Genomic DNA, 134,224 nt, shown 5'->3' with positions numbered 1-134,224 from the left:
GTGCAAAGCTGTAAATGACTTGTAAAAGGAAAAGTACTTTGTCTTGTTAAATTCCTAACCAGTTAGCAATGCTTTCATGTTTTAGTGTTTCAGGTCTTTTAAATCTATAGCTTTTTTTTTTTTTTTTTTTTTTTGCTGCTGTGTTCAAGATGGATTAACTAAGGTTGATGTCCACTGACATTTCTGGGTGTCATTGTCGTTTGCCAGGAAGAATAGGTTTGTTAAAAATAATGACAAGTGCTACATTTTGGGAGGTCACTAATTTGTGGCTGTGTGTTTGACTAATCTAACTCAGTAAATGCTTGCGGCACTGAATTACAAGGAGTAGACCTGACCGCAATGGTAGGTGGTAGCTGAAATATAAAATCTTTGCAATTCATGAGGGAGACTGTTAACATTCATTCCTGAGCCTTGCTGTCTGGTTTGACACTTTTAATCGCTCTGTTTAAAAACCACACAAATAAACCTCCAGCATCTGCATGCATGGAAGTGATTGAATCAATTACATTATCTCATAGAAAATAATAAGTAAATATAATACAATCAGGTGGATACACTGACTGGCCAAAAGCCACATTTGCTTCCTCTCATACAATGAGACAGGAATACTGTGGGCTTCTGTAACTCTATTGTTGACCTAATCAGTGTAAAATCATACCTGAGAAATTAGGTAAAATAAAAATTAAAAAATACATTTGTATCTGTTTCCTGTTTCAATTAATGCTTATATAGATGTCTGAAAGCCAAAACGTTTGTCTACTTCACTTACAAAGTTTTACTTTTTAACAACATTGTTACAGGTCCCGTATTTGTTTGATTCATTTCTGAATGATTCACAAGACTCCTCTTGATATTGTTTTCTTTTCATGACTTTCTATCCCCATTCACAAAGATTCCAGCTGACCCCAAATAGTTTCCCTGGGGCAGCATAGGATACAAATGTATATAGTACGGCTCATAGTGTTGAAGCACTGTCTCCAGCCTTCGTAAAAGTGAATACCTAGAAATCTAGAAAATAGCCGTCCGTGCTCCATCTTCTTATTCTCAGTTACTCTTAGGGACAGCAAATCTAGTGCAGCTGTCTCAGCTGTGCAGATATGAGTTCAATTTATCCTGAGACACTGCATTGAACAGATCTTCTCACACCTGGCCTTTCAGCCATGAGCAGCTTGTTGAAATCACTGTAGATATAAGCTATGTAATATAAGTAAAACATTTTTTTCCAATATACTGCACTTAGAAAATGATTTGTGGCATTGTTGGCTTGTATGCACCAGAGACTGGTAGTAATGTAATGTGTGTTTACTATTTGTGGTCCAATGTCAGTGCAGTATTTGCTTGCTGTAGTCCAGTGGATAACCTTTGATTTCTGAAGTACTACATTTGAATCCTGCACACAAGTTTCTTTTTTTTTTATTTTAATAAGCATCTTAATTAAAAAATGATTACTTATGCTATTTAGCCTTTCTTTACTAATGACACAGCTCTGGAGTTGAGTATCGAAAGTTATTTAGAGACAAGCATTGCTTCAAGAAATCTGTGTTTATATAATGTGTATTTCACACCAGTGGGCCTGTGTGTGCATATCGCCTGTCTTGAGACTGTTTGATGAACAATAATTAGTTTCTCTTTAAAAGAAAGAAAGAAACAAATATCAACTGTTCATGCCACCATGCCAAGGAACCCAAAGTATATCCAGATTTTTTTAAATTATATTCATCATACAAAAACCACACTCCTCTTCCTGAAAAACAAACAAGGACATGATGAATGTTTCCATCACAAGTCAATGAATTAATGTGAATAGGAGGGGGCTCCACTCTACAAAGTTTGTATTTAAAACGCACACAACAACTTGGTCTGGTTTAAATCACACGCCACAAGTGAAAATCAAATCTGAAAATAATGTAACCTTTCACTGAGCAAGTCAAATTTTCAAACATCCCAAATAATTTACGAACCACTCCATCGTAATAATGTCCCTTTCTACTAATTATTTTGGCCTGCGCTGAACATTCTGAAATACATTACTAACGTCACTGAAAATGATCAGTCTGTTCTGAATGGCTGGCTTGTCTGTAGTAGATTATTCTCTCACAGAACTGTACTGAAGTATCTGTATTTTTTGTTCTGCATTGCTGTTTAATTCACAGCCTACAATGTTGTTTGTTCATCCTATCATTTTAATGAAGCAAAATATACTAAAAAATAAAATGGCAAGTTTTAACCCGCAACTTATACATAAACATAACACCCAAACTCTTCCATTGTCAAAACACGAGCGCCACAAAATCCCATTATTTAAAATATGTAACATTATGCTTCCTCATAAAACAATAATGAATCCCAGGCAAAATGCTTTTATATAATGTTAGATGTCATTTCATTTTATTTGAGAATCGGGAAAAAGTACAAATATTAATTGTTTCTTCTCATATGATAAAATGTCTTTGCTTGTCTTTATTTTACTTTAAAACATGATATCTGGTACTAAACTTGGTTAAAGAGAGCTGTTTGCAAACCTGCTTTTAGACTGTCTTTTACTTCTTGGGTCACCTGGAGAATGAAATTGTCCCCACCTTTTTTCTGACTTCTGACTTCTTTGCTGTCCATAACCAATAACCAGCTGCATCCTGTATTTTCAATCAGTAACATGCTTTGATACAGGAGACACTGCTGAGGTGAAATGGCCCAGGATGTGCAAGTGCAAATAGATAACAGGAGAATAGTACCAGATATGATTTTTAATTTAAAATACATGCATGCTGCAGGACACTTCTTTTAAAACTGCACTTTGGAGACCATCAAAGCTAATAAAAGTGCAAAATGGCTGAGATTTATGGAATTATTTTATTAGCAATAATTACTTTAAGGACTTTTTTAAAGCCCATTTTGATTAATTAAATTGAGGGCTGCACCTATTTAAAATGGTCCATATAGGATATTACATTTAAAAAGAAAGTGTTGTTGCAAAAGGACATATAGATTAAATAACTTGCCAGATTTATGCTGCTGCTTTTTTGTCATTATTATACTGTACTATGCAAAAACAAGTTAAGAGAACATGGGTGCTATTAGTGTACTCGAATACTGTGACAGGCTGGGAATGGAATATTGTGATATATGGTATTTTAGCTGCTGGTTCCTTTTAATTCTATCTATATACAGAGGACCCACTGCAGTATCATCTTTTCACTTTTAAGACTGTGAAACATATTACTGCTAGATAGTTGTAGGTTTATAACATTTTCAAAAATGTAAGCTTATCCTCAGACCAAACCTATTTTGCGCATGTCCCAAAATATTATGCCTTCTTATCCCACATCACACACTAGCCTCACCACGAATTTGCGAAACAAAGTAAGCCCATCTTCACAAAGAAAAATAGACCCTAAGTCATAAAATATCGGAACCGGTACGAGACTTTAAATGGCCAACCGTTGACCTATTTTTACAAAAAATGTTACTGATCCTCACTGAGTTCTACTGGCTGCTAGGGCGACCACCTCTTCGCAGCTTTGCTATCATTCTATTGGTTGGCCTTTTGTTCTGCGTAACTGTACCTTCACTTCTCTCCGAAAGAAGATTTTCCTGAAACGTGACATGCTGCATTTGTTTTGTGGTCCAATTACTGCTGATGCTGTAGCAGCAGATATTATTTAATGTATGAATACAGGTTACTAAAATGCAGCTTTTGCCAAGTTGTACCATGTATCTGCAAGGCTTTATAAAATATAGTGACAATTCAATGTCATGTTTTAGTGGCCGTTTTCAAAATTACAGTTTCGAAATACTGAAAAATACTGATCAGAGTGGCATTTTAAGTACGTTATGCAGATAAAGATGTACATATGCTTGAGATTTCACGGGACTGGAGCAGAAGATGTATAGATAATAGATAATAAATAATATCGGTTCATGTGCTTCTTGTAGTTTCCAGATTGGTTTTAAAATACAGTAAATATTATTTAAGACCCTGTGTGTGATTTTTTTTTTATACTGTGAATTGAGTCTAGTTTGGGTTATTTTGGTATGCACTTTAAATATATAGTTGACTCTCTTCAGCATACCGATGAAAACAAATACAATAATAACATCTGTGTGCAACACAATAATTAGAGTGCACTAAAACGAATGTTACAGTGTGAGACCGGGCTAGCCAAAAATAAAATTCAGTGATTTGCCGCTTGCCCCAATTTAAAATAATTAAAATAATTCATAATACATTCATATGTGTTGCACTGTTTATTTCTGTTGCATTGTCACATAAGTCCAAAAAATCAGTTGAAAATCATTAGCTAAATTGAAGCTGTATTTTTTCAATTAGTCACATTAGCCAGTTACAATTTACTGTACAGGTGAAATGACCATGAATGTGCATATATGCATGTAATGATTTCTTCAACTAAGATATGTAAACTGAGAGCTTCCTTTAACAAATGTATGAGTTATTTTGAAATTAAATCTGCCAAAACATGCTTTCTTTGGCACTCCATTAGGAATGGTTTCAATTCCAAACCCAACATGATTATCAAGAAGTGAATTCTTTATACTGTACATTTGATTTAATATGTCCAGAGATTCTACAGTAAAGATAACTTTCCTTGAACAAGACAGAGCCCAAAAGAGTCCACCTTGTCAAGTGATGCGTAGTCTACAAAAACAGATGTACAATATATTTTTAGAATTGTTATCATTAGTTATCGTTGCATTATTTACACACACGAATTTCACAAATTGTAAGCAATAATTTCAGGGGTTTATCCAAATCTTTTGCTTCGTCCATTCACAGCAGCAACTTCGCCCATTCACAGCAGCGACCTTGTTTCGACAGTGAGATAAGTGAAAACAGACTATTATTTATTAAAAACATCCAGCTGGGAGGGCTTTCATAGAAGCTGAGTAGCATGCTTGCACGTGAAAAGACCAGGCTCTTTTTACATTAATTGAGGCTGACTGTTCCTCTCCTAGGTTCTGTGGGAGTATAGCAATAAAGTACATTTTTCATTTAACCACCTGACAGTCAGACATGTCTTTGAGCACACTTCAATGATTTAACAATGCAAAAACCCTTTTGATCTATGTCACGCAACTCGTGCATTGTATTAAGGTTTGCTTCTCTGCAGTTGCTAAATATAAATATCCTAAGACTGAAACAAACACAGTGACTACAGACATATGTTTGTTATCAGAATGGTTATCTCCTCCTGCAAAAACCCTGCAACACAGGTTGTAGCTATTAGTTACAGACAGGGATTCAAATTATTGGGGAATAAGGTTATTTTCACTCTCTGGCAAGTAGGACTAGAGCATCCTTTTTCTGAACAAATTGCATCTGGAAGTATCCATACAGGCTAGTAACTCAGCATCATCTCAGTAAAGCAAAATACTGTCGGTTTCAAGGAGAAGAATCAACCAAATATAGTATAATATTCCCATGTTCTAGTTAGGGGTTCATTGCGATTGCAGTTCCCCCTTACAAGAATGGTGCCCTTTCATTGACTAAGCATTAGCCTACATGACCAGTCAATCACCACCAAACCCTCTATTGTACGGAGGATGGTATATTGAAAAGTCGCTGCTCCCCTGCAGGTAGCAGCACTCAGTACACACCTCAAGACACCAGGAATACAATTTATTTTTATTATTATTATTTAGTCATTTTAGAAGATAATTTTATCCAAAGTGAACTATGCATCAGAACTACTGCTACAGAGTCACTTACAATAGGACGTCGGTTTTATGTCTCATCTGAAGGACAAATGGCCTCTCTCCTGAATTAATTAAAGAATGCACAGCCTGGCTGGGAAAGTGATCATCTTTCCATTTACATACAACATTAATTTAAAAATCACAAACTTAGGACTGGTCAAATCAAATTCAAAAAGGACTACCAATAAAACATAAAGCACTCTAAATCTAGAATATTTAGTTATGTTTCATTCTTATTGTAGTCAATTGTACAATTAATTCAAGTACCTCCAGTTTTGTTTTCTTTACATTATTCCTGTACATTAGTCATTAGATAACATGCACACCCCAGTTTCACAATAAGCAGAATCATACTCACTTTAAAACATATTGTTCATGCAGCATTAGAACTTCAACCCATTTTCTTTAACCCAAGACCTTTATAGCTCAGAACTTCTATTCTAAGAGTTAAGACCGCCATGCACCAGATGTGATGCAATTTTTAATTGGGCAACAAAATACATTTTAGCAGTGACATGACCATACACACTAAAAGCAACACATAGGTGGTGCGACAGATTACAAAACTGCCAGAGCTATACAACTATTAAAAAATGGCTATTGGCAAAACTATGATAAAGACTGGTACATATTACAATAGTAATTACGAGTGCCTTCTCTGATGGTATTTTAACATAAATGGCAATAAATGATACATACCAGGCTTATCCATTGCCTTCGAAATGGACTCTATATATTACCTTTCAAATCTGTATCTCTATCATTGCTATGATTTTTGTCACAGCAAGTATTTTTTCCACTGTCATTTTGCTGCTCTCTGATTGGTCAATTCCCAACTTGTTGAATGACAATTCATTTAAAATAGGATTCAATGCTATTTATTGTGTTACCTGTGGTGTGAAAGAGACTTATCAAAAGCACAAGTTCTATTCATTTTGTCGCATCTTTGCACATGTAACCATCAAACAAATGAAAGATTCCTGTGAGGTCATTGTTTTATAAACTCTTGAAGCCCAAACGTTTTGTTTGCTTTGTTTTCTTTATGGCCATTTGACAGTCATCCAAGGGTTGAGTTATCTTATTGACCACTAGAAGGAACCAAATGGAAGCAGGACGTTAGTAGCAAGGGTAGTTGATGCACATTTCCTGACAGAAGTAAATGTGGGAAGAATGAGAGCCACAGCTACCGTTATACTGTGCTTTGTTATCCTATTTTTCAGACACTGTAGTCTGTTTCACGCTATATCTGTTTGAGACCTGTAACACACAGTTTTGCTTGTCACATCGTGTCTGGTTTGTAGCACCCTTTACAGACAATGTGTCTTTGCTCTGCAAACAAGGTCCAGTAGTATAATAATGAATGTGTGGTATTGGCGACACATGAAGGCTGCAACCTGTTAGATTTACAAAAACAAAACCAGAATTAAAAAGACAAAAGACCAAAGATCTCGATATCTCACATAAAACAGCAGACGGACAGACAGACAGACACTAAGCACAGGAGTGCTTTATTTTCTGCCCTACGTTTCTTGCTGTTTTCAACCTGGTTTATTGTTTTAAATAACCCGCAAGCTGAAATTGATTAAATCAACACATCCGATGCCATCTTGCTCCTGCTCTGGGGACAGCTGTCAATCACTAGAAATCAACGCTCTGAAATTCTGCAGGATCACTCAAGGCACAGATGCAGGGGGTGGGAGCACAAAATAAATGAAATATCCACACATGCTTTTTGCTGTGATCAAACAATAATAAAATAGTGAATAAATAAAATAAACAATCATAATACATAATAAATCATAATAAGTTCTACAAATTGTACAATCAATAGAAAATGCTTGAGCAGAAAGGTTTGAAAGTGTAAGCAAAATAAATTAATCAAAACATTATTGTGCCTACTCTGCTGATATCTTGGTTATTTTAGACACCTGCAGCTTTTAGTTAGAAGAGTTTCACAAATACAGTACACAACACTATCAGCAAGTATCAAGACTGTAGATAATTATATTGTTCAAGGTCTGCCACCGACAAGACCTGTCCAGCCAAGCTTCCCTAACGCTTCCACAGCTGCATTGCAATCATGTGTTCAGTGGGTGAGAGTGTTTTGAAGTGGAACTTAAAAAATAAAACAATTGCAAAAAACACATTCAGAGGCCAATAGTAACACAGCCTGGCTACTTACCATTTTACTTGCTGTACGGTTGACATCCAGGGTTACCAGTTGACTCACTGTTTGGACTAGGGATAAAAAAAAGGGACAAGGCTTGCCATGAAGCTATGCAAAGAAGTGGGCTATAAGAATGAAAGTGGCCTACAAGATTGCTTCTGAAGACAGCAAACCCAAATGCAAAGGGCAAGAGGTACTATGACAGACAGATAAGAGGAATAGTTCTTCAACCTGAGGACATAATTCTTGTACAAAATATGAGTGAGAGAGGTGGGAGAAGACCATCTATAAAGTAACAGGTCAAAGATAGCCATTTATAAAATGTAGCCAGAATCAGGTGAACCACTTATCCGGATCTTGCACAGGAACCTATTATTGTTAGTTAACATCAGAGTGGAGGAGAAGTAATAGAAGGAATAAAGAAGAGAGAAAAGACTAAGCACCGACTCTGATGATGAGGAAGGCACAAACATCTGATACAGGCTAAAGTTCCGGAACCATAGGGAACTTTAATAAGACCCAAAAAGTAAATGAAACAGGAAGCACCATGTTCAGAGAAACTCCTGTGAGAAGAGATCTGTCCCGAGAGATGAATACTATTCTGGTGTCGGGTGGAGACCAAGAATTGTCAAGACGATCTGATGGAGGGAATTTCTCTACTAAATCAGAACTTTCAAGTGTTGTGAACACAGAATAAGGCCTGAATCACCAGAAGACGGGTGTGGCAGACAAGTGTCTTCATCTCCTCAGAGAATGTGACAGTTGACCAAATAAGAAGATCCACCAGGGAAAGGCCTAGACAGATCTTCACCTATAACAATTTGTAGGGTAATAGAGTGCTCGGTATGATGTAGATTGTAATGAACCAGTCCTATAGTGTTAGCTGAGGCCTGTAGCTGATAGGTTAGCTACAGGCCTCAGCTAACACTATAGGATTGGTTCATTACAATCTACATCATACCGAGCACACTATTACCCTACAGTGACACCAGTACACCCCTGTTAATGGGTATATTAAACTTGGCATGGTTGAGATATAATAATCACGGCCATAATTCTATCTCATGACAAAATCACAACAAAACATTACATTTTCATTTTTAGGGAGGGTATTGCGAAAAACCTTACATAATGTAATAATTAAACATTTAGTCCTATAAAGAATGCTCGCTTGTTATGAAATATTATTTCTGGGTGAATTTCGTTTTTAATACATGTTTCCTGCCGCTATGCTCTGGTTAAAGAGAAGTTAAATGTTGAAAAAAACAAACAAAAACCTTTTTAAACTGCAACTATGGCTGCTAGATGTGCATCAACATCCCATATTACAGCAAAGCAATGCAAAAAATATTTTCCTTCTGGTGAGTTTCACTCATCAGATGATATATTATTTTGTTCAGTGTGTAACGAAGCAATAGACCACAACAGAAAGGACACTGGTGTCAAGAACCTTAAAAGCGAGAAACACCTGAAAAGAAAATGGCTGCAGTTAATGCAGAGCCATTCTGGTGAGACTGGGAAAAAGCAAGTTACTGTTTCAAGTTTGTTCACTGCTCAGACCAAAGCTGCCAAAGTTAGAGACTTGGCTAGATTTCAGCTGACAGAACCACTGATAAAAACAGATATCCCACTGGAAAAGGTAGTTAACCCTAGCTTTAAAATGTTTTTGGAACAAAACTTGAAAACTATGGGCGTCGTACCATCAGCCAAATTTAAGCTGAATTTTTAAACAAACTTTTCCAGTTTGTTAAAGATAGATGGCTGCCTATATTGGCAGATGAAATAACAGAAAACGATGATCGCTTTGTACTGAATATCGTAGTTTACGAAATCGATCACAAGAATAACGGTCCAGCAGTTCTAGAAAAAACAAATGGAGCAACAATAGAACAGTCAATTATCAAAACTCTCTGCGAGTACAATATTGAATGGGAATGAATTGCTGCATCTGTTTCTGATAATGTTGCAAATATGAAGAAATGTTACAAGTCTGTTATCAAAGGCATGGCTGTGAACTCTATTCATGTCACATGTACAGAGCATTTTTATGCACTTATCGGAAACATAGTTTACCTTTGCCAACAAAACAGTTGCATCAGAGAAAAACTACACAAAATTTGCGTTTCCGAAAAAACAGGAAAGCCAGAGCCAATTGTTACCGGCTGGAAAACACGGCTTGATGCTGTCCAATACATCAACGAAAACACAGAGCTTTTAACTGCTTTTCTAGAAATAGAAATGGAAAGTTCTGCTTCCACGACGTGTCACAAGATACAGTGGAATTACTAAAATCCAAATCTGTTCAGGGTGTAGTCCACTACATTTCCGAAAACTGTCACCCAGTCTGTAGCAGAATTGAGGTTTCTCCTCTAATCAGTACTTTCTGTTTTCTGTTAACCACTCCCTAACCATTTGCATGCATTTCCTTGAGAATTAATCTTTTATGCAGGACTTTGTCAAAAGCTTTCTGGAAATCTAAATAAACCATGGCATGTGCTTTGCAGTTATCCATTGTCGATGTTGCATCCTTAAACAAATCAAGCAGGTTAGTTAGACATGATCTCCCTTTCCTAAAACCATGCTGACTGTCCTGTCCTGTCTCCCAGGATATTGTTACCATATAGGTCATTTTCCATTTTGGGTATTAGTATAGTTTCCATAAGTATACATATAATAGAAGTCAGGCTTATTGGTCTATAGTTTTCTGTTTTGGTTTTGTCTCCCTTTTTGTCGATCGGTATTATATTTGCATTTCTCCAGTCTGTCGGTACAGCCCCAGTGTCAAGAGATTGTTGCATGATCTTGGTTAGCGGTTTGTAAATAACTTCTTTCATTTCTTTGAGTACTAGTGGGAGGATCTCATCTGGCCCAGGGGATCTGTTTATCTTAAGAGCTTCTAGTCCCTTTAACACTTATGCCTCTGTTATGCTATAGTTATTTAAATTGCATTTTATGTTGCCTATATCCACCTTTGTGAAAACTTGTGAAAAGTAATAATTTCATATATTTTCTATTTTCTTTCTCTTCGTCTATGATTTTGCCATTTGTATCTCTTGGACATTTTACCACCTCTTTGAATGTTCTCTTGCTGTTATAATATTAGATAAACTTTTTGGAATTGGTTTTAGCCCCCTTAGCAATGTTCATCTCTATCTCTCTCTTGGCCTTTCTAACTTTCTTTTTTACTTGTGTTTGCAGTTCCAAGTGTTCTTTCTGTGTACTTTGTTCTTGGTCCCTTTTAAACGCTCTTTAAATTGTCTTTTTTCTCTCTCTATTTTTCTATTAAACCATTTGCAAAATTTTGTTTTAGATTTAGATTTGTCTACTTTTGGGATGTAATTGTTTTGCGCCTCTAGTACTATATTTTTAGAATACAACCATCCTTTTTCTGTGGATGTTTTTCTCTATTTTACTCCAATCTACTTCTGTTGGTCTCTGTTTCAAACTTTCATAGTTTGCCTTTCTAAAACTGTAAACCTTAGCCGTAGTCATTACTTATTGGGTTTTAAAAAGCACTTCAAATGAGACCATGTTGTGGTCTGAGTTTGACAATGGTTCTCTGACCTCTGTTTTAGTTATTCTGTCTTCATTATTTGAAAATACTAAATCAAGGCATGCCTCCCGTCTAGTCGGTGCCTTGACAAATTGCGTTAGGAAGCAGTCATTTGTCATTTCCAACATTTTAAGTTCATTTGTCGTGCTCTCCACTGGGTTTTCCCGTTTTATATGGAGGAAGTTGAAATCCCCCATTAATGCGGCTACTCCTTTTCTGCACGCATTTCTAATGTCATTGTATAACCGATTATTTTGCTCGGTGCCGGAATAGTATTCCCGTATTATTATGCCCTTTGAATTTTTGTCAATTTTTCTGACCCATATTGATTCTGCACTGTTTTGTTTTTTCTTCCAGATTGAACACCTGGGCTTCAAGACAATTTTTGATGTATAGCGCTACCCCTCCACCTCTTTTGTCCTTCCTGTCTTTCTTATACAATGTATACCCACTAATATTATATTTGTCTCCATCATTCTTGGATAACCAAGTTTAAATACATTTAATGGCTGTCTTACCTGAGTTGTTGCCCTTGTTTTGATGATTTTTATTTATTTCCAGCTGTCCGTATGCTCCTTTTCTCCAACAGTATCCCAGAAAATACCACAGTTTTTGTCTTGTCTTTTAATCTCTGAATTTCTTTTACAGGGATTTTGGTCTCTTTGTGGCAAAGTGGTTGATTGTATACAGGTGCAGGAGTGATGCAGTGCGTAATGAAGCAGAAAGAGATATTTATAATCCAGTTAGGAAAGGTTTTATTGTTTTATCCAGGTCTGGTGACCAAATAATAAGCAATACACAACAATGTGTATTGCACGGAGTAAATAACCACAGGGTTGCAGTCCCAAATGAAAAACACAAATACATCCGTCCCACAATATACCAACACGGTCACCAGTCCTGGGAGCGTGCAGTAGTTCTCGTGATGGGTGATACAAGGTTATCAGTGACAGTAGTGCAATGCTGTTCTGGCTTTGTGCTGGCCCTTGGCGACAGCGCCGGAACCTGTTAGTCATCTAGTAATTGTCATGTGACACTCTCTGAACTGAAGTATAATCGGTAGCCAACTACACCACATAGTGATCAATTATATGGGGCACTAGGACCCTAGCAACACTAAAAGCAACCCTAAAGCAACAGTTCGTAAATATAACCAGTTGGAACTCACAATACGTATATTTTCACGGCAGTGATGACAGCGTTGATTTCCGCAATTGTCATCTATACAGCTACACATGAAGCAAAGCCATTTGCACGCTGATACAGGATAGCATGGATGAAGAAAATAATTCCAACACAATACAATGGTACCTGTAGGAGCCGTTAGTGTTTGACCACAGTAGTCTAACCCCTTCAGGCAGGGAGAGTAATGATTCAGAGGAGGATAGCCTCCAGTTCGTTTTAGCAACAGTCAGTGGATAAACCCATCTGCAGTTCTATTTAGTTTACAACTGTAGTTCAGGAGGATGGACAAACCCCCACACAATTATCACTTCATCTAATTGAAACCACCTGGAAATTGGTTACTTATTCACAGTATAGCTTATAGCGGTATAGCTGACAAAGCAGCGTGTCCTTTGTTCTGTGTGTTTTAACTCATTTATCTTTCTCAATTAATATATTGCTACTATTTAAAAAAAAATCGCTCCTTCTTTAAACTAAAATATGAATAATAAATCTGTATCAGCAGCATAGCGGTACCTTATATTACCCGCTTGTTTTGCCCCATTTACCCCATTAGACGCCTTCCTCACTAAATATCGAGGTATCCCTAGATAGGTTATCACCCCCTCTTTGCAAAACCAGTAAAGATTTTAGTGAGCAAGACGTACCCCACAAGCAGCAGCACCTCAAAATGTAGCCCTTTATAACCAATACAGAAGGCATTGGGGGCACTGTTACTGAGTTAGTCTTGCAAATGATGACATCCCGGATTATTGTATGATTTTTTTCCTGTTTTTGTATCAAGATCCATTTTGGCCTGGGATAAATGCATATGGGTGATGTAGAGTGGTTCCCAGTGTGTGAGAATCAGCTTTGAAATAAGTGGCCCAAAACAAGGTAACCCCTGAATACCCCAGTTACTTATTGAATTTGCATTAATTGGATAACATGCCAACTTGCTATCTGTGCCATGTTTGCCCGCTGTTTCCGTATCAAAATCCTTTTTGTGCCAGGATAAATACATATGGGTGACTGTGACAGAAAGACAATGATTCTTGGTGGTAAATCTCCCTCCCGACTTGTGAGGGAACTAAGTAACGGGAACAGAGTACTCTGGACTGCTTGACCTGACACTTGGTTCCGAGGGTTAAAAGAAAGTCGGTCATGTAGAAAAGAGACAGAGCTTCTGTATACTAACTCATTGACCTGGAAGGTAAATAATGTGGCAGCCGCAGATTACAGTAATTACTGCAATCGTTTACCAAGGGGTCATGAGGGATGGTATAAATAGGGGTTGAAGCGATGTATCTGTTCATTCATTTGTTTTAAAAGCACTTTGAACTGTAAGGACTGTGAAAGTCCCAGTGAGGAATAAAAACATTTGTGAGTGTTTTGTTTTGTTTGTCTGTAATTGTCTGGTGTTATATATTACTAGACTGCAAAACAGGATTCTGGAGCTGTCACCAGAGGCCAGCACAAACCTACAACAGCACTGCACTGTATCACAATAAACTGTACTTACACCACTAGCACTAATTCACGCACTAACAGACTTGGTAATGCGTTTTGTGTTTTGTGTGGGTGTATAATAAAAATGGGACTATTATTTTCAGGGCAAACCCGGGGATTATAATTTTAGAAATACACTCTGCTGTATTACTTAAAATCATTATTATTTACTGTTTGTTTCGCCATCAGGCACTGGACAAAACAAATAAAACAAACCTTTGCACCTGGATTACAATTGTCTGTATGTTCTTTAATCACCTGCACACTATTAACCACTTTGCCCCAGTAACATAGATGGTTTCCCCATGTGTGAGAATCAGCTTTGCAATAAGTGGCCCAAAACCATTTAACCCCTGAAATACCCCAGTTACTTATTCAATTTGCATTAATTGGATAACATGCCAACTTGGATTCCTATGCATTTTTATTGGTTACAATTTGGAGTGCTGCTGCTTGTGAGGTATTTCTTGCTCATTAAAATCTTTACTGTTTTTGCAAAGAGGAGTTGGTGCCCTATCTAGGGATACCTAGATATTTAGTGAGCAAGGCGTCTAAGGGGGGTAAATGAAGATGTGCCCCATGTGTTCTGTATTGGTTATAATGGGCTATACTTTGGGGTGCTGCTGCTCGTGGGGTACGGCTTGCTCACTAAAATCTGTGTTTTTTCTGCAAAGTAGAGGCGATAACCTATCTAGGAATACCTTGATATTTACTGAGCAATCAATCAATCTTTATTTTATATAGCGCCTTTCATAGTGGACCACCATCACAAAGCACGTTACAAGATGCAGTAACAACAAGAAAATCCATAATACTTTAAATACAGAGAAATGCATAATATATGCAATACAGTAAAAAAAAAAAAAAAAATGCATAATTATTTAATTACAGTGCAAAGTGCATAACACATGATTGTAGAATAATACATGAAATAGTAGCAGCAACACAGCAGCTAATAGCAGATATCAGGCTTAAAGAGCATGGAATTAAAGGAGGGTCTTGAGAGCTAATATAAAGTGAGTGACGGTGGGAGCATCACGCACCAAAGCTGACAGAGAGTTCCAAAGAGTCAGATCCATGAAGCAAGGCGTGTAAGGGGGGTAAATGGGGCATCCAAAGATGTGCCCATGGGTTCTGTATTGGTTATAATGGGCTGCTCATGGGGTATGGCTTGCTCACTAAAATATTTTGGTTTTCTGCAAAGTAGAGATGATAATCTATCTTGGATACCCCGATATTTAGTGAGCAAGGCTTCTAAGGGGTGCATGGGGAAAAACAAGCTGGTAATATTTGGAGGTACCGCTATGCTGCGGATACAAATGTTCTTATTAATATTTTTGTTTATTGTTTTATTTAAGCCACAAGCGGAAAACTGATTCAATCAACACTTCCCATGCTATCTTGCTCCCGCTCTGAGGATAGCTGTCAATCACTAGAAATCGAAGCTCTGAAATTCTGCAGGATCACTCAAGGCATGGATGCAGGGGTAGGAGAACAAAATAAATGAAATATCTACACACGCTTTATACCCTGATCAAACAATAATTAAATAGTGAATAAACAAAATAAACAATCACAATACATAATCACAATAATAATGGATACTAAATGACATACAACATTGTGAACATGCAAATAAAAATACACTAAACTAACACTGTTACAATAATAACTTTTATTTTATAAAAAACCTATGCAATCTCCTTAGAAACCATACAGTTCTACAAATTGTAAAGTCAGTAGAAAATGCTTGAGCAGAAAGGTTTGAAAGTGTAAGCAAAATAAATTAATCAAAGCATTACTGTTCCTACTCTTTGCTGATAAATTGGTTATTTTAGACACCTGCAGCTTTTAGTTAGAAGAGTTTCACAAATACAGTACACAACACTATCAGCAAGTATCAGAACTGTAGATAATTATATTGTTCAAGGTCTGCCACCGACAAGACCTGTCCAGCCAAGCTTCCCTAACGCTTCCACAGCTGCATTGCAATCATGTGTTCAGTGGGTGAGAGTGTTTTGAAGTGGAACTTAAAAAATAAAACAATTGCAAAAAACACATCAGAGGCCAACAATAGCAACACAGCCTGGTACTGTGATACAAAATGTTTTATTATTCGGATCTTGTATTAGAATATGAAACAATATTGTATGTCAATAAACAATGTTAATTGCACAACAGAACAATTATTACAGTACTTAATATAGCAAAAACTCATGCTGGACCCTTTCAATTAGGTATGCTTGCTTTCATTTTCTTGTATAAGAGCTATTATCCCCATTCTGTAACTACTATTTTCATGAATCTTTAATTTTATCGTTACTTTTCCTCCAGAAAAACATGAACCTGGAAAAAAATTAGTTGCATATTTTCCGGGATGTCAGTCTAAAGACTCCCAGAACCACAAGGACCCTCTAAAACAAACCTGTACAAAATAACACCCTTAAGCCACCTTGTTCCTAAACATAAACCCCACAGTATCCTTTGCCATTGCTAATTTGCATAAAGCTTACTGGAACAACAAGTTCCCTTTATGCTCCCCTTCCCCGATGCTCTAACAGGTGACACAGGTCCAACCCTCAGTCCGTTCAGTGTCAATAATGCAGGTGCATTTCAATTCCGATTCTGGTTCCAAAACTATTTAGAAAAACATGTCTGTGTGTCAATGTGTGAAATCGTCCTGTATAATTAATGTTAACAAAATAATCCTTAATCTCCAATTTGCACAATAACAGTTTTATTACAACAGTGAAAGTGTTTTTATGCTAATCCCTTGCTAATCAGAGATGGAAATAAGACTCCCATTGTATAGCAGTTTGATCCATTCCTGGTTTCACTATGAGTTTGATAAGAAACTGTGGCAAAGTGATTTGCAGTGTGCAGGTTTACAAGTGATGTGATACGTAACAGTAGACAGACAACAAAGTTCATGATCCAAACAGATGTTTATTTTGTAATCCCGGTCTATAGACTGAAAATAATAGTCCCAGGCAATACACAGCAATGTGTATCGCACTGTTCTAAACAACGGGTTACAGTCCTGAAATAATAAACACAGTATAACACACATAAAGACACATACACAGTCAAAAGTCCAGAGTGAGTGCCACGTGCAAGTGGTGAAACCCAATTTAGTGTGCAGTTGTGATGTGTTGACTGGGTTGGTGCCGGCTAAGCGATAGCTCCCGGTACGTGTTTGCTGTCTAATAACAACAAATGAGTAGAATTAGACATGATAAAACAAACAAACACTAAACCCTCACGATACGTTTCTGGTTTTTCCTTTGGCTATTCGCTCGCAACCATAACAAAGGAACAGATCGCTTAGCCATGTCCTCTTTTGTATCATCAGCCACACCCCTTAGGTAGCAAGTGCAACTGTTTCTTCTGCAATCCACGGTTGCCACATCGCTTCCATTCTGGGGTGATGACTTGGTGTACCGTTGCTCCGCCCCCTTTCTAGATGGCCGTCTTTCACCTTTCCCTGGAATGAATTGCCAGACCATTCAGTCCGGGGTACACTGTTCCCTTTGTACAGCGGCCTGAAGGGTCAGGAGGGAGAGTAATAACCAACATTCATTTTTTCTCTGTCATAGACACATTTGAGCTTGTTACCTATACACTGCAGCTATTCCAGCTGGTAGTAACCTGGAATGGGTGAAACTGTTATGTAATAGGAGTGTTATTTCCATCCCTGTTGCTAATTGCAAATTTCACAAAACTTCCAATTAAAACAATCTTTAACCACATGGTATGTTCAAACATGTCAGTGTATTATGTTAGGATCCCAAGCCAAAATAAGACATCATTGGCTTGGGGTTAAATAGCACTTTTAGATAGCTGAAATCTTGCTGTGTTCCCATCAAGGTGCAGAAAACTCATTTTACCCGAAGCCAATCTAAAGAAAATCCAATCACCTATTCATGTCAAAGTGAGACTAGTTTGAATTACCCATCTGAGTTTTCATCCCTTCATATAAAAGTGAGACTGAATTATTCTCAAGCGAAATAAATATAATACAAAATAAAAAAAAAAAAAAAAAAAAAAAACCTTAATGTTGTAATAAATACATTGCAAACCCTTTTTTTCCTAAGCAAACATGTCAATTATAGTTATCAAATGAATTTTTGACAGAAATTCATGTTTTTTATAATCAGTTTTATTAAAAACATAGTAGAACTAACTAGAACCAGATCCCGAATATTTCAAAGCAGGACCGGGTACCCAGTTTCAAAGGAACCTGTTTACACATCTCTACACATGACACAAGGCATAAAATGAATGTGTTAAATGCCAGTTTACATTTCCCCTATGAAGCATCGTTTTGTTACCAAAGATCATCTGTTAAGGGTTCCTACCAGATTTTCAAAACATTTGTGAAATAGAATTCCCAGAAACAGATTATTACTCATATAATTAAAAGTACACTGAGCAAAAAGAAAATGTCAACACCATATAGACACGGGAATGGAGATTGTAGTTGATCCTGGACACACCATAATTGCATGAATGGTCTTTGCAGAAGACAGAAACAATTAAAGGAGATAAACCTAATGATTATTATAGAAAATTATATGGGAGGCAAAGGAGAAATGAACTAGCATTGTTAACAGTAAATACAGCTCAACTAGGATACCAAACACTCCTTTTGTATACAGCCTTGTTTTTCTCATCAGGCACTGGCAAAGTTGTTTAAAAAGTAGATGAATCAGATGTTTTCTTGCACATTCAGCTTTAAAAAAACATCCTGAATCTTTGGTTGCTGAGGAAGGAACTTTACCCTTAATTGTCTCTTTCCTTTTTCAGGTGCCAGCTGGCTAGGTAGACTAACTAAAGGTATCCCTGGGAACCCAGAACATCTTGCATATACTCATGTTGGGACTGGGATGTATTTTGGTGACCCATATAGAAAAGCTACTAATCCTATAATAATAATAATATGAATCCTACTGCATACTACTACTTTAAAGATGTGTGGGTTATTAATGTAATTTCCAATTATGTTTGCTTCAGGATTTATAGTTTCACTATAGGAGTCATGCTTAAGTGGACAATACAATGCTATTGAAAGAGTTTACTATATTTTGTCTTAATTTTTTTATGATTAAGATCAATTTAATGGGCTGCCTTCAAATTAGTAGTTTTAAAATTAATTTTCACATACAGTATTTATTGTTTTTTACAGCGTAGCAAGATACTGCAAATTATTCAACTTAAAACAGATCAATACAGGAACCTCATAACAGAGGATTTTTTAAGTCAAACATTTATTAAAATACTATGCCGTTTTTTACATTTGTATAGTGTTTAAACAGTCCTAGAGCATCTATAGTTACAAAACTACAACATAGGGTCAGATATTCAAAGGTTTGGTGATTTTATGCAACTCTGCTTGCATTGCCAATAACTTGCATATATTCGAAAGTCTGTGAAATGCAAAAGATTTGCAGGTAAATTGCTAATATCACAAGGCTGTGGAAATGAACACATTTGAAAGAATCTAAACAGGAAATTAATCGGAACTCATGCTATACCCAAATGATGCAGGTGTATTTGTGTACAAGGTGAGACGATGTCTGAAAGTGCTCAAAAGCATAGAAAGGGCAACTTTACTGAAGAGGAGACTATAATATTAGCTGACAAAAAGGGAAAAAAATTAAATAAAATTCAGCACTAAACAATGTAAAAAGTATTAAAAACAAAATCACACGATTACTCCATCACTATAGTCTAGATATTAAAAATATTTATAATTTTATAAGTTTTCATATACAGTTATGGCCAAAAGTTTTTCATCACCCGATAGAATTGACAAATGTTGCTATATAGATGAAACCTACTGAATAATGTTACACTAATATGTTGAATTGCACGCCACTTTGTAGTTTTCCATATACTTAACAAAAAACGGACAAAAATGGAAACATTTGACATTTCAAAATCTAACATAAAACACTGTACTACTGTTATGGCTTCCAGTAGACTTTTGCTATCCTTTTATAGTGTGTTTAATTACATGATGTTAAACAAAAGATCTAAATTATGTTCATATAGTTTTTGTTTGTTTTTTTTTAATTATTATTATGTCTCAATCCTAAAATTGTAGGCGATGCCATACTTTTGGCCATAGCTGTATACATATGAAAATAAATTGAAAATACATCTTAAAAAAGAGCATATAATGAATACATTATTAAGAGAGAATTAAAAAGTCATACTTAATAGAAATTAACTAATAAGTTAATAATAAAAGAGAAAATAAGGTTGAAAGAATACCATACCATTAATAATTATATATTCTAACTTAATACCCAACATTTCAAGAATAGTTTGGAAGCATTTGCATACTGTATATTCAGAATTATATATATATAATATATATATATATATATATATATATATATATATATATATATATATATATATATATATATTTCCAAAAGCACCGGTAGTGGCTTTTAGAAGGGATGTACATTTTTTGGCATTTTGGTCCATAGATAACATAAACAGAAACATATTAAAACATGCTAGAATCTGTGAAAAAAAAAAAAGTAAATTATGCAAATATATGTGTGACGATAAAAGTAAAATCACAAATAGAGAAAATAGATATTCAGTCACGAGAAACCTGTCATGTAAAACTAGCAACCTTGTTTATGGTTTATATTGCCAAAATAAAAGAATGTAGACGAGACAGGTACAGCGTTATATAAAAGAATACAGGATCACCTATCAAACATAAGAACTAAACATGTAAATGAACCAATTAATATAAGTTACCATGACATCAAAAACCCATAAGTGCCTCCACTGTTTGTTTTCAAACACACTTTCCCTTGACAAAGGTACTGTATGTTAAACATACCGAAATGTTGGGAAGTTATCGCTTTTAAGCAAAAACTAGGCACTAAATCAGTGAGAAACGTCTAATTATGCTATCCACACGGGTAAAGAAGTATGAACTCACTCACATTATGATAATGCTTTTGAATATATTAGAGGCTGAGTAATCATGTGGTACAGATTTTAAGATATCTCACCTTGTTTTAGTGCACTGTTCGGGCAGGTTTATCTTTGCCCAGCTTTCACCCACTCCCCAAATAATGTAAATTCTGTTTCAACTATTCCAGAGGATATAGGTGATATTAAAAACATATATATTATGATTTGAATTAAAGAGCCAATCACTTTAACAGTGAAAGGGTATCCCATACAATTCCCATATAGGGTGGGCTCTCCAGGCACAGATATCACAAACATCTGTTTTTACTGACCCACTATCTGAAACTGAAAACTTGCTTCGTTATCAGCATCCTATATTGACATCTTAAGAGGGAATCTGTCGAGACAAGCTTATTTTTTTTTTAAATATACTTATTAATGAAACATTGTTTTGTCTTTGCATATTTAGCAAAAGTGTCAATTCTTTTTTTTTTTCAGTTCTCGCATCACTCTGAACAACTAGAACTGCAAGTTAATTGATATAGATTATAGATATACATTTGTGAGCTCTAAGCTCCCTCTTGATAGGAGTAAACAGTATTTAAATTTTATTTCAGCTTGTTTGAGAATTAGTGAGGTCAAAAACAAAACACATTTTCCCCCAACATTGTGAATTGATGAAAACTATTTTTTATTTTTTTTTTTAATTTCACATTTTTAAATGGACTTACATAATTATTCACAACTCCTCCTCCAGAGAAAAAAAAAATTAGATAAAAGAATGAGCAATGTTTTTTTCTCTCATTTTAAATTTCACACGCAACTTTTTTCTCAGGGTAGAATTGAGGTGGAAAATCTCCACAACTACCCTTGGAAAAATTGTATCTCTTTTAAATATCCTGAATATTGTTCTTATTTCCCATCTTGAAATCTAAATGTAAGATTCTAAATGGTGCATTTAGCAGCTTGTTGTGTAGTCCCTCTGTTTGAAGCAGCCTGTTCAAAACAAATCCAGAATGTTCCTTAAAGACAATGTGACAGTGCTTGGCACACTTGGCAATGGTTAGCAATTTAACTGAACTTTAAAGACAGCACAGCATTAAAAGCAACTCCAGTTTAATACAAGTCAAATTGTGGGAAAAATGTTGTTGCAGATGTGAATGCTGCCATAACATGTCTGCATGAAAGGCACTCAATTATCAAGTTAAATTACCTTTTGCACAAAGGGCTGAAGAGGGAGTTTTGTTAGTAAACAAAAAATGACCTGCATGACTGCCAGAAATGCCATGGAACTTCTGTTTTGAGCAGTCAAGGCCTGGATATGCTCCAAAATCATGACCGATGACTTAACTGCACTGGACCGGTTGCTGGTCATTAGGTATGCAGTGGAGCCAGTGTACAGACCCACAGCTGTGCATGTCCTAGGATCTGTAGCAGAGAAGTCTCTTAGTACAGCACAATATTGGTTTCTGAATAAATAAATGTTGGTTGACTGCCAGTGTTTTCCACTCACTTATTGCAACTGATTTTTTAAGTTTTCCCTTAGATAGCACAAGAGGTTGTTTTATTTCTTAGTTGGACACATGGGGACAAGGCTGAACAACTTGGCAATGTTCCAGATTTCAAAGAAAAGGAAAGCAAAATAACAAGTCAATAGATCTTTGCTAGCAGTTATATTTTGGAACTCACACACACACACACACACACACAAGAAACACCTTTCATGTCTGTTTTTAACACTTGCTTATCATGGTACGCTACAGGAGTGTAAAAAGGCATACATAGAACAGTGCGTCTGACAAGAAGCGAGCAACTCCATTAGAGTGTCTGTTTCAGTGAGATTCCAAATGGTAGAATTTTCCTCCAATTTCTGGTTTGGAACTAGGGTTGCCAACTGGCCCCATAATTCCGGCACAACCTGAGAGGTTTTTCACTTCACCTTTCAAACCGTAAATTAATTGATTTTATTGAACATGTAAATTGAGTGTTATTTCCTGAATTATTTCCTGCTGATTTGTCTGATTGGGGCAGGAATGTGTGAAGCAGGAAGTAGTATTAAATAAATAGAAAATTAACCACAAAGTTAAATGAGAAAGAATACTGGGTACTGCAAAATTCTCTATAAGGACGGAATAGCATTTTTTGTTTACCATAAACAATTTCAAACAATACAGATTTTAAATATGAAGCTCTCCCAATAGAATCCAGAATTATGCCAAGAAGAAAATAGACAGATAAAATGTGAAGATAAAATGGTAATTACATTTCTTCTTTGACGTTGACCTGAATCAGGTAAGAAAATCAGGTTGATCATGTGATGTGACATGTGATCCCAATAGCATTATAACACTCTACTAGAAATGGGGAAAGGCAAAGATCTAACAGCATTCAAACGAGACATGAAAGTTGATATAGGTGCCACAGTAGCAAGGACTGCCTTGTCGGAGCCTGCTTCAAAATACTGGTCATCAGTGTATGTGACAAATAAAAGTGAAAGTGATCACAAAGAGAGGCTTTTCAGGTCAGAAATATAGATGGCTAAATGCTTTATTATCGCTTGACATACCTTCCAGCATCTTGTGGAGTCTATGTCACATTGTGTCAAGGCTGTGACCAGGGCAAACGGTGTGCCAAACTGATATAGGTACACATTGCAATAAACCTCACAGAGTACTTGAACGGTAAAGTCAACAGGCATATTTATGTCCTTAAGCCAACAGTTCCCTTAACTTTCATCATTGCAAAATAAAACACAGATATACTTTGTTGATGCCAAGTGTACCCCATAGCAATGGTGGCAACAAGATGCATTATGCTGGTACTTTATATTTAAAGGGCTGTAAAATGCTGAATATGCATAGAAGCACAACAGGAGTCCTAAGCCTGGCTCCATCAAATTCTTGCTTCTGAATTCACTCTTTGTACTGTGCCTCTCAGTGGAGAAGAGATGAATATTAGTGCCCAATTAAAACAATAAGAAACACCTGGGAAGGTATAGAATTGGCAACTGGCATCCCTTACTCTTTTCATTTTCTTACCAGTGAAAAGCATTGCTGCCCAGCCTTTCTAAATCTCGAAATGTTTAAAAACGATTATAACAACATGCTTCATAACTGCTTATTCTCAAGCATGGGTATAATTTTAGGTTGTATAATAAAAATACAGTGCCATGTAAAAAAGACACACTTGCCTAGAAAGAATGACCTGATAGGAGTCCCAGTGCTTTCTATAAATTGAAATAAAGTAGCTCTATGCAAGGTTTAAAAGGGGGCTAAAAAAAGGTGAGGGTTTTTGGTTCAGTCAGGAGTTGTCATGGTACCTCACTATTATTTTAGAGTTAATGTAAATATTGCCAACAATTTGATTTGCAGATATAAAGACCTGGGTTATCTTTATAAAAATTAACACCAACTCACAAGACAAAATACAGACAGTTTAAAAAAATAAGCCCAACAAACTCTCCAGGAACTTACTGAAGTCCCACCCGTCACCCAGTGATTATTTGATTAACTAACACTTAATATTGTTTGTCTCATATCCTTTTATCTCTCTGAAACATATGGCCTGTTGTTACTTTCTTAACCAGATTTTGTGATAGCTGTCTATATTATACCGCCCATACAGCATCCTCTTCTTCAGTGATATAAAAAATGAGTTTGATAACATCATGTATTGAACACAAATGAATATTCCTAGCAGGATTTAACTCTGTAGAAGGTGATACAATAAATTCAGTATCATTTAAACCGTGACCCATTTGATTAATTAAAAAAGAACTCACAAACACATGCTGATTTGTGTTTTAGAACAAGAATGTAGATGTGAATTTGATAGGAAATACAAACTAGGAAACATACCAGCTGGCAATAAACATGAACATTTAATGAGTATATGGTAGTAATTGTTCACACTTTAAAATCTTTGGTACTATTCCTTGGAATGAAATGCAATATCATAATTTAACTCTGATTATTAAGCAGGCCACACATCACATACAGCACTAGTGTACCGAGATGGAATGGCAGACTCTGTTTGCATCTTTGTCAGGTGAATTTAAACCAGAGTTGTTTTTTAAGCCTGCAAAGTTTGATGGTAAACACTACACGGCAAGCCCATGTTTTAGAAATAAATACATCTATTCATTCAGCAAGAGTTTTTCTCTTGGCCACCAACGATCTACAGTCATACAGTGTAAACTACCATTTATCCACACAAGACAAATAGAGCTTCAGGTTTATAAATACACGTGGTCTAGATTTCGATGTGGCAGGAATTCCTGTCACTGCTCTGTGAGAATGCTTCACTTAAATGTTAGTAGGCTGATTCAGTCAGGAAAATTAAGGGTATACCAGTTTAAATCCGAAAATCAATGAGCGCACAGAATATTATTCCTGACCTTGGTATCAACTGAGACAACAAAATGATGAAAACTAAGCTGTGGTACTGGCTGCTTGATTTTAATGACAGACTCACCAAACATGAAGACATTTTTTTTTTTTTTAACTCTTACCTACACATCCATTCGAACTAAAAAAATACAAGATTCTAATTCAAAGTGAATAAAGCGCATAACCAGCACGCAGCAACGAGAAGATAAACCAAAGAGAAATACATTCGAATATGTATTTTTAAATTAACATTTGCCGAGGGACAGGGAAAATCTCATTTACTCGTGAGCATGATAAAAATGTATCAGGTTGTAGTGCCAGCTGCTTTGGTAAATTAAAGACACAAAGGCAGTTCCTTAGCTTCTTTGTCAGCCATATAACTCAAAAGAGCCGTCTGATAATTTGAATGGAAACAGATGCCCACCTGAATTTTCTGTGTGTGTTTATTTTTTAAAGCAAAAAAAGTGGAAATGAAACAGTTTTGTTGTTGTTGTTGTTTTAACCTTGAAAAAACTAAATACAAATAGCTTTGATTTTTCTTTTTGTTTGCAACTGTTTTGATTAATGGAAAGGCTGAAGAATGTTGTTTGCCCAACAATGTGCGAGAATTACCATCTGTAAGTAATTTTTGTCCCTTCGTGAAAAATATGACTATTTTGGCACACGTTATTGAATTGTTTGACAGATGCTCACTAAACTGTATATATTCACGTAAAGCATGCTGGCATATGTTTTACTAGCCGTAATAAGTCACATTATAAAATTTCAAGATTTAGTAGAACCTACTAAAATATATAAATTCAGCGTCTGGAAATCCAGCTTTATGATCTTCCAGTTACTGCTCTTTTATAGCACTGTACTATACTGCAGAATTAATACAAACATTTACTTTCACAACCTGGTTGTTCTCCTTTAAAGACATACTAAACACACTACGTTAAATCTGGTCTGTTACTATCGTTCCAAGGTAATGACTGTTTTCCAAAGGGGGGTGTCTCTCTCATGTTACTGTTCAACTTTAAAAACGCAACTAAAAGTTACTTAAAAATGCAAGTAAATAAAAACGGGTAATTACTGTATTCCAATATCACAATGTTAGCAATCACATCTGAAGTATAACAAAAATACATCAAAAAAGGTAGAAGCTCCTATCATGGGGTAGTTTGTATTCTTACATGTATGTAAAAATGTAAGAATAACAGTCACACAGCCATTATATACCCCCTGATTATGATGCATTCAGTAATGTGCTAAAAAATGTGTTCAATATAGACATATATCCAAACTCCTAAGGTGTGCCTAAGTATGTGCCCTGCCACCACTAGCGTGGTTGAATAAATATAAAAAGTTGAATCACATTTCTTGCACAAATGTTTAATTAATAAACATACATTAATATGTCAAAACAGAACAGTAGTTTACTTTAAAATATGCAAGATAAGCAGATTTACATTTACCATGATCAAAATCCACTTACCAAGTTTTGAAAATAACATCAGTAGCATATAATTTCAAATACTCAAACAGATATTTTAAGAAAACTTTTAAGGTAATATCATTTAAAAAAAATGCATTAGGTGTATCATAATATGAAGTATATGAGGCTGGCTATATGTCTTCAAAGTTTGAATTTCTTAATATTAATATTGCAGCAAGAAAAACATGTTTATACCTCTAACAGCATAACCCCCCCCCCCCACCCGCACAAAACCCAACATCCCACCCCCCGAACACAAACACATAAACAATTTATTTCTCACGCTTATTTCTTCATAATTTAACATTATACTGACCTTTCTATTTCCATATACTTAATATTTTCCTGTAATATTTCCTATTACTTTATACAAAATTTAATTTCCTTTGGGGTTTTAAATCATTTTTCTAAAATATCTTGAAACTTTATAGAACCATTGTGTTTTGATTTCATTGCAAAAGAACTCTGTGTTGACAAGACTGATCAAGCATCAGTCCAAAATATAAAAAAGAACATCAGTCCAGTCCATTTCCAATATTATAACATATAAAGGCTTTGAAAAATGACTTTGAAAAGTTTACCTGCATGTATTACTAAGTTTTTAAAGTACTACTATATCGTATACTTCGTAAAAGTCATAAAACATATGATAATAAAATATCCTGAAAAGAAAAATTGCTACATAAAAATGTCCATATAAAATATAAAGGTAAAAAGCAGATTATCAATATTCGTTGTGTTCTCTTTAAATGTTTACTGACTAAATTTGATCTCTACTGTCTTTATAATCATTCCAGCTCATAATCAGAGACTTGGTTAATTACTGCCATATAAAAGTCCATTTTGATGTCTTTTGATGTAATATTATGTTGTTTTCCAACTGACTGTACTCTTGTCAAGTTGATTTATCAACTATGGGTCTGTTAAAAATGTATTAAAGCCATGCACTGTTGGTATTCTAGAGAACTGATTAAAATAAATTAACTTGTCCAGTGTTGTGTAATATTTCAGTGGACAAGAGCAAAGGTTGTGTGGAGGAAGAACTTCGGAAATTGAAATAAGAGAAAAGTGCTTTGTGACTTAGAAAAGATGACAAGGGTTTTCCCTTGGCTTGCTGAGGTGAGACCGAACCAATCAACCTCCAAGCCTTGGAATCAAGCATTCATTCTCCCGGGGGGAACATTAAGTGGACGGAGGACGAGAAAATGAGAGTTAGGATAGATTTGGCTGGGGGACCCCTTTGACTCAAGGAGAACCTTCCTGGCAGAGGACGAGGTCATCACGACTGGGCCTCTAAGGTTAGGAAGTGAGCTTCACTTGCCCCCAGAGGGAGACCATTGCAGAGGAGAAAGGGAGGATAGAGGAAATGACAACACAAGACAGAGAATAAGGGCCAAGGGATTTAAATACAGAGATTGACAGATATTTTGGAGGGACAGAACAGGGGAGGATCTCTAGCTCCTGCCCCCAGAACTACACTAGGGTTACAATTAAACCTTGACGGTACAAAAATGAAAATTGTAATTTGTTATAGAAAGATGCAAATATTTACACACATATAGCTTTGGCCAGATAAATACTTATACGACGTATGTATTCAAACGTAGACAAACTCAAAGAAAAAATTAATTATTTCCCTTACAGTACTACACAGAAAAGGAGATCTCAATGAAATCGAATTAGAAAAGTAGTGTCTTCTATCATGTCTCTGGGTTGTGGGCTACTTCAGATGTGTTTGTAGGTGTCATTCCAAATAGATGAAGTCTTAAAGGGCACACTAGGACCTTTTTATTTTATTGTGGTAGATGTTCCCATGTGTTGCTGCAACTGTTTACGTAAGGTATGTGTATTGTTTTAATTTTACCTACCTCAAGATGGCTTCACATGTACCCCCGCAAGGACCTCTCAGAACTACATTTCCTCCTGCTCACATATGTAACTGCGCTGGATTTACCAGTGAGCAGGAAGATGATGGGAAATGTAGTTCTAAGAGGTCCTTGCAGGTACATGGGAAGCCATCTTGAGGCAGGGAATGCAATTTAAAAAAGTGGTCAAAATGTAAAAATAAATAAATAAAAAAATATATGAACACACCTTACGTAAACAGTTGTAGCAACACATGGGAACACAATAAAGTCCTTACGTGCTCTTTAAGGACCTCATCTATTTGGATTGACATCTACAAACACATCTGAATAGCCCATAACCCAGAGATGTGATATAAGAATGAAATTGGGGGAAAAAAAGAGCAAACAGAGTGAGCAACAATAAAGGAAGACATAGGCAATATTAGAGAAATACTTGATAAACTTTCAAATACCACTTGATATGTGTTCTTAAACAAACTGTATTACTCGGTCTGCAGTTGTGGGCATTTAGTATTGTGGCAGGATAGTGTCACTGTCAAGACTGTTGAAGGGCAGGAGGCAGACTCAGAGGTAGAAAGCTGCAGTTTAAAGTGCTGTGACGCACTTTTGTTTACAGATGAACAAAATAAACACAGGAACAAATGAAAGGTTTGAACAAAACAAATCAATTAAACAAACACTCCAAATAAACACTGTATTTGTTCAGGCTTCACTGAACTATCTCCAAATTCCTCTCCCCAAACAAAGTTTCTAGCTGTCTTTTTATACCACGTGGCTGGGGCTGGATTGACCATCAATTAGTCAATCAATACCCAGCCACATTACACACGTGGATCTGGCAGTGACGGAATTAACCCTATCCCTGACTAACTTAAATTCAAAGTAATTAAACTTTATTTATACAATACGTCAAACTCCACTCTTTATACATGCAGGGCTTCTGCCCTGCCACAAGCATCCTTCAGCAAGTCATTTTAGCCTGAGCAAGGTGTGTTTCCGTAATGAGGCCAATATAGACCTCTAGGGTAGTGAACCTGTATGTTTTTAGTTCTGTAACAAGAATGTGTTAAAGACTCCTGTATGTACCATTCACTATCCACATGCGCTTAATAATCAAATTGTGATGTAACAAGGGGGCTCTGTTTGACTATAAACAGTATTTCTCATTTTGCTTTTTGTTTTGGGTATCAAAGGGTGACATGTATGCAAAAAATCTGAATGTAGCAAATTCAAAGTAATGTTTAAGCAGGGCTGATGATCACAAGGTAAGCAACAAATTGTGGCAGCTCACCAGTGGAAAGGAAAGGTTTCACTTAACCTTAAAACTCAGTTTTGCTATTATGCTTTTATTTATTTAAACAGAAAGAGCTTATTGAAGCCTTATGCTGTTTGAGTGTTTAACTATTACTGCACATTAATGCTGGCTCTGCAACTTCTTTTAAAAACACGCTGAGGGCATATAATGTTTTCTACTGTTGAACCAATAACGGAATGCAAGGAAGCTGAGGTGGATCATTTTCATATTTGTTTAAAAGCAAATCAGGTCAGAACAGTGTTTGAAATGTGGTGGTACTCATCGGTACATAGTATCGGCACTTCTCAGTTTCAAACATTTGAGTGCCGGCACTTCTCAATTTCAAACATTTGAGTGCCGGCACTTCTTAATTCAAAAGACTTATCTACCATCACTTTTTTTTTTTTAAATCCAAATGTAGTGCTATGATATGTGAGCCAGTTTTAACTGTCACCACTGAAAATTATCACAAGCAAAGGCTTGAGTACCACCCCCTATTCTCTCCAAACTAACGAGCGGTTGACTTTAGACAGAGTAGACTACAGCTCCCAGAGTGCATTGCAAACAGAGCAGGGAACTTTCTCAATAGCACAGCTTGTAGACTTGTTTCAGTTAAAACGCAGAATGATCGTGTTGAGTAGTGCATTAGACATGAGTCTGTTAACATGGATAAAGGGTGGTGTATGGAAAGAAAGATTCCGGAAGAGGGTTCAGAAGAGCCGATTCTCACCCTGAACATAAAAGGATTTAGTGAATACAAGGAATGCAAAGCTGCCTGTATCCACAGTGCCTTAGAACCATTATTAAAGTGATCAGAACCATCGCTATGTCAAGAAGTGAATGTGAAGCGCTTTCAGCTGCACGAATGATCTAGCTGTCAGCCGTCTATCCAGCCTTGTATTTTTAAAGTGCGTGCCAGTCCCTGTCCCTATGGAAATTATTTTGATGGCATTATTACCTGAGTACTTATTTTTGTGATTCAGTTTTAAATTTGTTATTACATGTAATATACCCTATGCAAACCACTACATCCCATCAAAGGGCTTCAGTATCAGCACTTTTATTTTTCCATTTCAAGCACTGGGTCAGAACCACTGATATTAATAAGCATTCAGAACATTACATATAAACAACAAGAACATGTAGTCTTATTATTTAAAATGTATGATCAAAATCCAGTAATTCAGCTTCTTATAATCAAGCTGTGTCACGAGGTGGTCATGCAGCTCCCCTAGGGGCTCACCCTGTTCTAGGGGCTTGTTTTTGCATGCTTTCAAATCTATTTTGAGGGTTCAGCACCCTGGTAGGCTTGATACACTTTTGGTTAAAAACCTGTAGCAGTATTTTATTAATCAGAAACTGACTAGGAACAAACAATAGTTATGCTATAGCAAGCTGGATCAAATACAAGGTAGAACTGATCTGTTCTGGCATGTCCAACTGAACTCAAATTTTTTCGGCTGATTTAGATGAGTAAAGAGTGTTCATGTGTGGCCTAGCTTTATCAAAGTGAGTTACATGCCAGTTTTCAGGAATTAGACTGATACAGGTCTGTTTCCAGGTTTAACAAACTGTTCCAGGTTCATTCCAAAATACAACTGTGTGTCAGTTTCAATGAATACAGGAATGTAATAATAATAAGCTGTTTGATGTATTTCTTTTACATATGACTTCATTCAAATTGCTGAGGTCATAGCTTGCAGGTGCTGTGTTTGTTTTCTGAAAAGATAACAGCCCCAAGTGGGTTCTAGTTTCTAAATAAACTATCTACATCAGGCAGACACTTAGAGTAAGTAGCGAGGCTCCGAAAAATATAGCATTACACATCCCCACATGTTGCTACAACTGTTTAAATGACGTACCTGTAACATCCCAACAACTTTTACATTTATAACTTTAAAGTCTGTTTTAAAGCTCTTTTCACAATGCTCTAGTGCACTGGGGTTTGAGATCTGTCTTCTAAATCACTGCAGGAAGAGCACTAGAAAAGCATAAAAAGTGCTCTGGCTTTTCTGTTCCATACCACATCATGGACAGTTATTGCTGTGTAACCTGTTTGACAATGTGGGCAATAATTCTTACACTATCAGTGCACTAGAGCAGACATTTTGAAAAGAGCTTTGAAACAGACTTTAAAGTTATAAGTTAAAAAAAGTTATCAGGCTATTAACATTGAAAAGAAAAATTATGTGTAAGTCACTTAAACAGTTGTAGCAACATGTGGGGACGTGTACCGTTAGATTTTGCATATTACAGGGCTTTAAAAATAGAGGTTTACTGAATATATCATTAATTAATTAATGAGCCCATAAAATGTAGTGTTTTTGTTCTTACACATTCTTAGGTGTTAACTCATGGTATAGAAGCAGATGAAGTAAACAGTACAGTACATGTCACTTACAGTACATTTAGGTCCTTTATCCTTGAAATGTTGTCCATGGTACTACTGATCTTGAAGGTGAGATGTTGCACAAATGCTATTTATTAATGTTTAAAATGTTTAGTTTTTTTTTTCATAAAGACTAGGGAGTTTTACCTGAAAACACCAACATACCCTATTTTACACTTATTGAAATTATATGTGAAGAAATAACAACATTCTAATAACTAACTGCAAGAGCTGCAATCCCACAATTCTGCCAGCCTTAAATTATTTATAGTTCAGTTTCAGATGTCTTCTTAGGGAATGTTGGAAACTTGCACATGTGTGTTGATGGGGGATAGTCCTGCAGTAACACATATATGTGAGCAATCCATTCTACATTACTGTAGTACAAGTCACAGAATGCTGGCTTTGTAATCCATTTATCACAAATATGAATCAAAGAGAAAACAGCACCCATATGATTTATGAAAGCCAATCAAAGTTTAGGTAGTGGCCCAGAACCATGAAATTTTTATAGCGAAGCATTGTTATGTGACCTATGCTGTAAATGCCCTGGAGCAGATGATACTAGTACAGTATATTCTTCGGAAATGTAATAGTATTTTTCAGTTGTTTGTTATTTAACATTGGGTAGAGAATCCTTAGCTATATAACCTAAAGTGATGAGTGGTGGGCATATTTACTTATCCTGAAAGAGACCGTCTCAGACTGGGATTGGGAGAACTCTCTATTTGATGTGGCTTGAACAGGGACCATTTAAAAAAAGCTAAAGTACAAACTTCTTGCAAAAGAAAACAAATGTTTCCAAATACAGAATTTTGACAGACATTTGAAACTCATATAATAATAACATCTCTAAGGTAAGGCTTATGGTAACACCTATGGTATGTGGAAATATAGGAGTAAATCAGGATTCTTAGGTTGTCAAATAACACTGCAAACAGCTACAGCTTTACAAACTTGCAGGATAAAGTAAAGATATGTTAGCACTTCTATGATACATTCTGCTGTTCCTCTAAATCAGTGGTTCCCACTGGTCCTGGGACCCCCTGTGTCTGCTGGTTTTCATTCCAACTGAGCTCTCAGTTACTTAACTAGACCCTTAATTGAACTGATCATTTGCTTATTTTTTAAATTAAAAAGGTCTAACTAAGCAAATGATCAGTTCAATTAAAAGTCTAGTTAAGTAACTGAGAGCTCAGTTGGAATGAAAACCAGCAGACACAGGGGTTCCCCAGGACCAATGGGAACCACTGCTCTAGAGCGTCTGACTTACTGAGCTGTGATGCATGTGTGACACCTAGTGGCAGAGAAACAAATTGCTTGTATTTTTTGGCTCAAGGGAATTTTTAAAAAACAAACACTAGAATGTTTTGTATCTGTAGCAAGTAACACGTGTTGCATTATGTATCTAATCAAATAAGTCATTATCTGTATGAGATAAAGCACAGCAATCCTTAATCTGAATCCAGATCTCCAGAACAACTGGAATATTTTCCTTATTGTTTCCAAGTGAATAATACAGGGGGTGAGGTAAAATGTTGTTGTACCTAACTGTGTATGTGTAAAAAATATTTCCACATCGATTCTACAGGATCCGTCAATTTCTCATGACTGTCGTGACCTATTTCTGTTTCACAAATGTACTTAAAATGCAATTCAAAAACAAAGTTTGCACCTAACACTGTAACTACAAAAGTTGAACCATGGTTTCCACTATTGTGAGAATTGCAAAAACAGGTCATTTATTGGCTTGGAATTCCATGGTCATGACTTGAAAGTCAAATGTTTCCAACAATTATTTGGCCTGTGTCACAATGACCTGATCTGGAACACAAAGGTCTGATAAACAAAAGTTTGCTTTTGTGGGGAAATAAATTAAACAATGTAACTTTGTTGGGTAACAACATATTTTGTTTTAAAACAAACTGTGTATGAATAAGCCGTCAGATTGAACTTAGAAGTTTTGCAGTCTAGGCCGGAAGGGCAGAGGGTGTTTATGGATTGAGGTGCGTTCGTTGAGTTATGAGCGTTAGCTCTAATGCCACCAGCTGGCACAATAGCTGACTGCAGAATGAGCATTAAAGAAGAAGAAGAAGAAGAAGAAGAATTTTTTATTAGAGTTTAACAAATCTGACACACAGGCTCCTCAAATACCTGTTGGGAGAATACAGAAATACAGTAGCTACAAGGGACTTTCTGTTCTGACTTTATTTACTGTAATTTTAATATACAAAATTTGCAAGGTAGTTCAACATATCAGAAAGCATGGAGTGGAGCAAGCGTGTGTCTGAATACACCATTTGAATTTGAAGTATATCTGGTATAACATGCGTTTCTACAGAGATATACTCTTTCTGATTACACTATGTAACACAATTTTTGTTCCTAGGTAGTAAGTGTTATTTCCTAATTGCTTATGCCTCAAAAGTATAGAAAATGGCTATTATTACCCACAAACTTTGCTTTTGTGACCAGGACAGTGATATTTCAACATATCACTATTTTCAATGGGAAAATGGGCAAATGTGTGTCTTTTCGTTCACATAAAGTCAGAAAAAAACAACGTATGAATCCAAATTAACATGTATTTATACTAAAGTAATACACAAATGACTACAAAAGATTTAGATGTAAGTAGTTTTTCGAGATTTACAATTATACTGTAAATACTCGTAAATCTCGAAAAACTACTCACTTCTAAATCTTTTGTAGTCATTTTTGTATTACTAGATTATTAGAGAACAGCCATGGCTGAAAAATAAGAAGTAGCTTAACCCTTTGACTCCTCAGCAGAATGACCATATATGGGCATGAATATGACCCCTTTGTGTTTTAGTGCTTGTAGTTTGGCAACCTTAAATCAGAAATTAAAACCCAATATAGCCTTACCTAGCTGTTTAGTAGCTGTTTCCAATTATATAATGTATTTTGAATATATATATATATATATATATATATATATATATATATATATATATATATATATATATATATATACATACACACACACACACACAGTTGCTATAGAAAGTCTACACCCCTTGAACTTTTTTTACATTTTATTGTGTCAGTGCCTCAGAGTTTCATGCATTTAAATGAGGATTTATTTTCCACTTATCTACATGCCATACTCCACACTGTTAAGGGGAGAAAGGTTTTTATGGTAAAATACAAAATTGAAAGATCATAACTGGATAAGTCTCCACCACCTGAGTTAATACTTGATGGAAGCACCTTTGGCAGCAATTACAGCTGTGAGTCTGTTGGGATAGGTCTCTACCAACTTTACACACCTAGATTTGGCAATATTTGACAATTCTTCTTCACAAAACTGTTCAAGCTCTGTCATGTTCCTTGGGGAGCATTGATGGACAGCGATCTTCAAGTCATGCCACAAATTTTTCATTGGATTTAGGCCGGGGCTCTGACTGGACCACTCAAAGATATTTACCTTTTTGTTCCTTAGCCACTCCAGTGTAGCTTTGGCTGCGTGCTTTGGGTCGTTGTCATGCTGAAAGGTGATCTTCCATCCCAGTTTCAGCTTTTTTGCAGAGGGCAGCAGGTTTTACTCAAGGACTTCTCTGTACTTTGTTACATTAATTTTCCCTTCTATCCTGACAAGTGCCCCAGTCCCTGCCAATGAGAAACATCCCCATAGCATGATGCTGCTACCACCTTGCTTTGGTGTTCTTTGGGTGATGCGCTGTGTTGGGTTTGCGTCAAACATAAAGCTTTGCATTTAGGCCAAAAAGTTCCATTTTAGTTTCGTCAGACCACAAAACTTTTTGTCGCATGGCTACAGAATTTCCTGAGTGTTTTTTTGCATACTTCAAACGGGATTTAAGGTGGGCTTTCTTGGGTAATGGCTTCCATCGTGCCAACCTACCATATAGGCCAGATTTGTGTAATGCTTGGGATATTGTTGTCACATGCACACTTTGACAGGTCTTGGCCATACAAGCCTGTAGCTCTTACAAAGTTGTCATTGGCCTCTTGGTAACCTCTCTGATCAGTCTCCTTCTTGCTTGGTCATCCAGTTTGGAGGGACGGTCATATCTAGGCAGGGTCTTGGTGGTGCTATACACCTTCCACATCTTAATAATCGTCTTGACCATGCTCCAAGGAATATTCAAGGTCTTAGACATTTTTTTATACCCATCCCTTGATCTATGCCTTTCAACAACTTCGTCCCGGAGTTCTTTTGAAATCGCCTTGGTGCTCATGGTTGAGTCTTTGCTTTGAAATGCACTACCCAGCAGAGGGAACCTACAGTAACTGCTGAATTTATCCTGCAATCATGTGAATCACTACAATTTAACACAGGTGGAAGCCACTTAACTTGGTTTGTGATTTTGAAGGCGATTGGTTACACCTGAGCTAATTTATTATTGCTATTACAAGGGTGTGGACACTTATCCAACCAAGTTGTAAGGTAGGATGTGCAGATAAATGAAAAAATATATATTTTAATGCATTTTAATTCCAGGCTATAAGGCAACAAAAGGTGAATATTTTGAAAGGGGGTTGTACTTTCTGTATCCACTGACACACACATATATATATATCTATATATATATATATATATATATATATATATAGATATATAGATAATATATAACAAACACCCACTGGTCACTGAGGTTTTGTTAAAAATACAAAGAATGTACATTTTAATCTTCCAGAAGGTCCGATTAAACACAACTTTGTGTTAATGTGCTTGTGAGGCGAGAGTGTATTAAATGGAATGTCCAGACAGTAATTTATGTGTATAGAAATAAAATAATTTATTTTTAATATCTATACACAACAAAATAATTAAATAACAAAAGAAAACAAAATGGTGTGAGGGAAGGAGTGCAGGGGTGAAATTCAAAACAGACCGTGATAACTCGTCTTTAATCGTCTTCATGGCAAACCATACATAAACAAAAAAAGACAAAAGAAATGTTAGTGTTTTTTTTTTTAAAAAATCCCGCTGCACCAAACTAGTCTCTCCCTCCACCCGTTACTCCTCCTATTTTACTTTCGGACCAACCCCGAACACAGTAGTACGTTCCCTTTAGTATGTAATGTCCCGCCTCTGTAGTCAGTGGAACACCAATCCCCAACTGACAAGTGTCCTTATCCTTCACTTGACTCCAGTGGCTGGAATTTACATACTCGTACTTCCGCCCCTCACCAAGGTGCCGCCCCTCAAAAGATGACTTTTGCCATGGTCACGAGATCTTGGTAAGGGAAGTCCCAAGTTGGTTTGATGCCATCTACTGTCAGGAGGCTGAATCACAGACCTAAATCCCTTTGACTCATCACATATCCAACCCCTCAGAGTGGAGCCGAAGGAACACTCAGAAACCTCTAACCCTTCCCTTTTCCCTCCCTCCCGGGAAAAAAAAAAAATCAGCATTTTGATGTAACTTACCCGCACGATACCTTATTTGAAAGGCGAAGGGTTGGAGCGCCAGGTACCACCGCGTAATCCTAGCGTTTGAATCCTTCATCGTGTCTAACCACTTTAAAGAAGCGTGATCTGTGATGAGTACAAAGGGTCGTCCCAGAAGATAGTATTTTAAAGATTCCACTGCCCATTTCACTGCCAGGCATTCTTTCTCCACTACCGAATACCTCTGTTCTCTGGGCAGTAACTTCCAACTGATGTATAGTATCGGGTGTTCTATACCATCTCTCTCCTGGGACAGAACCGCCCCCAGACCAGTCTGCGATGCATCTGTCTGCAGGACGAACTCTCGGCTGAAATCCGGGCTTATTAATGCTGGGGCCTGACTCAAATTAGTTTTAATAGATTCAAAGGCTGTCTGACACTCTGCACTCCACTTAATTTTATTTGGAGCGTTCTTTTTAGTGAGATCAGTGAGAGGGGCGGCTATAGTGGAAAAGTGTGGAATAAAGCGGCGGTAATAACCAGCCAACCCTAACAGTGATCTCACCTGGGCTTTCGTGGTAGGTACCGGTGAATCCAACAAAGCCTGGACTTTTGAAACCAACGGTTTCACTCTACCCTTACCCATTATGAAACCTAAATATTTAGTTTCTTCTTTTCCAATAGCGCACTTTGCCATGTTCGCTGTGAGCCCCGCCCTCCTCAGAGACTGTAAGACGGCTTCTAATCTAGTCAAATGTTCTCTCCAGGAAGAACTATAAATGACTACATCATCGATATACGCAGCTGCATACTCTCGATGAGGTTGTAAAACCCTGTCCATTAGTCTCTGAAAAGTAGCAGGCGCTCCATGAAGTCCGAACGGCATAGTACAAAATTGAAAAAGACCCTCTGGGGTTGAAAATGCCGTTTTCTCACGAGAGGCTTTCGTTAATGGAATTTGCCAATATCCTTTCGTCAGATCCAGAGTTGAAATAAACCGAGCTTGCCCCAGCTTGTCTAAGAGTTCATCTACTCGAGGCATGGGATATGCATCAAACTTGGAGATAGCATTCACCCTCCTAAAATCGATACATAATCGTAGTGACCCATCTGGCTTGTCTATTGGTACTATTGGGCTACACCACTCACTTCGGGAAGGTTCAATTACCCCAAGTTTCAACATACACTCCACCTCCCTTCGAACAGAATCTCTCCGACTCTCTGGAATGCGATACGGTCTCTGTCTAACTCTTAGACCTGGCGGAGTGATAATAGCATGTTCGATCAAATGCGTTCTTCCAGGCACGTTAGAAAACACATCACTGAACATATTAATTAGATTGCTTACCTCTTCACGCTGATCAGGAGTTAATTGTTCCCCCATCGGGACCTCAATTGCTGACTCTGACTCAATTGAGGGTCCAAAATCCTCTCCCTCCTGTACAGGAGATATAAAATGGACTTCCCGTTCTTTCCACGGTTTCAGGAGATTAACATGATAAATTTGACTTTCTTTCCGACGCCCAGGCTGTCGGATCTCATAATTGACTTTACCAATTGCTCGAATAACCTGAAAGGGACCCTGCCATTTAGCAAACAACTTAGATTCCGATGAGGGCAACAATAACAACACTTTATCTCCAGGTCGAAAGTTCCTAATTCTTGCATTTTTATTGTAGCTTTGTTGCTGCTTCTGCTGTGCCGCTTTGAGATTGTCATGTGCCAATCGACCGACTAATTCTAAGCGATCGCGTAACTGCAACACATATTTTACTACATTTTTAGACTCCTTTGACTGTTCTTCCCAGCCTTCTCTTATGAGATCCAAGATACCCCGCGGCTGCCGACCGTACAAGAGCTCAAACGGGGAAAACCCCGTTGAGGATTGTGGTACCTCGCGAACTGCAAAGAGCAAGTAGGGAAGCAGTTTAGCCCAATTGCGTTTTTCTTGATCTACAAAGCGGCGCAACATATTTTTCAAAGTCTGATTAAATCGTTCAACAAGCCCATCCGTTTGAGGATGAAAAACTGAGGTTCTAATTGAACGGATTTTCAATAATTTATATAGTTGCTGAATACAGTCTGACATAAAATTAGTGCCCTGATCAGTGAGAATTTCTTTCGGGATTCCCACCCTAGAGAATATTTTTACCAATTCATTCGCTACAGCTACTGCATTCATAGAGCGTAAGGGAACAGCTTCTGGATATCTCGTTGCGTAGTCCACTACTACTAAAATATACCGATATCCTGACTCTGTTCCCTCCAGAGGGCCTACTAAATCTACACCAATCCTTTCAAACGGTACCCCAATAATTGGAAGTGGAACCAGAGGTGCGGGGCGAACTGACTTAGGGGCAGCTAATTGACATTCAGGACACTCCGATACATACTTCCGCACAAGACCATAAACCCCAGGCCAAAAAAACCGGGCCAGAATTCGTTCCTGAGTCTTTTCAGTTCCCAAATGACCTGAAAATGGAATGTCATGCGCCAATCTCATGACTTCTGACTGAAAAGGCCTAGGAACCAATAACTGTTTTACGAGCTGTCCCGTCCCGGGAGCCCGGGTTATTCTATATAATAAGTGCCCAGATACAGAAAAATGCGGAAATACCACCGGTTGTCCTTCCTGCATATCCTTCCCCTCGATATATCTAACCTGTTTCCAAGCATACTGTAACGTGGGATCATTTTGTTGTTCATATCCCAAGTCAATATCTCGGTCCCAATGGTTAGGTACACAGAGAGGAGTGTCTTTTATTACATGACCTTCCACCTCAGTAACCTCGCAGCCCCGGTTACACTGAATACCTACTCCCTTTCCTTGCCGTTTAAGCGATTGGTTTACTTTTGTGTCAGACCCCTCCCCTTGTCGTCTCAGAGTTCCCTCATATTTTTCCACCCGACGCTCTCTTTTTGTTTTTCTTGGGCGGATTTTAGGGTTAAACAGATCGGATTGCAACGGAAAAATCTCGCCAATTGTTTTCTCCTGTTGCTTTAATTGTCCCCTGGTAGAAACTAAGACCATTTCCCGACCTAAAATACGATCAAAAAACGGCCAGTCTCTTCCCAGGAGAACAGGGTATGGTAAACATTGCGCTACAGCCACTTTAACGTAAGCTGAATAATCACCTACAATAAGTCTAACTTTAGTGGTGGGATAAACCCGAGTTTCTCCATGAATACAGGAGATAGCCACTTTACCCTGTGGCTCCCAGGCTACCCCATCCAAGAGAGCTTGCCGAATCAATGTTTGTGCACACCCAGAGTCCGCAAATGCGTAAGTACTCTTTCCCCCGACCTGTACTCTTAACTGATAAGGGCCCTCCCGACATTCCCCAGTGTTCCTACCTGTTACTGCTGACCAGGATCTTGTCGCCAGGTCCACCTTCATTACTGGACAATTCCTGGCAATGTGTCCAGGCTCATTACATTGGTAGCACACTTGGTTAGGAGGCATCAACGGAGTTAATCTGTCCTGCGAGTCCGCGACCGGCAGGTTAGGGGGATTCTCTCTCGCCCAGGATGGGGCTAACCTCGACCTCCATGGTCTGAAGGTCTGGTTACCCCCTCTGGGCTTCATTGGTTGGTTGGTCCGAGTTAGTTTAGGGGCAGGAGTGGGGTCTGACCCGGCGCCTTCGTTCGCGTCTTCGTAGGCCTCCGCCAGGAGGATGGCATCCTCGAGAGTGGTAGGTCGATTCCTCTTAATCCACTCTCGATTCCCTGGCGGTAGTATAGACGCAAACTGTTCTATAACTATTTTCTGCACCAGTTCTTGGGGTGTATGTTCTTCTGGCCGCAGCCACCGGGTGCACTGATCTAAAAGATATTGTCCCGCAACCCGGGGCCGCATCCCCTTGGACAGCTGGTATTCCCGGAAACGGCGCCGGTATGTTTCCTCTGTGATCACGAGGCGTGAGAGAATGGCTTCTTTTACTTTAACATAGTCCCCTGCATTCGTGGCCGTCAGGGCTCGATATGCTGCCTGAGCTTCCCCTGTCAGGCAGGGTGCCAATTTCATGGCCCAGTGTTCCCTAGGCCACTCTGCAGCCTCTGCCACTCTCTCAAAAGTAATCAAGAAAGCCTCGGGATCATCTTCCGAGGTCATCTTCTGAAGTTTTGGCTGAGCTGCAAACATCCGGGCAACCGCTCTCTCTGATGTTGATATTGATAGTTTTTCCACCAGCTGTCCAAAGAACTGGGCGAGCTGTTCCTGGTGCCATGTCTCTCTCTCCTCTCGCTTCTCCTCCTGCTCCCTAAACATTGCCAAAACTGTAGCTGGATCCATTTTCACTCTGACACCACGTGTGAGGCGAGAGTGTATTAAATGGAATGTCCAGACAGTAATTTATGTGTACAGAAATAAAATAATTTATTTTTATTATCTATACACAACAAAATAATTAAATAACAAAAGAAAACAAAATGGTGTGAGGGAAGGAGTGCAGGGGTGAAATTCAAAACAGACCGTGATAACTCGTCTTTAATCGTCTTCGTGGCAAACCATACATAAACAAAAAAAGACAAAAGAAATGTTAGTGTTTTTTTTTAAAAAAATCCCGCTGCACCAAACTAGTCTCTCCCTCCACCCGTTAATCCTCCTATTTTACTTTCGGACCAACCCCGAACACAGTAGTACGTTCCCTTTAGTATGTAATGTCCCACCTCTGTAGTCAGAAGGAACATTTATTTTGTGTTTGTGACCATTGATTTATATACACAATATTTAGAAATTACAAAAGCAAATGTAAAAATAAATAAATATATAAATAAATAAAAAGTAACAGTCACCACGTCAACGCAGGTAAATGATTTTGTCTTAAGGAGGAGACACTCTACTGCCACTCTACTGTCTACTACACACACACGCACACACCACAGCAAACTGTATGGGTAAAAAGTAACAGTCACCACGTCAACGCCGGTAAATGATTTTGTCTTGTTTTCCCAGCCCATCAAGTATGCAGGCTGAAACAAGCCGGCGTATGCAACTCAACATCGGGGTTCAGCAGAGCTGGGTTACGATGGAAATCATACTACATTTTCTTTTTATGCTGCAAGACAGTAAAGAAAACACATATACACGCACACACACACAACAGCAAGGTTGTGAGGGTGAAATAGCAGTTTTTTAAAAACAGCGCACCGATTACGTGGAGTCACACGACAAAGGCAGTGCGTAGCCTACAGCAGAATGGAGCACTATCTACAGGCAGAGGGCAACAAGGCACCTCATGCACCGAGCACCCGAGGGCGCTATGCGCTGACGTACTAGACACCTGCCTACCGAGCACCGTGCGCACAGAGTACTGTAAGCACTACTTGAATGCTGGACAGGGATGGGACCCCGACATGGGCCTGGCTTTGTGCATTAGCACTGAAGCACTGCTTACACTACATTAAACACTGGTAAGTGTTAACGTAGTGTATACATCCACTAGCGTTGCAGCAAGGGTATTAACACTGTGCAACGTGCGCCGAGTGCCGTGGGCACCTTGTGCACAGCGTACCATACAGCACCTTACGAGCAGTAGTACCAGTTTACGTGACCACCGTGCACTATGTACACCGCGTACGCCGTGTATGCTGAGCCCCGTGCACAACGAGTATCCTGTTTACACTGGGTACTGTGCAGCACTGTAAGCTATACGCTACTTTGAGCAGTGCCTACGCAACTACTGCAACATTCACCACGTGCATTGCTTGCACTGTGCGTCCCAAGCGCCATGCGTACCAGGTACCGTACACTATGTAAACTGCATACCGTGCGTAATCGCACTAGAGTGGTAGAGGTACTAGCACATGTGCACTAGGTACATGCAGGGGAAATACAACCAACTCAAATCGACTCGAGAAGCTCTTTTCTATCAACACACTCATCTCAACTGTCTTACCATACCGTCTTGAAAGGGAAAAAGAGGAGAATCTTCCTGTGAGTGACTGTTTTATTCCCTCGGTAGGCAGGACAGAGTGTGTCATCACAGGAAGGGGCCTTTCGGCAGCTCTAGTATAGAGAGCCGAAGGGCAGGAATATCCCATACCTATCTGGTGGTGGTTGTCTTCGAGTTGAAAGGGAACGGGTTTTCAGTACTGTTCAGTATATAGTTTTTCCCATTTTTTATGTTTTAAAAAAATTGTGAAAGCAATGAACTGATATGTATGTGCGTACAAATTGATATGTATGTGCATACTTGCTTGAATCAGTTTTACATTGAATGTACTTGTATATAACGCTATAGGTACCGCTGTCAGATATGTTTTGCAGTGGTGTTATGTACCCTACTTTTGCACAACGCATAAGATTATAAATGTTAAGAAACTGAAAATAAACCTTCATGAAAATACAGTATATGCATTGTTAAAATGGTTCCATGATATTTAAACACAGGACCGCGTTAATTTTGAGTGCATTTGGATTTCTTAATAAACAGTAAAACTGTCAGACAAACCCAGGTGAATTATAGGTCTTGGACATACCGATGAACCCCCTTTATGTCACGATTGCTGTGCAGGCATACTTTGTCATGACATAAACCTCGTTTCACGTTTGCCTAAGACAGCACATTACGAGTGCGATAGAATATGAAAGAAAACTAACAGTGAAATAAAGAGCATTGTTTTAATACTGTACATTTTGTTCTTATTTACATTTAAACAAATGCATCTAGTTTACTACAGGACAAATACGTTTTGTATCGTAATTATCAAAAAAAAAAAAAAAAAAAGGCATGAGTTGTCGACTGATGAGAACTATTAATTAGTTGTTGCACTTCTGTTTGTTTTTTGTGCATTTGTATAAGACTGACTATTAAAAGAAGAATCACTTGATGATGTTGGTATTTTGTAACTGAACTGTATCCCGTTAACACCGCCCACGCAGCATATGACAGGCTGCACAAAATGTCAGTTTATCAGCCGAGATGATTATTGGTTGTTAGTTGCATTGGAAAGCCCAGCCACGCAGCATTTGACAGGCTGCACAAAACGTGACAATAAGGAGGTTTGTGAGATGATATGATGATATTGAAAGAGGTAATATCTGAAAGAACCTATGGTGCATGGCGAGTGGTCTTTGAAAAATAGTGATAATAAATAGTGTATAATATATATATATATATATATATATATATATATTAATATATAATATATATATATATATAGATATATATATATATATTCTACTAACTCGTGATTGAAACTCAATTGTGACATAGGCGGTGTTATATAACATACAAACAAATAACAGACAGATCTCGCTCTGTTAGGACCAGCTATCTTCAAAAAGTTTTACTACATAATAATGTAAAGTGTAGTAAAGCTAAGTGAAAACATAGTAAAGATGTGATTTCGTAAAACTGCAAAATTACATTGTAACAATTACGATGGTGAACATTATATATATAATATATAATATAATATTTCAGGTGTTATTTTTAAGATAACACACGTAATAGATAATGCAAGTGAGCGTTCATCAAAAATGAGTACTGCAAAGCACTCCAGACAAGTTGCTATGCAACTAAAACATGCATGTGATGTAGTTGCTACAGCCCTGCCTTCGGGTGCATTGTGGGAGAATCCCTGTGATACAGATTCGGGAGAGCGAGAAGAGCAGGGTGGAGGATGGTGCAGGAGCATACAGTGTGAGCAAAAAACCGCAATGACCCTGTAAACTGAATAATGCACTTCTGCAAAGCTTCCAAAACTGTCATCTTATTCCGGCGGCAAAAGAACAGGTCAGAATACCTATATTATATAGTTCTTTTTTTTATTTTCCTCTGCGTTGATATACATGTCATTAGTGTCTTATTCTTTACCACCCGCTTTCATTGCATCGGCACCTTGTCTATTGTAGTAATACAGCAAACGCCCATTGGGAGCACCTTGTCATTGCCACAGGTCCACAGCAATTGCATATAATTAAAAACATAATAATAATACAACTGGAAGCTTGCCGTTAGTATGGAAAGTACAAACAAAATGTATAGTCTGTGTATATCTGCACATATGAATAATTTGCTTAAGTACATTGCAATGCAGGCCTCGTAAGACTTGCGTGGGTAATGGGTTCTGGGAATTACAGTCTTGAACTATTGTAGGTTCCCATAACTAGTATGTGTTGAACGAATGCAGAAAACTTCATCTCCCAGAATGCTCTTCTCGCCGCACGCATTTAATCGCTCCATCGCTGATTTCTGATCCCAAGTAGTGATTTCATTTTTATAACGTTGAGCGACAGTGGGTTTTTGTTGTTTGTCCAATGGTGGAGTACAGAAGCCGGTCTTGGAGGTCGGTGAGCTTACGCATTGGTGTAAAATAAAACGCGCATGGGTTTGATGTTGTTTCTTGGGAAAGCAATGTCCTCGTGCGCCGCCTGTCGCAAGGAGGATGGTTGTTGCTGCTGGGCTCGAGCTGCACTGCGGACAAAAATATCTGAAGGAGGAAAGGGATAGGCAGTTTGGGAGTGGGTTAAAATAGTGTAAACTGGACATATTTCAATAGTTTTAATTTGGCGACATTTCAGAGGTTTAATGCGCATTGCTCATTAATGTTGTAAAATAAGTTTATGTAGATTTTAGTCGTTTTTCTTATAAATAGTAAAGTAAAATGTATTGCCTTTTAGTTATATAGCAGCTTTAGTTTTTTTTTTTTAGTTTTTTTTTTTAATAGGATGCGCTTTTCGGACTTTGAACATGTTACAGATATTATCAAAACACAAAGCACAATTTAAGTTAATACCAGAAGATGTGCATACAAGTGGAACCAGTCTTTAAATAGAATAGACTAGCGAAATAAATAAATAAATACAAATATAATTAATAAATCCAATATTTCGGGTAAAAAAAAATAAAACAAACTAAAAGTACACATTTTAATTTCTAGTTCCGCGTTCTATATGACTTAAAGTAATTCTAAATGTTTGCAACTAAGGTACACACAAAGGTTTCTCTAAATTATGCAGGGAAAATGAATGTTAGAAATACTTAGTATCCACAAAATAGGGAGGCCAGGGGACCAGCAAAATGAATGTTATTTTTACTCGGTTACTGTAAAACTGTTTTGCTGGAGTTTAATTCTAATATTGTCTTTTTAAAATCTATATGCCGATTAGCCCTGGAGGATTAGTTGTATTGGTCATGAATTCATTTGATACTTATAACAAAATGAAAAATGAAGGATACAAAGAAAAGAGGAAAAGGAATTCCTACCACTATTTCTGAACCAGGTAAATATCAATAATGTTAAACTGTCCAGCATATGGGACAATATTAACAGCGAACACTATTGGAATACTTTTTAATATAAATATCTGTTGACAGTAATTACAAAAATAATAATAGTAATTGTGTAGACAATTGTTTTTCTACATTTGGCCTATTTGTTTAAGGATGTAAGATCGTGTGTAAACATTTTTTGTTTATGAATGTCATTTAATGTAAGAAACTGTATGAAAGCTCTGTGGTTTTCATAAAATAACCAGCTGATTTATATTACTCACTTGTTTGCATCTTTACATTAGATTGCCTGTACGAAGTAATGGCTAATAGAAGCCAGAAGTATGGTATGATTCAACAAAACAACAATGTGGTTTAAAGTATTATCCCCCTGCTGTGTTAACTGAAATAGCTTTGTGAAGATGTTGCATAGCATATGGCATTTTCCTCCTACTAGCAGTGAGTATTGTTTCATTGTGATAAGGATGTGGTCAGTAGAAATACAATACCTATACTTCTTACATGTCTATAATTCCTCTAAGTGAAAAATCACTTTATTTTTAAACACTGACTAAAGAATGCTTGTATGGATATGGCAGATATAGCCTCGATTAAACAGACAAGACTCATTCTAGTTTCTCCACAACAGATGTTGATTTACTAATTTGTATGCCACATTTTTTTCCCTGACCATTCTTAAAGTAATCAGCTCGACCACTTAAGGCCATTTTACTCTGCTTTTTTTTTTTTTTTTTAAACTCTGATCTTCGCGTCCTCTTTGATTTGTCTTCAGATTGTATTACAATTAAATTGGCAGTGTTTTTTTTTTTTGTTTGTTTTGTTAGTGAAGTTCTGTCTTTCTTGTCTGCATGGTTTTAATATGTGAGAGAATATGAAAGGTTTGTTAAACCCAGAGGTCAACTCAGGGATATATTGTATAGTTTAATCCTCAAGTGACAGCATTGTGACAGTCACAAGATTAAAAAGATTGATATCATTTAGTAATTTATATGGTTGTCTAAAGTCGTAAATTATTCTGTAGTGTTTAATTTAGCATTGTGATAACTTAAAATGTAGCCTAATGATATTGTAAAATATGGGTGCCCATTTCTGATCCTGGAGAGTCATTCAACTCCAAGCCACTGTTCACTGAAAGACAATGACAGTTTTATTTTTAACTATAAATCAATAGATTATACACTTTCAACCATTTTGGCTAAAAACAGTTATTCTGACTGGTGAGAGCGTTATTACCAAATTATATTAAACAAAGTAAACAAAGAGCATAATCAGTATTTTTAGTGACTAAAAATCAGTTATATCCCTTGCACAGTGCATTAACATAGTGTGGGCTCATTACAATCAAAACGTGGTCTGTGTTCTCTGGTAATGCCCTTTGTGCCTGTTTATTAAATTGCTTTTATATGTTTTTTATAAACCTGCAACTTAAATCTGTAAACATGTTATAATATTACTCTGGAATATCTGATCCGAAATGATTATTTCAGAATAAACAGTGGCATGATTTTAAATACCATCATAAATCTGCCAACACGTGATTTTTAGAGCTGCAACTGAGTGTAAAGTACTTTAGATTCGATTTCTTATTATTCCCTATGAATTCATTTCAGAAACTGCAAGATTCGTCAGTGAGGAAAAAACTTGATGTCAATTTAAAGTTAAGGTCAAAGCATTTAATCAGAGGGCCTGCATTGAATTTTAGGAATCTTAAGTCCAATTGAGACAGGAATTGGGCCAAGGTTATGATAAACAACATCTGTAACAGTGCGCATGAATCTCTTTGGTGTCATTTTGTCTGTAAAAGTATGTAAAACACCAGGAAATGCCTTTCGTATTTTAATGATTTTACTGCAGAGTGCAGCTACTTGACAGTAATTTAAATATTGATTTCTAATTTAAGACAGCTACTTCTTTTGCAGGCTAATTCTGACATCTTCACTAATATTTTTGGTGCAGTCCAAAATAAAATGTGATGTATTTCATTAACTCTTGGGCTGACAGAGGAGGGTTATGACATCTGGTAAACTGGGAATCGAATATCTGGCATTATCAGAAAGACCTAAGGTTTTGGGAAATTGTATAAAATGGTGAGAGATTTAACTGTTTTAAAAAAAAAAAGAAAACACCAGAAATGTGGCTGCACTTCACCTACTAATGCAAAACAAAATGGCTGTTGCAGCTTTTATTTCTGGGCATTGTTTTGGGGTATTAGGCTATTTTGCCTGGATGCAGCAAAATGCTATTACAAAAATCCTTCACCATATACTTAAGATGCTGAAATAAAGTAATTCAAAAAATACATTTTCTTATCCATGTCTCCCAGTATGAGTCTACTCTGAATAGATAAATATGCTAGTAAAAGGAATCATGTAACTATCACCAATTGCTGAATCACAGAGAATCTTCCTATTCTCAGCTGAATTACTTTGCTGTTACAGTAAGAACAAAGATCAGTGCTCAGGTGACTGTGATTTAATTTTCAGTTAGTATAGTCAGAAAAAATGGTAAATCCAGACATGAAGCTTTGTGATTGGATTTTCAAAAATATATATCTTCCATTAATTAAAAAACAAAACAAACACGTAGGCCTACAGTATATTGTTTTTTTGGAATTTGCATTGTTTCTAGTTTCTAGATATAGCCTTAGACAAAGAAACTGATAAATCTGAATCAGTCAGAGGAGATTACTATAAACATGTCAGCTAATAGTTTCCAAATTGATAGAGGACCAACTTCGTGATAGCATACATTGTTTTTAAAGTCAGAAATGACATGCCTGATCAATTAACATAGCACCACACCTTTAGTGTATTTACACATAATGTAAGATTCTAAAGAGACGCATATCAATAAACCCTTTTAAACTTAAAAAACCGGAGCAGCATGTAAAAAGCATTTTAGCTTAGATCATAACATGATAAACAACATAATGTTTTTATAGAAATATATCATTCCAGCATTAGTTTTGAGCCTTTACCCAAATTCAGACTTTCATTGTAATGAAAAAAATTACTCATGGGATGGAGGATGAGCAAATGGACAACAGCCTGGATAAATCCCTGCTAAATTAATATCCACATTTTGTATGCATTCCTTTTCTGCTTTATATTACCAGTTTGTGGCAATATCCCATGTGTGTCTCTTGCTGTTTTATTATTACAAAGGTACAGTAACAAACCAATTTAGGCAAAAGCTGTTCAATTATAGAAAATGTATCCATTTTAATTAGCATGATTTGGTATACAAGGTGTTATTTTTCATACTCAGCTGTGCATGGTTGTCTGCTGTCCTGGACACTGCATGCGTATACTTGTAAGCTGATATTCTTATGACTGCTGTTGCATGCCAATGTTTAATACTAGATTTAAAAATAAAATTTAAAATTCAAAATGTAATCTTATTGTAAAACATATATTGTGTATATGGTTTATATTTTTAAAATATTTGCTCTTGACCTGGACTACTTGGCTTGAGCCTGCATCAAGTTCTTGTCATTACCAGCTTGTGAATTCATTCATCATAGCATAAGGAAGCCAAGAGTACTGTAAATATTTTGTGTTATAATTAATTTGCTATTACTGTATGATTCCAGGAAATGTATAAATGCCCAGAGTTTATAAGCTTACCTACAGTATGCATAAATCATGTATGTGAAGTCTTAAGTCCGGTCACACAGATGACTTTTGTTTACAACAAGAACACATTTGTTGCTGGCGTGTTGCCTTCCATTTTATGGAGGTCACACCAGAGACAAGCATACAGTCGACAAGCTGGCAACACACAGGCAATAACGTAATGCAACCCAATCATAATTCACGTTTTTTTCACAAAACGTAAATATGCTGCAGAGTAAGACTACGATATAAAAATGTACTAATTACATTAATAAATCTGTAGTTCCTTAATTAAATAAAAAGGTGTAGATTAGTAGTTATTTAGTTTGTAGGTCTACATATTTAAGATGCCATACATAATAAATATATTGGTATTTATTATCCTAAACAATGTTTTCAATACTTTTAATTCTAAAATGAAGATGTTATGTTTGGGGGTTAATGTAGGAATGACAGACATACTGTACACACGACAAATTAATTTAAAATAAAACACATTTAAAAAAATATGCTACGCGTGTATTTTATTGTAAGAATTTTATTCATAGCTTAAATATGTTATTGTAATTGGGACATTGCTTATGCACATACACACTATTGCATATCTACAGCCTACATATAATTAATTGCATGAAATGCAGGAATCGGAATGTACCATATATACGCTGGCTGTCTGACTTTATGGTCTATATCCTTATTATCATGTGACACTAGTATCAAATATGATTGGCTGGTATTGAAAATGTTGCCCTCATGTCGCCTTGGATAAAGGCATCTACTAAATAAACAAATAGTAATAATGTTGCTTGAAAAATAGAACATTGTCGTAAAGTGGAAAGACACGTCACCGGGGTGTTGACCAGGGTGGTCACACGAGGCAACAAGCTGGCAACATTTGTTGTTCCCTTGTAGCCACTGACAAAAGTCGCCAGTGTTACCAGGCCTTTAAATCTTTACCAACAAATGTAGAAATGTCTATAAATGTTTGAATACAACTCCCTCAGTTGTATGATTTGTATTGCTAGAGCACTCAAGTTTACAGAGATACTGTATAGAGGCCAAACTTGTGACCATGTGAAAACTGTACGTCTACAATAATACAGGCCACACAGGTACTGTATAAAGTGACATTTTTGCTACCTACTGTATATTATGTTCAGTAGGTCAAAGGAAGTGGAAAATATCAAATGGTGTAATAGATTAAAATAGCAACCTTGTCTATTAGGGCTGCGATTTTTTGATCGATTCCATTCCTCATTATATGCATTGATATAAATACTGGATAATCGATTCAATAATTACATTTTTGTAATGCGCATAGTTAATAACATTATTTAAGTTTGTCAACGAAAATGCACTGAACACCCTGCCTTGCTATTTATAGTATTTCTGCCCGACAAGCAGTGGGCATGCTCTTTTCCTGCTCGTGTTAACTAGCGTCTGATTTGCTGGTCCCATCCTACCAGCGAATCAGTTTGGAAAATGCTTTGTAAGTACGCCCCTCTGTGTGTTCGATGTAAACAAACAAAACAGCGCGCTGCCTTGAATCCAGAGCAGGACAACAGGCTTGTACTCCTGGTAAACAACATGTAAATAAATTGTGCACATTGAAGAAGACTAACTGACTGACTGTATAGTTTGCGCTTCTTTGGAGTTTTAAAATGAACTGTTATATAATGAATATTTAATAATATTCAATAGCTTTAAAACATTAACAAAAAAAAAAAAAAAAAAAAAAAAAAAAAAGATCAGCGATGGTAAACTCAGTTTTGGAGTAACGGTCAGCTTGACCTATATAGCAGGTATGCATGTTGTGGTAAGTAAATCCATTTATTTGTGTTATTATTATTATGATGATGATGTTTTAGGCAGGGATTTCCGCTTTGTGAGTTTCACAGGTAGTGAAGGGTAGGTAATACAGTATTAACAAGATGCAAAGTACTGTAATCTTTTTGGAATATTTAGTAACACTCCTGTAGTATGTTAAACTTGCCTTGAGGCTTGTTGCTTGTGTTGTTATTTTTTTTTATTCCGACGCTACCAGGGTGTAATTACCCCTTGCATTCCATTGTTTTGTACAAGCTTTAACTTGCAGTAACAGCAATGATATTAAAATAATCATGTCGGGGGAGAGGAAAAGTGCGACAATGTATGTGGGCGGTGCAATCATCAATATTTTTTCGAACGATTCGATTTTGTGTGCCCAATTAATCGATTGCTATTTGAAGGCTTAATTGACAGCCTTGTTGTCTATACAGTATGAGTGGAGTTAAGTCATTTGTATAGCACAAAGCTGGCCAAACTACGCTTTGCAAGTCGCATGAGGCTCTTTTGCATTTCAAGTGTGGCTCCCGGTAAAATGCTGGGTGACGCACGCTTTGCAGCTTGAATGAACTGAAGAAAGAATAATAAACAAAGAGAGAAAGTATAAGTAAACACAATGTTTATTGTTTGTGTTCTCTGTATTCATTCATGTTAATTATTCTTTCTTCTCTCTCATTCTCTCGCCTGATCCTTTGAGACTGCTCACTCAAGATTATTTTGTCACTTGTTGACTTTCGACACTGCTTGCTGACGCATGCGTATTTTGAAGCAGGATGTGCAGTTGAAAGTAATCCAATATATTGTAGAAAGAATTCCAGTAAACAAATAAGCAGGTGTCCAGGACTCACAACTTTTGATATAAGATTACATTGGTTGTCCATAATACACAATATTAGACAGTGTAAAGACAATTACAGTATTTACAGTATTTTCTTATTTCAAGCTCCTTGGACTTTGTTTTTTGGCCCATTCCATGTTTAGTTTGTTAACATCACATCTTCGACATTCTGATAACAAAAAATATGTAAAGACTGAATCTCCAGTTAAGGTATGGTGGCTGCCATTCCTCCTGTATTTTAATAATTATTAGAGTTGAACTTTGTTTCTTTAACATCCTCCAGATAAATGGCTCGTTTAAGTTGGGAGCTGCCCGAGTTTTCACTGGCTGGCCAATGCAGTGCCTAGCACCAGCTATCCAGGACGAAGCTAAAATGAACGGGGCAGGGGAGCAGGCCGACATTCTGCTGGCCAACTGCATGGTCAAGGACAGATGGAAAGTGGTGAGTGTATATTTTATTTTTTAAATGCACTAATTTCCAAAAAGGAAAGGAAAGCATGGAGATATTTACAGAAAAATGTAAGGAGTTGTACCTCGATCTGTTCAATGTAAAAGTCAACACAAATCATACTGATGTGATTTGCACCCACTTGAAACTATTTGTATCATTGCATGATTTTATAGTCACTAGCTTGGTGCCCTGTGAAGACAAATATTTGTGATGTATATTTTGGAGTAGATTGATATGAATTTATTATGATGTATTTCTATTTTTTCAAAACCGTCAGTTAATTGTAATTTTAATCATCAGCAATCCTTGAAAACAGCTTCATAAATTTTAAAACTTGTCATTGGCAAAACAGGAAAATGTATCATGTAGGCCAGGGAAAGATTCTGAGAGCTGCAAGATCACCAAGGTATTGGTGAGACAATCCATTCCAGATGTTTGCCTTGCTGAGGCTCTGGGGAGGCTGTACTTTAGTTTAATCCTGGAGGCAGTATCGCCACGTGGTGTGTGCTGATGTGCAAGGGAGGCCGCAATTAGTCTGGTCTTAAATTGGAAATCCATGTTTCCTGGCGGAGGAAAAGCGCTACAGTATAGGCTTATATATTACACAGAAAAATCAGGAAGATCTGGAATAAATCCAGTGGCTGCTGTGAATAGTGTAGCCGGCGATGAGGGAAAGACCATGTGACAGAGTTCACAGCTACTTGGCAGTTTCTCGAAGTCGGAATCGAGGCAGGTTGCACCATTTTTTCACTGGCCTTTACCATGGCAATGAAAGTTATTATTTGGGACTCGAAATGAGAAGTGTGAGGAGAATGGCTGGTTTCTGGCATGCGGCTGCCACCACTTAGACCATACATGGACGACATGACCACCATGACTACAACGGTAGCCTGCACCAGTCAGTTACTTGGCAAACAAGCAGGTAACATCAGATGGGCACGTATGCAATTCAAGCCCACCAAGTCATCCCAACAGTGTCAGAAAAGTCTGTAAAGAGTCGGGGATTGAAAGGACACAGTCCAAGTGGGAGAGGTGAGACAGCAGGAAGTGCAAGGCCAGAATAGGATCGACAGTAGTGCACTAGCGGGCAAGCTTAAAGTCTGGTGCTTTCAGTTTGGTCTTCTTCCAAGGTAGCTGTTAACGCTTACTGTGTTTCCCTGTCAACAGTAGAGAGACTGAAAGCCTTGATTAGAAAATGGCTGGGAGTTCTACAATGCCTGAGCAGGATATTACTATGGTAAAGGGAAACTGCAGCTGCCAGTCTCAGCTCTAAATGAGGAATTCAAGTGTGTTAAAGTTCACTGGAATTGCTTGACAAGTGTGTGAGGGAGGTAGCGCCTGTAGTGAGAAATGGGAGAAAGTTGGTAGTAAAGGACACGGTGGAAGATGCAAAGGCTGCCCTTTGTATCAGTGATATCATGGGGCTAGTAATATAGGGAAGAGGAGGTCTTAGTTCGGCTTCCACCAAGTGCAAAAGCAGGAGGAGAGGAGGAGGTGTGTCAAGGCGTGTCCCTAGCTAGGCAGGGAGAATGGATGAGATGGGAGAATGTGGAACAGTGCAAGATTGGCTGGTGAGACCTGTGGACAATAGAACAGTAGAGGATCAGCTTCCTAATCAGGACCACATATGATGTTCTGAATATGTGGGTAGGGGAGAACCCTGCATGTCCTTTGTGTTCATTATCAGCTATCACATTCTTCCAGGATGTAACGTGGCTGTGAGCCATTGTCGCTTGACTTGGGGCCAATAGAAAATTGCGACCACATTTATTTGCGGATTCTGCCAAAAACAGTACGCCCCGCAAAAAACTATCAGCCGTCCACAAATGATTATATTTTTATATAATCAAAAGAAGATTTGAATTCCAGTTTAAAATGTGTTCTCACCATCATCACATGGAAAATAGTACCAGACCAGCCATTGGTTTCTCTTCTGCAGGTAAATTGTTCTACTACCCTCAGAACCTCATCACAACACTCTGATGTTTTGATTCTTCTTTGTATGCATCAATAAAATAAAGTAGAAATAATGCAGTATAAGAGTGTAACAGATTTAATTTAGCCCTAAATGCCACCCCCCCAACCCCCCCGCAATGTTCTGCAAAATGTGGTCAAATATCACTGCAATTGTTGGCAAATATTTCCGCAATGTTTATTGGCCTTGGTCATGACCAGTTACTGCGATGCTTGGCATTAGCACTGGAAGAACGGTGTAATAAGATCAACAGCTCGCCACCAATATCAGCAATAGCTAGCACACAGAGAATTACATTCCTCTGTCCAAGAGAGCAGCCAGCAGGAAAGGTTATTAAAACTAAGATTTGTCTTTGACAATTGGAGGCTGCTAGAGATTGGAGAATGCAAGCAGATGGAGGGGTGGTACTGTGAAACCAGCATCACTGTGAAGCCTTTCCAAGGTGCCATGGGCTAATTGACGATACATCAAAGACGGGAGGTGTCTACCTGATGACCCCTGCGAAGTGCCACACCAAGCACATTCCATACAGTTACCATGCTGAGGCACTAGGAAGGCAGCAAGTAGGCTGATACTTGGAGCCAGCATTACATATCAGCCATCAACACTGGGCAATAAGAAATCCATGTTACTTGGCGAAGGAAAAGCACTGAAGACTCATATTTAAAAGCGAAGCTACGTCTTGGTTGATCCCTACCACTACTATCTCATTTTACCTTGGTGAAAGCCGAGTCCAATAATAGCAAGAAATAAATAACAACTACTCTCATGTAATACAAATCTTTAGACCTGCAACTGTACAGCACTGACTGATTTTTTTAATTTTTTATTTAGTGTAGTTTGGTGTGAACCCAACTAAAAATGTAAAAATGTAACATATAATATAAACAAAAGAATATTTGAAGTCAAGCAGAAGGAGGACAAACATAACAAGTAACCAGCCTCAGCTTTTTTGCACCTTTCTATAAATTAATAATACATTTGTCTGAGCATAATGTATTTGTGTGAAAATGTTGAATGCTAAAAAAATACTCTTTCTTGTTTTTTGTGTGTATCTGTTGCCAAGATTCTATCAACTTGAATTGTGCTGAATACAAGGCAATGAGTCTTGAGGCACAGATATGAAAAAGCTTTCCAGAAGACAAATGTTTCTACACGTAGTCTCTCAATGTCTATTATGATAATATTGTAAAGTAAGATATAATAATTGTATTTTTCCTTTCATTGTGTATATCTTCCCTTTTTAAAATGACCTTATCAAAAGGTAATTTACTCAGTTGTAATAGAGGATATGATACCATGTTAAATGTCTCTGTAATATACTGCAAATGGTAAAACCACTGTACTGGAACTGAAATTATGGTTCCAGGATTTCTAAAAAATAATGCTGAATTTAAATAAACACCCTAACATTTGGTGAGTTTTAAATTCTGGGCAGTTTTAATAATGACAAACTTTTGTGGCTGAGCATGATGGCAACAAAAAATGATGTGCAGTGTTGTTTTCTGAAACCGTAAAGACTGTATACGGTGAAATTCATCATTATGTTATGTTTTAAAATGGTAATCTATTTAATGATTATATTTCCAGTTGCAATTGCTGAAGAAATTGACAGTTTAGACAACCCAGAGTGAACAGAAAATGGGGGCTGTTTAGTAGGTAATTCAGTCACACAATAAAGTTAGATTGGCAGCTAAAGTTATATTGACAGTAGATTGACTGCTGTCATTTATTCAGGATATCGCTACACAGTCTTCTCATCCCAAACTCCAGAAAATGAAACAGTACTGTATAATATATAGTTAATTTACAACAGGAGCTGCAGCGGGTGTATAAGGGAGTTGCATTTGAGAAATGCTGTACTTTACAATAAGAGGCACTCTACACATGGCATAACTTCTAATGTATTATTATTTAATATCTATTATGGTTTGTGTGTTCTCCTTGTTTGCGATTATTTACCATTATTTACTATTCCAGAAAAAATGTCTGGTTTCCACCAGAAGCTATAGGTATTAATTTTTATAGTATTTTTTTTTTTTCTTCTGCCAAACAATATAAAATGGGTAAGTTGTTCCCTAACTCAGTCATCCCACCCTCTGGGTGTGGAAAACATATATAAAGAAGGTTAACAGTTAAACTGTAATCATATTTGTGCAGAGCCAGATTTTAGTTCACAAATATCTGCATTCACTCTAAAGAAGAATATTTTCTTTCAAATATGTCCTTTGAATTTAAAAGAGCACATTTTTCTGGTCTGTTTAGCTGAAGAAAATTGGAGGAGGAGGGTTCGGTGAGATCTATGAAGCCTCGGATCTGCTGACAAGGGAGAGTGTGGCATTGAAGGTGGAGTCCGCCCAGCAACCAAAACAGGTCCTCAAGATGGAAGTAGCTGTCCTGAAGAAACTGCAAGGTAGGAAGAACGCAACATCTTTGTTTTGATTTGTAAAGAACACAACAGTGTCTAGTTGTAGACTGTACACATCCTGAGTGAGAGGGATGAAAAAGGATAGGCTGTGTTGTTTAAAATTGTTACATAATGTTTTTTTTTTTTAAATGTTCTGTTTTATAGTTAAAACAGTAATGGCATCTACTCTGAATGTAGATGTTAAAGCATAAACTACATTATTTTAAAACACGCTTTTAACACTAGTCCCTGCAGTCTTTCTGACGGCTGTATTCAAAACACTCTAAATAGTGTAACGAAAGGAGAAACAGTCGGATGTAATTAGTTTTTTTTTAGTTTTTTTTTATTGAGTACGCCACAATCATCTGGACAACCAAAGCATATATATATATATGAGAACATTTATAAAAATCAAAACAAGAAAATGTAAATAAATAAACATTTGAACAGACATCGATTTACAACATACTGTACATATTTATAAAACTATGCGGTACCATTGCTAGTAGAGTCAAGTGAGCTGTTCAATGTGTTTATGTAAATAAATCCTGTTTGCCTGTGGGGTGTATCAACTTCAACCTCTGTCTCAATCTCCTGCCTGTCACTCAGCAGCGAATGCATGCACCCACACGGCAGACAGCTACTCTGTCTGAGGCATTAATACCCTGTATCTTTCTAAACAAGCAATTTAGAGGAGCGCCCTAGTAAAAACTGGATCTCAAAACAATAATTGTTTGAATATAGAAATTGTTACAGGTGTTTATAATGGTATTTAAAACAAATTTATTCATCTGACTTTTTACATATCCGCCCTTACTCTGGTCCCACCGCAATCTGCGACGGATTACTGTATTCAAAATAGTGAAAATACTGTCCCTGTCCTGATAAGGTGGTTAACTATAACGTGAGCTGGGGTCTCACAGGCTCAAAACCACAACAGGTAAATTAAATAAATAAATAAATAAATGTATCCTCAAAAAAAGTACCTTTTAGTCAAAGATTCAAACTTTCTGAACTTGGTACACCAAAAGGCAAACCCGCTTTTATATCTCTTTGTTTTCTCTAGACTCATTTGCTTTTGACAATTTCTCAACGGACACCGCACTTTCCTTCTGAGAAGCCCTTTATTCTGCAAAATTTCTACAATTTCTCTTCCATATCCAAAAAATGAAAAAGTTGTTTAACTGAACTGAACGCCATGTTAATATCTCATTCAGTTTACCTCAGTTACAATTACTATATCAACGCTATTTATTTCTCCATGCAGTTACTATTATTTTAACACTGTGCTGCATCTGAGTCATCTGAGATCCAGTGTTCACACGCAGTAATATTTTGACATACGTTTACTGAATATCTTAATTTATTTATTTTCCTCGCTTTATTTTTCTTAAAATTATCTTAAAATCAGTAAAGTTACATAGATTACATATATCACCTCCTAATATACTTGAGTATTGGGAAAAACCAAACATAGTACCAGCAATCCCGGATAATAAATTAGCATCATATTCATTAGTGGCATAAACTGACCCAAAAACAATTAGAACATTATTTAACAAGGTTATTATTATTATTATTATTATTATTATTATTATTATTATTATTATTATTATTAAGAACTTAAACTTGCTAAGTCAAGTGATGCTTTCATGACACACCAAGATCTGCTTGCACAGTTTTCATTCAACTTTTTTGGGGTTATCTGGGCATTGTTATCCAGAAGCAGAATTTTAATTTCTTCATTCACCCTCTCAACATTGTATTTAACATACTTTTGGTTTATAGAAACACAGAGTTTATCAAATGTTGATGTATTTATGTGTTCATTTCAAATGGGAAGATCAGAAAAAATAAGAACATTGCATATTATACTGGATGTATAGGCATACTAAGGCGTTTTAATATAAAGATACATGAAGTCACAGCGTGAAAATTTAAAGTTGGAAAGCTATTTAGGCTGCTTATCAACAATACTGTAGAATGGTGTGAGTTATGAAAACAGGGTTTACACTTAAAAAATATATACAAAAAGTAATAGTCTTGAATCATACTATGTTGATTCATAAGCTAACTAACAGGTTTCATTGTAATTTTATAATATCTTACAAAAAATATAGTGTGTGAATTCATATTCAATGTATTTAAGATTTCTCCTTTTATAAATTAATTTACACAAAATGTAATTCTTGAAATGGAAAGTTATTTGTGTATTAGATACAATAAAAATTAAATAGTAATTACATTTTTTTTTTCAGGAAAAGACCATGTTTGTAAGTTCATTGGTTGTGGAAGAAATGAAAAGTTCAATTATGTGGTTATGCAACTTCAGGTAAGCTGGATAACTTTGTACTTCCTTAAAAATTACACCTTTGTGTAAAATATGCTGTCTGTTACATGACAAAGTAGACCCTGGAGTCCGTTGAATTTAGGTTTTCGACTGTTTTTCAACTTATGTGTGACAATGCAACAAAAATAAACAGTTCAACACAAATTAATGTTTATTAATTATTTAATTTATTTTAATTGTGGCCAGGTACTTACTAACAAGGTGCACATCTTTGATCTAAGGCAGGGGGGCCCAAGGTTTACAGAGCAGAGGGCTATATTGCAAAGCTACTGTGTGTCGCAATGTGACCAAATTGCAAGGAAATAACAAAAATAACAAACAAGTTACAACTTTGCAAAATCTTTGAATTTTAGTAAACTGTATACATACCTGGAGTAAAATCTACTCCTATCACCATAATTGGACCGTATAGCTAAACGCAACATGTCACCAGAACTTAACCTCTCTACTCACTTGCATTTTTGCATTAAAAAAAACATCTTTCTTTGGTGTCACAAAAAGTCTCGTTATTGTAAGAGTGGAAAAGCCAGTGAATATATTCTTTTTTTGTCAAGTAACCATGTTTTCTGCTGGCATGAGGCAATCTGGGTCAATTAAAATGTTTGAAAAAAATCTGCCGGGTGGCCATTTAAAGTCCTGCGGTGGTTCCAATATTTTATGAATCAGCTTACCGTTTACCAAGTAAGACTCACAGCGGCACCATTTGACGGTAGCTCCAGGATCTAAATTAAAGTAATGCGTTTGAGGAGGTAACAGTTGAACACTTATGGCATTCATCAAGGCACTCATCCCCTACCACCACCTGGACCAACAACTCTACTGTAAATGTGAAACAGCTTCAGATGACATTTTTATATCCTCATTTTTATAATATCTCTTAAATTCCATCATGGTGCTCTTTTGATTTTCTTGATTCACTTTTTTACTGGACTGTCACACAGATTGCTTAGTGGTGATGTCAGACCAGGAAATACAGACAGCAATACTGCGGATGGAAGCACTGGTGTGCATATTTAATAACAAAACAAAACAGTGAGTACAAAACAAATGGCATGATGGCCAAAACAAATACACAAAACATTAACAAGACAAAACACACAAGTATCGTGCTGGTGTAAAACCAGCATGGGTAGCAATTGTAGTGCTTCTTCTTCATACACATCTCTCGTTCCTCCTCTGAACACTCAACCCTCATGAACGATTGATCTGCTCTTTATATATACGTGACCATCTCCAAATTGGTAATTGTTTAATTAATTTAGAGATGTTCATATTATGCACATGTTTAGCTGGATGGGAAATTTTAACTCCATCCATGCTGTAAAACAATAATAACAAACATGTTTTTAAACACTAAACAATACACTGAAATCGTAATAATACAGCAAATACAAAACAAACAAAATACACACAAGGGTGGGGTGTACCCCGCCACACATCTCCCCCCTTGTGCACAGCATACATGGCCTCAAAGGCCACCTCCCTCCTTAAAGGCCAGAAGTCTCAGGCCGGGTCCTGGCCCATGACTGTGGTTACTAATGGGCCCACAGACGGCCATGTTGTGAGGCCATCCTCCATTAACCACCACAATGTTGTCAGCGGAATTGCTGACTTTGACAAGGCTGGCTCCTCTAGCCAGGGCAATCCTGGCAGCAGATATGCTGCAAGTGGAACCGCTGGCAGCGGCAGTGCTGACACCGGCAATCCTGGCAGTGGAATTGCTGCCAGCAGCAATGATGACAGTGGAAATCCTGACAGCGGACAGCACTGAAAGACCCACGGGCGGTGAGGAACAGGCACCCCCGGGCAGTTATGAACAGGCATCCACTGGCGTTTTAAAGGCCCCTTTTGGGAACTTTGGAAGCAATACAAACATTTATTTCCTTCTTTATTTCTTGTTCCCTAGGAACTAGTAATGAGAGACATATATATATATATGGTGTCTGCATTTGACATGCAAAAAAGAAAATAACATCATTTTTTTCAGTTAATTTTCAGATGCAGTAGAGAACACAAATTTGCTTAAGTGAATGCATCTGCAGAGATGTATAAGCCTAGAGTATAAATAGATGCATCTGTAGCAATAAAAAAAAAATTACATAACTGAATCTGTCAAAATGCATTTTTCAGAAAATGCAGATAAACTCATAATAATATACTGGGGAAATACTGCATTTTATTTTAAAAATTGATAGAATAGTGCCATTTCTTTGTACAGACTATATTATTTATGTATTGGTAGGAATGGCCATAATCATTTATTGAATAATTGATTAGAAAATTGTTAATCATTTAGAAAATGAATAATCATATCATATGTCTTGTATTGCAACAAACATAATGTAACTAAATACATTTATTTCTATAGCTGTAAATTACCTCAAGCTCCTGACAGAAAAAAAAAGAAAACAGGCATTCATATAAGTGCAGGTTGATACCAATACTATTGGTATTGGTAATGGAGGTGGTGGGAATGCACTATTGCACTATTAAAACTTTAATTAATACAAAATATTACAAAATAGGTGTATTTTACAAAAAAAAAAGGAGATATCATAAATGTGCTATGGTTAATATTATATAATATATACGTTTGAGGGCATTTTACCAAAGTAGACACTAAAACAGTACAATTCACACTTTGCAAAAAAAGACTGAGCTCTATGCTGTTCATGTAGACAATAATAACCACAGCATAAATGTTAACCCCTAAGTTCATACCAGTGAGACCCCTGCTGAAAATATTAATTCAGTTCAGTTAGTCAATGCGCACTAACTGTGTGTGTGTGTGTGTATTACAACCACACTAACACAACCACAGTTGGCGCTCAGTGGATTTGTGTGCCGCTAATGATGTCATTGTTTATCAGACATTTCCGTGTGATAAACATGGCTAAAAATATATATATATATAGGTGCCTGATGAGCCAAGTTGATTTTTTAATGAATGTAAATTCATAACGATGGTAAATAGTGCATACATATAATGCACTTTTTTTATTTAATCAAAATATAGTTGTATAATACTTTGTTGTAAGAAAAAAATGTATTTTTGGTTTTACAACTTAAGTAAAACAATATGGGACAATTCGCATCCCCAAACGCCACAGTGCAACTGCAACTCGTTTTTCCACCGATACCGAACATCTCATCTGTGTGTTTTTGTACTCCAGGAAATGTCTCAGTAAATGACAAAAATGCATATACAACTCCTTAGACATGTGTACATTTTTTAATCCAATCATTTGGAAGCCACTCAAGTCATTACCACCAGCCTTCTGGTCGGAAGATCGCCCAAATGTTTCGATCTACCATCATGGTACTGCAGATCATCACCACTGTATTTAGCAGTGCAGAAAAAGCAAAATGGCGTCTCCACTGGTTTTACAGAAAAGAGCATAGTCGTGCTTGATGAGCTCTCAATCAATTATATACAGTACTTTCTTCCAAAAGCATAAACAAAAACAGCCTCCATGTTCTCGCACAAAACCTCACGATCGGCATGTAGTGTTGGCCTGAGTTAGTGGTTTGTTTAATTAGGGAGTGCACTCACTTCAGTAATGAAAGGTGTGTGTGTACAACAAACAAATGCAGGGAGTGCTGTTTGTAAATACAGTTGTCGAGCCAACTGCAGTGTGTGTGTACGTAGCCTTATTGAAGCATTGTGAAATAGTCTTTTCTTCAATTTTGGTATTATGTAACAATTATTTTTAGACATGTTGATGTAAAGTATAACAATGTAACAGTTTAATTGTTTAGTAAATTCTGTGTATGACTATTAAAATATACAGAAATGTCCATCCCTATGTATTGGTCAAGCTGTTTGAAGGATTGTTTTTAAGTATTTTTCCTGATGAATTATGTGCTTGTCAAGCTGTGATGAGAAATAGTTAGAACATTCATTAGCATGCAATATTGAGACAGGAGACAGGAGAAACTGTATACTTAAAAAAATCAATAATCTAAAAAAAATGTTGTCTTTTTAAAACCATTTGTTTTTTTTATTATTTTAGTGAATGTAACACATTTTCTTACTCTCATATAAATGTATATTTACACTCAAATCATTTTATAACTAGTACCCTTACAAGAAAAAATGTTTTTCTGTAATCGTGTCAACATTACATACAGCATGTTATGCCTAGGATATAAGGTGTGTGCTGTATAAGGTGTATGCCGTTTGTTGGTTAACTTGAAATAAGTATTCATAGTCCAGTAACTTTAAAATGCGTTTTCATGTTGGCTGTTAGGCTGCCTGAAATGAATTCATGTAATTTAAAATGTGACCCTTTTAAAATGGAGAATTTGAGGTAATTGTATGCTTTTCCCCAGGGAAGAAACCTTGCAGACCTCAGACGTAGCCAGCCACGTGGGACTTTCACAATGAGCACAACCCTTCGATTAGGAAAGCAGATCTTAGAATCAATAGAAGCCATTCACTCTGTTGGGTTCCTCCACCGGGATATCAAACCTGTATGTACCCTTTTAAACGTGTAAGCATCATTGAGAAGAGAATGGTCTTTTTAGACATACATGAACCCCCACTCTCTGTTGCAAACACAAACCAGCCCATACCTTTTCAAATATTAATGCAAATGCTGAAAACAGAAAACACAGATACGATAAGCCAAGAATATTCTGAAGTAGCAAAAAAAAAAAAAAAAACGAGGGGCCATTGCAAAAGCTAACTGGTTTTGTCTGTGTTTGCACACAGATTAAACTACAGTACCTTCATTAACAATATTAGTGTAATAATAATTATTTTTGCTTAAACTTGGAGTATGCAAACTTTTTTAAAGCAACTTGATGTCACATTTCTTCTAATAGTTCAGGTAACACATGGATCTATTACAGGACAGCACTGCAAATGTACACAATGTAGAAAAATATTTACAACATCATGCAGTTTTTCGTGTCTTTAACTTATCATTCTAGTCTAGTGGTTAATAAATCACTTTGCTGGGACTATAGGACGAATAGACTGAATTTACTGTGTTGTTTCACAGTATGCACTTTTATGGAAATTAAGCAAGATCAATCTGTTCCAATATTACATTTTTATTAGATTATGTTTTTTTAAAGATAAATATTGTTATATGTTTTACAAATGTCTGTGCTGCAAAATACACATATGTCAATATGGCCAAGAGGTTAATTAATGGTTAGAATATCCTACAGGTCAGGTCCCAGCTTTCTAATGTGTATGTTTCTTATGTGACATTATGGAAAGTCACTTTACATCTGTGTCTTGCCCATTGCTCCAGATTAAGAAAAACAAATTAGCAGGACCTAGTTTGAAACAATATACTATAAAGTTTCCATTGCAAACCTAGTGCAGCCTAGAATACAACACATTTCCGGTTGATAAAGAATTAAATAGATTTAAGAACACTGGTTTGTGGTGGACATTTGATTATCTCTGTTAAAGTTTATTGCAAAAAGATCTCAGCTGCATATACTGTAGTGTCAAAAGTGCACATTTTGGATAAATGTTAAGTGTATTTGTAGGACACCTTATCTGGAAAACATTTTTTAATTCTTCTTTCTGTGAAAAAAAGTCTATAAATCCATATGATGTGAGTCATTCTGCACCATAGTCTTTAATTTTGGAAGGAATGTTTTTCAGTTTTTACCATTATAAATTCAGTTAAATGAAATTCCATTGCATAACTTCCTTTTTTATTTATTCATTTGTTTATTTATTATTAATAAAACATTTTCTTCCAGTCTAATTTTGCCATGGGACGACTCCCTTCAACGTATAGGAAATGCTTCATGTTAGATTTTGGCCTTGCACGACAATACACTAACACCAATGGAGAAGTAAGACCTGTAAGTAACCCTGAAAGTGTATGTTTATTCTATTAAATTGAATGTTCTTACAGTATAATGCATTCTTAAGTGTGCCTCAATTTCGGCATCTTGTACGAAAATACTTTTTTAAAATGATCTGTTTTATGAAACATATGTATGTTACATTGAGTGTGATAGGAGAATTATTCCCTAAATGTATTTGGTAAGAGTTTCCTTTAAGGTTGTTCAAAGCTGATTTTGATAGCTATTGTTGCTTTGGAAAGGGATTGATTCACGAAAGTGTCAGTATAGAATGCATTATACTCTCTTTTATCCCTTTTGATCTTAAACCTTAATACCACAAAGCTGTTAAACAACCAGATGAAATAAACTGTTACGCAAGCCATTTAAACTGTTATGAATTGCTTGCAATGTGATTATTTATCCTTATAGACTGGCATACAAAGAGCTACTTCATGAACACTGAGTGAAAAAAAGCTCATGCGGAGCCACAAGGTTATCAGGGTCTTTTTTTTCAGAATTAAAAAAAGGTCTCAGTTTCTTATTGAATATTTATGCCATTCGTGAGATTAAAATTACACTATTGGTGTTCTTCAGTGCTAGGCACTGCTACAAGAGTACATCATTAAGTACATGCATTACACTTTGATTATGCTAACAAAGTAAACACTTGTGGAATTATAATTAAATTGTTTATCTACTGTAGCTACAGTATGTTGGTTGAAAAATGTAAAACACATCCATAACTCTGTCAATGTCCACACAGGCTTCTAGGAAATAGTGAAACATTTTCCAAAATCCACAATTGTGAATCCCATCATTTAACCGGATTAAACAGTAGGCCTGTATTGTGCTGTTTGAGTTAATTGCTGCTGTTAACAAATGCATTTGTCTGATGGATGTTTTTTTTTTTATTATTATCATAATAGAGGATACAGAACTATTAGTCAAGTTGTTGCCTTCATACTCGGTACATAACTGTGTTCTCTGATTTTCTAGGTCAAATACTCTGTCGCTGCCATAGTGTCAAAGTTTTGTATCTCAGAAACCGTTTGAAGTAGTTCATATTTACAGGGTTATATAAACCAGCATGCTTAATGTGCTGGTGGCCGTGACATTGATCTTTTGATTTAATGTGGCTGCCATATTGAGGTCATATGACCTTTGATATTACAGCTGCACAGAGACAGTACAGTTTGATGCACAGCTGTATTACTTGATTTTCGTACTAAAGTTCCATTACTTGAATTTTCTGTAAATTAACACCTTCATTGCCACATTGCTTTAAACTCTGGCCATAACATGTTTTAACATATGTTCTTTATAGCTGGTATAATGTATACTATGGTTCGCTCAAAAAAGTTCCATTACAGGTGGTGTTTCAGTGCAACATTGTTTAACCTGTGGATACATCAATGATACTAAAATTTTCTCATTACCATTTTACTTCATATTTACAAACCATTTGCTGTGATATGGCATACTCCTTAGAGAAATACTGCGTTTTTGTTTAGAATTTCTAGTAGTAATTGAAAATGTTCTTCAAATGGTCTGTATTCCACCACAGAATCACCTGTGTGCATTACAATATGTGCTGCTGTAAAATCATTATTAATCCTCAATCGCCAGACTTAGTTTTTGTATTTAATGTAACACTAAGAACCTCGTACTGCAGAGGTTGGCCCCTTGGGCACCTGGGACCTCCTGAAAACATTTAAACCCTCTGACTCTGCGGAGAATCCTTGGAGGCACTGCCTCGTGGACCGGGCCATGCCCTCAGAGGACAGAAAGGTTCATAACCTGGAAAGAAGGAAGGAAAGAGAATCCGTGTCTCCAGGAGCCACCCTTAGAGGTGAGGCAAGTCCTCCAAAGCCAGGCACTGGAGCCCGCAAGGGTATCTGAAAGATAGAACTTGATAATATTTAGTTTTTTAGTATTTAAGGATTGTAGATGACTATAGCTCTTACTGGTACAGTGAAAGAGAAACTCTGGGTGAGACAAGAAAAAGCGCATGAGCTGTGAAAGAACAGTGTGGCCGGTGGTCCCCTCTGACTTGCTGCGGTGAGGACCTTCCTTTTGATAAAGGCATGAGTAGCTGCGGCTGACTCGAGGCTGGGGAAGTGAGACTCACAAACCCCACAAAAGGATGCCACCGGCTCCCCACAAGGATCACACCTGTGAAGACAAACAAAAGACTGCATGTCAATGCGCAACAAAAAACAGGGAAGAAGGACAAACCAGGAAAAAAAGAGAGATGGTTAGTAAGACAGGCTATCTGCAACCCTCCACTCGGTGGAGAGTAAAAATACCCTCTGTTAGGAGGAAACCTCTGGTGGACCTGGCAGGAAGGGTGTCCCCACTCCGGGCATACTAGCAATTGATTGGTGAGTTGCTGAGATGTCTGTAGGAAGAGAACTAATGTAGGAATGGACTGCTGCTGATGACCAGCGACCCATAGTTTTTATAAGGTGATGACTAACATTGGCTTTTGCTGCTGATGAGGCTGCACCGATCCTGAATGAATGCGATGTATAGAACTGGGGAGATAGTCCTGCTGTGGAGATAAGAGAAGTTGTGAACCAGTGTCTTGTAATGATGTTATAGGAGCAATCAATAAACAGAGGATCTAGGGAACTGGAAAGTGGTGGCACTGTGAATTCTGCACTTGCTGCCATCACCAGGTCGTCAAATGGATTGAAACATCCAGTGCGCAAAATTAATTAATTGGGAAAGGACGCCTGTAGATATGGGTAGTCAGGATGGAGATTACGGGGCAGGCTCTTTGAAATTCCTCTGAGTGTGAGGCACACTGCTGGGATGGACAAGTTCCGATAATGAAATTGGATACCTGAGATGTAGGATTTTATGGATGCTGGTGAAAAATGAAGAATGTCTCATGCATGGACAATGAATGCTACAATCCACTTTTCATTAATGGGGTAGGGGATATTCGGTTCTGGGCGCAGAATGAAGAGAATGATGACCAACCTGTAACGTAGGAGGACCTGGTAGATGGAGAGAAGCTTGATGACATGTTTTCTCTTGCAGATGACAGTAGATTGGAGAGTGATGGGTATAGTTGAATATGAGATGGTGGAACGGGGAACCTTCTGATGTCTAGAGAGATGAGATTCCTACCATCCTATGTGTTAGTTAATACAGGATTGATCAGCGGTTTGCTACTATCATGTTTGCTTGGAATGGAAAAGGTGAACTCACATTCAGAGATTTGCTTTTCACAACTCCAGTCATTCTCCTAATAGTGGAACTCCTTAACTCATAATCAAGACAGGTCTCTTACCATGTATTAATGCTTGTAGTATTTGAGAGGATGAGTGGACATATTAGAGGGGGATTAGTGTTAGCCTTGACTGCGGAAATGAGTGCCACGATGCAAGTATTGGAGGAAAGCTGGAGCACTGGAAGCTCTGAAGGAGGGTTTCTTGCTTTGAAAGTTTTTTTTTTTAAGTGAGAAAAAAAGCCTTTTATGATTTTTTGTAAATTACTTTGTTTTTACAATTTTGTATGTACATATAGCAGTTTACACCTGTTTACACAGTATTATAGTTTTTCATTTTTGAAGTCAGTTTTTCCCACATAACGCATGACTTCAAAAAATGAAAAACTATGATAAGAAAAATTGTGTAACGTGAATGCGCATTCAGGGAAACATACTTCAAAGTAGCCCCCATATTAGCACAGATGCAATGCTTATCAACTTGTCATGTGCCTTTACCACATACTGCTCTTTCACACTGGGTATGGATATCAGAAGATTTATTTTTATTGAATTTAGTTACCTGGCATTGTTTTCTGTTGCGTGTTTCACTGTATCCAGGTTGAGCTGTGTTTCCCTGCCGCCTTGCAGTTTTCTTATTGAAATGTTTCTGCCCAAGCTCCGTGGCTAGAATCAAGATGAATTCTCTCCCACTGATATTTTCCCTGATGCATTCCATGTACAAAATGATGGAATTGATGGCTGCCATGTCCAGTACATTGTAAAACATAGCAACTGGACACTGGTTTTGCGAAGATGGTGGAAACTCTCTTCTCGCTTTGTTTACTGTTCCAACCAGGCTTTTTCTTTTTCCTTCAACTGTTTTGGTAATTACAGTGAAATAAAAAAGTCATTGTGTGGCAATGTGCCTAGCCCCTGTATGCTTGTGTGTTGTATGTTGCATGTTTGTGTTAATGTTGGGGTATTGTAGTTGGTGCATGGGATATAATGAGGGTTCTGAGCATGAATGTTTTAGAAATGTATAATTGTAATTAGACATGAGGGTGGCACAAATCACTTCACATGCAAATTAAAAGTGTATTGATATGTGAGCATGGGAGTGCACAGATTAGTTCACGTGTTGGGATTCAAGTGAATAATTAATTGGCAATTGAATCCCAACACAAATGTATATATAGATGCACAAAGCACTCACTTGGGGTTGTGTGTTCTGTGAGTGGAGAACGGGTGTGGAGAGGAGAGAATTAAAAACTAAACAAAGGAAAAAGTAAATAACTGTTTTGACTCACTGTGTTTGTTTGTCTGTTACTCCACTCTTTGTTTTAGTCCATTTTGTTTGTCTGTTTATTTTGTCCTCAAGTGCCGTGTGCTGTTTTTGCTTAAGTCTTTTATTTGTTACAATAAACGCACTGAGCACCGCAGCGTCTCAGTTTTCACCTACCAGTACTGTCTGCGTGTGTACACCTTTCTGGCCTGACGTCACCCCTACAGCCAGCCTGTTCACTCATTGGTAACATTCATCCTTTTTCCTAAGTACGGTTACATCAGCCAAGTACCACATTGTCACCCAGTCTCTGACCAGCTGGGCGAGTTTCATCTTTGCACAGGTAGTGGTAGGGTCCGCTGCCAGCCAAAACTTGATCCCAAATTGAACAGGTTTGTTTGACATGTATTGTACAGCAACACCGTACTTTTGTCAGAAACAGCTGCTTGTCCATGTAATGTTTATGTTTAGCTTGAAGCAGGCAATGTGGTTTTCAATGAAGTCGTTCCACATTTCTGATGCCAAGGCAAATATATGTAGTTGCTCTCAAATCAAAACGCAGAAATCTCAAGATTTCTCGAAAGATTCTTGCAATGGTAATTTTATAAAACAGCAGACTATATATGCTCACGTAGACAGCCAGATGGCAGTTCTCCAAGTAATTTATAGGATTACAATAGATATTTGGATAACATATATCTAGACTTCAAGAGCAATATTATATTCAAGTGCATACTGCTGTAAGCTCGGTTTAGGTAGAGATAACAAACTGGCTTGTAAACATATAAAAAATAGAGTATTATAGGCTATATTAACAATAAAAGCATGTATTGGCGTTTTTGCGGTTCTAGGTAGAAGTGCTTATAACTTTTTATTTTTGAGATTCTGACTTTCAAATGCCGTTAGGGTATTTCATTATTATTATTTATTTATTTATTTATTTATTTATTTCAGACTCCCTTATCCAGGGCGACTTACAATTGTTAGAAGATATCACATTATTTTTACATGTATTTAGGAAGAGCCAGAAACAGACAACTGCGGATCTTTAACACACACAGAGTAATTTCAATTTTAAAAGTGAAAACCGTCAAAATGACTGCCTTGGTGGTTCTAATGTTAAATCACATGGATTTGGCTGGACCTGGCAGCAGCCTGGGGAACAGTATAAACCTGAGTGCACAGTGCCAACAGTGAAGGGTGTTTTTTATTCCACTAGCAGAAGTAAAAATGCTAATTATTTTATGAGTCCCTAGTTGGGAGCCACTGAAACATAACACGGCATAAAGCAGTCATACATTTGCACAAAATAAGGTCTGGTTAAATCTGAGAGTTATCAGTATCTTATTACCCTTCCTTTCAAATTTAGTTTTGAGTTCTGCTACATAAGATCAATATTTTATTTTTCTGCATGCATCAGTGAGTGATGCACTTAAGCATTGCTTGAGCTGCATTTCTTTGCTGACTCAGCTGCTCTTCAGTGATTAAAAATGCATGTCCCTCATGATCCAGCCTTCACTGCAGCAGTTTTTAGAAGCGATAGCAAACTGTGAACAAGTGTCCTAGTTTTTACTGAAAATGGCTCTGAAGAACACTGATTTAGTGATGTAGAGTTATTGTTGGGAGTAAACTATGATTTCTCATTTAATACAGATGTCAACCTGTAATTGACTAATACATATGAGGCAGCTGAAGGCAAGACATTTTAGCACGTACAGTATATGTACTGAATTAAGATTAATTTAGGTAAACGTCAGAAACAGCACAGCAATGAAGGTGTGTGTTTATGTTTTTAAAGATTTATTTGATTTTGATTCAGGAGAAAGCAGTTCTATTAGAGGAGGTCAATGAGTACAGAAAGCATGTTTGCATATATATGAACCACTATATAGAATACTGACAAGGTCACACATTTTATTTTTGTTGTCTGGTAATGGTAAAATAAGGCCGGCTAGTTTCCCAGACCACAGTTAGCACTACTCTCATGGTATCTTAGGTAATACAGTCTAAGGCCCTGTCCACACTGCATAATCGATCTTACAGTTTCTTGCAGCGCAGTGAACAGTGGAAATTAATACAACAGTATCCCACCATGCACTATTTTATTGAACGTTATCTGAATGTCATACCAGGACGGCGAAAACAGTTTGTGTTGTCCAAAGGTGTGTGTAATACAAAAAAAGTGTGTGGAATGCATTGGAGCTCCTCATGCACCAGGGCACGGCTATATCAGAAATTTACGTTATACACTTAAGAGTGCTAATGCTTTATGAACATGTAAAAAATGTACACAAAAGGTTTAAAAGTAAACACAGTGCAGTAAACTTGTAATTATTCAAGATTTGTAATTAAACAAAAAATCTGTGTATGGTTTCATGATTATTAAAATAGAATGTTCATTCCCATCACTTAACACCACGGCATTTCCAGTAACTCGTCACTTCAACAGTGATGATGCAGAAGACTTCACAGTCTGTGTGATCAATCAGTGCTATGGAATTAACCAGTTGCTCAGAAGCAAAAGGAACAAAAGCTTATCTTCAAACTGGGAACTTTGGAACCTCTGGGAATAAACATTCTAATAATCACGACACCATCCACATAATTTTTGTATAATTACAAATCTTGAATAATAACAAGTTTACTGCACTGTGTTTTTGGGTTTTTAGGACTTTTTTTTTTATAAAAAATTTTTTTAAAAATTTTAAACCACATGTTAAAATATTTTATATATATATAAATATATATATATATATATATATATATATATATATATATATATACACACACACACACACACACACACACACACACAGTGCCTTGTAAAAGTATTCAGACCCTCTCACAGTTTTCACATTTTGTTGCTTTAAAGCTTGCAGTCATGACACTTTGAAGTAGGAATTAACATGTGTTATATACACAACCTACTTCACAATTTCAAAGAAAAAAAAAGAAAGAAGTAAATAGATAATTAATATGAAATAAAAATGGAAAATGCATAAGTATTCAAGCCCTTTGCTGTGGCAAACGTAAATTAGTTCAGGTGCACAAATTGACCTTAATGAGCCACACAGTTGAATGGCCTCTGTTTGTATGCAATATTAGTGGTTCTCATCATTTCAGAGTAAAAACACCTGTCTCTGTGAAGTTCCTTGGTCAGGTAATGAATTTCAATCAAAGACTTAACCATGAAGACCAAGGAGCTTTCAAAGCAAGTCAAGGATAAAGTCATTGAAAAGCACAGATCAGGAGAAGGGTACAAAAAAATATCAAATAAGAAATGGAAGGTGCATTGTACCACCCAGACACTGCCTAGATCAGGCCGTCCCTCCAAACTAAGCAGCCAGGCAAGGAGGAAACTGGTGAGGGATCCCACTGTGAATGACAACTTTGAAAGAGCTACATAGTGCAATGGCTGAGATGGGAGAAAATGTGCATCAGTCAACAATATCCAGAACACTTCACAAAAGTAGCCTGTATGGCAGGGTAGCAAGAAGGAAGCCATTACAAAAAATAAGCCATCTCAAAGTCAGCACAGAGTTTGCAACAAAGCACCTGAGCGATCCTGCAAAAATGTGGCAAAAGGTTTTGTGGTCAAACGAGACCAAATTGGAACTTTTTGGTGTAAATGCCAGGCGTTACATTTGGCGCAGACCCAACACAGCACATCTCTCAGTCAACACCATCCCTACAGTCCATCATGGTGGTGGCAGCATCATGCTATGGGGATGCTTCCCCTCAGCAGGGACTGGAAAGCTTGTTAGGATTGAAGGAAAAATGGATGGAGCAAAGTACAGGCAAATACTAGAGGAAAACCTGTTTCAGTCTGCTAAAAACTTAAAACGAGGGTGAAATTTCACCTTTCAGCATGACAACGGTCCAGAGCATACGTCCAGAGCTACACTGGAGTGGCTTAAGAATAAGAAAGTGAATGTCCTTGAGTGGTCCAGTCAAAGTCATAACTTGAATCCTATTGAGAATCTGTGAAAAGACTTGAAAGCTGCTGTCCATTAGCGATCCCCAAGCAGCTTGAGAGAGCTTGAGCAAATCTGCCAAGAAAAATGCCGGTGTGCAAAGTTGGTAGAGACTTGCCCAAAAAGACTTGTGGCTGTAATTGCTGCCAAAGGTGCTTCCACCAAATATTGAGTTGACGGGTCTGAATACTTATGCAATCAACATATTTCAGTTTTTTTCTCTTTAGTTTTTGCTGACATTTACTGTAACTTATCTTAAGCCTTAGAAGAGTTCAGTTTGAACATTTAAGTTTTGAATAAAATATTAAGTTTAAAAAAATGTGTATGCATCATTATGTAATTTCATAAAATGGGACACCGTAGGAAGGGTCTGAATACTTTTGCAAGGCACTGTGTATATATATAAACACCTCCAAACACCTGTAAATACCTCCAATATTTTGATTCAAACACATGCTCCCTTGAGAAATATATGTACAACATATCGAAACATTGGGCAGCTGGCTCTTTCAAAATGAAATAGACACAAAAACATGCCATTTAAATATAATATGACACTCTGTGGGGTTTCTTTTACTGATCTGAGACACCAACATCAATTTTCATTTCTTTTTAATTTTTTTCTGACACTGAGCAATTGGAGATTTGTTGGCAGCACAACTAACAAATCATGACAGAGAAAGTAACTCATGCATCTGTGGACTTAAAGTCTATTCAGTCTTCAGGCATTCATCATCATTATCAATTATTTTAAACATAGAACTTAAGTCACTTATTTTTTTTTTTTTTTTTGACACATTGATTTCATTTATGTATTGTTTGCTGTTTATGTTTTGTCATATTATGTTGATTTTCTTTTTTTTTGTTTTACAGTTCCTTTTGGCCTTTTGTTTAGAAGCAAATATTTGAAGTGTTACTCCATCAGCTGCTTGTTACCATCACAGTGCAGTAAAGTTGTGAGTGTGCTGTCACCAGCTTTCTGTGTCAGAATACTAGACAGGGATCTCGTCTGGGAATTTCTTTGCCTTCAAACAAATATTGGCACAGAAAGTGTTTTAAAAGGTACAATACATCATTATGTTATCGTTCATTTCTGATAGTCCTGCTAGTATGAAGTGGAACTTAGATATGCTTCAAAGGATTATGTAGATGCCAGGGGACAGAAGTTTTAGAAATAAAAATAACAATAACATCTGACTTGAGAAACTTTTTTAATTAGTAGGATTGTATTCTAATTGCTCTTCAGCGTCTGCTTCTTTTATCCAGTTTTACAGCATAAATAAAAGCCTAAGGTGATTTAAATATAGGGGACCAAATTCTGCGCTTTTTCTTTTGTTGTGTTGTTGTTGTTGTTATTGGCACAATTTAAATGTCTCTTTTAGTAATTTTGTAAAAATTGCATTTTTGTTTCCAAAAAAACTTCTAGCCCAGTATCTCTTGTCCATATGTTTCACCAACCAATATTCTCTTCTCTATAGTGACATTCAGTAATTTTCTTTGCAGTGGCAACATATGTATCTTTTCAAATGAGCACTGTCAGGCTGTGTTTATTTGATTAATTCCACCTCTAGATACCAAAATAAAACTAGCGATTGAACTGTATGGCATTATAGAAGTATAAAGATGGATAAAGAGCAAACAATTGTCATTTAGATTTCAGCATGTCACTTGTAAGCTTTTAATATGTTTTTTTTTTTTTTTCAATTTAATTAATGTGATAACGTTTTAAATGTAAAATGTTTTTACTTGGCAAACAATAATGCTTGTTATTGGTTTGTAGTAATATATACATTTTTTTAGCCTAGAAATGTTGCTGGATTTCGGGGAACTGTTCGTTATGCTTCAGTAAATGCACATAAAAACAAAGTGAGTGCAATTTATTTTGTATTTCTTCTGTGTGGGATGAAAGGGAAGTACAGATATTTATCTAATCTAATGTGCAAGACTGAGCGCCTTGGGATACATCCCTTGTATAATGTGCACCTCTCCTATAAAATGCAAATCTTCTATAACACATACCTCTTGTATACAGCCTTGTCAATATACTAGACTATTATTACCTGAGTATACTGCACACCTTGTATATAACATTCAATCTTTATACTGTATAACACGTATATATTTGCAACAAACTGTATATATTTGTAAAACGGTGCATTTTTTTTCTCAAAAAAGGGTAATTGTTGAGAGGAGCATTTTTCTGCCACATCAATTGTTTTCAACTTTCCATCTCGTTCAGTACATACTCACTTTATGTCCATGGTATTTTAACCTTTACATAATTTGGTCCCGTAAATTATGATTTGTCCCAGTTGGACACATAGAGAATAGATATAATTTACCCCCTCCAGTCCAGGCAGCATGTATTGGCAAATGGTGTATTTTTTCATAGACATGACAAAAATAATTATTTTTGTTCTGTAATATTTTATAGGAAATGGGTCGACACGATGACTTGTGGTCCTTATTTTACATGTTGGTTGAATTTGCAGTCGGACAGCTACCTTGGCGCAAAATTAAAGATAAGGTTGGTACATCTGCTACAAATATCAGTGAAATATTTTTGATGTTGTTGTTGTTGTTGTTTCTTTTTACATACAGAGCATCAAAATACCTGTGCTACATTTATAATCGCTCAAAACAAATTTTCTATATATATATTATATATATATATATATATATATATATATATTTTTTTTTTTTTTTTTTTTTTTTTTTTTTTTTTTTTTTCAAATTGTTGTGTTTTAACAGGAGCAAGTGGGTCAGATCAAGGAGCGATATGATCACAGGATGCTGCTAAAACACATGCCTTCAGAGTTTCATATCTTCTTGGATAATGTATCAAGCCTTGAATATTTCACCAAACCAGACTATCAGGTAAAAACGCTACTCCTTTAAATCCATATATCAACAGGGAACCATTATGGTTGCTGATGTCATACAGAGATGAAAACTCTCTGCTGATTAGCGGTTTTCCGCTGTTACTCAGTCCCCCGGGGCTGTTGATGTGATCAGTGCATATCCGGGAGGGGAATACATTTTCCTGATTTTTTTTTTGTTTTTGTTTTTGTTTTGTTTTTTTAATCTTTGTTTTTTTTAAGCTATTAAAACTGAAAAAATAAGGCACAGTTTAAGGTGGTTGTTTTTACATTATGTACCTCATTGGTGCCTGCAGTCGGCTGTCTTGGCAAGTTGCTATTTCATTGGTCCACAAACAAGTACTGTGCATTAAACAGTTATAGTGCAGTTCTACAGTTTACATTGCAGAAAATGGCAAACATATTGGAACAAAAGGAAGGTGCTGATGAAAAATTAAGATACATATATGTTTATTTTCTATTTCATTTGTGCAGCGAACAAGCAACAGGGGGGGGGTGGGGTTGGGGAGTGGTTTTTGATCGAGGACATTGTTGACAAAGCCTGTAGGCCCCCACTCTCCAGGAATAATCCATAAATTAGACATGTGTAGCTCACCACGACCACCATCCCTGCCTTTATTATAAATGCTTTCCTGTTAAAAATATACTAACAATACGCTTGTGTCTTGTACAACACTACCTAAGTCGGCATTTTTAATTGGTCCGCATGCGTACCTGGGTACCGGTTATGCGAACCCCTGGTTGTGGATAAAGAGGGTACAAAGCGTTGGAAAGCCATATTCTCTGCAGAAAACATGTAGATGTAATAAATACTCATCACGGTAACTACAGCCTGTCACCTGTATTTTCTTTGTGACCTGATGTTGTTGATCTAGCCAATTATAAAATACACCCGTGTTTAAACAAGCATCTTTTGAAAAACAGTAAGTTGCCATTTGATTCCCATAGAAGACAGAGTGAAAAATCAAAAAGTAATTTTATTTATTTTTTTATTATCAGATTATATTATCATTATCATTAAGATTACACTGACCTACCTTTGTTAGTTTTGAACATTTTTGTTTTATTAAACTTACATGTCATAAGCAATTAGTTTTTGTTTTTGTTAGCATTATATTTTCTTACGTTTTTTTTCCATGGTAACATATAATAAAGCAGAAAATGTCAACTTTGTGCTTAAAATAAACATTTACAATATTAAATGCTTAGTATTACAAATAAGCCCAAACTAGTGGATGATTAGCTCAAGTTCAAGAGATCTTGCCTTGTGTGTCCGCACTGAAAGTATTGTGTGTGGCTTCTTTTGTAGGTTCAATGTTTATTATTATTATTATTATTATTATTATTATTATTATTATTATTATTATTATTATTATTATTATTATTATTGTTGTTGTTGCTGTTGTTGTTGTTGTTGTTGTTGTTATTATTATTATTATTAAAGCTAAAAAAAACAGGAGGAAAAGGAAGGTGCCACAAAAATTGAAATTAACAAGAACAATTGAAAGTGTACAAAGTTCTTTTTTGACCTTTAACAATTAAAAAGGAGTGACTTTCTGATGTAAACAAGTTGCATTTGAGAACATTAAAAATAAAGACATGCTGTAGAGCATTTATTTCAGCCCTTGTGCACAGGTAAGAAAAAATACCTCAACTTTATTTGACTGGATACTTGCATCAGGTTTCACAGACCCAATTTTACAGTCCTAAATAATTACTTAATTTTGCTTGGCAGGTGCTGTTTTGTTCACTCTCAAGTATTGGCATCTTTGGGTTTGTGAAACCAGCAGTTAAAGTTCACTTATTATTTGGTATAACTTCTAATTGCAGGTGTAATCTGAATCTTAACTTCATTCAATTTGGGTTCCTGCGCAAAAATAACCAACACGGCAGTGGATCCCAGATTTCTGCCACTTTTTAGCTTTTTTTACTTCTCCTCACTTTCATCTCTGTACAAAGGGGAGGGTTTCTTGAACATTGTAATATATGATGCCCAGCCTGTGCAGATTATGAGTGGGATGTTTAAAATCTCTGTACTACTCCTGCAAAGAACCATAGGTATTTTGAATTGTGATTTACACGCTTGTGGCGTGTATGGTCATTGGTTTGTTCCAGCTTTTGTCCGTTCTAGCCTCCGTCCTGTTACAGTAATAAATGTGGTCCATCAACACAAATCACTTTCACCAATATTGATGACTTTTGATAGTTTTAAATAATTAATTAATTAATTAATTAATATTTAATGTAGCAAGGTCAATCAACAAATTCTTCAAATGAAGCCTATATATGTTAAACCTGTGTTCATTGGATGATGGTATATAGTAGTCCTATGTTAGTCTGTATTCTATATTGTAAGTTGTAGTGTAGTTATATTTTATCTTGAAGAATGTGTACATTTTAATATTAGAAACAGTTATTATGAGAAGAGGTTAAGTGAAGCATAAATTGGGTTTTAGTAAAAGGCACACACAAACAAAAACTACAAATAGCTGTCATATTTTATAAACTTTTGCTTTACCTGTATTTTTAGCTTTTAATGTCAGTGTTTGAGAACAGCATGAAAGAACGGACGATAACTGAAAATGAACCATTTGACTGGGAGAAAGGAGGAACTGATTCATTATTATCAACCAGCACCTCTACCCCACCTCAGCACAACACAAGGCAGACTGCAGCCATGGTCGGGTAAGCAAATTATAATTCGAAGAGGATTGGATTACGCATACCGGTAGTACTACTTCTTCCCCCACCCACCCCGCCCCCCACCAATATGGATTTTGCATTACCCAACACATTACTTTAATGCATAGTACATTATAAGTGTTAGACATGATTTAGTTTCATTATTGAAATGCATTTAAGTTGGAGGCAGGTTTTGATAAAACTATGTATGCCCATTTGTTATGATATGCTATTTCTACATGCAGTATATCAACTGTCATACAGTATAGGTAATTCTTGTAATAGACACAGTCCCTTGTTAATTGAGTATTGCTACCAGGTAGTTAATGTTCACAAAGCTGACTGGTTTTTACTGTTGCAAAACAAGTTAAGAACAGGATACCTAACTGCTAATTCTTCCATTCTTCCAGTACTGCATTTTCTGGTGTGCGTAGAGTGGACATCTTGGCTTTTACCAAAGAGTAGGGCTATCAAATTATAGTTTGATGGTGTTCAGTGACCTTTTGACACAACATTTGTAGCAGCAATTTTACAAACCTCATAGACCATTTGAGATACTGGGTTACATAGGCCTATATGATAAATGTGTTAGTGACCATTATATGGACATCTGACCTGTATTGACTTTTTTTAATATTTCTGCCATATTCTGTCAGTAAAATTAAGTGTTGTCCAGTTAAACATGTTTTTCAGCCATTGGCCATATCAGTGATAAAGAGCCCACATGTTTTCACATATCTACTTAACTCATGTTTACAAATCATTGATTATACTGAGCTCCATTTCCCTTACTTTATGCCCTCTGGCGTTGCTTTATTTTGGGTACTGGGGGGTCCTTTTTTGAATGTTATTATTGTGATAAGATTATAGATAGCTGTTATAGATTGCTAACTGCACACATTGTCAATTGTGGTTGTATGTATTTGTAACAACTAGAAAATGCAGCCTTTTTTCCCCTTTGTTTAGGGTTGTCAATGTCACTCCAGTGCCCGGTGATTTACAGAGAGAAAACACAGATGATGTTCTGCAGGATGAACACCTCAGTGACCAGGAGAACGCCCCTCCTGTCCTGCCAGGAAGGCATGTAGAGGGCCAGCTGCCAAATGAAGGGGAGGTGTGGGAAGACACCGACTTCAACCGCAACAAACTCAGGATCAGCATCAGCAAGGTAATGTTAGTCTTACTAATGGCATTTAAACCTGCCAAGAAAAGCATATTATCATACCTATGGTTTTCCATGGTATTTAACGTGGAGTCTTTCATGCTCCTCCTTTTTGTTTCTCAGGCTCAGTCTGCACTGGAAGAGGATCCCAGCCGAGGTGCCTGTCCCATTTCCCCTGTCAGGGTTCCTCTAGAATCCCCAAGTGTACAAGTGCGATCTCTCCGGTATCGAAAGGTCAACAGTCCCGAATCTGAACGTTTATCAGCTGCTGAAGGAAGGACAGATATTCAGGACAAAAGGTCATTCTGCCGTCCTACTCACTAATTTCATTCTCATGACATTAAGGATGTTGTCCAGGTTATTCCTATAGTAAATCAGTACCCGCTTGTGGCATTTTGTATTGTCCCACATACACATTAAGCAAACAGAAAAGTACCAAACCTTAGGTTAAGTTTTGATATTATTGAGAGTGTCCAATTATTTAAACATCGTTCTTCTGCCCAATGTAACTGAATATCAACAGGCAATCGGTTTCTGCATCTAAGTCAATTACCTATTTTCACCATCCAAACCTTATGAAGGATTTTGCTAAGCTACTGAATCCTGGAGACAAGACTCAACCTGGGTAACTGGAGCCTGACCTTCATGGGTTGATAAAGAAAAATGAGTTCCCAGCCAACTGTCCTCCCTAATCATGGGAGTACAAAGGCCATGCAGAAATCCAAGTAGGCCCCTAGCCAAGGTCAAGTGTTGATGTCCAAGTGGAAATGAACAATAGTAGAGTGCATGTGTACTTAATAGTTCATTGCTGTTAACAAAGTAATTGAATTATAGCTACTGTACATTTCCACTGTCGGTAATGGGGATGTGTTTGCTATATTTATTCAAGATATTAAAACCAGAAAACGGGAAAGTAAATAAATAATACTGTACTTGCACAGACAGTATAAATCAGCTACAAAATGTCAGTGGTCCTCACTTTTGAGCAATTGCACAGAGATAATAGCAGAATTTGCTACTTCAATATTTTTCGTGAGTTTCGCTCAATCTCTTTACATCAGTTTTGTGCTTTTTTTAGGTCAAGGATGGACATTCTCGGTTCTCCTTCCAGGCAGGTATACTCTTCCCAACCTGCTCAGATGTTGTCTGTCGATACCGGGCACTGTGACAGACAAATCTGTGGGAGGATAGAGGTGTCTGCATCAGTCGAGCATGAGGCCCTCAGCAATGCTCTTAAATCTGTCCCCCTGGCGGAGGAGGAGGACTTTGATAGCAAAGAATGGGTAATCATTGACAAAGTGACTGAGCTTAAGGATTTTCATCCCGGAGCCGAGCCCAGCACTTCTGGAACTACAGACGATGAACCAGAGGAGCTTCGCCCCATTGAAGATAATGAGGAGAGGAGAAGACTGGGAGGGGCAGAGGTTGTGGTGCGGCCAAAGGAAGGGAGGACAAGGGGCATGCTCACTGTGGCCGAGGAGGACACTTCTCGTAAAAGTGGTGGGCATGGTCACTCAGTATCAGAAAGCAAGCAAGAAGTGCTCATGGAAAGCCAGGCTCAGTCGCCGTGCCACTCACTGCCTTCTACTCGCCCGAAAAGGAGGGAATCGGAGCCTGCAGGTCCCCAACGACAGGTAAGAGGTCTGATTTTAAAAGTGAGGGATCTATGACTGAATGATATACATATCACATTTTCTGGACTTGTATTTAGAATTTGTCGTAGTAGTTAATACCAGGATTTGATCATTTCTTACTTTTAAAGTTTTAAAAAGCACTGCAATGTTACCTTTTATTTTTTCCTACTTTTTAAAAAATAAAAAAAATAAAATTCAGTCTTCTTACTTGTAATGGATACATTATTTTGTCATTTATGTGAGAATTCTAAGCATGCATTTTGTTTTGTTTTTTTCTTTTATATATCATACAGTAAGTTCATTTTATAGTGCCACCTAGTTTATCAACTGTTACACTCCTACACGAATGACATAAAACAGTGACTTTATGCTTCATGATGTGATATGATACTATGCTTAGTCCTTCATGAGAATGTGGAAATACCTAAAAAAGATTTTTTACTTTTACTGGCTATGGGACCGATCACCCCTTATAAAATATGTGTATATATATATATATATATATATATATATATATATATATATATATATATATAGTAATTATATATAATATATATAATCTGACACAATTGATAAGGTGACTGCACAGTATGGCACACACAGCACTAACATTTAATAGCTGTAATACTGCATGTGTAATTTAGGCTAAGCAGTAGTTAACATTAAAAATTGACATCATACACTGCTAAATTGTGCTGCTTTTACAGTTAGCGGGGATACATTTTGTTTACAAACTTTGCAACCTTGATTATTTGAGAAGCATCTAGTTGCACTTTTTTCTTGTTTATTTACAAGCCTCTTTGTTGAGGTAGGTATTGTTTTGGATATCTATAACTGCGGACCACCTTTTTTAGTTCCTGATTATTGAAACATGTTTTATTTAAATATGTATTGAGAGATAATTCAGTGTAATTTACAAAGAAAACAAGAAGTAAAAAAGAACACATATTGACAGATGCATATATGCTCCCTAGTAATGGCTTTTGAGAACACATGTTTTATAATGAGAAATATTCTTGCTTTCAAACTGGTGAAATTGTTAGATTGTATTCCAGCAACAGTTACTGTCCCAGGTCATGTTCGTTTTGAAACTGCTAGAGAAGCAACTCCTGTGCCTCCTGAGTGTAGTACAAGAAATAGCTTGGAAGAACTTGGATTTGGCATCCTACTTTATTATTGCTTGTCAGTGACATGGCTTTGTTGTGATGTAAAATAAGTCATTCAGTTCCACAAACACAGACATACAGTAGCCTGGATTTCAAAACATTTAAAAATGTTGCTACTGTTCAATTGCTATAAAATGTTTATCAGAAAGATAAAAAAAAAAAAATGTCTTAATTAAGGCAGTGTTTTAGTTAACAAACTCAGGGGTTGAGTAGGGATGGGCAGCTAATGCTGAACTTTACATTTCACAGGGAATACCATGGAATACCTTTTTTTTTTTTTTTAATGCAAATTATCTTGTTTACTAACAAAAACAACAGTACTTATAGGATCAGGATTAAAATGTTGTCACGTTAAAGGCCAAAACATGCATTGCAAGTGCATTTAATTATTTTGGTAAGCCAACTGCTGTGTCCAGTAGCATTTTTTATTGTAAAATAAAATACACAACCCTGCTACAAGTATTGCCCATTTCAAATGTTGCCACATGTTAGTAATATCAACTGGTGGTTCCTTGGTTCCTGCTGTCAAGCTAATCGCCTCTTTTCACCCAGAGAACCTTATCAACAAAGTCTAATCAGGGATACCAGTGTATTTACTGTATTAAGACTTTGGTCAGAGTAAAACTTCCCCCTAACGCATCTCACGACACAGTTTGTCAACTGGGGGACCCAATACAAGGTGCCACTTGTGCTGAGAGGTGTTCTGTTCTGGATAAAAAAAAAAAAATGATATATATATATATATATATATATATATATATATTAGTATATTATATATATATTATATATAATATATAAAATAAAAAGTGTGATAAACCACAAACATTTCAGTTTGCAAAAAAGCCATGGTACGTTTTCATAAAGAAAATGAAATGCGACTTATCAAGTTTCCCAATCAATACATATTTCTGTCCGACTTGGATGGGTTAACAAACATGACTAATAGGCGAATTTAAGTTTTTTGGGGAGTGACATACTATACCTATGAATACTTAATTGTTTTAGACATCAAGCTGTGGTTGTTCTTAGGAGACGTTGTCCTATGTAATTGTATGTATTATGTTATTCTGTAAGATACATTTATAAATGCATATAGAAGATGGCTGTATGTAGCTTTCAATAACATAGATCTGTATTATCTGTAATGGGAAAATCTATTTGGAATATTTTACATGCATAGCTGGGTTTGCTGTAGTATTGTCAGTATAAAATAGATACAAATGTAGGTTCAAAAGTAATTTGTTGCAGGGATATTCTGATTTTAAGATGTGTGTGCTGCTCCTTGTCTCCCAGTTGCACATGTAACGCCTCCCCTCCGCCATACATATGTACTTATACCTACTACAGGAGCAGGAACCTATTAGCTTCATTATATTATAAGCATGCGCAGAAATTAACGTGTTCTCAGGTTACGTAAGAAGCTTTCAGGTTAGGTGTGCTGTAATAGAGCTATTTCAGCAGGCGCACGACAGATTACAAGATATGGATACATTTTTTATTTGACCATCAGCATCAAAAAAAAAAAAAACCCCACAGAATGATGAACAGAACAAGTTCATCCATAAGGGCTGAAGAACAGCGAGGAGATGGTGTTGTGAGTCAAAAACATAAAGACGTTATTAACCCTGCAAAATTAAGAAAATACGAAGACGGCTACTTGAATTTTGGTTTTATTTGTACTGGAAGTGGAGATATACCTCAACCGCAGTGTGTAATTTGTGCACAAGTACTGTACAATGAATGTTTGAAACCCTCCAAATTACAGAGACATTTAATTATCAAGCATGAAATATATAAAAACAAGCAACATTCCTTTTTTTAACGAAAGGCTAAGGAACTGCTTGGTACTAAAGCCGTAATGAAATCCATAACCACCGCGGTTAAAAATCTTGTAGTGTCATTGTACATAGTGGCGCAGAAAATTACTAAATGAAAAATATCCGCATACGATTGCTGAGGAGTTGATAATGCCATGTGCCATTGAAATTGTAATGGAATTGTTTGGAGAGCAGAAGGCCAAGGAACTGGCAAAAAAATACCAATGTCAAATGACTGATCACGTTTATGTCAGAAGACATATATTCGCAGTGCATTGATCGGCAGCATGACAGTGATTTTGCTATACAACTCCATGAATCCATAGACATTTCTAAAATGTCCCATTTACTTGCCTATGTTCAATAGGTGTGGAATAAGGAAATAAAGGAAGACTTTTTGTTTTACAAGGAGCTCACGACAACAAAGTCAGACTATATTTTCAAACTGTTAGGTGATTTTATTTCTTCAACAGAAATAAGCTGGACTAATTGCATTGGGGTCTGCACTGATGGAGCCACAGCAATGACTTGAAAGCATTATGGTGTTGTGCAAAAAATAAAAGCCATTGTACCTCGCACTATTTGGACACATTGCTTTTTACACCAAGAGGTGCTTCCTGTGAAAGATAATGAATTAGGTCTTCAGTGTTCTGAACACAGCGGTAACACTCGTTAATTTTATTAAATCCAGAGCAACAAACTCCAGGTGTTTTGCTGCACTTTGTGAGGAAGTGGGTGCAGAGCACCATTCCTTGCTCATGCATACAGAGGTGAGATGGCTGTTACAAGGCAGAATGTTTACCAATATATTTAATCTCAAGAAAGAGTTACATACTTTCTTAGCTGATAAGAAACCTGAACTTGCCGAAGTGCTGAAAGATGACATGTGGCTGGCAAAACTGGGTTACCTCGCAGACCTAGTCAGTGAAATTAATAAGCTGAATAAAGCAAGGTGGGAACAGTCATTTTATTGTCCCTCGTGAAAGAATTGACGCATTCAAAAGGAAACTACAACTCTGGAAAGTTTGTGTCTGTAGGGGGACTACTGATATGTTTGAGCTCATACATTCTTTCATTCAGGAACGAGACATTGACTTTGATGTAATCAAACCACAGCTGGCAGCGCATCTGTCTGGTCTACTCAACAAATTGAGTATTTACTTACTTTCCAGAAATTACGACGGAACAAGCCACTGCACATCTGTGGGCTACAATCAATATTAGTGAGAATATTGAAGCTTAACTGCCACCCTCTGTCCCATCAAAGCTGTTAGAAGAGTTCATTGACATTTCATAAGACAGTCCCTCAGAACCAAGTTCAGTGAAATGCCACTGGAGACATTTTGGTGCGAGTGCTCCAATGAATACAACACTGCTTCTTCTGCAGCACTGAAACTGTTGGTCCCATTCAGTACAACCTGCTCATGCGAAACCAGATTTTTCAGCCATGACATCAATGAAAACAAAGTACCAAGCCAGGATGAACATTAACCATGACATGCGTTTGTGCTTGGCGAAGATTCCTCCACGTCTTGACAGAATTGTTGCTCAGTACCAGCAAAAAGTTTCAAATTGAGCAAGTAAAACAAATAATATAATATATATATATATATATATATATATATATATATATATATATATACACGCAGATCCCAAAGAGTTCATAAACACAGGGGACAGTCTATACAAGAAAATACAAGAGTTCAAACACATTTGACAGTCTAGGGTACAACAACATACCGAACCACCAGTGGGTGTCTTTTGAAAACCACTGGTAAAGGGGTCCACTCAGTGTTCCTGACCAAGAGTCATTGTTAATGTTCACTGGGGAACACCCCATTGAGGAAAGCGAGTGGCGGTGACCATGAGTTTGTTGAAACCAGTGGTCATCCCAAACTAGGGTTGGTCAGGATAACCATATACATTTATAGACAAGGGTTGATTGTTAACTAATGACGTTCCCGTAGAGGGACACATCTCCTTGAAAAGAATTAGTATATACAATTTTAACACCTTTGTGACAAAACTGTTTTCAAATGCATTTAAACCTCTACAGTCCAGACTAAGTCAGGTACCTGTGCATTTTATTTATATATATATATATATATATATATATATATATATATATATATATATATATATATATATATATATACAGTACTAGTCAAAAGTTTGAGTACACTTGCTGGAAACTAGTTTTTTTTTAATAATTAACAAGGCATTCAAGGCATTTGGTTAACAAGTTTCAACAGGAAATCACCCGCCATGTCTTCCCAGCTCTTCTGCAGCAATTCCCAGACATGTAGGGTAATTGTGGGTAGCTTTGCTTTGACTCTTCTGTCCAGTTCATCCCATACAAGTTCTATGGGACTGAGGTCTGGAGACTGGGCAGGCCAGGTCATTAGATTGAGTTGTCCTTCACTTTCCTTCTTCGCCAGGTAGTTCTTGCACAACTTTGAGGTGTGTTTTGGGTCATTATCTTGCAGAAGAATGAACGACTGCCCAACTAGCCGTAATCCTGATGGAATGGCATGCCTCTGAAGTATGATATGATAGACATGCTGGTTGAGCTTGCCATGGACTTGGTAAAGATCATCAACTCTGTCACCAGCAAAGCAACCCCAGACCATGACCATGCTTGACAGTGGGAACCACACATCCAGAAATCATGCGGTCACCCTCTCTGCGTCTTACAAATACTTGACGGTTGGACCCAGATATTTCAGATTTTGACTCATCGGTCCATAAGACCGACTTCTCAAACATCCAGTTTCTGTGTTTTTTGGACCAGGCAAGTCTCTTCCTCTTATTCTGCACTCTTAACAATGGTTTCTTTGCAGCAATTCTTCCAGTTAGGCCAGCTTAACGCAATCTCTGAACAGTTGATGTTAAAACATCTGTACTTCTAGTAGCATTTAGCTGAGCTTGTATTTCATGGGCAGTTAATTGCCGGTTTCGCAGACTTGTGACTCGAATTAACATGTTCTCTGATTCTGAGGTCACCCTTGGCCTGCCTGACCTTGTTCGGTCCTCATGAGTGCCAGTTTCTTCAAATTGTTTGATGGTCTTGGCCACAGCAGTTACAGACACTTGCAAAGTTGTTGCGATTTGCCTTAAAGATTGACCTTCATTTCTTAAAGTAATTAGAGACTTTCTTTTTTCTTTGCTTAACTGAGCGTATTTTGACATTTTCTGCTTCCTTACATTCAGGAATGACAAACTTGTGGCTATGCTACCTATTTATAGTAATCATGGACCCTCACTTGTTAACAATAATTGGTGACAAAAGGTTAATTAGGTAACATGCTAGTTAACCCAGAGAACATCTAACAAAGACACTTTTATACTTAGGCCAGTGTTCTAACACCGTGTTATACACATTTCAGACTTTTAACTGACTTGGGCTTCAGACTGAAATCCCCTTGCTTTGGGTGACCATTTCATTGAAATTGACAAGATTTACATTTTCATTTAAAAATAAAATTTTTGAATGCAATTCACTTATGATTATTAGCTTATATAAGTACATGTATCATATAATGAAATATTAAGTGTTTATAGACAAGTTTATACAGTTAAAAGCATAGATAATTATGAAAAACCTGGTTTCAAGCAGGTGTAATCAAACTTTTGACTGGTACTGTATGTATGTGTGTGTGTGTGTGTATATATATATATATATATATATATATATCCAGTATAGTATAATATATATAAAAAAACATAAGTAGACCCAGGGTTGCAGAAAAATGGAGATATAATACATTATAACTAGAATTACCTCAGCAGTCATTTTGATTGTCAGGGTAAAAACAGTGGGTTTGGCTTAGTGCTGCTGAACTTGAGAGTTTCGCGCTTGTTTTGAATAGCTACAGGAGACATTTTCCGACGTGATTTATCTATCAACTGCTGTAAAAATACTTATTTTCTATTTTAAAATACGTATTTTCTAGTTAAAATGAATAGACTAATACAACGCATGACTGCACAGCAAGTCTTAGGCGTGATTATATTGAAAAAAATAAGTTACTGAATAATAGTCTACCAAACCAGCTATTGCAAGACTGGAGACGGAAATTACCGTTGAATAGCTAACAGAGTCAAACTCAGGCACAAAATAAAAGGGTAAACAGAAAACACTCTTAAGCAATTGTCAGAAACTCCCACTGCATGTCAAAAGTCATCTCTGAGCTGTTAAAACCACTCTGTTTTATAGCCCAGCATTTGCAATCACAAGTCCCCTTCCAGCACCACCCCCAAGTCTCGTGTCAGTTCTCGTGTTGTAACAGGTTTCCCTCACCTGTAACAAGCAGGCTGCAAAAACTGTGTTTCAGACAATATCCTGAAGGAAAAAAAAACAATAACATCAAAACCCAAATTTTTTTGCAAACCAAAGTTTTTACGTTCCAAATATCACAGGCACCATGGGGGAATGTCTGATTTACAAAGAAATTTTGGGAAAATACAAGTCAAATCGGAATTAAAGGTAAGCACTATGTTTGGTATGTTAAAATAAACAACAACAATTTTTTTTTGTGAAAAAAATATAATAGAGCTTGTGCTAGAAATGAGGGACAGAATTAGAAAGGTCACCCCCATTGTTCTGAAAACACATGGAGAAGGCTCAAGCCACGCAAAAGGATAATTATAATCGACAGGCACAGGTCAGAACATTTTTACTAGGTGATAGGGTAATGTGGGTGGTGCCCACCCCATAGAGCAAACTCTTTGCACGGTTGCAAGGACCGTATGAGATATTGGAAGCGGTCGGTCCGGTGAATTATAAAATCAGGCAACCGGATCACAGAAGAACGGAGCAAATTTTAAAGCCCTGGAGAGACAGAGAACCCATGTTAGTGACTGAAAGTGATCGTTTATCAGTCTTAAAGGTTCAGATGGGTCCTTAATTGAGTGAAGAACAACATAAAGAGGGAGAAAAATTGGAAAAAAAAATAAAATTGATCTCTTTATAAACTTACCAGGGAAAACAACAGTGGTGGATCATTACATAATTACAGCCCCCAGGGATCAAGGTAAAGATGAGACCCTATCGGGTGCCTGAAGCAAAGAGGGTCAAAGTAAAGACAGAAATTGAAAAAAATGTTAGAGCTGGGTGTTGTAGAAGAACCAACTAGCGATTGGACTATCCCTATATATTTAAATATTTGTCCACCCTTGACCTAACTAGAGGATACTGGCAGATTACCCTAACAGAAGCAGTTAAAGAAAAAACAGCATTTGTGACTCCTGAGGGTTTGTTTCAGTCATGCCCTTTGTTCTACGTGGTGCTCCTGCAACCTTCCAGAGGTTAATGGATAAGATATTAAAACCGCACGCCCCGTATGCCTCAGCTTATCTAGATAATATAGTCATCTTTAGTGAGGACTGGGAGACCCATCTGGGGAAAGTTGAAGTTGTTTTAAATAGTCTTAGGGAAGCAGGGTTGACGGCTAACCCTGAAAAATGCTACTTTTATCTAAAAGAGGCAAGGTATTTAGGGTACCTGGTCGGGAATGGAATAGTAAAACCCCAGCTAAATAAGGTGGAGGCTTCATAGATTTGGCATTACTTTCACAGATAATAGATGGGGAAGAGCGCCCTGTTATTTATCTGAGCAAGAAACTGCTGCCAAGGGAACAAAGGTGTGCCATAGTTGAAAAAGAGTATCTGGTAGTAAAATGGACTATTGAAACTTTAAGGTATTACCTTCTACGTAGAGAGTTTACCTTGGTGACAGACCACACTCCCCTAAAGTGGATGAAGGTAAACAAAGAAAAAATTGCTAAAGTGACCCGTTGGTTCTTATCCCTACAGCTATACCGATTTAACATTGAACATTGTAGTGGTTCAAAAAATGGAAATGCAGATGGGTTATCCAGGGTCCACTGCCTCTCGGCGGAGTACGCTCCAAACCATGGGTTTGAGCTGAGTGGGGGGATATGTGGTAAGGTCACAGAGGGAAAGTATGTAAGCTTGAGGTTGTCCAAAGCCTTATTCCCTGGTGAAATGTAAAACTGCAGTAACAATGTACCAACCACTAGATGTCATAAGAGTGGCTGACAATACACCTGTGCAGAATAAAATTAGGTAATGGTACTGTTGTAAGGGTTACAAATTGGTTAATTGTTTGTAATTAAGATAGTTTGAACAAGGTATAAAAGACTCAGTTTTGTCTGCATTGGGATGGGTGAAGTAGAAGTCGTGTTGGGAGTTGGTGGTGAGTTTATGCAAAATTAAAACTTAATACAACAACTGTGTATACTATATTGAGCTGAACCGTGGTTTTTGTAACGGGAAAACAGCTCATCTGTCCCGTTTTAGTTTAGGGCCAGGGAATGTTTAGTTAGAGCTCTGGACAGAGCCAGGCTTTTGTTTTGGTTTTTGTTTATTAATAAAATAAAAGTACGCAAAAAAGCGTTTAAACCTGCAACCTCCAAACTGTGTGCCTATTTTCCTGCCGTTGTCTGCCTTGACCGTTAGCCACTTTACCACAATATATATATGCTTTGAACCAGTGTTAAAAGGTATTATTTTAGAGCAAGTGTGTCAGTATTCGTTAGTCACTGAAACATTTTTTTAATGATTTCTCCCCAATAATTAATTTGTCAGCCAAAAAAAAAACAGTTTCAGTCTCTTTTTTTGGTGTCTTCACCATCAGCGAAGATTTCAACAGCATGCACAGAAAGCAAGTGCAAGTCTTCCCCCGCCTGACACCTTTTCCTCCACTCTTATTGGTCTTTTTCAGTTGGAGGAAGGCAGGCAATCCCAACACTCTTCCCCGAGGTCCAACCAATTGAGAAGACTGGCATCCTATGTTTTCTCCTCCTCAACTCTGGAAACGGAGCACTACCCTCATCTTGGTGGTACTTTCCTACAACGCAGTCGTTCAGCTGAGAGCAGCCCTGCTCGCTTGCCCCATCGAAGACACATGCCCCTCTTGTCTGGGGGCCAGAGATTTAGGCCTTCGGTCCTCAGTATGTCCAGGGTACAATTTCAGCAGATGTTGGCCAAATTAATTAACAAAACATGAGCTATATCCCCTCACACTCTGCCCTCACAACCCCCTCAGAGAGAAGGGATGTTCCTTATTTATGCAATAAACTTCGTCTGCTTCATTCATTCATTCAAAGTTTAATGCAGTACTTGAGCCCAAAAAACAAATAATGAGACCTATTGCCATGGGAAGAATAGCAACAAAAGAAGATTGTCAGGCGGTGTTAATGACATTGTAAATAAGGAGAAAATATCACTGTTGAAGATTACAAGTATAAAATACAGCTATTGTAAATTATATTTTAATATAGTTTAATATAGTTTTTTGGATGTTTCTATAATACAAAATAAGCTGCTATTCACATTCTGGAAAAGTCTTGCTTAAAAACCTCATACAGGAACACACTGGACCCGCTATACCTTCTTCCCATTTATGTAGAGGTGGGGATTTGGCATAGATGCTTTTACTAGTTGTCGTGCATTTTCTGTTACCTGTATTTATAGTAATATTATTCAGGGTCCATTGTGCTTTTTTAATTACCTTCCACCAATAATGCTCTTGATGTAGTGTATGTGCATCCCTTGAAAGGGTTCCTATTTATTGCTATGTTCCTATGTATTGGATAGCTAAATTAAATTAAAAAAAAAAAATAGTTGAGCTGAGTTAAATGTGGGTGGAATAACTAACTGTGATCTATGGGTTAAATCAATCTCTCTGTTTTGAGAGCAGCGCTTCCATTTATGATTTTAACAAACACATATACCCCCGCATTCCCCCCACAATGCACTGCATCCCCTTTATGTAATACCTCATTGCACTGTACAGTAGCAGCTGAACAAAGAAGATAAATAAGATGTATTCAATGCAAGAGTTTAAACCTTAAATAATTCAGTTCTTATTACTGAATAAAAGTTCAGTTATGCGTCCTGCAATAACACGCAGACATGACTTACTGCAGCACTTTAAAATGCAACTGAAAGTCACTTTGTTCTATTTAGAAAAGCAATTTTGTGTGATAAAAGATGCAGTTTTGCCTAGTGAACTCTAAATAGTGAGAATACATGCTCTAACAAGACTTTTCATTCATGGTTTCTCTCTACTTACAGAAAAAAAAAGTCAGGACTGAAGGAGAAATAAGAGTGGTCTATGTAGGAATGCAGAATAAAGTCCCATGTTATATACATCACAGCAGTAACATTATTTAAAATAACACATTATGCTTAGCTTAATAATATGTGGCAAACTATATTATATGCAGTTTATTGTAGTTCTATACTTTTAGCTTATTGTGTAGGGCACAGTTGAAGATTGGTTCTTTCCGTTGTGTGGAATAAATTGCTTTTTATTCACTTATTCATGGTCGCCTCACTGAATTACGGAAGCTGACTAAAAATGTCTAAAATTTTTCTCTTGTAGTAATATTATGTCCACCCGTTAGCTACACTTTGGGTATGATTAAATAAAAAGCATAGCACTGGTATAGATTTTGCACTATACTGCTGTTTTGCTGCTGTCCATACTGCTTGTATAAATGAAGCAGTACTGTATGTCATCCAGTTGTCCACCTCTGTTGTACATCAGAATTAGTTCACAGAATCTTTTGCTACTGTTAAAGTAATGTCTTTAATTGTACAATATACACAATACCATTGTTGTAAACTGCTAAACTATGTTCTAGAAAAAATATAATAGTTCAGTAATTTACAAAGCAGACCAGCACCTATTTAATTGCTTTATTCAGCTAGGACTGGTACATTAGTATCATTACAACACATAATGTAATATGCAAGTAAATGATGCACCATGTCTTCATTTATTTAGTGTTTTTCACTTCATTGTAATGTTTATTTCCAAAGAGTTTATTTCTTAAGATGAAGTTAAAGCTTTTGCTGCTATTACAGTATATTTTGTTGTGTTTTCCGTGTACATCACCTGAGTGCAATACTTACTGATTCGTTGCTGATGATGACTAGATATTTAAATGAACTGTCTGATTATACAGTTTGCCTAGTAACAGTAGGAGAGTAACCAAAAAGAAAAAAGTTACAGGGTTCTTTAATGTTTTCTTTCTAATTATTGAAGTGTGAGGCTGCTGTAAGTCATAACTCAATTTTGTTACACAAACACATAATCTGTAGTCGAGGTTATTCTTTTGTTCTAAAGTAAATCATTTCTGTTACTGTGATGAATGCAAGCACCACAGTGCTGAAATTACTCACTGTGTAGTACATTCATTGCTTTTATGTTGTCATGTTGGTTTGTTGTTTTGGAGTTCTTTGCTTATATTTTGCCGAATCAAGCACTTAAGGCATTGGCTTGCGTATGCTAAACAGCGATCAGAATGTGATGATCTGTTACAGGGGACCTTAACAGAGAGCATTAAGCTATAAGTCTGCAGGACAGTCTGTTCTTTTTTTTTTAGGAGGAAACTATTGCTTGTTAGTTGCCAGATTTACTTAACTTAAAATTGAAACCACAAACCCTAACTAAGAAATCATTTTTTGTGCAGGCTGTTTTGAAGGGATCTTATTCCAAAAAATGACAAATGTCAAATTAATACTAAGGACTTTTAGGTCAGCTGTTCAGAAAGTTCAAAAACTGTTTTATTTCTAAATCAGGGATGTCAGTGTTTAAACTTGAATTTTAAACCTGTATGGTCCTCAACCAGACTATTTACTTATTACATTCAGTTGCCTGAAAGTATATTGTTTGCCCACTTACGCATATTGATCAAAAATGCTGATTGAGGTGTTCAGAATACACCTCAAAGAGCTTACGTTAAGAGAAGTGTTTGTTAGTAGCAGAATTATTTTTATTTTTTATATATATATATATATATAATGTTTCATAGTAAGTCAAAATGATATTAAAAGTAGTCACATTTGACCAATTTTGGGTAACTATTAGCTGTGTTGCATATGATAAGTGTGTAGGCTTCATCAGACAAAACAAATTTACAGTAGGTAAGGATTTGCTCTGTAAAAGGCTCTTTTTTGTAAATGATATCAGCCATTAGGATACTGTATAATGAATATATATGTTCCTTTTTAACAGGCTGCTAAATTGTGGGTGTTTTAAGGTAAACAATTTTGCATTCATCTGCATGTATTTCAGTCTGTATAAAACACGCTGTATTTCACACGTTCTGTATTTGTTTTCAATGAGAGGTGCTTCACGAGAGTCTTGAGCTTTTTAACATTACCCTTTTATATCCAGTTCACTCGCCACTTTACTGCCAACAGACGATTTGCAAAGGCAACTTCATCAGGGTTTTTTCCTGACCATAAAAAAATGAAAATAGCCATACAAAAACTGATGGAAAAACCCAAGCTCTTCTACCATGAAGCACTTCATATTTTTTGTTTTTGTTTTTGTTTTATAATTGTTGTACCTTGGCACTGGTAAAAGGATACTCACGGGTCAGAGAAAAATAAAACTATACTTTAAATTTCTAGGGCTATTCATTTTAACCATTGACTCTTATCATACTAGTCTGTTCCAATGGTTTTAGGAGAAATATATTTATTCAACAGCAAGTAGGCCAACCAGCTGTGGCACAGTATGAGTTGTTTTGTGCCTATTCACCTTTTGTAAATGGTTGTTTTAGCTATTCAGCTGGCAAAGCCCAGTCATTTGTGAAAGGGTTGTTTGTCAGAATTGACTTTATTTTTCTAAGCTACTCATTTAGTGTGTAATCGGTGGCCTACAAGGGTATGTACCATAATATAGCCATTTATTAGGAGCATGGGTGGTTTTGTTTTTAAATTTAAATCTCAAAACAATTAAAATAGCAACTCTAAAATCTTACTGTAAACCAATATTTACATGGGACCACTTATTTTATTTGTTCTTGTATATTTTATTAGAAATATTTTAACTTATTCCGTTACAAATTGCTTGCTTTTAAAATCAGTGATGAATTACATCATGTGAGATTTTATTATGGTGGTAGTAGTAGAAGCAGTAGTATTAGTAGTTGTTTTTGTTGATGGTTTAGTAATGGGGAAGATAAAACATCATTTTAAGAAGAAAAAAATATGAATTAGACAGTAATGTATGTTATCCCCCGTAAACTTTAACAAATGTATGGTTGATCAGGAAAACAAACCCCAAGACCACTAGTACTGTGTCAGTAAATGCATACGAGTGCAGTGAATTTACTAGATTGCAAATACGGTGCGGATATGTTCTCTTTAATTACTGTACAGGATACAGTTTATAATATTTATTTGGAGATTAACATTTTTCTTGCTTTGAAGGTTACATGAGCCCAGTTAGCATAGCTTTAAACACATCTGTATACCTTGTGGCATCCTGCAACATCCCGTATGACAGTGTGCCTCATCATTAACATTTACGTTTTAGTTTGCAATTGTAATGGGAAGCCTGAAAAACTGTACAATTTCAGTTTTACTGCAAATAGGTGATCCGTGAGTGTCTTTTCAATAAAAAGTCTTTCTTAAAAATGTAATCAGTTTTGTAACGCAATAACACTGTACAGTAGGCTTGTAATATCTACAAGTAAAGCATGCATTTTAAACTTTTTAATAAAAGTTACTAATGTACATATATATGCATATTGGCATGCAACAATATATAGCTGTATATAAAGCAAAACACAATCTACAGAAAACTTGAAATCACAAATGGGCTGAGTGATTTAAAAAAAAAAAAAAAAAAAAAGCTGTGCAGTGGATTTTTGTGCCTTTTTTATTCATGTATGTAATCTAGACAATCTGGAAAAGCTTGTATACAACCAAAATGTTATTAAAAGTTTTGGTGAAAGACTTTAAAAATTTGTTGTGTCTTTTTTATTGATTTTGTATAAGCAAGAAAAGGCAAGTAAGTAAATAAGGCTGTTTATATTGTCGTTCAAATAGAATGGTTCTTGCTGAAAAGGGGATTGAAGAAAACTTAAAATGCAGTGCATTTATAGAATGCTGTATGACCCTGGTTGTGTAATTCCTGACCACTGTTTGTTTGTTTATTTAAGATTTTTAATACGATTTTAAATAGGAACAGTAGTTATACTTGTAATTTGTTACAAATGGTAGTCCCTCCTTTAAGGCATTTTCCATACTTTTAAACAATCACATACACTACTGTAAAATGTTTTTAAAAACCATGGTATACAAACTACTCTATTTTATTAATCTACAAAGCAGCAATATTAGAATATATTTCTGTTTGCAATCATTGGAATTACCTAACTGTTTGTGAAAAGAACATGCACTGTTGTGAAAAAAAGGGACCATTACATATTAGCAGTGAAGTGTGTTAGTGAATCCTGCTTGAAGGATTGATGTTGGAGGGTTCAGCTGTCTTGGGTCCACTTTGGCAGTCTTACCATGCCTCTGATGATTTGTAGTGTTGTAGAGTAGGTTGTAGTTGGCAGGACAGATTGCCATGCCTGATGCATATTTTTTTTCATAATGGGGATAGGTGCTAATAAGACCAGAATGACCCTGTCTATCAGTCAAAGCAGTGCTTTCTAAGGCATATGGGTTGAACGTGTTTTGTTACTGTGCTGCTCTTCCTTAGCTTATAAGTGGATCTGGAAGTTCCAAGCTTCTTCTTACATTACAAACATTTTAAAATTGATGACTTTGCTGAAAGAATAGCTGACATCATCTTAATGTGGCAGCATAGAGGTTAGGTGGATCCGCAGTTTGAATCTGAATCCCATGCCGACTGTACATTTTTAAAGACTTAAGAACAAATGACCTACACACATTGATGATGTGATGGTATTTTTTAACCTCTTTCCTTTCTATTAAAGTGGCCCCTGGGAAAGTTTAGGTAATAAATGAGAAATGTAAAAATGACATACATATAGAATTCTACAAGTATTGGGATATCTTTTTTAATTGACTGCTTTTTTGTATTTTAGTAAGAAACTAGATAAAAAAGATAAATAGACTATATAGACATACATTTACTTATTGTAGTATTATGGATCAGTATAAAGGGTCCTATTAGCTGAATTGGCTGCTTCTTTTTGTTAAGCTCGATCAGTTGTATCAAGTTAGTAATTCCTAATGGTGAAGTTCTGGTAGCTGGCGATAGTAAAGGTGAGCTGCAGATATGTTAAAACAATTTCTTATCATAAATTAATTACTAGTAATCTTCAGTTTCTACTGTATCTAATCGGCATACACATATATAATGATTGTTTTGATATGAATTTACATTCTGTTCCTTGACACCAGTGGGGAAAAATAAATTTCTTATTTCAAACACAGCCTTTGTAAACATTAATACAGCTTTACCTTGTTTGTTTCAGGTACTGTCATCCAAACCTTTTGAACAGAATGGTCTGCCTTTGTTGCTGCCTTCTTGTCCACCTTATGAAGAATATAGATCAGGGGACCAGGCCCCTGAAAAAGAAATGAAACCAAACAGCCTACAACAACATCAAAGAACAAAGAGAGTGGATTTCCTAGCAGTCGTCTTGACTGGCCACTTGCTGCATCGCCATGAGTTTAATGTAACGCCACTTGAAGAAAAGTATGAAGAGAAGCAGGACGTGCTAAAAGAAGCAGCAGAGTCCCACAGCGAGTCAAGCAGTGAGCTCAGTCAGAAGAGCACAGAGCGTAGCCAGGAAGGAGCCCCATCCACTCTCCTTGCTGATGATCAAAAAGAATCCAAGGGCAGGGCCTCAACTGTAGAGGGAGACCTTGAAATGGAAGAAGGTTCTAAAACTTTGGTCTTGTTTTCTCCAGGTGATATGAGAAAATCCCTAATAGCTGGTGACCTTGCACCAGATGTAGATTTGGGAACAATGGCTGCCATCACCCCTCAAAGTGAGAGACCTCAGCCCATGGGCAGCCAACTGGATGTTTCCGAGCCAGGGACTCTGTCCTCAGTTCTCAAATCTGAACCAAATCCACTGATTGCAGCCACCGCCACATCTTCTCCATTCACCAAAATTGAACGTACATTTCTCCACATTGCTGAAGTGTCACACATGAACATCATGTCTTCCAGTGGCCAGCAGTTTAGACAAGACGACTTTGATTTCTTCAGCCCAGCTGAAGAGCCTTTGGCTGAAGAAGAGTTTCAAGAGAAAGAAACAGTGAAGGTGACTGGTGAGTTTAATTCTACTGAAAAGGAGGCAGAAGTTGAAAGTTCTGCACCGGCTGCTATTCAGTCAAAAACCTCTACTCAAAGACCTGCGAAAGATCTTAAAATCCAGAATGACCTTGATATTTCAGTTGAAAACCAACATGACCAGATGGCAGAAAAAGATTTGCCTGGTTTGGTCTCTATAGTGTCTGAGCAAAACATTGTGGATGCAGATGGTTTGCCACATGAGGGGCCTCTACCTGAAGTTAAAGAAGAAGCTGAATTACAGTTAGAAGGTCCCAGTGTATCTGCAGAGAAAGCTATTCCAAGTAAGGTCCTAATGACCAGATTTAAGAGCCGAATACCCATCTTACTGTCTGAAGAGGACACTGGTTCAGACCATTCAGCTTCTCTTTCTTTCAAAGAACAGTTGTACAAGAGGGCAAAGCAGCCAGATCTGGCACGCTTAATAATGGATAAACGCCAGGGCCGATTGATGAGGCTGACCTCATTCTCGACCTCCTCTGCAGATGATCGAAGAAGAGCCTCAGAAACTCTGTCAACCACAGGCTCTGAAGAAGACACCCATGACTCTGATGATTCCTTCCCCAAAAAGGCATTCATACAGAAGGCAAAATCCTTGGACAAGGAGCAGGAAATACAAAGGCCTAAGAGCAGAATCCCCAGACCTGTCATGCCTGTAAAGAAGGTTTCAACCCATTTAGGATCTGGCATCCCCTCATCACCCCCCCAGACAGTACCTAGTGCTCAGAAATATGAATCTACAATTGTAAATGGGTATGTTTGCTTTATTTTTTGTGAGTTTGTATTCATTGTATCTACTATGTTATGTTCTTGAAGAATAATCTTTTTTTACAACTACCAGGGATGGAAATTAATAAGCATTATTATTTAGCATATTATAAATAATCATTTAGAAAACTCATAAACGATGCATATGTCAGAGCTATAAAATAACATTGAGTAGCTAGTATCATCTCAGCTTCAATGGACATGCAGTGGATATGGTATAGCCATATAAGGTAATTGTGTGGGGATGATTTGAAAGAATGCCCTTTGACAGAATGCCCTTTGATTTACATAAATTTGAAATAATTAATATTTATTCAGTGCCAAGTTGAGTTAATTCCATGTTTCTGCTTTCTTGGCTATATAATTTTTTTTATAAAAAAGGACATATTTGTTATTTTGGGATGCGCAGCAGACACATCAATAATGATAATATTAAAGAAGTGATAACTTTAAAATCTGTTTTCTTACATATTATCAGAACAAGCATAATTATCTCTGGTTATGATTATTGTTAAGCTGAAGATATTTTGGTCCTTTGCTAACTTTTATACTTTCATTTTAAGATATGGAGATATTTCAAATATCAGTTCACTTCTGTGGATCAATGTTACTGCAGTGGTCTAGCTGCAATCAGATCAATTGATTAAGATCACTGGACGGGATTAAAGTAGATTAAGACCTCTTGCAATTTTTAACTATTTATTAATATTAAAAAATGTCATTAATCAGTTGATGTATTGCAACCGGCCATCTGAAAGCACACGCTTCCCAATTACATCACAATTATGTGATGTACGATAAGTCAACTACCAGTTTCTTAGGTCAACTGTCAATTTACTATTCAATTATCTGGTGCTACCGCTATCATATACAAGTAATTAAATTGATGCAGATACATTTAGAAAGATGTACATTTAAGTGTCCATTATATCCCCAACATGTTGAGAAGTGTATTGTTATTTACCAGCAGATGATAAAGGCATATTTTACTTATTATATTATTGTCTAAGTAGAGAAAATATAATTGTAATAACTGTGTATCATCATAAGATAAAGTGCCACCATTTGGCCATATGTAATTGTGAAAATTATCTGAAATGGAACAGGTTCTGTACTCCATAATTAACATTTTACATTACTTATTGACAGCAATTTTGAATTAATAAATTATTATTCTTGGCATTGCAGGCTTCAAGTGCAAAAAACAGGGAATGCAAGCATTAATGTCCATTATGACCTGAGGTCAAAACAGCCCCAGCCTTCACCCAGCCCAGCGCCTTACCATGAAAGCCCCAGAATGCCCAACCGTGGATCACCTAGGAGCCACATATTCCCCCCTCCACGTAGCCTCAGTGCTTCCCCCAGGAGCTACTCCACCTCCCGAACAGACAGCCCTTCCCCATCACACCAGCGGAGGCAGCCAGTGACCACTGAAGTCAAGAGGCAGTATATTTCATTCCGATCAAACAATGCCCCTCCATTTAAGCCAAAAGCTCAGGCTGCTGGGATCACAGACGACTCTTCACCCCTGTCACCTGCTGGCAAGCCTGGAAGAAGGATGAGACCTAAAATACAAATCCAGCCCACCAAAGGAAAACAAGAAGCCTCTGAAAGCAAGTTTACTGCCAGATAATAACCTTACTTTTTAAAAGTCTGTCTTGCATGGCAATTCATGCTTATAATCTACCTTGCCTCAAGTCCTGGGCCAGACCAAATGCATGTTTGTGGTTTCTTTCTAGCTTAAGATATCATTCTGTAAAGAAACTGATGAATTGGCAGTGGCATTTTTCCCAATCCTGCCTACCTGTATATTATATAGAAACATATAAATGTGTATTTACTATATATAGTAGGGCTGGATGTATATTCTATGCTATGTAATATTAATGTAGTGGGATCTTTATTCAGTAGTATTATGGTACTGCAAATCACTTGGTGTTGCAATAATTGTGTTTTGAATTGAGAATGAGGAAAGCATGCATTGATATCATTGTTCTTAATAGACACATTATGAGTTGTAGTGTCCATTGACGTACATCAAGCAACAGTTATGCAGCAACTGTTTATTATATATATATATATATATATATATATATATATATATATATATATATATATATATATATATATTTAATGATCTTATTGCAATATCATGTCCTGGCAAGTTCCATTACTATGCAGACCATTTGGATATAACATAACACAAAAAAAAAGTTTTCCAATTTCTTTGCATAAAGAGAAACAAAATAACATGCCTTCAACAGTTGTGGGTATTTGCTTTAAAGTGTCAGCAAACACATACCAGAAACCTTAAACCTTCAAAATCACAGAGGCCTCAGTCATATCGATCTCAGCCTTAATATATATAGTGAAGCAGTTAATGTAATTATAAAATATACAGTATATAATATACAACAATGTTATGCCATTAAGTTCATTTGTATTATCAATTTAATGTTTAAAAGGTGATCTATTTTATCCTTGTCACTTGACCTTCTCTTACCTATTGTCTTACAGGCACAATACTGAATGATTTGATAATTACCTGGTGTACTCTTATCAGAGTTTTTCAAAATTTTGATTTCAAAAAATTTAAATAAATGTTAATCCAGCTCAACTGTAACATGAAAAAAAAAGTTTTAAAAGAATATTATGGAGATGTATGTATGCGTGTGTATGCGTATATATGTACTGTATGTGTGTACGAGAGTGTTTCATTTCTTTCTCACAGTGGTAAAAATGGCTGAAGTTTAAGGTCTTGCAAACCCCAAAGTGTTTATTTGGTCTGGACTCTGAAGAAAAATAAACATGAGACACTGCAGCACTGAATAAGCCCTGGATTCGCTGTACCCCTTTTATGAAAATAAGCATGCCTTTTAATACTTCTACTAGTTTTCAGTGCTCAATAATTATTTAATCAAATTGTATGTAAAATATATTTATTTCTGAAAAACAAACACATCTTTTTTTTATCTGGTTAAAAAGATTATAGAAGTCTTTTTAAGGCATTTGGATATATATATATATATATATATATATATATATATATATATATATATATATATATATATATATATATCTCTCAAAAGCTGACAAAACCAGGCACTAAAGGTTTGGGTTCTTCAGCTTGCTACACGTTGTTCAATGCTGCAGCTAATCTTTATTACATGTAAAATGAAGGTTATATGTTATAAACCATTTATTTGTCTGATTATCATTGGTAGATTAAGCATAAAATTACTAAGGAGTGAATCACATTGAAAGTAAGTTTGTGTGGAGACTTCAAAATTAACTGTGAAACCGTGGTACTGAATCGGGGTGGGGTGGTTCAAGAGTTTATTCAACTGACAGGTCCTCAGTGCCATTTCAGATTACACTAGAGTCACCGTAATGCATCCATAAACTACGAGATTGTGTTTAAAATGCTTCTATCCATCAAGACAAAACTGATTATTTATTTGTATGCTGTTGCTTGTCAAGTTTCATTAGAACATTGTTCCCAGTTCTCAGCAGGTAAAAACTCGCTTGTGAAATAGCCTCATTAAAATATTTTGCTTATTTTTAAAGAGGTGGCGATTATCTATTCAATGATGCCAAGTTATGTAGTAAATAAGGTGGCTGAGTGGGTCACAATGAATGATAAATGTCTTTTTCAAATATAACTGAATATTTATAGGTCAAGGTTTTGTAGCAACAGAGAGGGCAGACATTAGGCCAGTTTACATGTTGGTTTGTTTCACGTGAATGGAGAATGCGCGTGAAACTTGGCAGGGAAAGCTTGTGAAAATGTCCCAAAAAACGGTCTCAGTATTTTACCATGAAAGTCTCCATTTCTTCTGAGATTCTAGGAAATGCTCATGAAATCAACGCCCACTTATGTAAACACGAGTTTCTCGTGAAAATGTTTATTAGCTAGTCCTTTCCTAAAGCTTCTGTGAAAGTCACATGGGAATACTTTAAGTTACTAAAACTTTGCATAATGCTAATCATTCACGGATCTAAATGTGTTTGTAAAGTATCATACAGATTGTATTTACCAAGTTTCTGTTTAAAACTATTACTAAAATTGTTTGATAAACTGCATCGTGGGCTTGTGAATTCAGGTGGTTACAGCTGTACAGTTCTTCAGAATACATTTGCAAATAGCTTTCTAAACAACTGTCAAAACATCTTTATTGTAAAGTACTACTAAGTACTTTGTTTAAATGTGTATAACTATACTCCAGTGCAATTTCTCCTAGTTACTTATGTCTGAGCAAAACCTGTGTCCATCCTTCACTTGCGTCTGTTGGAGTGATGAAGAGAGTAGGGTGTTAATATCCATAAGGGAAGAGGATATGATGAGGCAGCTTGATACAATGCACAACACGAATATTGTTTAACCCACTCTCAAAATAAAATGTGATGTGGAATTTTCATGACTTATTTCTTGGGAATCAACAATACTACTCAATATTCTAGCAGTCATATAAGTACAGCGCAAAAGATGATTCTATATTTGGTATAAAGAGATTCAAAATAAGCTAATGAAACAAAAATTTGATGCAAAATAAAGTACATCGTCAGGTTACAAATAAAGATAGCAGTGCATCTCTAATAGCAGGACCCTCTTCATATCTCTGTTGTGTAATTCTTGCTGGAGGCTGAGGTAGCTGTTCCTCTGTTTGTCTGAACACCTCCTTACGGTCCTGGCACAGGTTGTGCAAGATACAGCAGGCTGTAATAATTTGGGGAACAAGCTTGTGGTTCACTTCAGTACTCTTCACTAGTATCTGTCCCCTCCCTTGCAATAGCCCAAACGCCTGTTCTACAACCACTCGGATTTGGCCCACAGTGTGGGCGACAACACTAAAACAAAGTATTAAAAAAGCAAGCACTATCCATCAGCAAATCAGATCGTTAATAACCATTTACGTCACACATGATGACACATTGATTTTTTCTCATGAAACTGTTCTCTGCTGATGTAAACAGTATTTTGGGGACTTTCACGGTTAACAGCACAAGAATCTAAGTGGGCCGTCAGCATGGCTGATTTAAATCTCCCCCTCCCCCTCTCTTTTATTTGCTTAGTGTTCAGGATAAAGTAGGCGTTCCAAATGGGAAATGAGAGGCTTTACATGTAAACGCAAAAAGGCACCATGCCCACGTTTATTTAATGAGAAACAGTTGTCTTGAGAAAAGTCAAACACTCATGTAACGTGGACTATTGTCACTCCTTGGTAATCTAAGGTGATATCTTGACCTGAATATTGGCATTGCTTTGGGAATTGCTACAGAAATCCAGTAAATATATACCAATCGTGGGCTTTTATTATTCTTGAGTATTCTCATTTTGCTTTTCCTCAGAACCAGTTCTGCTTAAGTGTGCTTAATGTTAAGAAATGTGAAGTCCAGAATAGTAGTTTTAGAAATGGTGTAGTGAATGTAAACTTTACATGAGGGTGGCATTATGTTGAATTGACCATATGGTTCTGTTACTCCTTTATTATTCACACATCTGTAATGGCTTACAACTGACCTACAGTATTTCACTTCTGTTGTACACCAAAATGAATTGATTTGTTTATCTCCAAAAACAAGTGCAATACTATGTGATGAATCAAAAAGTCATTCGCATTATACAAAATATGTATTATTGCTTATAAATGTGCTATTGACAATATCAAACAAAACAAAACAAAACCATTGCCATGCTTATTTCACTGAAAAAATATTACATTTGTCATTCCCTTTAATTTTCTGAGATTCAGGGTTACAGACAGCAAACAAAAATATACAGTTGCAAGGAAAAACAAATAAGATTTTATTACATTCTTTAAATATGTATTTCTGTAGTTACATATCTGGTTTGACAATTGACAGATTTTAGTAATAATGTATGTGATAAATGATTGTACTGGTTCAGAGAACATTGAAAGACATCAAGAATAATGAAAAGCATCAGTACTGTAGCTTCCAATTAGGTGAATATGTTGGCAATGATTATTATAAATATATAGGTTATAGTTGTCATATAGTACCTGATTTAAAAACATACTTATGAATCTCTTATGTATCAGCTTTTGAATTAGAGCTGCATTTGGCTACATCCTACAGTATTATAAAAAGGGAATAATTGAATTATACGGCCGTTGTTTAGGTTTTAAAATGTATAAACTCCACTTTTGATAATAATAATAATAGATCTGTATACTATGGGCCCTAGATCACTGGTGTTCTGGCCTCAGAATATATTACATTTATTAAAATGAATAACATTGTGTAGAAATATGAATTTATATAAAGTTTCTAGTATTTATAAGTTATGGCCTTATTAATATATTCATGTATGCTCATCAGTTAATCTTAAAATATGTTGTTGTTTTATTTGTTGAACATTTAAAAACAATACAAACATATTTGCAACTTAACAATCCCTACATTATATGCATTTGTGACAGGCTGGCGAGCGGATAGAGGCCCAGAGACAGACTGCAGTTCAAAAAAATAATACTTTTATTACAAATAAACACAAAATAAAAGTTCACAAGAGCAAAAACAAAGATATTTAAACATAAATAGAAAGACACAGAACAAGATTTACAAAAATTTCCAGGCTGGGCAATGCCTTCACTGGATCAATTTAAAAAAAAAAAAAAAAAAAAAAAACCCACAAAAACAGCAAGCACAAACACCAGCTTGCTTCCTCAACTCCCTCCTCTTCCTAATGGGAAGCTGAGGCCTCCTTTTATGTCAGGTGGCTGGGTGGTGATTGATCTTTAATTACTCTAATCAACCCCAGCCACCTGAACACAATAAACCCAGGCAGGTAGGGGAATTTAACCCCATAACTGCCAATTTATAAAGGGCAGAGCTCAGCTCTGCCACAGCATTCTATACAAACAGAAGAATCATAATGTTGAAAATATGATGAATAAAGTATATTAATTAAATTAACTACTAAAGCCAGGGAGTAGGATAAGTAGCACTCGAGGCCACCTTCCCCCTAGACAATGCACACTGCAAGATGGAGCAAGGGGAGGAGGGCTATATAGCAGGTTTGACAATTACGTATTTGATCAATGGGCAGATTCTTCTATCAGAAATACAACAAAGTTTCCAATAAGGTGGAGTGCTTCTTTTTATGAAGAACAATGGCTCTTCCAGTTTTGACTGTACCACTCCTAAGTCTGAAACGTACTAATATACCACTTTTAGGCTTCCTTGGAGAGGGAAAATTGTCCAAACAATAAACACAATCTGGTGAGTCAGCAAAAATACAATAATTACTGCACAGTTAAAGATGTAAGCGTGTGTTTAATGCGTTTCTGTTTAAATTTGGGTAGTGATACCAGATCAGAGCTGAGGTGCATTTCACATTTGTTCTCAGTGATATATAAAAAAAAATGATAACAATAGCTATTACAACACTCAAATCTGTGTGCAGGCCAGTTTGTAAATTACCTTAATATTAGTTAACTACACTTAATTTAGTTCAGTGTACATCCATTTTTTCAGTTGACATTTTACTCTGAAGAACTTAAGGGAGCAGATTTTTTGCTTATACATTATATTGTATTTTTGGCTTCATTTAAATGTCAAATCGCATTTAGTATCAAATCGTATTTTAATGGTGTTCCTCTTTAAGTATACATCTAAATCAGGAATACCTTATCTGAAACAAAAGGGTGGTGTATTCATTAAATAAAACACACACTTACACACACTCACAAAAAGATGTTTGAAGTAGATCTGTAAACTACAATAAAGCTCATTTGGTCAAAGGTTATGCCGACATATTTTAGCATTTTTTAGAATTTTATTTTTTTTCATTGTTGGGTCTGTTGCTTTTAAACATAACTGTCATCATTATTTGGGTTGGAATCCAGACAACTCATTGTTTCATTCCACTGATTACTCTGTCATTGTGCGCAGAGACGAAAGTCAGAATCCTACTACTTCAACATTGATGATCATCTTGAGCCACAATAGCCCATTCTTCAATGCACCAGAATTGAGATCAACAACATGCCTAGAATGAGCATGCACAAAAGCATATGAATCATAGGCCGGGTTTCCACGCTTCTTAGAAAGTCGATAATCCCTCTCCAGTCCTTATTTATATGATGTAGCACACACATTCCATGCGCCATAGGAAGTACGCGTCTAAAACGTTGTACAGCTTTAAAGGGTGGCTAATGGGGTTTAGACACCATTTATTCAACTTTTCAAATTATTGCCATTTGATTCAAAATGATAGTGCTTTACAGTTTGGTTGTTTTATAAGCAACGTTATAAAAAAATACTGATGCTACTACATTTTTTTTTTTAATTCAGCCTTTTTCAATACATAAATAAATAACGAAGCCCTTTGCAAAGCACAGATTTTTTTTCGTTCTTTTACACTTTTGATATCTTTGTGTTTGGTGATCGGATAGGCGATTACCTTAAGTTTAGCCTTTTCTGTCCCTTAGCTATAAGATGTAATATTCTGTACACTTGCCTTATGTAGCATCCATCATGGGTAGCTACCAAGGACAAAAAATTCACGTGCATACCCCATGTATTAAATTAGTATAACTGGGAATTCTTTACCAGGGGCTTTGTTGTGGCTGCAGGCTATCGACACCATAAGGCTTGACAGTCCACCTACAGTTGAATCATTGAGAAAGATTTGTTTAGAAGAATGAAAACATGAAAAAGAAACAAAGAAATGTTGGTTCTGTGAATTGCTCAAAAAGACAAATACAGCACTTAACATCAGCTTGCTGCAAGACATGTAGTTCCAGAAAGTCCTGATGTTACCCCCAAATACTGTCTTCGGAAGAAGACTCATTTGTAGTTAGCGTGCATGCAAATTTATTTACATTTTTTAGCATCTTTGAATCTTGTCTGCTAAAAACGGTCTCAAGTCAATGGTGTTGCATTGAAATGTAATGATGGAAAGGTCAACACAAGAGCCGGTTTATCTGGAAGATGTGTACATGTATTTATCAGAGGGGAAAAGATTCTTGTACAAACTTTCAAAAAAGTTTGAGCAGATATGCAGAGAAGTTCACTTTGGAAGGTATGGATTGGTCACTTTTTACGGAACTTTCAAAGAAGTCTGGAGATATATTTCTTTTTTTTTTTTAATACATTTATATTTCTAAAAAGGTGTCAGTGAGAACTATTTTTGCATCCTCAGCACATGATTACGCACAGAATGTAGACACTACAGTACAGTAATAATTGCACTAATTATCAGTACACTGTTTTCAAATCTTACAAAGCACAATGTAAAACAAATTACATATCCAGTCAATAGGGTTATATACAATATATTGCACATTATTACTTTATTATTAAAATTGTGCTGGAGTGACAAATACTGCATGGAGACACTATTTGGCAGGGACAGTATTTAGCACCTAAGGTGCCAAATACTGCCAGGTGACTATTTGGCAGAGAGGATTTAGCATCTGGATCCCCAACCACACACTGTATATATAACCACATTCTACTAACGAGAGCCTTGCACTACCCCTATGTAATTCAGTTTCAGGTATTATTATTATTATTATTATTATTATTATTATTATTATTATTATTATTATTTATTATTGGTTGGAGTAGTAACATAAAAATACTATGTAGTGGGAAATGTGGGCGAGTGGGGTTGCCTATTATAGATTTACTACCAATATTTACAAAATGTTGCTCCACTAAACATGTTGACTAGATCATTAACATAAAGGGCTGGTATTTTAGTTCCGTTCAAAGACTATAAAGATCAAAATTGCTGAAGCTGCGGTTTTGTAGGAAAACTTGTATATATTGTATATGTACGTGTATAATAAAGGAATAACACACGACAGGGTGTGTGTTGTGCTGGGATAACATCACGCCTCAAGTGGTCGGGCACGAGGCCTCAGGCCGAGTGTGTCCAACACCCGAGAAGTGTTGTTATCCCAGCACAAAACACAACCTGGAGACAATGTGGAAATAACATTCTGCCTCATTAAACAGTTCCTGTTTTCCATTTACATGCATAGTATTAATGATGACGTTCTCATAGATATACTAAAGTGTTATTTATATTTAAAGTGAGTTAATAGCTGTGGTTTGTCACAGCCATCTTCTTAAGTTTTTTTTTTTTTACATATGCCATGAACACATTGTTTACAGAGTTGAATTTGACAGGATCTATGTTACGGCTTAGGGGCGGTTCATTTAAGTGTCTGTTTAATCCTGCTCTGAGCCCCAAGTAATGCTCTCTGGAGCATTTAGGAAAGCTGCAAATCTACCTCCCGCCCAGGGAGGGCACTAAGTAAGGTAGGTGGTACCCCTTCACAGGGATGGGACGACTCGCGGGTAGGACGGAACCGGAAGTCGGCCATCCTGGTGGTAGGGCGTAGATGTAAGACTGCTGAACAGCTCAGCTGTGTTGTGTGCTGCGATTGAATAGAGCGTGGTGCCTTGCTGATCAAAGGGGATGCAGCTACGTGAGTACGGCCCCTTACGTTGACACGCAGGAGCGCTGTTTGTTTGTTTTGTTTTGTATTTTGGCAGGTGGACACCACGGGAGCTGAAGCTAGGGAGCCAGCACTACCACCTGGATCATCTGCATTACCACCCCACCTCAACAGTACCCTGAACTTGTATTTGTGATTTATTGTTTATTGTTTGGTTCCGCAAGCCCATGGTTTAAAATCCCCCATACCACTGATGGTAGAGGGGAGAGTTTTTATTTAATAAACCAGGACAATTGTAAATATACCCTCTGTTTGGACATTACATCATTCCACTCACTATCCTGTCAGATATCAATAGTCGTGCAAGGACAAATTGGAACTGAGACAGAAATATTTAAATATATCCTCCTGTACTTTATTATTAACAGTGTCTTGCTTAGCAGGACCACTGTGCAATGTATGTTCCAAAGCTGTGTTGAAAGGTCTCTATGGTCCAGAATCTCATAATGCAGATGGACAACCTCTGCAACCTCAATCCACCCTTTTCTCTTTACAAAATAGAAAACTGGGTTGTACCGAGTGTATCATACTGAGCGGTGGTTATTCTTTAAATGAAACCCTTAGGATTTTAATAGACCTCAGCAGCTAGTCAGGGTAATTGAATAAAGCGATTTTCATTACACTCAAGTTTGACTCTATCCTTCTCTACAGAAGAAGCAATCCAATTTTCTTATCAAATTTAAAAAATGAATTACACTCATTACAGAATTGAACCAGACTGTCAAAATCAATCATGTACATCATTCCCTAATTAATTTTGAGCGGTGGTTCATGAATACTGAACTTGAATATAAATAAGTATCAAATATAATTTAAGCACACATAGGAATCCTTAGCTACATAAAAGCAATACAAGTCAGATTTTTTGCCCCCCCCAGTTACATCCCCCTGGGGGAGAGATTCTGCTACAAAGGTGGTCTAATATTGATTAAAATTGTATACATATCATTTATTTGCTATACCGTTAATTATGACAAATGGAAACTTGGTGCTTGGGATTATTAATGAACCATTGGTGCAGATTTTGGGCAGAAGGAGGGTGAAGTTACAACTGAGTTTGCCCAACAACAGCTAATTGAGTTTGTTGGAGTTAAAATAAGTTGGGGAGGAGGGATCGATAAGAGAAGCAAGATCCCTCCCCTGAATCAAAGACTAGGCTTAAAAAGAGATGCAGGCATTATGATGTGAGTTTAGAAAAAATACACGGTCACTAATAAGCTTCTGGAAATACAGAAGCTGACGAGAATGTCGTGATGAACTGAGAAAAAAAGAAAGAGATGCAACAAAATAAATGTCAAATGATGTTATGACAGCTCGTGGGATGGGATACCTACATGACACAATTGAACCAAACCTCAGGAGTCAAGTGAAATCAGTATGTGCTTTTTATACATCACAGTATTTAGAAGATTTACTTCATCAAGCATCAACTTAATTGAATAGGATGCATCAACGAGCAAAGCTGATTGTAACTTGCTACTGTACCACAAACCAATTAGTTACCAATTAGAGGTGTACCCTTGCACTGTAGTACATACATGCATATTCATCAATGTCTTTTTACGTTTTAAGGACTAAATCTTTAGAAACATTTACTAATTGGAGATGTTTTGCTTCAAGAACTTTATACACTAAATGGGTTTCTCGTAGCAGCTCTGGCACAGATTCATGGCGTTCCAGAAAATCTTTTGCTTTATTTAGAGAAGCAGGACATAATGACGTGGAAGAGTTATAAACAAGAGGAGGTCAGGCGGTGAATTTCTGATTAATTGCTTTAGATTAAAGTTTTTTAGATTCAAAAAGTTAAAAGGATTTAAAATGAAACATGATTTATTAAAGGAATGCCAACAAATAAGATCTTATAAATGCAAAAATGGTTTTCAAGTTGTTTTAAAAGAGAATGACAAAATATTGCAACCCAGAGGAAATCAGAGCAGAGTGGAGTGTCAGATTTGTGTCTCTAAACTCATCTCCCTGACAAAGATTTGAGGTACCGTCTGTAAATAGCTGAAGGATAAATTGTCAAAATAAAAAGAAATACATAAACTGAAAAACTGAATCCCTAATTATACATTCAAGGGATTTCTGTTCAAAGTAGTAAATACTTTTATGAAGTAGAATTACAACCATAACATTTATCATGGAAAGTCAAAGAATTGTTAAATACTGTAAAGCCATAGGCTTAATTAACAAGTAACAGAAAAATACATTATATATATACATTAACATGTTTATTAGCTGACTGTTAATAGGCAGCCCTTAGAATAAAGCGTGGTCAATATTTTTTGCTTAGATATTATGAACAAAAAATTGGTGAATGCTTTTTGTACTCTTTTTTTGTTTTTTTCCTGCAATACACATGGATGAATGCAGTCAGCATTCAAAATATGCAAACTCCTTGTGGGAAAACAATTAAGAAGTTTAGTGTTTTGTTACCTGTTAAGGAGTTCCTTGTCCACGGTTAGGAAAAAGGCTATGGTTTATTTATGTTTTGGTTGTAAAACCCACAATGGCCACTAGTGGCCAGTAGTTTTGTAAAACCTGTAGAGTAGGTAACAAGTTGATCAGCCAAAGCTGGGATGTAAAGCCAGGAGGTGCAGTGCCATCTCTCTCAATAATAATAATAATAATAAACGTTATTTTATATAGTGCCTTTAAAAGCAATCATATCAAAGCACTTTACAAGAAAAACACAAATCACAACAAAAGAAAACAAAGAAACTATCTCTCTCTCTATCTCTCTCTCTCTCTCTCTCTCTCTCTCTCTCTCTCTCTCTCTGAATTACAAAACATACTACAAAAGAAAGAAAGAAACTTGCAGTGTGAACTTTGAACATTTTGAGTTATTTATTTATGTTATTTGTTTGTGCTGTATCAGCTATATTTAAACAAAATACTGTAACTCCATAAACATTTGCTACCAAAATATTTGGCGAATCACACAGATAAAATCTATTTTACTCCAGAAATGTTGGTGAAATAATTGCACTGGTAGTAGTTTATTATTTCATTATGCTGAGATATTCATGCCAAAAATGTGGATATGCCTCCAGATCATTCTCTGCCATCCCCTTGCCTTGGGGATCACCATCACAGGTCCTGCTGGTGCGCTGTTGTTATTACCAACCCCCTCAATCAGAGCCGTGTATCTCTCCTCTCTCTCTCTCTCTCTCTCTCTCTCTCTCTCTCTCTCTCTCTCTCTCTCTCTCTCTCTCTCTCTCCGCAATAGGAGGTCGCGGATCCTCCAGCGCCTGCAACAGCGCGGATAGTTCAGTGACATCCATAATCCTGTGTTTCTGACAGTGGTTTGTAGTGTGCAGGTGTAGAGAGATACAGTGCTCCAACAATAACACACAGACAGAGTTCACAGTGCAAACAGTTCTTTTATTTTTGTTTTTCCCAGTTTTGCACCAATAATAGTCCTGGCAACCACACAGCAATGGGTAATTTAAACAGTGAAATAATACTGGGTTTCAGTCCCGAAACAATAATAAACAAAGGCAATGTCCCGGCACAGCTCTGCTTCCTTTCACTGTGCTCCCGTGCTGGTGGTGAACACACAGTGAATACTGACTTGGTGCAGTAGTCCGGGGTTAAAGCTGACTTGACAGCGACAGATCCCAGGTGTTTAGCCATCGAACAATTATAAATAAACAGGTTAGACACACAACAAAATACAGCACTCATGGTTATCTTATCTCTACTCCTTTTACAGGTCCATCCCTAACCATAACAAAGGAACAGAGTGCTTGACCACATTTCCTGAAATACCCTTAGTGATACCTACTTCGGTGGCGAGTCCATTCATGTATCCTCCAATCTGTGACTGACACATCGCCTACCGCATTAAGATGATGACTTCTGGTATTGTGTCTCCGCCCCCTTTCTGGGTGGCCATCTTCCAACTGACCCTGGAATGAACCGTTAACCCATCCAGTCCGAGGCACACTGTTCCTGTTATACCGTGCCCTCACAGGCCGGAAGGGAGATTGTTGACTAGGATTCATTCGCGCTGTCACAGGGTCACACATTAACATCTTAAAAATGCAAAAGCAAATCTTTTTTTACTGCTATAGTTGCATCAAGATTCCTAACACAATGGGGCAGGATTATATTGCAGTATGCTGTTGATTTATAATTCGACAAAGTGACATTTGTAACATGGGCTGAAATCTCTGGTGTGTGATGAGACAAAGCTGAACCAAGCACTTGCAACTATATTTTTCATTGGAGTCACACTGGGAGCTGTTGTATTTGGCTACCTCTCAGACAAGTAAGTTATTATGTTCTCTACAGGGTGTATGTACTGAATGAACTGTGATAGAACAGATTTTCCCCCTCACTGCTCTCTATGATTTCCATGGGGAGTGTTCAATTCCAACTCCGTTGCACCAACGACAAACAGCTTTTTTATCAAATGAAAAACTGCAATACCTACCACCTAGAGCAAGATCTATTATTGAATAGTTTACAAGAAAGAACACTGTCTGTATAATTAACAAGCACATTTACTTTGTGCAATCTTTGATCTCTATTAAACCCCTTCAGCACAAAAGCAATTTACTGTACCAAAAGCAACACAGTTCAACTCTGAACTGTTGTAAATTCTATCCATCAGGAGAAAATGTTTTCAGGGGATTAATCCAGACCATTTATTATCTTGTAATTTCAACATTGCTGATTTTTCTATAGTCTACATTTTCATGTTAGCTACATTAGATCAGGGTTTTATCAAGTTTTTTTATTAGTAGTATTTTGTGACATATCTTGTGCAGAGAACACGCTTGTCTTTCCTACATGCTTTATATTGTATATTGTATATATACACATGCTGCATCTCAAAAACACATGCTTTTTAATATCATTTTCAACAGGTTTGGGCAAAAGACTATGCTGCTGGTGTTCTTCTTAGCCACAACAGTCTCTGGGTCAGTGGCTGAGTTTTCAGTCTCCAATGAGATGTTTGCTGTAACAAGGACTCTCTGTGGTGTGTCCCTGACTGGAATTTTATGTTTTCTTACTTTTCACTACTGAAATGGCTTGTCAAGCATTATCTGTTGTTAGATTCTCTGCAAAAGGTGCAAAGTGTTTTATTACTTCCTGGTTGGCTGAAACAAGGGACAACACAAAATGGATGCCACCCCCACCCACCACAATATGGAGAAGAACATACACAAATGTACAAACGAGAAGAGGCCATTTTACCTATCTGTGTTTGCTCATCTAGTTCATAGTAACTCGTGGACCTCATAACAACATAAGAAAACTGAAGATTGAACCCTGGCCTCTAGGATCTGAGATTGAGCGCAGGCACTGTACAAGTCTTTATATTACTAAATGTTTTACTTTTTGTCCTACACCAGGGTAAGATTATTAAAGTCAATTTGGGTTTAAAAAAAGGTAACTAGATGTGCTTGCAACTGCCGACAACAGTTCTTCAAAAATACATAACATAAAATACAGGCCCATGTAATTATATCACCCTAAGCTGTCATTTATACATTTTGGCATTCACATACACAGTCACATGCAAAGACATGTTTTTTACTCAGTTCCCAATGCATTTAGGATACACTTCAAAACTACCCCAATGAAACTGGGGGCCATAATCACCCAATGTAATCCTGATACAATTGAAAACAAATTTAAAAGCTATTCTATTTTTGTATATACTTAGAACATTTTACAGGAAATACATTCTTCATACTTTCATCATGGATTCATAAACTACTACATTTCTGAAATGTGTTTTTTTATGTTTTTTTTTAAAGTAATAATTTGGAGGTGGGTTTTATTATTCAACACTGCAGACTCTTCCACCCATCGTTATAAACAGCTAGGATAAACAAGTTGAACAATTTTTATGGCACAGAAGCCTGACTTGTGCCTGAAATGTGTGTGTGCTTCAGGGAGGAATGATTAAGCAATTCCACTCCGTTACAGTACATGGATATGAGAGTTCAACATTTTCAAAGTTTTGTTTGTTTAAGGTGGACAGACATTAAGCATCGTATTTTTACCGGGACTATCAGTGGCCTCTAGTGGACTCTGGGTAAAATGCCGCTTGCCCCAGTTGCCTATTTTGTCAGGGACTGGTGGACGCTGGTGCATGTGGTCACCTCACCTTGTATTTCAGCTATAGTTACTTGGGGTAAGTATAGCCTTTTCCATTGACTTCTGATAAAGGGAAAAAAAAGCAAAGCCTTTCACAACTATACTGCTTTGCAGCGTGAAGTGACACACGAGTCTGGACATGGTAACACTTTACTTTGCGTCTCTAATTACTGTGTATTTACATAGTAGTCACTTCGGGTTACTGACTCACTGTGTGACCCTGAGCAAGTCACTTAAATTCCTTGTGCTCCGTCTTTCGGGTGCGACGTTGTTGTAAGTGACTGCAGCTGATGTATAGTTCACACACCTTAGTCTCGTATTTTATAAAGCGCTTTGTGATGGTGGTCCACTATGAAAGGTGCTATATAAAAATAAAGATTACACCGTGTAACAATTTTTTTTTTTTTTTTTGTTCCTGGGTAGTAAGTGTTATTTCTTAATTGCTTATGCCTCAAAAGTATAGAAAATGGCTATTATTCCCCACAAACTTTGCTTTTGTGACCAGGACAGTGATATTTTGAAATTTACCTGTTTTCCAGAACATTCCAGATAGATTCAGTGCTGAGTAAACTTGGAGCAACTTCTAGAACTTTCTAGAACTTTAAATATAAATACAGGGGCCTTAAGCCCACCAGTTCAGTTTAGTTCCAGCTGCCTAAGTGGATACATATCTGCATTTTTCTGAGATGGCATCAAGAGGCTGCAATGGTGGCATTCCTGATGGGTCTCCAAGGCGGTTTTACCAAGTTTCCCTGCTATCTTTGCCTTTGGGACAGCAGGGACACCAAGGCGCACTACCACAGGCGGGACTGGCCACAGCAGACCGAGTTCTCTGTGGGGAGGAACAACGTCAAGTGGGAGCCACTGGTGGACCCCCGGAAGGCGCTGATGCCACCACTGCACATCAAATTGGGCCTTATGAAACAATTTGTCAGAGCTCTAGATAAGGAGTCGGCAGCCTTCAAGTACCTTCAAGACTTCTTCCCTAAGTTGTCTGAGGCAAAGGTCAAAGCCGGTGTCTTCATCGGACCACAGATAAAGAAGATCCTGGAGTGCAATGAATTCCCCAAGAAGCTCACTAGTAAGGAGAAAGCAGCTTGGAACAGCTTTTTTCGCAGTGGTTTGGGGCTTCCTGGGCAATCACAAGGCCGAAAACTATGTGGAGCTGGTTGAGACTCTGGTGAAGAACTACGGCACAATGGGCTGTAGGATGTCCCTCAAAGTCCATATCTTTGATGCTCATCTTGACAAATTCAAGGAGAACATGGGAGCGTACTCGGAGGAGCAAGGCGAGCGCTTCCACCAGGATATATTGGACTTTGAACGCCGCTACCAAGGACAGTATAACGAGAACATGATGGAAGACTACATTTGGGGGCTGATTCGTGAAAGTGATTTACAATATAATCGTAAATCCCGAAAAACTACTCACTTCTAAATCTTTTGTAGTCATTTTTGTATTACTTTAGTATAAATACATGTTAATTTGGATTCATATGTTATTTTTTTCTGACTTTATGTGAACGAAAAGATCGTTTTCTCATTGGAAATAGGTACATTTCAAAATATCACTGTCCTGGTCACAAAAGCAAAGTTTGTGGGGAATAATAGCCATTTTCTATACTTTTGAGGCATAAGCAATTAGGAAATAACACTTACTACCCAGGAACAAAAATTTGTGTTACATAGTGTTATTATTATGTGTATAATTACAATATTTGTATGCATAATCACAATGTACTTAATTTGCACAATTTAACCCTAATCCTTTCTGATACAATTGTGTACTTGCACATATTGTGCAAAAATATTTAGACATTAAGTACATTGTAACTATGCATAATAACATGGTTATTACTTAATAGAATAAGCTTGTTATAGTACTCATATTTCTTTCTCTCTTGTCCTGTGAAACAGTTGTTGACTGTTGTTTACTATTTAACTGTATGTCTGGTAATTTATTTATTAAATGTGCAAACAGGTTTTACAATTTTTTGTAGTATGACAAGCAGCTTTTAATAATTGACTGGATATAGCAAAAAGTAATCATTACAATACATGTGACACTACATAAAGCCTTTTTATAAGAGAATAGTGAGTGTCAGCTGGGAAAAACTGTCAATGTATATGAAACATTGTGTTAGATACATTACTTAATAGAATGTATTTTGTAGGTACACACTTATGTACTTAGTTCTTCAAAGCGTACATTTAATCAAACTATTCTAAACATTTTGTTTATAAATCTAAATAGTCCTTGTTGAATCGCATCAAAATAAGCTTAGGCTACTGAAGAAGCAGCTGTTTTTGTACCTGTCAGAATCTCTGTTATGACTTTACTAATCTCTGTACTCAAGCCAAGTTACTCCTGATTGTTCACATGCCTGCAATGAGAGCTGTTGTGTTCAAGGTTTCCATGTGTAGGGAAAATAGCAGTTACATCTTTAGGGACTGCCGTAAGCCAAGCTGTTAGTGTTTACAAACTATGTTTTAACCATCAAATTAACATGTACGTTTTTTGTCAGTTCCATTGCCCAGGTGAGGTCAACAACACATACGCAAAATGTAAACAAGCTAAGCATTCCAGTAAAAAACTGGTGTGTGACAGATAGTCAACAGTTACTTTCAATATACTTCACGGGGTGAGAGCTGGGGCTGGAGTGAAAGGTTGTTACTTGGAGAGGTAGTTTGAGGAGTGGCCTCACGGGATTGGATAGGATAGGAAAGGAAAGAGGTTCCCAACCGGCGGATGCCTTCTTGGCCGGAGGAGAGAGAGAGCGGCCTCGAAGGCAGGCTGTTCAGCAGCCTTTGGAACCAGAAAACACATATGATAGATTGGTTCAGCAGAGCCCATGATAGGCTCTGCAGAGCAACAGTCATGTAGGAGGAGTAGGCTCTTGCATTGAAGAACACAGAAAAGGAATGATAGAATAGGGAGCTGGAAATAGAGCCCAGTCTCAATTTGAGAAAGATAAAGAGCAGGAGCTGCTAAAGGATAGAGTGTGTGGCCGGGTCCCCCTCTGACTCGGACCCTCGGCTCCCCGCATAACCCCACACCCGTGGGACAAACAATAGTTCACATGCCAATGCATAACATTTATATGACATTTGCATAAAGTTTGCATAAGGATTATTGCTGTAGATGTACAAATTTCAATGTTTAAGTAAACCTTCTTAGCCAATCAGAGGCTAGGATTTCTCCCCATGGCGATTGAATGTGAAATGGTCTTTTCGCCTTGGAAAACACAATCTCTGACAGACTATGTTATCTGTCAAAGATTTGTAAAGCAATTGTTGCACAATAGGCAATATAAAAGATGTGCTTTCACACACTTAATCATTGTCACGTCACGTTCACCTGGGTTAAAAATGTGTAGACGTACTTAAAGGAAACTATAGAAAGATTCACTAGAAACACTTGCAATAACACTGCCGGGAAGGTTATAAAGCCATTAGGGGTTACCATGACAGGATTGATTTGAGTCTGAAAGGCATTATGTGATGATCATTTATATACAGGGATGCAAATTTGACACGATGGCACCAGGGTACCTCATATAGCACCAGCAACATTAGATTCTGGCACCAGTGAGGGATGTACTTATTTTATTCCTTAGCAACCATAGATGATGATGTTTCTCATGTGGGAACTTGTGAGGGGGGCTTGATAGGGCAGGGTTTGATAATTTAGCACCAGTAGGCTCTCTGATACTAAACTTTTTTTTCAAATCGATTTACATCCCTGTTTCTATCTGTGTATTTAACAGCACTACAGAGATACACCCGTTCTGGAAGTCTAAACCTCAGTTCAAGTCTGGCATATACAATTAACAATATGGTTTGGATTTGTTTCAATAAATGAATGAATGATCCATTCAGTGTTACGCATCAATTAAAAGTTGACTTGACCTTTTTTTCTGTCCACTCAAACAAACGTTCTCATTATGATACAGCACATAAAACATTGCTGACATGCATTTTTGTGAGCGAAAAAAAGAGAAAACAGTGTTATCAGGTGGTTGTCCATAGTTTTGGATGTGGAAGTAACCTATTAATTCATACCAAGAAACAATACATCTTGTTATACAGGACATGGCTGTTTTAAATGAAATTGTACACACAGTTCCCAACGTAAGGTATCCTGGTTTTTCTTGCGAAATACTTATGTTTTCCTATATTTATATAATGTAAAACTATAAAATTAAAAACATTTAATAAATAAATGAGTACATTTAATTTCACAGCTGTATTTTAAACTGTACTTTATTGGAAATCCCACTGAATCTTACATATCTTGACATTCTGCTTTCCTCGGCTTGCATAGACTGAAGCAAGGAATGCAGGGTAAGCCATGCAAGTGTGGTTCAAATCCCATTGCAGATCTTGGCAGGGAACATGGCCTTTGCACATTTCCAGAATGTGGGAGGAAAGCAGATGGGCCACGTGTTACAGGCTTCAGTTCGGTCAATGAGTTCCATGGCTAGATAAACGCTGATTTATAAATCCATGACAACATTTGTTTGGTATGTTTACAAATAATGTATTTATTTAAGAGCAGGTGAGGAGGTTCATGTGGATGTATTTCAGTAACTCCAACAGTGCCGGGTTGCAGGCAACATTAGTGGAGGTGTGTGACAAAGTGCCCGTCCCTGTGTGTATTTTTTGATACGTTGCGTGTGGTGTTTTAATGTTGGTGTATAGTCATCGGTACACATGATATAAACGGGTCTGTGTAACACGAGTGTTTAAAATGTATATTTGTATTTAGGCACGAGGATTGCACAGCACTTCACGTGCAAGTAAAATGTAATAATATGTGAGCACGGGGAATTGCACTTTATTAATTCACGTGCAGTTGTACTGCGACTCCAATCAAGTGATTGATTACCAGTCGAGTCTCGGTACAGCTGCATAAAAGCAGCATGTTTTCACATACTCAGGGTTGTGTGCTCAGTGAGTGGAGAACGGGATTGGAGACGGAGGTAAAGAGAATAATAATAATAATAATCGTTAAAAGAAGCTCACCGTGTTTTGGCTGTATGGTCCATTTTTTTTGTCTATTTATTTTGGCTTCCTGTGCCGTGTCCTGTGTTTTTTGTTTAATACAACAGTTTATTTTCTGTCTGTTCTGTTCACTCATTAAATGCCGAGCGAAGCCATTCACTCAGCTCAACCAAACTCTTTGTTTATTTTCCTGTTTCTGGTCGGACATCCCCCACTCCGGCTGTTTTTGTGACAAGGTGCTACTTTGTTTATTTGTACAGTACACAGTATATTTGTATGTTGTCCCAACCTGATATTGGCCCATAGCTCATGAAAGCTTAAATGGCAGAAAGGTAAGGTTACAATATGACTCCATGTACACTAGGACAGATTGAGACAATTCAGGGTTTTCAATTCGCATTGCAATATAACCTGGTGTCTCATGTACCTTTCACAACAGGACTACACTTACCAGAACACAATGGGTGTGAGTTGAAAAGCCTGTCCTAGTGTATATGGAGTCATATGGCAACCCTAGAAAAAGGATAACTGTTTAAAAGAACACAGCTGATAATTGGAACTTTACTGATGTGATCTTGAACTTCCAATAAAATAAAAACAAACAGCAAAACAGTTTGAATAGTGTAATAAGTGAGGTGAGACAGCAAGAATTAACTGTTATTACACTATGTAACACAATTTTTGTTCCTGGGTAGTAAGTGTTATTTCCTAATTGCTAATGCCTCAAAAGTATAGAACATGGCTATTATTCCCCACAAACTTTGCTTTTGTGACCAGGACAGCAATATTTCAAAATATCACTATTTCCAATGGGAAAATGGGCAAATGTGTATCTTTTTGTTGACATAAAGTCAGAAAAAAACAACATATGAATCCAAAGTAACATGTATTTATACTAAAGTAATACAAAAATGACAAAATATTTAGAAGTGAGTAGTTTTTCGAGATTTACGATTATACTGTAAATTTTGAAATATCACTGTCCTGGTCACAAAAGCAAAGTTTGTGGGGAATAATAGCCATTTTCTATACTTTTGAGGCATAAGCAATTAGGAAATAACACTTACTACCCAGGGAAAAAAAAAAAAAAAAAAAATGTTACACTGTTCAATTGGGAATGGGGAAGGGAATGCAGCATGAAAATAAAAAGACACAAGTTTAATAGAAAATAAATAATTTATATTATTTTAAAAAGTTAAAAAATATTTTATTTACCTTTACTAACCTGAACCTTTGGAGTTTTGAAGACCATTAAGAGTACATTAAGAGTACAGGTAGTTCTGTTTATAATGGTGTCAAAGTCCATCGGGAGTTCATAGTATAAGTAGTAGAAAGCGTTGCCTGGCACTCTTCTATCCTCTCAGTTTCCACCAATTTTAAAAGAAGAAGCATATCCACACTGACTAAGCCAGACAACGATGAAGTTTGAAAACATCCTGGCAGATATTGGAGGCTTTGGGAGGTACCAGATTTTTCTTTTTGTCATCCTATGCGTTCCCAGAGTAACTCTCCCGTGGCACTTTCTTCTCCACAACTTCATTTCAGCTGTACCCACTCACCACTGTGCCATCTCAGACCCAGACAATGGCAAAATCTTTGGGAACCTTACTGCACATCAGAAACTTGCTGTCAGCATCCCGGTCGAGCCTAGTGGGACTTTCAGCTCCTGCAAGATGTTCTCTGAGCCCCAGTTTCAACTGCTTTCCAACTCCTCTGTGGAGGCTGGAGATGTTGCTGTGACTGTGGAGTGTCAGTATGGATGGGTTTATGATGCATCTATATTCTCCTCAACTGTAGCAACAGAGGTACATCTTTTTATCAGTTTAAGGATTCCCTAAATTGTCCAAATGGGTCTCAGGTTAACTCGGAATGTACCATGTTTTGAAGGTATTCTAAATCACATATAAGAGTCATAGTTATTGATTTTTCAAAATAGCAGTTATGCAGATATCATCCTGTGCAGAACATATGGCATATCTTTCAATTACAGCCACCTTATACACCTCTATTATCTTCAATTGCTTTCTTAGACATTTAAGTTACATAGAAAAGGTGACGAGAATTTTTTTTTTTTTTTTGTTATTTTTAAAGAAACAGTTTGAGGTGGATGTGAGTATTTCCCTTGATGCCTTACTGAGAACACAAAAAACTCATCCTTCAGAACACAAACCGCAGTGCTTCCTCTCAGCTATTATACAGGACATCCAAATACTTTAATCAAAACTATAAAGATGATAACATGCATGAAAATAAAGAATAGCCAGCAGGACCAGGTCACCTTCCCCGACTTAGACTCCTGCATTGTTGGGGGCTGAGCACGGGTGTAGTGGCAAAAAAAAAATACCCAAGCTGTCCTAAAATCAACAAATGATACATTATTAACCTTTACAAAATTTGACATTGAACTAAATTAAATACCAACTAAATTGAAATACACATACTAACAAATGTTTACTAAGCTAGAGAGAGAGAGAGAGAGAGAGAGAGAGAGAGAGAGAGATACTACTGTTATTTTGCATTTAACATTTCCTCATAAGAAATGTAAACGGTATTTCAAGCCAACCTATGTACAAAAGTAAACAGACTTCTCCCCAGTCAAACTGTAAAATACAAATGCATTAATGCATAACGTGAAAAGGCAGGGTTTTTTTTTTTTTTTTTTTTTTTTTTTTTCTATTATTTTTAATTTACTGTAGCGTTTGTGGGAAATGAAGGCAGCCTCACACAGGTACTTCAGATTCTTGGAACTGACGAACTGGATACAAATATCAGGGATCTGGTTCCAGTGAGTCATATTACGTCTTTAATAAAGCTGATTATTAAAAACATTAACTTCTGTCAAAAATGTATTTGACAGCTATAAGTGATATGTTCAATTTCAAACTATTCTAACTTTGACATGAAGGGATGATTGGATCTGCTTCAGAGGGGCTTCGGGTAAAGTGAATTTTCTGCAACCCCAAGCTGAACGACAAGATTTCGGCTGTTTAAAAATGTAATTTAACCCCAAGCCGATGGGGTCGTATTGCGGCTTGGGATCCTTGCATATACACTGACCTGTTTGCACATGCCACGTATTTAAAGATGTATTTATTTGTTTATTTATTTATTTTTAATTGAAGGCTTTGTGAAATTTGCAGTTAACAGGGTTATAAAGGCACACAATAGTTTTCACTGTTGTACTAAAACTGTTACTGTGTAAACTGGACAGATTATTGCATATTTTCTTAACTTTATACATGGTGATTTCACAGATTGCACAAAGTTGTCGCAAAGCTGCATCGTTTATGTATCGTATCTTACATGTACAGTCTCTGTCAAACATGTTTCCTTTGCATAACATCTTTTATATATCTTCCAGTTTTCACAATCTATTAGTTTTCGAACCGGAATCAGAATCGAAGTACCCGGTTCTAACGACAGATACCTGGTTCTGAATCGATTCTAACGCACATCACTACTCCGCTGCCGTTTGCTCTCACTGCTACTTACCCTATTCCGTCCGTCAAAGTGACGCCCACGGTACACCAGCCGCCAATCCCAAGCATGCACGGCTTCCTGCTCTTGGTCCCTGGGCATTTCAATGTAAAATAATACACTGTTTGGTTTGATTTTGTTTTCTTATCCAGTGAGTGTGTATACACTATGAATAATAACGCATAGAAACAGCGTTGAACTACAGCTCCTTTCTCTTAAGGGTATGATGTCAGAGAGAAGGTGCTTAACTTTACTGTTTAACTGCCATTGCGTTTTGTTTGTTTTTTTTACTGTGTGTTAGTTTATCTAAAGTAAACAGACGAAAAATATGTGTTTTCTGTATTAACATCTTTCCAGTTTGCAGTATAATTACAATTCATCGGATTTCTACATTTAATTGGTTCATTGCATTAATGTATAGTACAGTCAGTATGTCTTGGTTTATCATGGATTATACATGACAGGGCTCGCCATGTTTTCTAGTATTAATTAAGTAAATGTCACACTGCAAGGTAAACAACGTTTTAAAACTGCTATAAAACTTAACATAATTTACTGTATTGCTGCCAAATGATAGCACACAAATACAAAATATTCAAGGCCTTGTATTTTGTTTTCACTAAATAATTTCCATGTTTTACAGAAGCTGAAATGTTGGACTTTATGTATGTTTTTGAGTAATACAAGTCTGTCTGTTTAGGACCAACATTGATTTAATCAGTGTCTAAGTCAAAATAAATATTTATAAAATACCAACTAATCAATGTTTATTTAACATAGTACAAGACAGTGTGGAAATGGTTAATCAAGGGAGAAAAGTATCTCAAGTGCTGTTAGCTGTGACTATTGGGATGCTATGCTTGATGTGAGACCTCTGGACTAATCTATTGAGTTTTTATTGAGGTCATCCTGCAGCATAGGCATGTCTTCCTCACACTAGCTTAGACTTAGCAGACTTGAGATGGCTGGATAACTTAGTGTGAAATTAAAGATGGTTAAATTAAACTAACAAAATAAACAATGAAGCAGACCTCTGTGCAAACTGTGACATTGATCTTTTGGAAAGACAGGGTGCAGGATTAGGGGGTTACCGGTCTCACACCAGTTATATTGTAGAAGTGCATAGTGTAGAATAGTACAGTTGAGACAAACTATTTTGGTGAACTCTTTGTGAATGCAAATTAAAATTGTTTTGCTTTCTTTCTTAAGTGGGACATGGTTTGCAACAAGAAAGGACTGAATCAAGCTAGTGCCATTTTCTTCTTCATTGGTGTGATGATAGGAGCCATCGTATTTGGCGGCCTCTCAGACAAGTAATTTTTTTTTTTTTTTATTGTATTCCTTCTTAAATGTAAAACATCCCTCTAGACCACCTTTGAAAATGTATGTATAATAATTGAGTTTTCTATTACCTGACACTTAATAAAACAAAACCACACCTGTACAGTGCTCTCACCATTGAGAATATATACGTTTTGCCAAAGTGTTTACCTATTTGTTTTACCTTTTGCTTGTTTCCATGTAATTACCTGTAGCTTTCATCTTCAGTAAAAATCCCTCACTTAGTTCACTGGACTTCGTCCTCGACCTAATAAAGTTTTGATGGTCTATTATACTAATTGCTCTATTTTTCAGATTTGGAAGAAAGCCAATGCTCTTAGCATCCTTTATTTTATCTATAGTGTTTGGAGTGGCAGCTACATTCTCTGTCTCCTATGTAATGTTTGCCATAATGAGGTCTCTCACAGGATTTGGACTTACTGGGATAGTTATTATCTCCATGTGCCTAAGTAAGTATACACTTTATCAGGGGACTAGTCATTATTCCGAATTTTATTATATTGTAACAATATGGTTTAAGCTTTAAAACTGCATGCTCCAAAATCACAAACTGTATTATCTTTTCAGCTATTGAGTGGGTTGATATTGAGCACCGAACTTTTATTGGAGTCTTTGGTAGCATGGTTTGGTCTGCTGGGAATATGATGCTTGCAGCGATAGCTTATCTGATCAGAGACTGGAGATGGCTGCTCTTAGCTGTCACCTCCCCACTTGTTATATGCTGCATCGTTTGGTGGTAAGACAAACATGTTGTTAAAATTTGACATACTGGTAAAGGGGAAATAACTTGACTTTAAATCAAGGATGAAAGACAACTCATAAGCATACATTTTTTGCAACTCCCTTGGTGAGTCCCATAGATCTAAATATTTTGCATTGGAAACTATTCAATAAAATAGTTTGTAGAGGAACAGAAATCAAACAAGAAAGTATAAAACTCACAGCTCAGTTTAAGTATACACAGCTACAAAAGTATTATTTTATGATGTTACCCTATCACATGATTTCTCAAGTACCGGTTCAAGCAGCAAAAAATCATGGGAGATAACTGAAAGAACAAGACAGTAATTCTTTTTTCTCTCTTCACTAACAATGTCTGTGTGTCTCTTGCAATAGGTGGATCCCAGAGTCAGCAAGATGGTTGCTAGCCAATGGCAAAGTACACGAGGCTCACATGTACCTTTCAAAATGTGCAAAAATGAACAATAGGAAAGACACCTTATCCAAAATAACCCCAGAGGTAACTGAAAAGAGAGCGTGTGGTCTAATGGGTGGGTCTAAGAACCAGAGGTTACTTGCCCACACCAGAGTAAGTCAAAGTCAGCCGATATAGTGCGGGGGGGGGGGGGGGGGGGGGTTGGGCACCTCACCCCGGGGGACCCCATACCCCCGTCGCCGGTTGCTGTACAGCTGACAGTATGGTTATTGGTTCATTAGACCACACTGCATGCAAACTTTCCAAACTGATTGGCATCTGTCATCTTCCAAATCTGAAATAGCATTCGATGTTCGTATGCATCTTGTCTGTTTTAATCCAATTGTCCTGGCTATGGGTGGGACAAAAAAAAAAGAACATCCAGATTAAATGAGTGATGGAGTGAAGAAGACTATTCCCGTTTCCAGTGGCTATTTATTTGTATTTTCAGTATTAGTGAGTTTGCTGACCACTTTCCACAAACTGCACCTATGTAATACCTTTGAGTGAGGTTCTGTGCAAAACATCACAGACAACCCAAAATTTGTAAAATGGCGTTCCATATTTGCTTAATTTTCTGTCTTAGTTTTGTATGCTAGAGGGTGATGCAACAAAATATGAAAAAGCAGACATAAAACATGGTGTTATATTTTCAGATGCTTTCTAGGCTTGTGACTGTAGAGGGAAAAAACAAGAATTATACCTATTTGGATCTGGCGAGAACTCCAAAGATGAGGAGGCTTGCAATCTGCACTGGAATTATATGGTACATGCAACAATTGTCTAGACTGTATCCAGAAACAATTGTCAGTTTGTTGGTCTGAAAAGTGGTTTATTCATCTGTAATGTATGCTCTTATTTTATGGAAAGGAGAACAATATATATATATATAAAACACAAGTAGGTCTTGTAAATATCCTCAAACTTTTGGTTTGTCATTTTGAAACGTTACCATAGAGTTTCCTTTCATTAGGTTCGGCGTTGCTCACACTTACTATGGAATCAGCCTAAATATTACTGGGTTTGGTCTAAACATCTACCTTACCCAGTTTATTTATGCAGCAATTGAAGTGCCTGCTAAACTGCTGGTCTACTGCATGCTGAATAGGATTGGAAGAAGGCACAGCCAGGCCTGGTCCTTGCTTTTCACTGGAGCGTGTTTGGGAATCAATCTGTTTCTTCCTTCAAGTATGTTTTGTTTCAGGCACTCAAATTATATATGAGTTTTTAATGTATTGAAAAGCTGCATATTTTAATAGTACAGATATTGGATTTGAATATACAGTACCACCGTCAAAACTCATTAAGTTGCTTGATAAGATTTTGTTATGAACTTCGTAAGCCCTTATGATTGCGTGGTCTTCTGAAAAAATTAAATCTATTGAAGCATGACAGAGTTACATTACTGTTATTAATTTCTCGGGTTCAAGAGTGTTCTGGCGTCAATTAAACATGATTATATGTGTTTTCCAGGTATGGTACCGGTTCGCTCTGTAATTGCTATCCTTGGGAAAGGCTCGTCTGAGGCGTCCTTTACCATAGTTTATCTTTACACGACAGAGCTGTACCCAACAGTTGTCAGGTAGGTGCAATCTCAAAAAAAAAAAAAAAAAAAAAAAAAAAAAAAAAAAGAGATATATATAACTGATCTAGCTAGTAGTTTATTTCTGTGTTCGCTTTTGTTTATTAGGGACAAATGTTGACGTAAGCCATTTATTTTGCTTTAATTTTTTTTTAACTTTTTTGTGAAAGACGATATACATGGACTTGTTGAGCAGAACAGATATGTGAGCGAGAGTGATTTCACAAGAACAAGTGCAATAAGCTGTTTCTCATTTTTTGAAAAGACAAAATGGCAATGGCTACACCTCATTCATGGCTCGACTGGGCGTGTCTGCTGCTCCGCTGATAATGCTACTGGAAGACATCTGGAAGCTTTTCCCTCAAACCATATTCTGCTCAGTCGCAATCCTGGCTGGCTTCACAGCATTCTTCCTTCCTGAAACTCAAAATCTTCGCCTACCTGAAACTATTGAAGATGTCGAGCAGACAAGGTACGGTATAAATAGGGCGTCTGATTTTTAGGTGAAATTCTTTTCCAAATTCGGGTGAATGCTTTTTTTAAAAAAAAATCAGGTGGAATTATTTTTAATAAAAAAAAAAAAGAAGGGGGTGTTTTTTTTTTGTTTTTTTTTTTTAATTGAAATCAAGCGTGCACAATATATATATTTAAAATGTAACCCTCACACAAGTTCCTTAAAATTGAGTTAAACAGAGTCCTCCTTTAGACAATCCCATATACCATATACAAAACGAACAAAACATGCTTTTTCTAAACCAGAAAAGCAGCTAGTTTTAGTTTTAATACGAACTGTGTTATTTTTATCACTTGTAATGTACTTGCTTGATTTATTCATTAATAAGACCTTTGTTAAACATCAAATCAGAAAACACTCTCTCAGGTGTTAAAGTTGGGACATAAGATTCTTAAAAGTACAGGTGGCAAATCTGGCAGTTTGGAATAACAACATTGATATTTTATTGTTATAGAAAAAGGACAATCGCCATATCAGATCAAGAAAGAACAGACATCTCACTGAAACCCCTCAATTGTGATTTAAAATAAAATGTATCCTAAGCTGAGGCAGGAACCTGCTTTATCAACACAAAACTGGAATAAAAGTAACCCAGCGGTTTCAAACAAACAAATGAAGGTGGAAACAGCAACACTTGGGTCAATCAAATCTACAGTATTGTGTTCATGGTGACCAAAACATTCCCGTTCAATACTTTAGCGTGGTATCTAATTTTGATCTTATTAGGTATTTTGTATCTTGCTCTTAAATTGTACTGTAATTCTTGATATGTAATTTTTGTATACAACTGTAAGTCACCCTGGGTAAGGGCATCTAAGAAATAAATAATAATAATAATAATAATAACAAGTTAGAGAAAGCTTTAAAAATTGTAAATTTAAAATTAACAGACCAACACATTTATAGAAAGAAGCCTGCCCCGTAGGAACAGAATGGCAAATCATTTGAAAGTGACATCATCCAGCACAGCTACCGGGGAGTAGAACTAGAATTCTAAAACTTTAAAGCTCTTTTTACTTGTTTTAAATATAAATTGGATTGCTTTTTGTTGTGGGGTCTGTGGTTTCGATTGCTGAATATTAGTAAGGTCTACTGGCTATTTCTGGGAAAGAGTGCCCACTAGTAGTTACAGCTTGTCCCGACACTCCCTAGTACTCACTTTCAGTCCTTTTTTTTCACATAGCTAAGTTAGTAGTAGTAATTAAAATAATAAATAATAATAATAATAATAATAATAATAATAATAAATAATAATAATAATAATAAGGTAGGTAAGCTATAGACATTTGTCCCGTGGTCCCATAGCTACTGACAGGCTCTACTAAAGTTTTTTGTTTTGTTTTTGTCCGAAATCTTTATAATGTAATATAATTAATTTAGAGGGAACAATGGTAAAGTATAAAGATATGCAAGACATGTATTGTAGAACAAAATATAAACATCATACAATGATGCCAGAAGGATAAAAACGAGACATGAAGTGTCCAACAGATTTGCAATACATCTTGTACAGTACAGTAGCTCTCAAGATAAGGCAGTCGCTCAGCCAATTACCTGTATCATCTAGGTAGATTTGAAATACACCAGATGTCTGTGCTTGCTTTAATGTAAAACAAAGCTTTTTGTGCAAGAAGTTTGTACCAGCAATCATAGAGCAGTAAATGTGTTCAAAATCACAGAAGAAGGAGAAAATGATGTGTGAAGTAACAGGGATTTGAACTGTAAACCAACTGCAAACATGGAGTTCTTAAGTAACAAATACAGTTACCTTCTGTATCTAGTATCAGGTACACCATTCTCTGATTTGTCCTAAAGTTTATCTGCAAAAGTGATAGATTATAAAGTAAAGTAAGTGCTTTCATTGTTAGTTTATGGTCCATTGCTTTTGTACATTGACCTTTCTCTAAAACTATAATACAAATAAATTTCATATTAACACATTTCTGTCTTGTTTCTTGTTCAGTCTGCTACTTAAATGCTCAGACCAGGAGAACTTCTCAAGCTAGCACACAGTTAACCCAAGGATCAAGGATCTTAAATTTACTTCTCATAAGACAAGAGGTGACATTGGCACTGACTGTAGACCCGCATAATGCTGGCATGCACTAGGACAGCATTCCCTTTTTGGGTGATTTAATACTCTTGACCAGAACACTCCCTGCAATTTAGTCTTAAGGAACACTGACATGTAATAAATGTTCCAAAATGACCATACAAGCTAATGTAGACAACAGAACTGAAGAGGAGTTCATGAGCTACTTTTCAAAGCATTTTAACACAAGCTTAATTATTAACAACAACAACTTCGCTAATTGCAATATGAACCATTAAGAAGGATGGTCAACATCATGAAATGGTAAGGGAGCAGAAAGAAATAAATAAAAGAAACTTGAAGCTAGCTGTTTAAGTGTATGCAAATCAACCAACTGTTCTTGGTGGATTTAGACATACCATCTGCTACTGATTACTTATAAACTACAACCTGACCGGGAAAACAAATTACAGTAAGTGTACCGTTACGTTCAAGTAATATAAATAACTCCAAGATGCAGTGTTCACGTTGACATTACTACTATCTATATTTCTAAATTTGACAGTTGAGTACTAGTTAAACACATACGAATGAAAGCGAACAAACACTTTCACACATCTTAGTGCTTATCTGTCAGTGGCTAATATTGATGCAATAAAAAGTCAGCAGTTTCAAAACTGTGTTGTATTAGAGTTGATATAAAATAAATATGCTTTCGTCAAATAGTTGCACTGTTGTGTTTGAAAAAATAAAAATAAAATGATAGCCAATGATATATACCCACCCCTCATTATATCGCCCCTCGCTGTACTGCGGGTTCGGATAGATTGCGGTCCTGGAGTTGGCTCCCCATTTTTACTGTCTAACTGAGTGTGCCGGTGGTTTGCTTACTATGCTATATTGCTGTGTCTTGATAATATTTTATGTTGTAATGTTATGTAGTTCTAAAGTAACCAGAGTTAACAGACTGTTAAATGATTTAATCAATATGCTGCTTTAGAGCGATGTTTCTGCACATGCGCCATCGAACGGGACAGTGCTCAGAAAACAGCATTTTTCATAATAACTATGTATTGTCATAATTTTCTAATGTTGCCGTTTTCTCCAAAAGGCCTTGGGCAAATGTGAAATCTACTTCAAAAGTTTTATGCATTTTTTTAACATGGCGAAAGCCAGCAACATTTCCTACATCTGTATTGACTCTCCATAGAATTTTTTTTGCCTAACTCTCTATATACCACAATGCTTTGCATGCAGTGAGACAAAGTCTCCATTGAAAATCAGCAAAGCTGAGTATCTTGTTAAATAGAATAGCTTTTGAAAAACACCCTTCTAAATATTATTGGCTGAAGCAGTTTTAAGTGAGGCTGGATTTTCATTGATTAAAATATTAGTATGTGCTCCCATTGGCTATAAAAGGTTGCAG

The 134,224-nt window shown here is 36.7% G+C and overlaps 2 protein-coding genes across 4 annotated transcripts; both read left to right on the top strand.

Moving 5' to 3' along the window:
• Positions 1-45,441: 45,441 nt before the first annotated feature.
• Positions 45,442-103,093, top strand: LOC121316166 (tau-tubulin kinase 1-like). Of its 3 annotated transcripts, none has more exons than XM_041251025.1 (15): positions 45,442-45,582; positions 53,642-53,800; positions 58,050-58,197; positions 60,450-60,523; positions 64,874-65,014; positions 66,269-66,373; positions 76,632-76,697; positions 77,266-77,358; positions 77,583-77,708; positions 80,241-80,395; positions 81,359-81,560; positions 81,678-81,853; positions 82,633-83,188; positions 99,449-101,028; positions 102,232-103,093. In XM_041251025.1, the coding sequence occupies exons 2-15, from the start codon at positions 53,693-53,695 to the stop codon at positions 102,674-102,676; spliced, it is 3,975 nt and encodes a 1,324-aa protein (XP_041106959.1). In that variant the 5' UTR covers positions 45,442-45,582; positions 53,642-53,692; the 3' UTR covers positions 102,677-103,093. The 3 variants fall into 3 exon arrangements, with proteins under 3 accessions (XP_041106959.1, XP_041106960.1, XP_041106961.1); XM_041251026.1 differs by lacking the exon at positions 45,442-45,582 and adding an exon at positions 46,671-47,072; XM_041251027.1 differs by lacking the exons at positions 45,442-45,582; positions 53,642-53,800; positions 58,050-58,197; ... (1 more) ...; positions 64,874-65,014; positions 66,269-66,373 and adding an exon at positions 75,718-75,893.
• A 20,881-nt stretch (positions 103,094-123,974) lies between these two features.
• Positions 123,975-131,564, top strand: LOC121316165 (solute carrier family 22 member 7-like). Its single transcript, XM_041251024.1, has 10 exons — positions 123,975-124,462; positions 127,344-127,447; positions 127,770-127,924; positions 128,043-128,211; positions 128,592-128,715; positions 129,327-129,436; positions 129,644-129,858; positions 130,144-130,252; positions 130,518-130,724; positions 131,221-131,564. Exons 1-10 carry the CDS (start codon positions 124,076-124,078, stop codon positions 131,294-131,296), a joined length of 1,656 nt encoding a protein of 551 aa, XP_041106958.1. The 5' UTR covers positions 123,975-124,075; the 3' UTR covers positions 131,297-131,564.
• Positions 131,565-134,224: the final 2,660 nt, after the last annotated feature.

The sequence above is a fragment of the Polyodon spathula genome, chromosome 5, assembly GCF_017654505.1.
Source record: "Polyodon spathula isolate WHYD16114869_AA chromosome 5, ASM1765450v1, whole genome shotgun sequence".
Classification (NCBI taxonomy): Eukaryota; Metazoa; Chordata; class Actinopteri; order Acipenseriformes; family Polyodontidae; genus Polyodon; species Polyodon spathula.
This window is presented reverse-complemented; position numbering and strand designations above follow the sequence as displayed.

What these genes read in the sequence shown, in the direction of transcription:
- LOC121316166 (XM_041251025.1), top strand. Translation starts at nt 53,693, where the DNA reads ATGCAGTGCCTAGCACCAGCTATCCAGGACGAAGCTAAAATGAACGGG. An exon ending in TCAAGGACAGATGGAAAGTG is followed by an intron (nt 53,801 to 58,049) that starts GTGAGTGTATAT and finishes TGGTCTGTTTAG; the next exon opens with CTGAAGAAAATTGGAGGAGG. An exon ending in CAGACTGCAGCCATGGTCGG is followed by an intron (nt 80,396 to 81,358) that starts GTAAGCAAATTA and finishes CCCTTTGTTTAG; the next exon opens with GGTTGTCAATGTCACTCCAG.
- LOC121316165 (XM_041251024.1), top strand. Translation starts at nt 124,076, where the DNA reads ATGAAGTTTGAAAACATCCTGGCAGATATTGGAGGCTTTGGGAGGTAC. An exon ending in ATATGCTGCATCGTTTGGTG is followed by an intron (nt 128,212 to 128,591) that starts GTAAGACAAACA and finishes CTCTTGCAATAG; the next exon opens with GTGGATCCCAGAGTCAGCAA. An exon ending in CAATCTGTTTCTTCCTTCAA is followed by an intron (nt 129,859 to 130,143) that starts GTATGTTTTGTT and finishes TGTGTTTTCCAG; the next exon opens with GTATGGTACCGGTTCGCTCT.